Consider the following 104,211-nt stretch of genomic DNA (forward strand, 5'->3'; position numbering starts at 1 on the left):
TCTGGTCTCTAGTCCGTGGTTAGGGTGCTTACCTGGGAGGCTGGGACACCTGTGAAAGGCAATCTTTCACTGCTTGTTTTTCTTAATGGTTGCAGAATATTTGAGCAATCTTGGGTAAAAGATCATCTGTGTTAAAGATGGCTTGAATGACATGGTTTTCCCTGAATGTGGGAAAGGCTCCTGAGCGAGTCAGGGCTGAGTCATGGGAAGATTATGCTACTTCTACGTATGAGACCTAGCTTATTTGTGTTCCAAGAGTTATGCCCCAAAGAAGTGTTTTGCCGCAGCAGGACGCTGCTGCAGCTGGAGGCAAGGTTTGAGGAGGTGCTGACCCGTATCATCACAGAGGTGATGGAGCCCCATGGAGCCTGCTATGCATGGATGAACCCCACAGGCTTTCAATTCAATGATCAGAAGGTCTGTGAAGTTACACTTTTTAACTACAGTTTGAACTTTGTGTTTCAGTAGTCTTGGGAATTTTTTTTATTAGGCCTTTCAGTTTAGACTAATAATTACAAAGAATTGTATATGTAGGATACTTACCCTTATGTAGTCCTCTTCAGTTTCATCCTCACACTGAGGATAGAGGAGTGATATTTATCTCTAATTTTAGGGAAGAAAATCTGAAGCACAGACAGGCTGAAGTCACACACTAGGCCTATAGTGAGCTAAAATTACCCAGATCTTGATGTTCACCAAGTAGTCATAGTTTCAGCTCCATGATTGTTTTGTCATACTTAATGTATGAATAGCTATAGAGACTCCTTTCCCCACAACATTACCACACAAATGAGAGAAAGAGGGGCATGTAGTAGATGAGGGAATGGAAGGATAGTTCAATACATAGTGTATCCTAACGTAGGATTTAAAGGTGAGGAGAGAAGAGCAGAAGATATGGGAGAGTTTTCAGGTCTAGTAAATAGCACTGTAAAGGTGAAAAGCTGTGGATGCATGGCCCGACAGGAGGAGCTGTAAGGTGTCAAAGCCAGAATCAAGTCTAAATAGAGCTTTGTGAGTGAGTGACTCCAAATCCCATCTTCTTTTTCTATTAGAAGTGCAAAGTGATGAGAAAGTAAGGAGGAGGTAATCATAGAAACATTGCTGTAAGACAAGAGTATGGAATAATTACATAGGAGGTAAAGGGATATAAGAATTGAGATATTTGTTTTCCAAAACTGTTTCTCAGACTGTATGGTGTGACAGGTGCACCTGCTCTCAGTTAACAGTACTTTGGTTCAGGCATCACCCACAAATAGGCCTGGCTGAAGCCAGCCTGGCTGCACAAGCCTTGAGGAACTGTATCTTCTCAGGAACCTAAGGAATTTAGGTCATGTCTTATCTGGGGCTAACAGTACCAGGCTGAGCTGGGACCGGAGGAAACTGAAGCAGCTGCTACAGAGGCACACCTGCACGTACACCAAAGGGGAGATTGGCTACGAGTCAATCACTTCACGTTACAAATAGCTGTTGGCCGCAGAGCCTGTTGAGCTCTCCTCATGGCAGCGGGCCCGCTGCACGGCGGTGATCTCCCCTTAAGCAGGGATGCCTCTTGGGGCTGCTCCGTGAGGTCGAGAGACCCCTTGCATGGCATCTGATATCTACAGCGAGGTAAGCAATGTTTTATATTAGATCTAAAGCACATTGTATACAAACTAGCTTAATTATTAGAAGTGTAGTAAGTAGTAGAGTGTTTGATCACCATTTAATTATTGTTTAATAATTTAATGATAATTCGATCATTGTGTAATAAAACCTTTTGGTTAACCCCACAATGATGACTTATCTTAATAATTCACCTGTGACATATGGAAATCAAGGTCAGTTAACAGGACAAAAGGTCACTTGCATGACTTCACGAAACATTGGCGCTTTTCCTTTTGCTAGTAATTTGTTAATATTTGTGGGTAATAACCTTTTTCTTCTAAACCACTAGAAATATGGAATATGATGTCTGTAAACACAAGGATTGTCAAGTCTCTGATATCCTAGGTTAAGGTACTTGTAACAGCTCATGTTTTCTCAGTTTACATAAAAGTTATAATGAAAGTCTTTGCTTAATATTTTAACCTGTGTTTGCAGTATGGAAAATCCCAAAGAAAATGGTGCTGCTTGAGTAATATGAAAAGGAGTGCAATACCTTGCTATTTAAAATAACTGAAGGACCAGTAGTAAAGAGCATGAATCTAATACAGCTTATAGGGAACCGTGGCTGGGGTTACCTGCTGCCAGCTTAGTACCAACCTCCTGCCCTGTGCCAGCTATAATGGAGTACAGGAAGTGCTAGAAAAACCTGTCTTCACTTGTATTTGGTTTATATTTTCTCAGAAATTCTGCTGCAAACCAAATAGTCTTCAACTGAAAATGCTAAGGACATGTTTTGAAATGTGCTGTTGAAATACAGTATACGGTTGGGTAAGTCTCTTCAGCTTCCTGTGAACTTATCGGAGAACCTTGCTTTTCTTCTTCCCAAGAGGAGGAAATCCTCTGCTCAACTATTGACCTGATTTGAAAACTCTCTGTGATACTGCTGAGTGTCAGATTGCCTGAGTTGCTTCACTCTCCATCTCCTGGAGATGGGGGGGGGGGGGGCGGGAAGGAAGGTATCTGTGTTTGTCATATGAAGTTCCACCCAGAAATTTTGTGGGGCTGGAAAGTAATTTACAATGAAGAATTCAAAATGGTATTACAAACTGCCGCAGTTGGCACATGGGGATAAATGGCTGATCTAGAAGCCATTCAGATGGGTTTCCCAGTCACCCAACTGAATTGCATTCGGAAGTACTTAAAAATACTAGCAAATATTTATCTATTTTCCCATATTGGGAGCTTAAACTCTGCAGGTGTAGGTGGAGCGTGCGTGCCAGGGCCAGCTCAGTCTGTTTCTGTGAGCTCCTTTTCCTGTTATCTATTACTTGGAATTAGATGTTAATTGGAGTTCAGAATTCAATTTTGTACAAGATGCAACCCAAAGCAGAAGACCTAAACAAACTGTAGAAAATCTGACCCACTAAGGGCTGAACTAGTGACTTCTATGAGTGTGTGTTGCAAGGTGCCAGCCCACCAAAGTAAGCTGGGTTATGTCCACTAAGCAGTAAAACACAGCACTGCTCAATTGTAATGCTTTTGGAGTTTAATGACAAGTTTGTGTTAATACAAAATGGAAACTAAAGCCCTTCCATCTGTTACTCCTTGATGAAACTGTTTATTTCAAGACTATATTCTGCTGCATGTGAATGGTAATGGTTTACATGCAAATGCACGCTCAACACTCCATAACTTGTATAGCCTGGAGCATAGAATTAGCTCTTATCTTAATTGGAATTAATTTTGTAACAGTGCAAGGTGTTCGGATAGACAGCCCCACAGATCAAAGCTCACAGCATGATTATTTGGGGAAAAATGCAAAATATGTGCAAGAAAATTGTTTCAGCAAAAATCCTGTGTACTAAAGACCTACACAGGTCTAAGGTAGATGCCCTTTGATAACACAGTCTGTACAGTCCATCACAACTTCTGGTTCAGTTTGTGAAATGGCTGTATTATTGCATTCCTCAGCATACATCAAGTCAAGCCGTAGGCTGTATCACATATATTCCAGACTAGGAGCAATGCAGAGTCATTAAACATTGCTGTCTCCCATTGCAACACGAACGCACTGGAAAAATGAAGCTGGACTGCAGAAATCAGTTCAGCTAAGCTTGCCTCCAAGCAATGGATTTTAAGCAGTAAAATTTTGTCAGGAGTGTAATACAGATCAAGGGTAATGCCACCTCTTAAATATCATCAAGCCTGATACACTAGGAGTACAAAGAACCTGTAGAGGAACAAGCAGGGGAAAGAAATACAAGTACATGATATTGTCTTGCAGGGATCTGGTTTAACTGAAGGCCCAGTTATGAAGAAGGAAAACAGGTGAATAGAAGAGTTGCAAACTGCATGATTTGGAAACCACATGCAAAAAAAGTAAGCATAAAACCTGTCCAGGTTTCAGCTGGGATAGAGTTAATTTTCTTCCTAGTAGTGGGTATAATGCTGTGTTTTGGGTTTAGGATGAGAATAACGTTGATAACACACTGATGTTTTGGTTGTTGCTAGGCAATGTTTATACTGTGTCAAGAACTTTCCAGCTTCTCACACTGCCCTGCCAGTGAGGAGGCTGGGGGTGCACAAGAAGCTGGGAAGGGGACACAGGCAGGACAGCTGACCCCAACTGGCCAGTGGGATATTCCATACCATATGATGTCATGCTCAGTATATAACTAGGGGGAAGCTGGCCAGGGGTTTAGACTGTGACCTGGAAGCTAGCTGGGCATCGGTGGTCTGTGGGTGATGAGCAATCACTTGTTTTGTATATTCTGTCATTATTATTATTATCTTCCTTTTCTGTCCTATTAAACTGTCTTTATCTCAACCCATGAGTTTTAACTTTCCCCCCCGCCCGATTCTCTCCCCCCATCCCACTGTGGGAGGGGAGTGAGTGAACGACTGTGGGGTGGTTTTACCTGCTGGCTGGGTTAAACCACAACAAAACCTAAGGAATGCTGAGGAGTTGTAACAAAACTGAGGAAGGAAAATTAATGCTTTTTGTTGGCTAAAAGAGAGTGAAAGCATTTGGGAGACAAAATCTCCATCAACTAACAGGACTGTAAAAAAGTGAACTATAACCCAGAATGACCGTGAGAATTCCCTTTCTCATGAGGGAGCGTTGGCATAGGATGTGTATCAGTTCCTCAGGGCTCAAAATTACCATAGGCTGTATGTACGTGTATCTTCAGAGGATCTGAACCTGATCAAGTGTAAGCAGGAAGCCTGTGGGGTAACCTGGACCACTCAGATTCCAGGCTAGCACTCCCAAAAACGTACCACAGGCTGGCTGGTATGCTAGGTTCCTAGGCTGCCTGAAAGACAGTGTTACAATACTTGCAGAATTTTTTTTTTGTAGTTTCTGCTTGTTTTTAGTGTGTAAACTCTCAGGTATTTTATCTTTGAATTTTCACCAATGGAATATTTTAGTGATGGAAATGAAATGCTGAAAAATGGATATGGAAAAAGGAAGAAGACAGCACCTGTGACATCAGGGGCACGGATGTTTTATTGAATTAACATACTAGTTTCCATCACTCGGTTCTGATTTGTGTGCTGTTATGGCACAAATCCACTTGGAAAAGTCCGAAGTTGGAGCTGAAGTTTGGAAGAGGCACTAGGAACATGCAGTGCTTGCAGGAAATGCTGCTGTGATTTTGTGGGCTCTCCCACAAAGACTTCTCTGTTTGAATTGGTACTGAGTCAATATTGGCACAATGTCAGAAAGCAGTACGACTATACTTGAGATGATATGCAAACTCACACCTATCCTGACACCAAGGATTCTAGGTCTCATTTGCTGCTGTCTTACCCTGGCTGTGGCATGACTCTCCATATACACTTGGTTTGAAATCCTACTGAACTCCTATTTGAAATCGAGAATGACAGATGTTCATATGAGTAAAAGTAAACCTCAGTTCAAAACGCATACATAACACATGAGGTTTGGGGGCTCTATCCTGGCTAAATACCGGATCAGATATTAAAACCTGAAAGACTAAAAAAAAAAAGAAAAATTAGATATGAAGCTGGTAGGCTTCCTGTAATTTTAACTGGAGAAAATATCATTGTTTTCCTCTCTGTATCAGCTGCACAGCATGGCTTCTGTGCTTACCTTAGGAACTGCATGCTGGAGTGGGTCCAATTCCAGGCTGGCTTTAGGTTTCCTAAACTGAGCTGACTGAAAGCCAGTATTAAAAGGTATGTATATAATAGAACATACATATAATAAATATATGTAATATAGTATGTTGTGTTACATGTTTCTGCATACTTTTCCTCTTGTAAACTCTTAAGGAAAATGGCCGCAGTTACATTCTGCTCTAGAGAAGCAGTCAGGCAAATTGTGACATATTTTTTACTTTACCAGTAAACTGTTTTAATGTACTTTTGATGTGAAATGTGTTACAAAGATATAGAGAAGAGTCCTAGTCAGAAGTCTTCAGGCTCTTAGATCTACCCTCCTGGTAGGAATCCATGCTACAGCTAAGCTGATCTAACGAGGATCAAAGAAAGCCTGGCTGGAAGCGAAGGGTGGAAAGGAGAGAGTGGCCTTGTCCCTTTTTGGCAGGAGCTATACTGTGAACCTCTCTATGGGAGTATCAGATGTAATGCTGCTGAAGCTGAGCAGAAGTGTGCTTTTTATGGAGGGCCTGTTAACATCTCTGTTTCAATAAACTCTAAGGGAAGCAATAATTTCATGTGCAAATTACATCTAGTTCTGTAACTTAGAAATTCACATATCCTCCTTTTGAAAATGCTTTCTGTATCTAATGTAACTGTATATTTTTACGTTTGGGGTGACAATAATTAGCACTCTTCAGATTAAGCTTTGTCACTTGTTTGAACCAACCGCATATGAGGTATTATACAGAATTAAAGGGAAGAAATAGTGGGTTAAGGAATTACATAAATACTGTGCTAGAGCTAGATTTTCATCCTTGCATAAAGTACAAGAGAATGACTTCTTAGTATTCAAGTTCAATTGTGAATGTTCATTTGTGAGACTTATGACTACATAACTGTACATAGCCACAGAAATGGGAACATAGTAATATACCAAAACAGGGTGACCTCTGTTTTTGTGGGGTTTTGTGGTGGTGGTGGTTTTTTTTTTTAATCATGAGCCACTTCTTTATGAGGGACATATCAACAGCATGACCAGTATTTACTATTGCACATGGACATCCTGTTTGATATTTCAGAAACTGTTACATCTGTGCCATGTAATTCCTTCACACATGTGTCTACAATATATGGTCCACATGAAACCATTATTATTTCTTCATGTACTTGTGATTCTCACCATCTCAGTTTTTTGTTCAGGGATGTTGTAAAATTCAGTGGGTTTTATGATTTTTGTCAGGTTGAACAAAAGCAAGGACAAGGTTCACTGCTCTTTTCTGAAAAAAGTGCTCGCCTTCTGTCATCTACTTTCTTCTTCAAGAATGGAGATATGTGTCTTCCTTCAGGAGTGGAGACATGGGTGTCCCTCTCTCCGAGAGTACCAGGAATCCCTTTCCCTGTGGAGGCGTGAGAGAAGCAGACCAGGTAAGAACCCCACAGCCAGAGAACGTGGCGTTGAATGAATAACGAAGCCTTAATCGCAACATTCCTGTTGCTAACAAAATTTTGCCCAGTGCTTATTTCTTGTCTCGGAGGCAGTTTGGGAATTCAGAGTCCATCAAGATGCCTGTGGAAGTCAAAACTATTGTTTTGGGCTGCCTACGTTTCCAAGCAGGCTATACTATGTTGCTTACACTTGGATCACTTTTTAGGTTTTCATTTGTCTGTTTTCATAACCACAATAACTACACATAAGCTGGGATTTTGATGTAACAGCATACTTTCATCAGAGACACATGCGCAGGCAAATATGGGGGTTTGATTTCTTCTTGACTTGGTTTCAGTGGAATCTCTTCTCCTGTTTTAAGGTCTCCAGTGTTCAAAATTCTACCCTTCTCTAACAAAATTATAAATATTCTCACAGATACTCATGCAAATCTACAGCTTGAATCAAAACCAATCTCTCTAATGAGAGACTTCATTTGTCTCGGGCTTTAATACGTCAGCTTCACATGGATCTCCAAACAAGTTCCCCTTATTCCACTGAAAGGGAAAGAAACTCACTCTAACCATTTACAAAGTGTTTTCAATATATTAAAAAGTTCTAATCTGTCACTTAGTCATAAACATCTGTTTTTACAGAAAATTTTCCATTAATGGTGGTGTTATGCAACTTGGTGAATTTTTACTGATAAAACATGCTGCCAAAGCTACTACACTATGATAATCTTTTTCTTTTGCTGACAAGACCATTTGCTGCCCATAAGAGCTTTTGCAGGAAGAGTCATTTGCTCCAGACAAAGCTCCAAAAGAGCGTGGGCTTGGAGGTTATCATTACTGTGGAAAAATTTCCAGAAATGAAATATGTTAAGCAAATGCCTCGTTCCCTGACTGTCTGAAAATGGCAGCTAGTAAGGTTTCCATACAATGGTTTCCTTGTCAGAAAAATATTTCATGTGCTGCCATAGCTAGCCCAGTTTTCTGTTTATGAATGCAGTGTCAAAGGTGTGGGACTTCTATGAATCCATCTATTTATCCAGCCTCAGTGGCTAGAAGTGAGCCAAACGTGGACCTTAGTTAAATCCATGGAACATTCTAATTGACTTCAAAGGGACCACAACTGGGTCTGGAATAAATACTGGGCTGGTTGCAGCAGTACAAGTTTCCTCATACATCCCTTCCAGCCTAAGCATGATACTCAAAGGGCTTTTCCACATGAGAAAATAACAGTACTTAAGTTGCAGAAATACATTATTTTCCAAATCCTGCTGGAAGAAGCAACCAGTTGTAGAGGTCACTGTGTCCTCATCGGATGGGAGCAGCAGCTCCTCTGAATGGCTCCTAACCTGTTTCAGTCAAAATTACTCTGGCTAACACAGCTGTCCTGATAAAGCTTTGATGTGGCCACTTTCGGCTGGCATGAGCCAGGGAAGTTAACTGAGCTCTACCAGCATGCTGAGAGCTCAGTGGTCCCCGGCTGCCTTTGTGTGTGAGGTACTCTGTGGGCACACCTTAATTTTTCCATCTGCCCGCACAGTGAGCATCTAACTACATCAAAACCTGTGCTGATGTTTAGCTTTGCCTGTTAATCAGAAATGTCTTTATTAGTGAGCCTTAAGATAGCTGGGAATAAACTTCTAATTTATGCTAAACCACAATAAGCCATTCTTAAATTGAAATATTTGCGTTCACCTGCTTTGGACTGCTTTAAGTTTAGCTTTCTCCCATGGGTGCAGCCTTGGCTTCTGTGGTGTGAGTTAAAATTTTGATGGGAGGTGGGGAGAAAAAAAGGAATTTATTTTCTTTAGTTCCATCACAGCTGTTGTATTTCAATAACTGGCTATGATGGTATGTTAAAGCTGTATGGTGGAGAAAAAAAAACAGCCCTTGTGCTGAAAGGAGTTGGTGAGTGAGTAGGACGTATGCTTTAAGAGTCATGAACACATCCATCAAAATTAGTTTAGTTCAAAATTGCCTGTTACAAAGCATACGTATGAGGGAAGCAAGCGTTGGAAAGGAGGTTCTGAGACCCTGTTCACAGCTGCAAAGAAGTTTATTCCCTGCCCAAGTTGTATAATGGTGTGATTCAGTCAGTAATGTTATTTTGACAAGTGTCTTGGCAGAAAAAAAATAATTGGAAAATGCTAGACCTTTTTATTTTTCATTTTTATTATTTTGTCTCTTTAAATGCTTCCATGTGAGCAACTTCACTCATCTTTAAAGAATGCATGTAGGAAAAAAGATGTTTAGTGAGGCGTTCAGCTAGGACTGCTTGCACTAGGAAAGGTCAACATGAACAGATTATCCTTCCTCACAACTTTTTGTAGAATTTTATTGAAGGAAATGTGTATTAGATGCAACAAAACAGGAGTTAATACCCTACCTTGCCTGGAAAATATGTTTTCTGCATGTGTTATGAATTCCTGGTGAAAACAATCAGTTTCTGGCTTTACAACCGATGTTACGCTGAACGCTTACAACTTCCTTGATTTGGTTTTGCTGCCTCCGTGGCAGCCAGTCCCTCAGGAGATGATGCATCGCAAACGAAAGCCCAGGCTGCCCATGTGATGGGTGGAGTTATTTTTTCCTGTTTGTTTTGGTTTTTATGAAACAGCCCTCTCCCTGGAAATCGCCTTTTTGTCAAACCTGTTTTGTGGAACCCAATGCCGTGGTTCCAGCCAGCAGCCGCCGAGGCTGCCCTGCCGAGGGCCTCCCCGGGCGGCGCAGGCCGCTCACAGCTGTCCCACCGGCCCTCCCGGGCTGGGTCCCCCCGGAACGCCGTCTCTCTCACGGCCGCGGCGCTGGGTCTGGGCCGCGACGGCGCCTCCCACGGGCCGGGGCCGCTGCCGCAGCGGGCGGGGCGGCCCGGGCCGGGGCCCCGCTGTAGCTGTTAGGTTTTCCACCGCCCGAGCTCGGCCGGCCTTTCCACGCCCCCCGGCCCTCCCTCGGATCGAGGCCGGCGGCGGGGCGGGCGGAAGGAGTCGCGGCTGCAACGGCTCCTCCTCCTGCCGCTCCCGCCGGCCCCGTCTTCGCCTTGCAGGGCGACTGAGCTGTCAGGAGGGGCGGCGGCCGCAGCGGCTCCCGGGGACCTGCGGGTAGGAGCGATCTCCGCGGCGGGACGGGAGAGAGGGGCTGTGGGTCGGGCTGGTGTCCCCAGGTGGCGGGGAGCTGGTGTCCGCCGGGCCGGGGCGGCGGGGGCCGGGGCGTCCTCGGGGTGACAGGCTTCGGCTCCGGGGCTGGTGGGGGGGGAGGTCGGGGCCGCAGCAGCTTCGCGGTTCGTAGAAAGCTGCTCTTGTTTCTTAAGCAAATGAGGTGGTTTCAGAGGAAAATACATGTTTTGCTCTTGTAGTTGCAGTTCGGTACTGTATCCTCAGTTTATCTTGAACTTTCTTTTTTGATACGTGCGATTAACGAGAAAGAAGCCTAAAATGGTAGTCTTGTTAGAGCTGTTACACAATGCTTGTTTGGGTTTTTTTTTTTTTAAACCAAACATCCCTTTCTGCAGACCGCTTGTAACGTACTTTACTTTTTCGAACGCTACATGTATTTTAAGTGTTTGAAAATCAAAACTCTTTAAACTCTTGCTATAGCTTAGCCATGTGTAGGATAGAAAACAGCATAAACATCTCAATATTCAGAAAAGCAGAGTTCTTCCCTGTCCCCATCCTGCTTATGAAGAAGAGAGACTGGGCAGTGGCGAATATCTTCTTGGGATATTTTTTTCCTAGTTTATCAGGTTAATGGTAGTTCCTGGAATTCTTTTCCTGGTAAGGAGGAGCAGCTGAGGGCAAAACCTTATGAAGGGAGCAACGGAAGCATGGAAAGCAGCCCAGCCAAAAATGGGGACACATGCATTGGGGCAGAAAGAGGTGAAGGTGTTGAGATAAAAGAGACTGACGAGTGAAAAGTGCTGGTGCAGTGAGTTTTGATGAAGGAGCTGATTAGTATGTTTTTATGCTTCTAAAAGCCTGGCTGCTGTATCCCCTGACACCCCCCCAACACACAATATCTTCTGTTGAGTGAGTCAGTGCTCTGACTAGTGCTAGTGTATGGCTGCTATAAAGCTCGAATGCATGATTGCTTTCCCTACAGCTTGGCTATTTCTGTAATTTCCTGGCTTTAGAGCTGCTGTAAGAGTCACGCGGATCACTCTCCTCCCACTGATGCAGCAGCTAACTTGCACTGGGCATTGCTTATTGCTTCCCATTTCACCTGTGGCCTGGTCCCCACTGCATGTCTGCTGAATTTTTTCTTCCTGAAAGTGCTTCTGTAGCTACTCTTGTGATTCCCCCAGCACCATAGATGATACTGTGTACCATATATAATAAAGTTTCAGCAAGATTTTGAAGAGCCTAATGATTTTATGTCTATGTCACAATGATATTTGTGTACCTTTCTCTTGCCTGACCTCAGTATGAGGTTAGGAGCCAAAATATCTCTGTGAATCTGGACTTAAAATTTCTGGAGTCATCATCACACTTCTTTAGCTTGTTCTTCGTAGTCCCCAGAAGTTTTGAGTGGTCACACTGGAAATTGTGTGAAATGAAAAAAAAAATCATTAAAAAATATAACCAAACCATAGTGGGAGGGAGCTATTTTATGGAGGTATTTATATAGTCAATACAGTATATTAAAGAAGAAAATTGTAAAGACTGTAGTGTTAGATAACAAGTTAAAACACATAGTCCTATATACTGTCTGGTTTAAAGGCTACAGGATATGCTGTTTCCTCGACCTCGAGCTAGTTTCAGAAGATGGAGCGTCCAGAGGGTCTGTTCAATAACATTGCATTAATCAGAGCTAAGATAGAGCCTGGTTTAGTTCTGTGATAGTGATCTAGGGATAAAAAAAAGGAAGCTATAGTTAAAGCAGAGATGTAATCAAAAAGAGCAGATGGTTTAATGGTGGCTACAGAAATAGCAGAGCTTTTTAACAAATCAAAAGTTTCATTTCTTTTTAGCTAAGGCCCTGTGTAATCTTGCACAGAAACTTCTGTCAGCCTCATATTGCAGTTAGAGGCTTCCCTTGAATTAAGTATACAGCAGAGTAACACCACCAATGTAATATTTTGTTTATTTCATACATTTATGTCTGCTACCTTGAAACATATGTTTCTTATTGGATACATTTTAAAATTGTATTATATAAACTATTGGAAATAAGGACAGAGACTTGTCAGCTGTATGCAGTGACTTTTGTTTTGGGTTGCTTTTGAAGAAGGTAGCAAAAGCCTTTTTTAAAAAAAGACTGTATGTTTATGCTCCTGTAAGCAACACTTTCACCCATTTGAAACTTGAGTTGTCATGCACTGAAGATGAGGTAGTCCCTTTGCTTTTGCTGCTGCTGGTTTATTTGAAAGCGGATGTGTTTGATGTAAATGCTGAATTTCCTTCAGGCAGTTCCCCATGCTGGGAAGAATGTAATGGAGTACCACAAGCAGCAGATAAGTAAGCCAGAGGGCAGCAGTAAGTATTTACAGTGTATTATTCTATTGTTGCTCCATGTTTGTTCCAGATTTTATCAGAGCTCACTACAAAATCTGGATAGGAGGTTAGATCCTGGCTGGGGCAAGCCTGGGGTCAGTTATGGGTCAGAGGGGGGACTTGGTGGTGTCCTTCTGAGAGACAATTTTATTATGTGCTTGTGATGACCAGGCAGCCAATCCCGCCTATGCTTAGCAGCTGGGTTTTTGTGTGTATGTGTGAAATTGTATCCACACTATTCAGGTGTCACAGATGCCAAGTCTGGACCAGTGCTAATCATTAGATTGTAGGAACTTAGACTGAATAGGCTTCATGTGTTGTTTTTTTTTTTTAACCACAAACTTTTTTTAAAAAAATCCTACAGAGTCCTGCTACCTGGTTGTTCCTTGTACAGTGCAGAGCGTCACTGTGCTGTTCAATCAATAGCAATATTCTTTTTTTAAGATACACAAAGAAACGACAAGACGTCCTTCCCAGACATTGCTTCCATTTTTCCTTATGTGTTGTCTTTTTTTTGGGGGGGGGTGGGGGGGTGGGTGTCTGGTTTTTTCACTACAAAGTGTGGATGGGGGTTTTTTTTGAGGGTATTGGGAGAGTGTCACCAGTAGGTCACTCTGTTCTAGCTTTAGCTCAGCTGTTGTCTTGAGGAAGCTTCAGTTTGCTTCCTTCCTTCTTTGGAGCCATTAATTAGTATTCATTTCATCATTACAAGAGGTGGGCCTCTGATTCAGCCTTTTTGGATCCCAGCTTCTGGCAGGCTTAAGAACTATCAACCAAATTAATCTCATATTAAAGATCCAGATGAGTTTTAAATCTTCGCAAGGCCTCTGTTTGTGCTAAACCTTACTATAGCCATTCAGTCAATATGCATGTGAAGTGATATGGTGATTTAGGCATCTAATCCCCATTGCGGAACACCTTACTAAGGTAAAAAAGCATTTTAGATTTCTAATTTTGGCCTAGCAAGTTGCTGTAAATTAGATGCTTAAGTTGCCCAAAGCAGACAGTGTGAATATCCCTTTTATTTTGGCTAGCGAAGACAAGTTTGGAAAACTGTGCTCATTCTGTAAACATTGCATCTATCTATAGTGCAAATAACCAGTTATTTGCTGCACTTGACAGTGTTTTGAAAACACTCAGTTTACCATTAGCTAGGAGAATAAATATATTTTTTAAATGTTAGGATTTAGGTGAAAAATGTTTCTTTTTTACTAATAAGCTTTAAGGACTAGAGTTTGCTGATCCCACATGCAGACTAGATTTGAAGGCCTTAGGTTTGCTTTCTTTTAACTTTGCTTGTTTATGGTTGCTGCAAAATACCTGGCTATGACACTAAATTGTTGTTTTTTTCTTGAGTAAGTCCATTCCTGTAAAGAATTAATTGATCAGCTGAAAATGAGTATTTTGTTATAGTCAGGAATGATCACAGGGTGTTTGTTAGCTCATTGACGAGTAATAATCTTCCTAGTGTTGCTGGACAGCTGTGTGTGTAAGCCCTTCACTGTCTAGAAAGCATGAATGTGTCACCTTTAAGAAACAGTTGATGTATTTGCACACTCATATTTAGCTCTTTTTCAGCTGGGGAGTCCCAAGGCTGTCAGCCTGGTGCAGAGCACAGAGGTTTTGTGTGCAGCATTAGGGTACATCCCTACAGCTTTTAACTAAGGTCATGTAAGTGTGCCTTTCTTTGGGGAGTTGTCACTTGAACAGCTTGGTGTTACTTGGCTGCTTCTGCAGCCCAAACAATGTAAATGTAGGAAGTACTGGCAAGAGCACCTCATGCAAAACTTATGTCTGCCTTCTGTTCCTGTTGCCTCGCAGGGCCACTCCCTGGCTCTGCGCTTCAGGCTTGGGCACAGCAGCTAGTGACAAATCCGTGGGGTGAAATCAACAGCCAGGTATTTTTCTAGTAACTGTGTTTGAGTACTGAATGTTACACTATTGCTTTAGTCCCGTAGGATTTCCCACACGGAGTGTACTTTGTAAAATGGAATGATTAGTATTTACGTATTCTGACTTGCACTGATGATATAAAAATTTCTTCTTATGGTAGAACTTAAACTAGATAATTATAAATCCCTGAGGCATTAGTCAGTTGAGAACATAGTTCAGACTATTTATAGCATGACTGTTTTTTGCAACAAATTATTTCATATGACAAGTTCTGAGTTTGAAATAGAACAACCTCATTCTATTATTTCTTCAAACATCTCATAAACCTATTTTGGTATTATTTCTTGCTTGTTGTGTTGCAAGGAAAGTGTCTTTATTTGTGTTGTCATATATATTTTGACTGTGTTGCAAATATTCCAAAGAGAACATTGCAAGAGTGTACTACAAAAGGAAACACTCGGATCAGGGCAGAGTAGGAAGCCAAAGTGAAGTTGGCCTCCTGGAATTAATTCATGCTCTTGCTGCACATGGATCTCAAGAGTCCATGCAGCTCCATTAAGTTCTTCGGGTTTTGTTGCTGTGAGTATATGTGTAGGGACTGATACATAAACCCAAAGAGGTTTGTGATCTTCCCAGAAAAGTCGCAGATGCTGAATGAAACCATATGCTGGGGGAATAAACATTTAGCTGCATAGGCAGGATCTTCACGACGATGAAATGCTGCCGCTGAGTGGTAGCGTTATACTACCTTTTTTCCTCTCCCCCATCGTCTGCTGTTTGGACCCCTAAGACGAAGGTCTGTAAAACCAAGCACAGAAGCGTGTTTGTTTCTGTTCAACCACTTGCCATTTCTGTGTTTCAGTGCTGGTGCGCAGTGTTACATAGCCCTCTCCAGCAGTCCCAGCTCTGCCGGCAGCTAGAGTATGAGGTTGGCCTACTTGTCTGTTCAGAATTTACCCTCTGTGAAGGATGTGGGTCTTGAGTTGTCAAGGAGGTGTACCAGTGAGAGGAGAGTACACTTAAGCTGGTATGAGCTGGTCTCGTGATGGAGAGAAAGGGTCTGGTTATTGCAGCTTTTGGTCCCTGTTTGCTCCCGTGTATGGCAGATGCTGGTTGTTGTCACTAGTTGTTTAAAGAACTTTGTCATGAAGTGACCGAGTTGCCTGTTACATGAGAATTATCCTTTGCAGGCTTCTGAGGTCTTACTCGAATGCGGTGTCATTTTTGTTTTGTTTTTTCACTAGCCAATAAAAGCAAGCAATGAAAGGTACTAGTTGTGGGTTAGAGTGAGTCATCTGGGAAATGCCTTGTGGACAGATGACCTCAGAGGTCCCTTCTAACCAAAATTATTGTATGAAATACCAAATTTGTACTAGTGCAGGTACCATCAAAACAATTGTTTCAGTATCTTGGAGAATCTTACTTTGGTCATATATTCTCATGCATTTCTTTGTTGCAGGAAGTGTTTCTAATGCTGTTCAAAGGACTCTTCAAGTAGTGTTTAACAGTATAAAATATTTGAAGCAGGCTAATATTATATGTAACTTAAATTATGAGCAGTGGTTTTAAAATTTAATTTCTTATTGCTAGAGGATTGAGAATTGCAGTGTGAATATTTGTACTTTTGGCTAGAATCCATGACGCAATTACCTCGTGTTGGCATCTCCTGCAGTGGTACAGCTGTAACGTCATGGTTTGTGCTTTTGTCACTGAAAATTATCAATTATTGATTTATGAATTATCAATTATATGAATGTTGTTATTTAACATTTATACAGCTGGGTTGTGGCTTTATGGGTCCATCTTCCCATTCAGCTGTTCTTTGTTGAACGTAGCATCTCTCTTCCCTTTTTGACTGAGGCTTGTCAGTGCTCCCTTTCTGATGCTTCCCCCACACACACTCTGCTTACCTCTGCAGGTCAAAAAAATGCTAGATTATCTTCCAATAAGGTATTTCTGTATTAATAAGAAAGATATTATTGAATTAGAGGGATCATAAAAACGACAGTGTTCCTGACTCATAATACTGGCAAGGAATTCAAATTGATAGTTTTAAAAGGCCCCTTTTTTAAATTTGTTTCTGTTTCGCCATCTATTCAGAGTTGTGGGGTTTGTGTTTTTAAGAAAGCATCTTTTTGTAGGAAATGGAGGGTGTGTTGGTACTCTTTAAATATGCATTTCGGATGAGGAGCAGAAAAGGTTCCTAAAGGCAAGCTATGGGTGAGAAGTTCTGTGTAAAAGAGGTTTCCTGAGTTTTGGCATGAACTCAGCTACATTAAGCCTTGTTGGAAGGGGAACCCATTCTATTAAATTAGTTTTTTCGTAGTGAAAGGAAAGCCAGCCAGGGAGTTGTGTACACAGAAGACTTAATGGAAAACCAAACTGCAGGGCTTTTTATCTGTCAGGATGAAGAACATTACACCTGGAATAGGAGAGAACAACTTCTATGCTGCAGTGCATAAGTGAAAGATAAATCTTGCTCAGGCTGATAAACTGGTAACATGGCAGTTAGCTAGTATGATGCTGACTGTGGCTCGTCCTTGTCTTGCAAAAACACAGTGGTGGATGCCTCAGTTCACCTCTGATGAAATTCCGCAGCATATTGTAAGGTGATAAATTCTGCTCTGCTGGTTTCATAATCGGGGATTAGTCTTGGAGCAGGTTCTGCTTTCTGCACAGAGGAGTTCTGTAATTTATAGCTTTAGGCAGCCTTTTGTACTACATCCTAGTAATTAACCTGGAGGAGGAGTAGAGGCCAAGGGTTTAACTTTACTTGCTGTTCCCTGGGAAACGGACATAATTAAACAAATTATTTTGGACAAATATAGATCATGATCTTTTTATCCTTTTTTGCCCTCAAATTATTGGACCTTGGCATAGCTGGAGCCTGAACAGCAGCCACTAAATAAATTCCAGGAATGGGCATAAATGCTGTTGCTGAGCTTATTTCTATTGCACCTTGAAACAGAAGTTTTCTGGCTCCCTTAAAATTGTATTCTTTACTTCTGCCACCATTGTGTAATATGTATTTTTGTTATAAACATCTCCAGTTCTTGTCCTATTCTGCTGTGCTGTGGCTTAGGGGAGTGTATTTTCAAGATTCCCACTGAAAGTATATCATGGATTTAATCTCTTATGAACAGTACTGTTGTTCCCTCTTAGCTTTGCCAAAGCAGCAGGAAAATGCTCGAGGGCATGAGCGGTTGATGGCCTGCACTGTGAAGTGAGATAGCGATGTCTGCTGCAGGAGTAAAACCTCAGATCTTTATTTAGGGTTTTGGGGTGGACCTCTGCTGGGAACGGGGAGAGGACCTTAACAGTATTTGTTCTGTATGGTTTGATTGTTTGGATTTTTTTTCCTCCTCTTATTGCACTGCTGTTTTTATGGCTGAGCAAACACAGACCTTGCTGTTCCTGTGTCCTCCCACACAGTATTTGTATAGCAGGGTGGACTTCGGCATCTTCTGTTCCCTGGCCTATGTTGCCATTTTGTTGTCAGCAGATAAGTGCTGCTCATCCTTAAAATTTGTGTGTGGATGTAGCGGAAGAAATCTGGGAAGATGGGCTTAGAAGGTGAAATGGAGAGAAGGTTGTGGGAATGGTTGGAAAAGTTAATTTAGAGGGGTAAATACTTGCTAAGTTAGAGAAATGGCCAACAGAGACTCGATGAAGTACAGAAAAGCTGGTGATCAGGGAAGTTTTTGAATGTGAGAAGTCAGTGTGTTTGTGGATCTAGTTTGTCTGGAATCCTACCAGTACGGGAAAAATTCCCCTTGGAAAAGTCCTGCATAAATGCGGTGTTTGAAAGAAGCAAGTGGAATGTTTTTATATATAGTAACATTTTTTTCAGCTTGGTAATGAAGTTAGCCATTATTTCTCAACCTCAGCTTCAATTGCCAAAAGGCTCTCTTAATTATTTTGAATCTGAAAGGAACATTCTATGTGGGATTAAAAACAAACAACCAACCCCACTAAGAAAAACAAGGACTATCCCATTGCTCCCTACTCTCCAACACAAAAAAAACCCCAGGCCTTTTTGCCTTTAATTTGTACCTAAATCTTTATTGAAAGGCATCTTATATTTTTTTAGTGTCCTGTAGTTATTTTATTTACCTTGTGAAGCTAAAAATAAATAAATATATGGTTGCATGTGGAGGAAAAAAATAAAACAATTAATTTCAATGCTGTATAATCTGTATATCAAAAATGTACACTTTGACTAATAAGCATTATGCATGGAATCTGGATTGTGGTGGCTTTTTGAGTGACTTGAGTAATAATGGTTCTTTATTTTAGTACCATGGCTATGTTTTCTTACGTAAATCTAATTAATGATGTAGCAAGGCTCTGAACTGCCAGGCTGCCTTCTCTTGATTTTTTTTTTTTAATTTTAGTTTTTACTTTTGCTTCCCTCCCTCCCATGCACCCATAGCTGCCCAGAGGCAGTGGTCGAGCGGAGCGGGCAGCAGCTGGGGGGCTCCCCTGCCACCATGTACGCTGTCCCAACATGTGTCTGGGGCCTGGCAGCTCCCTGCAGCAGTCACACACGCCCGTGTACAGGCTGTTAGGAGCGTGGCGAAGCGCCAGAGGAAGTTACCTGCTCTTTTGCCAGCGGAGGAGGAGAAAACGTGTTTTGCTTTTCAGCTCTCATCTGAAATGTTGAGGTTCTGCTTTTTGGCCTCATGGGCTTGGGGTGTTGACGTTCCTTGTGTGGGTAACAGCAGGCATTGCCTTCAGCAGTTATGACTCCCTCAGGGTAGCAATATGTTGCAAGTGCTCTTTGGATGGGTTTTATAACCTGAAATTGCATCTACTTTATTGAAATGTTCAGCTTTATCAAGTTCTGTAAAGTTGCAGTGGCATTTTGAAGATGTTCAGACTGGAACATTGTCTCTCTAGAGCACTGAAAAAGACCGCACGCAGCTGCTGCCATACCTTTGTGCTCTTTATTTAGCATCAGTGAATATTCAAAAGTAAAAATCCATTATTTTGCTGAACTGCAGGGATGACCATGAGACACCTTTTTCCAAGACTTAACTTCTGGCATTAAAAAGGGACACAGATAGGAACCAAATCTTAACATAGGGTATGCGTTGGGCACAGCTGGAAGAATACACTTGACCTCCCTGATGACTGCTGTGTGTGGAGTTTGTGCTCCCATGTGTCTATTGCACGCTAATTGTATGCCGGATTTGGTGCTGTAGGTCTTATGCACTGTGTTTGCATATGAAATGAAAAGTTACATAGAGCTTAGTCATGTAGAGAAGTGCTTGTATAATCAAAAGCCTGTTGTCTTTTCAGCTGTAGGAGCCTTGATATTTAAGTTATTCCAAAACTCCTAGACAGCACTGCAGTGAAAGATCTTACTGGAAACCAAGGCTAAAGGCAATGTGAGAAGAACATTACCATGTTATGGAGAGCATCTTGTAAGCATCTGATACAATGTAAAAAATTTCTGTGAGCCTTTACCCTTCAGATATAATCTGGTTATGAAGGGTATCATGTTAGTTGGTCCATATTCTGTTCTTACAATTGAATATGCAGAATTGGATGATGATGGTTGCGGGTAGCTTTGACTTCCCTGGACCTTTCTTGAGGTTTAAATCTAGCCATGTGTGATGGACAATTTATTCACTTAAGGCCCAATTCTATAAAATGTCAGCAGGTTTCCCAGCTGTGCATCCTGCTTGGTCTCCTCATGTGTGGAGCTGGGTGAATTGTTAACTCTGTTACACCCATCGGACAAGGTGGTAATGGTGGGGTAATGGTTATACTCCTGGCTGACCCCATCTCGCACTTCTGTTGGTAGGGGGTTGGAGAATGATCAACTGGCACAGATGGAAGGGCAGTACTTAAATTTGCCTGCATGGAAATGAGATTTTTTTCCAGTTAAAGGCATCCCTTGTAGATTTACTGGTAAACAGGCTTTTCCTAATGCTAAGAATCTGTGTTCACTTATTCATTGAGTCTGTTAAACATTTTACACACTGGAGTGGAGATAGGGTAGAGCTATAACTTTTAGTCAGCTCTGTTCATTGCAATTTCATAGAATCACAGAATGGTTTGGGTTGGAAGGGACCTTAAGGATCTTGTAGTTCTCACCCCCCTGCTGTGGGCAGGGACACCCTCCACTAGACCATGTTACTCAAAGCCGCATGCAACCTGGCCTTTTTGCTTGTTCATTTATCTCTATTTAAATGAGTAAATGCAGCATGAAGTCCAAACAATTTTTAAATAAATTGAAGATTTCCTAATTGCATGTTCCTTTTCAAAAAAACTGAACCAAACAAATAACAAACTGTTTCTCCATTCCACTGTTGCTATGCAAAAGAGCCGTGCAAACCAGAAAGGGAAGTTAGCATGATTATGGAAAACAAAACCAGCACACACACACCCCCAACCCAAAACAAAACTCCACAGATGAAATCCAGAACATAGCAAAATAAGCCACGTGCAAAAGGCAGTGCTTTAGGGGAAAGCAGGGGAAAAGAAAGGAAGGGCCTACTGTTTGCACAGCAGATCAAAAATAGACTGGGAATTGTTACTTAAAAATAACCTTGAAAAAGTTAAGAGTGTGGATATTTTCTTCATCTGGAACAAGCTCCTTGAGTTACTTTTACCATTCTTCCTCATAGTTGTTCTGTTTAAGGCTTTCCATATTGTGGAAAATAATTTTCATTTTGTCTTTCATTTAGCTGTCCTTCCTGTTTGACCTCCACTTCTGGTTTGGACAGTTAATGCCTTTCTGCACTTCTGTGCTGACAGAGGCACTATCAACTTTGAAAGATCGAATTTGTTCTAATAATCTTATCCTTTCAGTAAACCCTTCATATTTTATAGCAATGCTGTAAGCATGAAGTGTGTCCTTTCTGCTTGCTTACTCTGACCTTGCACTTTTGCAGACGTTTGCATTTAAATGCCTTCCAACACTTCTCATACAATTATTCACTTGAAAATGCAGCTTGTTTGTCAGATCATTTTCTATTCTTGATTAATAAGACTGTTCTGTATAAGTTGCAAACTTCTGGAGACTTTAATAGCGCAATAAAGTAAGCATTTTCAAGTATACATCCTTAACAACCTAATAGACAAAATGAGCAGTAAGTAGTAACTGAAATGAATAAGAAAAATAGTCTGAGGAGTGACTGGACAACTGCTTAGATAACGCGTTTATTGGTCCAGCAAAAAGGAAATGGGAAGAGATTTCCTAGGGAAAAGCCTGTGCGACTTGTGCAGTTTATGTCTAAATTTTGGTAACTGGCTACTGCAAACATGTTGCCTGTTAATTTTATGTAGTGTAATTAGTGAAACATTACAGAAAATAACTGTACCACACATACTTTTCAGATCTTTGCAATGAGTTATCCTGGCTATCCCCCAGCGGGTGGATATCCACCAGCAGCCCCAGGTAAGTTGTTTAGATGAAGTAAACATTAAATGGCAGTGGTGGTCCTTTCTGGAGTGGAAAGGTGGCATGGATGAAGAACAAGACTGCAGAGGGTTTTCTTGACTCACTGAAGCTTTCTGTGCTCTCTTGTTAGGTCCCATTTTTATCTTGGCTGGGGATTCTGATTTATATAATATGGGTGCTCTACCATGTGCTCGTGTAACGTCCATTTTCATTCATCTAAAATGAAGCACACAGCACTAGGAGGTGGTCATAATTTGACCAAAATCAATAAATGTCAAGGAACAGTGTCCTGTCAGTACTGAGTCTTGAAGGCAGCTGGTGAGAAAAATGAGTAGGGGGAGGAATCAGTCACACAATTTAAAACTGTATCCCACAAAAAAATTAGGGCTTTAATTGTGACATTATCCTTAATTCACTGTTCTTAGGCAGATGGTTGTAGAGGGCTATTGAAAAGGGTATCGATTACAATAATACAAAGCTGATAAAATATGTAACTACTGCTTGGTATCAGGGTGAACTTGATAGTTGTTGGTAATGAACTTCACAGTTGTTAGTACTATTGGTAGAAAGAGAGGACTCGAATCATATGAGTGTGGTGACACGTGGAGTTCGGCAAGCTAACTTGGGAAGGGGAAGCAGTGTACAGTGAGAAGCCAAACTAGCCTGGGAGGATAAATCTCGTTTCTTGGCAGAATATTCTGGCTGAGTTAGACTGCTGTGTGGACAAGACTGTACTGCTGTGTGCAGCCATGTTTTGTGACTTGGGTCTTTGTGAATGTGTTATCATGCTCTGTAGACATCTCTCAAATTAGCAGCCTATAAGAAATTAATAATATCTTCCTACTGGAATACCCAGACAACTTTGTAGTTTAAGAGAAACTACGCTCTAGTCAAAATACGGTGTTTACAGGACTTAGTCTTGAGTGTTAACCTTCAAATATGTTTAGAGTTGTCTTAAATGAGAACTTATAGATCCAATGATAACTAATGTGATTAGAAATATACAGTGAAGCTTCTCTTTATATCACAATTGCACTGCTACCCTGCACCTCGTCAGTTGATTATCCTTCTCCCAAACTGCTAGTGTTGAACAGACATTACATTAGAAATGTAAGTAGTAAGGAATAAGTTTAAAAAGGTGTCGTTTCTTGTTTCAGCACAGCTGTGTTTGATTTCAGGTAGCAGTCCTTGGGGTGGTGCTGCCTATCCACCTTCAAATCCACCTCCAATTGGTCTAGAAAATGTGGCTGGCTATGCTAATCAGTTCAATCCCAGCTACATGGCTGGAATGGTGAGTTTGCTTTCATTTAATGTGTTTTACTTGGACTTTCTTAAGTACAAAGATGTGTTTCTGGCATTACCACTGAGTTTATCGCTGGAGTTCTGTGCCTTTATGTCCAGTCTGTTTAGGTGTTGAACGTTCAATATCTTCTATTGAAGAAAACAGTTACTGCAAGCTATTCCTTATTTTAGGAAAAGAGACTGCTAGTTAAATTTTGATTTAAGAGCCTAACTTCAAAAGTCGTGGACATAAAAGTAATATAACATGGCTTTTGCTGTGCAGAGCAATAGTGCAAGAGGCGATTAACACTGAGTATCCACTGCTGATATATTTACATTGACAAACACAGTCCAGATTTTGCCTTTGACCTGGATTTTGACCGGTCTGAATAAGGAATAAGGTTGTGCAATTTGAGGTATCAATGACCCCTTCCTGAAAAGAATATGGGATCAGCTGTCTCTTACAAGCACTGGTGTTCAACAGGTGTCAGTAAAACCCTTTTACATTGAGGAAAATGCAGACATTTCCAATGTGACTTTTTTTTTTGCATAGAGTTAGGAGTGACACTTCTGACAACTTAGTCTTCAGAAATCTGTTATGCTGCCTAACGAACGCACAGTTTGTAGGAGGGCATTTGCATTATAGATGCTTTTCTGAGGCAATGATTAAATGAAATGATTTGGCAGCCAGCAGTCAAAATGAGCAACAAACTATCTAGGGTGTACATAGCAATATGCACAGCAACTAGCTTCTGAGAACACTGCAGCCATCAAACGTCAGTTCTTCTGGTTCCTCTGTAGAGGAGGGTCTGAGTGTGTCACGTGGAAGATGATGCTGCATGTGGAGAGGAGTATCTTTGTGGCAGTTTCTGCAGATGTCTTTCCAAATGTCCAGGAACTCTTGCTAGTTGTAAACTACTAATGCATCTAGTGCATCATACAACAGCTCATAGTAAATTCCTGCACTCAGATGATACTGTGGTCATGTAAGGCAGCCATGGACAGAGAAGGGATAAGCATAGTTTTGTGTTTCTGGGATTAATTGGCGTAAGTTTTAGAGTATGAACTGTGTGGCTATTGGCCTTCTTCAGTGCGAGTGGTGTGTAACGCTGGATGCAGTGGCAGATATGTGTCTGTTGGTTCTGCTTCTTGATGTATGGCAGCTGGTGATTCCAGTAAAGCAACAGTCAACTGAATACAGGGGGTTTTCTGTCTTGCTTGCTAGTAAGACACGATTATTGCAAAGTTCTTTTGCAGATGCAGAACTACCTATCTGTGTTGGTGGGGAGGGAAGTTGTATGGCGTTAAGCACATTATTGAAACTCAACCATTTGTACACCTTCCTGTCTCTTGCTTTATTGGTTGTCATTGCAGGCATCCAACCTGGCAGGAACATTTGGAGGGACAAACATACCGCAAGGCATGTATCCTTCCACACCTGGGGGTTATCCTCCAATCCCTCCAGGTGGCTTTGGGCAACCTCCATCAGGACAACAGCCCTCTTACGGAGGGTATCCTCCCCCTGGAGGAAATCCACCATCGGGAATGCCAGCTTACCCAGGATACCCAGGCGGCCCTGTGCCAGGCCAGCCCACACCACCACCTGGTCAGCAGCCTATGAACTATCCAGGACAACCACCAGCAACTTACCCAGGGCAGCAGCCCATGCCGAATTACCCACCAGGGCCAGCTGTGAATCCGTCTATGCCCTCCTACCCAGGAACTACAGGGCCTACGGTCTCTCCTGTAACAGTAAGAGCATTCAGTGTTTTAGTTTTGAGAGGTGACTGTGCATGTGTTCCTGTAAGTTTTCGTTGTGTATGTAAGTGTTCAATTTTAGGCTCGGTTTAAAGAAAGTCATGAAAAGAAGTTTGACTAGAGAGGGATGGATCCTTTCCAAATGCAAGCAATATAGGTTCATATGACTTGAAACAAATGCTGGTTTACCACATTATCCAAGAAGAAAGATTTGATGTGAATTCAAATATTATGAAAATTGCCTTTCCAAACTTAACAAAGTATTGCCAGTTGTATATACAGTTTCATCAAACCTTAATTAATTGGACAGCAGATTTAATATCAGTGAACCTTAGTGACCTTGCATTTTCTCATAATTTGGGTATAGAAATGAACAAATGGTTTCAGGTGGGTTTTTTTAATTTTTAGATGTTACTTTTCTAACAAAAAGGAAAATGGTAGCAGTGGTTATCTTTTCTAAGTAGTAAAACACAGTCTTTTACTGATTAATGCTAATATGCAACTCAACTTGGTCTGATTTTAGCATGGAAACCGAGGCACAATCACCGATGCACCGGGATTTGATCCTCTGAAGGATGCAGAAGTCTTAAGGAAGGCCATGAAGGGATTTGGTGAGCAGTCTATAGATTTACATTTCAGTTAAAACTAGAGTTGCAGCTTTTATGCAGCAATGCCTTTCTCCATTGTTACATGTGTACTCAGTGGGCTAGTTCATGTCGTTGCCCTTGGTTATCAGAAGAATTACTGGAAGTGCAGGTAGGCATAAACAACGTCATGAGTGTGGTATTTGGGTTGGGGTTTTTTGTATTCTTACTGTATTTGTGATTGGGAATGGAGCTTGAAGGTCTGTAGTCATATGCAAGAGGAGATACTGTAGATGGATTAAAGGCATACGTATCCTTTGAATGGGTTTAGAAGAGAGAGGATCAAATGGGAACAGAAAGCTGAGTCCTCGCGTGCTTATTCTGTGGTGTCTGTGTGCATGTACAGGAACTGATGAGCAGGCGATTATCGATTGTCTTGGAAGTCGTTCAAACAAACAACGGCAGCAGATCATCCTGTCCTTCAAAACAGCTTATGGAAAGGTAAATACGTCATGAGAACAGAAGGAAGAAGAAATAGGAGCCTATGTTCCTTCACTAAGAATCAGAAGACTTAGTGTTTGGAAAAAAAGATTGGAAGTTGCTCAAGAGGAGGATGGTTCCCAAGTCATAACCTGTTCAGGGTTCTGCTTTTACCCAATCTTGATTTCTTCATGCAGTGTTTCAGATAAAACATATAAAGCAGTTTCTCTGCTAAATGGTTACTTTGACTTTTTGGTCTGTGCAGTCTATTTCATTGGGCATTAATTACCTAGATAGACATGTTACGTTATGCTGGTTTTAGTGTTGTTAAGTGGAATAGCTTCACTTTGAAGATAAATTATTGATGCTTACGCACAAAGAATTCTAATTAAACTGTTTTGGTGCTTATATTTGTCAGTTTTGATCTTTATGCATTTTTTTCTTTTTTTTTACTTCTCATTAGGATTTGATCAAGGATCTCAAGTCTGAGCTATCAGGTAACTTTGAGAGGACAATCTTAGCAATGATGAAGACACCTGTCATGTTTGATGCTTATGAAATCAAGGAAGCTATAAAGGTTTGTGTAGGAGATACAAATTTATAAGATAGAGGAAATATTTGAGCTGATAAAATTTTTGTTAGTCATTTAAAAGCTTGAACTTACATGACCTCCTCTCCGTCCAGATACTCAACCCACTGTTTGACTGATGTTTACCCCGTTTCTTGGAGGTATATGATAGTAAAATTGAGAAATGTTATTCCCCTAGGTTAAAGGTAAAGACTATTTAATAGATTTTTGTGTTGTAACAAAAATATATTAATAAATATATTAAAAAAAAGGCAGAAACTGAGTTCTAACAGTCTCTGAGGTTCATTTATTACATAGTCTTGAGTAAGCCACTGAGGCAGTTTTCTTCTAAGCCAGTCACTGCGTGGATCGCCTTTGTTTCTGGGTTTTTGCTTTGAGCTGTGATGGAACTGATTATATAAACCCACTTAATTTAGAGTTTCTAGTGACTTTACACTCAGTGCTCAAGAATAGTTCAGAAAAATAGGTTCAAAAAGATTTTGGGTAGGGTGTACCTTCTTTTAATCTCTTCCCCCACCAAAAAGTGTATTTTCCTAGCCCATGCTGAACCTTTTCTAAAATATTGTGGAAGTATTGTGTACTTTCACTTTAAAGCAATCAGACTATTTTATAAACACTTAGGTTTTTAAAATAAAAACTGATCAAACATTTGTATTTCAAGACAATGTTTAAATTAAGGTGAAATAAACCTTTCCAATACTGAGTCAGTATGTATATTACACGTTCTTTGCCTGCAGTTTTAAAGTAGCTAGGAGGAGGAATACTATTAGCTGTATTGTAATTGCAACTGCTATTTATTAGTGAAAGTTACTTATTATAATTAACAATTTCATCTTTAACGGTAGAAAAAATTGATTCTTAAAATGTCTAAAATCTGGTGTGAAGGATGGCATTTTAAAATGAAATTTTGTCTTCATAGTTATTTTAATTATGTGTTCAATTTGTATCTTTAATACCTATCTCTGTCTTGGAAACATTATAAGTAGCATTTAAACTACTTGCTTTGACTTCTATGACAAGGTTATATTCTGAATTGTATTTTGTTATACAATTTTATTACATTTCTTTTATACTAGGTTGTAGAAGTAAGATGAGAATCTGAAGAGTGTTTTCTCCTTATGCTTTGTTTCAGGGCGTTGGCACAGATGAAAATTGTCTCATTGAAATCTTAGCTTCTCGCAGTAATCAGCATATTCAGGAACTCAACAGGGTCTATAAAGCAGGTTAGATTTGTTACGGTTCCATCAAAATTGTCTTCCTTTTCTTCCTTAATCACTGACTGACAATATGAATTTATGAAATGAGCAAGGTTGTATGTGATTGATGACTGTGCCTCTCTTCCAGAATTTAAGAAAACTCTGGAGGAAGCAATAAAAAGTGACACATCTGGACACTTTCAGAGGCTTTTAATTTCACTTTCTCAGGTACTTGCACGCTGAGATTTTGGAGCTTGGATTTTGTGTGTATGTTTGTAGTTTTTTAAAACAAACAAACAAAACCCCCAAAAGCAAACAAACAAAACCTCCACCAGTAACACATTTGTACCTTCAAATTCTTTCAGGGAAACAGAGATGAAAGTACAACTGTTGACATGTCTCTTGTCCAAAAAGATGTGCAGGTCAGTAGAAATTCTTCATCATTTCTAAGTATAGTCAACTCACCAGGCTGGAATTTGACTGTGTGGTTTCTGCTTACTCTTAGTTTTGGACATCTTATGACTTTTCCTGATGTAGTGCTTAAGTTTCATGGGATGGAATTGATACGAAAAGCCCTGACAGAGCATTACAGCCATGTAACTCCATTACAGAGATGAAGCTCTTGGGAATAGAGTCCATAGGGGGATTTTTGTTTCTTATTCTGTCAGCTGTCTGGCTTTTCCAGGTGTTGGGTGACTCCAGCATGCTGCTTATTAAGGGAATGCTCCAAAGAGATTTGAGGTGATATGTATGTGGATTGAATTTTAATCTACTCAACACCTGGATTTTTGCCGCAAATAGGGCACTTAGGGCAAGAGTTAACTAGGTCCATTATGTTTTTGTGTGTGTTCCATTTCACCACATAGCAAAGAGAAAACCCTGGATCGTTTTAGCACACTATCATATAAATAGTAATATAATTAGCTTTCCACATAGTATGCCTTAGCAAAAAGGCCTGAGTGTCCCAGAACATACCTAGAGAGCTAAACGTAAGCCCTGTTAGGAAGAACAGTTTTCAGGTACTTCTAAAACAATTTTCCCCCCTTTAGTAATCTGGAGCTCTTATGTTTGAGCACTTATGCATCAGTAAGCTAGGAAGACTGCAAGCATAGCAGATTGTAGGAAGCTTAGAACTAGTTGGTGTTTGTTTCTTGCTCCTATTTTCCAGCAGTACATAGACGAAGAAATAAATATAAAAGGAGAGGCTGTAAGGAAGCAGATTTGTAACTCAGATTTTCAGCCTGACTGCTTTTCTGAGTACTGAAGTGTGAATTCCTTTCTGTGTTTAGGAGCTATATGCAGCTGGAGAGAACCGTCTAGGAACCGATGAATCCAAATTCAATGCCATTCTGTGTGCAAGAAGCAGGGCCCACCTTCAAGCAGGTAATGGTGTCCTCTACATAAACAGTAACTTGATTCTGTTGTATGTAATGATAAAAATGTACAACACTGCTCTGTGCCTGAATTTCTGCCCTCTGTAAAATGACTGTAACGATACCTCAATGAAAAGCAGAGTGAATTCTGCTGAGGGAAAGGGCATACAGGAGCTGCACGTTATGATCACCTTTCTTAAATATCAGAGCAGGTAGAGGTCATACTTGTTCAAATGTTTCTCTGATAAAAAAAATTGAAAAACTAGATTAGTTGCAATTTTGCATACTTGTGTGTGCACAAGACACTTGCAATCCTTCCCTTCCCCTTTTACTTTCTAGTGATTTGGTGTTACATCAGTCTACAGTGGGTGGAAGTGTTTTAGTAACTACATAGAACTTTTGCAGTGTGCTACATATGGAGAGGAAAGGGATGGGTGTGTATGTGAGAACTTGAATGTTTTCTTAATTTTATTGACACCAAAGCTTTCCTAGAAGAATTTTCACTATTTCCCTTATAGTGGTTTCTTGGCTTAGCCCTTTAAAAATAAGGACAGAACTAGACAAGCTGGAAGGAGCGTGATGACATATAAATGGGACAATATGGTTAATAACATAATATTAGTCTTTGAGATGTTAAAACTTGTGTGAGTATACTGTAATATCAAATTGAGAAGTGCGATTGAAATGAGGCCATCCAGCGTGCACCAGTGCCACCTCTTTTTGTGAGGCTGACTCCTGAAATCTTTTTCTTCCATTAACAGTTTTCAGCGAGTACCAGAGGATGTGCAACCGGGACATTGAAAAAAGCATATGTCGTGAAATGTCTGGAGACCTGGAAAAGGGCATGCTGGCAGTAGGTATGTGTCGTCTTAGCAAGTTCATTCCTGGTATTCCACTGCAACTGACTGAGATGGTGGCATCTGTGACTCCAGCTAAGGATTGATGTTCTTAGTTAATAATTCCAGTTTTCTGCTTTTTATGTTGAGCTTTCTGTGAAGTCACTTGTGGTTAGTAAAGCAGGGAACTTAATTCACCTCAAAATGACAGATGAAGCTTTTGCTTCAGGCAGCTGCAGAATTTAAATTTCACATGTTAAAGTGGAGAGAGAATTATTAACTCTACTTGGCATTGTTTTAAGAAGTGATGAGAACTTGTACCAACCGCTGAGTCAGTGAGGATGGAATATTTGGCACAGCTTTGGAAATCAAGCAAAATACAGGCATTAAACCTCTAATTAGTTATCTCAACCTCTTTTTAGTAGAAAGAAAACTTAAATTTGATTGCGAAGGGATTATTTTTTCCACGTTTCCTGTGGTTACAGCTTTGCGAAGTCTTTAAGTGCCTCCAGTACTTCTGAAGAATAAAGATTCTTACCTCAATTCTAGTATTGTCCGTTTGGAGATAGTCATTAGTTTCTATAAGGTTGGGACAAGGCCTCAAATTGTGCAGTAGTTTTATTTGGAATGTTTCATTCTAGATAAAATTGTCAACCTCTTTATCTCTGTTGTCTTTTGTCTCTCATCTGTTAGACAAGACTGCTTCTTTACATCTCCATTTCTTTTTCTGTTTATTACTGTGAATTTACTCTGGTATCTAGAGCTGCCACTTTAAAAGTGTTGTTCCTTGGTTTTTGATATGGTAGTACTAGAAAAGTGATGTAACAAAAAAAATCCAGAAAAACTCCTACTGAAATAAATAGGAAAATGTACTTTGCATCACTTGGAAACAAGATGGGAAAGGACATTTGGCTCAACTGCAACAAATTTTTTTTTTTATGGAAGTTTCTAACAAAATCTTGCAAAATAGGTATCAATTTTAAAAGCCTCATTTTTTCACTCCTGTCCTGTGCATAGGTGAAGTATGTAACTATTGTTCTTAGTCTCCTTGGCCAAGCTGTCACTATGGTGGCCTTTTAATGACTGAAACGGGGTCCAGCTCTGTTGATGTGATACATTTCCAGGATTCAGAATTTGTCACCTCAAATAGTATTGTTAGAAAACCAAACTTGGGGAAAAGAAATATTTCCCAGTGTTTGTAGAAAAAGATTGCCTCGGTCAAGAAACTATACTGTCAGAGTTTGGAAATCCTTTGATTTCATGGAGCTTTGCAGTCACTTGACAGGTCTCCATGTAGATACAGATTCAGAATTGGGACTGTAGCTTGCAAATAAGTCAACAGCCTTTTGAACAAGAATTGTATTAAATATTCACTGAATAACTCCTTTATTGAATAGATTTTGGGTTGGGTTTTTTAATTTATATGTGTGTATATAATGTATATACATACATATACATCTATATCAGTCAGTGGTGCTAGCATAATTTGTTCTGTGAACCTTATTTTCAGGAAAAAAATTTCTAATTGAAAATATTTAATTTTGCTTTCTTTAAAGCTTTCTGGATTGTACATCTGGTAATTTATAACAACATCTTCAAACATCTTAAAGTGCAAGTGTGTTGTTTTAGCTAAATATAGTGATGAAGAAACATGCATTTCATTTGTCATTTGTTTTTGAATTGTATTATACATGTCATTGACAATTGTGTGTGGTGAACTGCTCTCTCTCATCTACATTTTCCTATTTAGAAAAGTACTTTTTCCTGTACAGAATGTGTGTTGCTGTGAAATACGTATCTAGGTTTACCCCTTTTGTTCTGATTTTACATGATTGCTTTTGATACCTTTTTGTGCTGTAAAATATAAGTCAGGTGTGGTTTGTTTTCTGTGTAGTTTGACACAGATTGCATGATTATTTACTTGTATGTATGGTTTTTAACGCTGATGAGTGATGGAGGATTCTTTCGTTATCCTGATTAACATGACAGTAATTTGATTTAGATTTTGCTCTTTCAGATTTCTAATGAACTGTGCTAATTAAGTATAAAATCCAGTCATTACTAAATAATCATATCAAGAGTTTTTCAGGAGTCCTGGTGATCTTTGTGGCCAAAAAAAAAGTGTAACTAAAGTAAGGGTGAAGTTTCTATCATAGGTGGCTTCCCAACTTGTATTAGGGTGGGACTTCAGTTTGTCATACCTTGCAGATGCATGGCCTAAAAATTCTTAAATTAGGAAAAAGTCAGGAGCACCACTAAGTATGTGTTTCTTCAAGCCTTCTGACCCCTACTTACCCCTCTTTTCTCCTCATAAGCAAAAGTCTGGTCGTTAGATTTTAAAGATTCATTATGGCTGCTTCACGCTTGATGGTTTCTAGTGACTGAAAAGTTTGCTTTGAGCCATGAAGTGTAGTAGGTTCTTTATTGCATCTACTGTTTGGATTAAAAAATCACTTCAGTGACTAACTGAAGGGGTGGAAACTGCGTTGTATCAAGTGTATCTTTATGTAAAAACATAGGCTCAGCTCAAAAAATGACTCTGAGTTCTGATTGAGGACAAATACCTGATTTCTTTAATACTGCTTCTTTTTGCAGTTAAGTGCCTGAAGAACACGCCGGCTTTTTTTGCAGAGAGATTGCAGAAAGCTATGAAGGTAGGTGCCTGTGACACAATACAGAAACCTAGAGTGTTTTGATGTGGGTTTGTTGTTGGGTTTTTTGTACAGCTTATTGGAATGAATTGTTCAGCTGAAGGTATTGTGTTTTTCAGTGGGCAGATGACTACCAAAATGCAGTCATTATTATGCAAGGCTGGAAAAACCTAGCTAATTTGATCCGCTTAGAGATGCATACATCCCTACCTTAAGCAAAGGAAGTCTTCACTTGGTATAACACAGACGTGCTTAAGACTCATTGAAATTTTAGGCTCAGTTTTAGGGCCAGTTCTTTTTAATGTTTTCATAAATGGCTTGGATGTAGGACTAGAAGGTGTTGTGAGCAAGTTTGCGGATGACACCAAATTGGGAGGAGCTGTTGATTCTGTCCGGGGTGGAGAGGCCTTGCAGAGAGATCTGGACAGATGGGAGAACTGGGCAATCGCCAACCGCATGAGGTTTAACAAGGGCAAGTGCCAGATTCTGCACCTGGGAAGGGGCAACCCTGGCTATACATACAGGCTGGGCGATGAGATGCTGGAGACCAGCCATGCTGAAAGGGACTTGGGGGTCTTGGTCAACAGCAAGTTGAACATGAGTCAACAGTGTGCCCAGGTTGCCAGGAAGGCCAACTGTATCCTGGGGTGCATCGAGCACGGCATTGCTAGCCGGTCTAGGGAAGCGATCGTCCCACTCTACACTGCACTGGTGCGGCCTCACCTCGAGTACTGCGTGCAGTTTTGGGCGCCACAGTACAAAAAGGACATAAAACTATTGGAGAGTGTCCAGAGGAGGGCAACAAAGATGGTGAAGGGTCTAGAGGGGAAGACATGTGAAGAGAGGCTGAAGTCCCTTGGTTTGTTCAGCCTAGAGAAGGGGAGACTGAGGGGAGACCTCATTGAGGCCTACAACTTCCTCATGAGGGGGAGCGAAGGGGCAGGCGCTGATCTCCTCCTTCTGGTGACAGTGATAGAACCCGAGGGAATGGATGAAGCTATGACGGGGGAGGTTTAGGTTGGATATCAGGAAGAGGTTCTTGACTGAGAGGGTGGTCGGGCACTGGAACAGGCTCCCCAGGGAAGTGGTCACAGCACGGAGCTTGACTGAGTTCAAGAAGCCTCTGGATAATGCTCTCAGTCATGTGCTCTGATTCGGCTGGTCCTGTGTGGAGCCAGGAGTTGGACTCGATGATCCTTATGGGTCCCTTCCAACTCAGGACATTCTATGATTTTATTAAAAAAAAAAAAAAAAATTGATGTCTTTTAAGTAGGGAGATCAAGCTGAAGTAAAGAAATAGGTCATTAAACTCACCAGACTTTACTTGACACCCTGTCCCTCTGACAACCCTCCCCCCCCTTTTTTTTTTCCTAACCGTTCTTTTACAGAGAAATGACTGTTATTGTTCTACTGGTAAATTTAATTTATTAAAGCATGATAGGCCAAATTCTGTTCAAGCTTATTGATGTTAATGGGGTTATGCTGGTAAATGGTTGGTGGTTGTGGGGTAATGATTTATTTGATTTTACTAGTGCTGTATCATCTAGCATTTCCACACGTTATTAATACATTGTATTGTTGTTTTGTTTGATTCAGGGAGCGGGAACGAAAGACAGAACTCTGATTCGAATCATGGTATCACGCAGCGAGGTTGACCTGCTGGACATACGTGCAGAATACAAGCGGATGTATGGCAGATCCCTCTACACAGATATCACTGTAAGACTTGAAGATTTTATCTTCCCTGCTGTGACATCCTTTCTGCTTTCAGTTGCCCTGTCATCCTTTCATGACATGGATCCTTACCTAGCAGAAGCTTTTTCTAAGTGTCTAACTCTGGAGTGAAGACATGCTACTACTACAGTAGTTATATACCCCAGAACCACCAATGTGTGAGTAAAAAACAGTGAGACGTTGGTGGAAAAGCTGGATGTCTTTTTTTTTTTTCTTTTTCCCTTCTCTCTTCCCTTCTCTCTTCCCTTCTCTCTTCCCTTCTCTCTTCCCTTCTCTCTTCCCTTCTCTCTTCCCTTCTCTCTTCCCTTCTCTCTTCCCTTCTCTCTTCCCTTCTCTCTTCCCTTCTCTCTTCCCTTCTCTCTTCCCTTCTCTCTTCCCTTCTCTCTTCCCTTCTCTCTTCCCTTCTCTCTTCCCTTCTCTCTTCCCTTCTCTCTTCCCTTCTCTCTTCCCTTCTCTCTTCCCTTCTCTCTTCCCTTCTCTCTTCCCTTCTCTCTTCCCTTCTCTCTTCCCTTCTCTCTTCCCCTCCTTTTGATCTGGCATTAAAATAATTTTACTGTTCAGAAACCCGTTTAATGGGCTGAACAACTAACGGTTGGACTTGATGATCTTAAAGGTCTTTTCCAACCAGAACAATTCTATGATTTTAAAACTTGGTTTCAGTAAATATGAGGCATGCATGTGCACAGTTATGTGCATGTAAACTCTACTTCTTATGTTCTTATGTCCTTGGAAAGCAAGTTCTTAATTCTTTTTTTTTTTTGTTTGTTCTTTTCAGCACATATATAAACAATAATGTTTTATATTTTGTGTATTGTGCTTTACACCTGCACAGGATTTATCCTGATCTTTGAGGTGTGTCTTTGTCACTAATGTAATAATTTTGATCTGGACAAAACAGTTTTCAGTCATAGCTGAAGATGAAGGACGAGATAGATGCAGTAGCTGAAACTGTTCTGTGAAAAGGATTGGCAAGCCTCATCAACCAGAACTAGTTAATGAGGAGCTCCCAGGGAACTCATAAGAGCATCAGGCAAAACTCGGCTAGCAAGGCCTTTTGTGATTAATTGCTGCTGTTCATGAAATCTTTCCATCTTTTCAGTGCACGTTTGTGTGTGCATCCATACTGACTTTCACTGCCCACAACATGAGAGAGATGTTCTCTAATTGTGGAAAAAAACCTCCTTAGATCCTTTGATATCAGGGCATTGTTTTTAATGTTTGAACATGATAAAGAGTAAACTTTCACTTGCTGCCCCTGGAAAAATATCCACGTTGACTGCAAGGAAAAAGACTTCTGTATTAGTTTTTTCGTATTTTCATACCTTTTGCTGGAAGACAGCTTTTCTGTAAGAGGTATTTTATTCAACTGTTCCCAGGTAAGTAGTTGAACCAGTATACCAAATTTGGTTTGCTAAAGAAATACATTCTCTATGGACACTTGCGGTTCCAATTATGGAAGGAGCAATTTTTACTGTTGTCATGGATTCGGCTGCAATAGAGTTAATTTTTCCCCTAGCAGCTGGTATAGTGCTGTGTTTTGGATTTAGTATGAGAATAATGTTGATAACACACTGATATTTTGGTTGTTGCTAAGTAGTGCTGACTTAGTCAAGGAATTTTCAGCTTCTCATGCCCTGCCAGCGAGAAAGCTGGAGGTGCACTAAAAGCTGGGAGGGGGCACAGCCACGACAGCTGACCCAAACTGGCCAAAGGGATGTTTTATACCATATGACATCATGCTCAGTGTATAAACTGGGGGGGGGGAGTTGGCAGGGGGAGCGTGGGCGCTGCTCCGGGACTGGCTGGGCGTCAGTTGGCAGGTGGTGAGCAATTGTTTTTTGTTTGTATCACTTTTTTTCTTGGGTTTTATTTCTCTCTCTTTTTGTTATTTTCCTTTTCATTTCAAGTTGTTATTATTTTATTTCAATTATTAAACTGTTTTTATCTCAACTTAGGAATTTTCTCACTTTTACCCTTCCAGTTCTCTCCCCCATCCCACCAGGGGGTGAGGGGGAGTGAGCAAGCAGCTGTGTGGTGCTTAGTTGCCAGCTGGGGCTAAACCATGATAAATAACTGTGTACTTCTATTAGAGTGATTTCTAATTATTACTTTTTTTTTTTGAGGTTAACATCTGCTTTCTTTCAGCCCTGGCTTCATATATTTTGGCTGTTAATGTCATGTTTAGAATGCTTACCCTTCTTTCTCCTCTATTTCAAAGCACAAGTCTTCAACTTTTCTTTTTCTGGATTTCTTTCCAGGGTGATACCTCAGGAGATTACCGGAAAATCCTACTCAAGTTGTGTGGTGGAAATGACTAAATGGAGCATTGAGCTTTTCTTAGAAAAGCTGCTATTTTCATGTTTTTGCTTTAAAGCATCTTTTTTCTCCAAAAGTAAATATGTAATGACCTGTTTCTCCTAAAGCAATTAAAAATTTAAAGATAATATTGCATATATCTTCCCTAGAGTTCAAAAATAGTAGGTAATAAATGCCAAAAAAATACAAATATCAAGCTTATGTGCCATCTGCTCAGGATTCTGTATAGTACTCTCAGCAATCCATGAATGACAGGTCATTATTTCTTTTCTGCTTATGTTATGCTGAAATAATGTTTGTTTTGTGGAACAAAAATCACAGTTGTATGATTTAAGGTTTTGTTTTTGTATAAACATTACGTGACATTTTAATGCAAGTTTTTTGTTGTATGCAGAGTTGTTTTCATGCTGTCCTGCTCCCTGATATGTGTAGAGAACAGTCTTGAGTTTTTGTGTCTAGTTAAGACTATCGTAAAGAAGTTTTGTCAAGTTCTGTTTTCTTTCCTTGATTGTTTTTAAGGAAGATGCGTTCCACATTTCATTCTCACTAGGGCGACTGTCACAAGGCAGTAGTAATGTTGGCAGTAGTAAAGATTCTATAGTTAATATTTTAAGGTTTTGGATTGTGCCTTAAATATATGTTTGTAAGAAGAGATTATGAAATTAAAGCTGTCTATCTTCTAACTCTCTGCAGACTACGCTTTTTTGGTGTTCGTGTAGATTTACATGTGAGGGATGACTCAGTTTATTATGTAACTTAGTTTTTCCATAGAAGTTCTCTGCTTGAATCAACAGAATGATTCAGAAATGGTTGTGTGGGCAAGAGTTTGAGACTTGTGTGCTCTTGATGAGCACTTGTTTGTACTTGATATGTGTAATTTGTAGTTATTTCTCAGTATTTTCATTTTGCATGTTGTAATTTCTCTGGCTCTTGGAGCTCTGAATTTTTATTCTCTACTGGCATTCTCTTCAACTTGTCATTCTCAAAGTAGAAAGAAGTAAAGAAGAAAAACACAAGGGAAGGAAGAGGGTTTGGAGCTAGGACAGTGAAAATAGACTGCTTGTTAATCAAGAATGTGCAAACTCCTGCTCTTATTTCACACACGCTCTCTCCATTCTGTAAAAGTCAGGCAGGTCCTTTTTCCTAGAAGTTGTGTTGCTGTTTGTCACGGAAGAAAATGAGGGTCAATGTTGGAGTTAATTCTGGGTTGCATTGTCACTATGGCAAGGGAGAAGAGGGTAAAGATGTCAGAATAAGGTGGCTGTGCATCCAAATGACAAATGCTGACTAGTCCCGGTTCTGACTAGGATGTGCAGATAAGGATGCCTGTTTCAGTCAGTGGCAGCAACGTGACTATGTTCAAAGCCGGACTACTCCATATACTCATTTTTGTCTGACAATCTAAGCATATGTTGAGAGGAAATTGCAGCTGAAAGTTTATCTTCATTGATTTACACCGATAGCAAGAATTCACTACTTTGCCAGGGAAGGAATGAGCTTTTGAATTAAGGGAAGTTTGTTAGCTGTGCTTTAGTCCTGGACCCCACCTGATCTTGTTTTCTTACTGAGAGTGCTGTATTTGAAATGTAGTTTTGATTAAAGATTTAAAATAGAAAGCTTTGAAATAGTGTCTAAAAGCAAATACCTTTTTATTATAAAGCACAGGAACACAAAAGGCAAACTACAGCTGAGGATTGATCATCCCTGCTCAAATTCTGGAAACACAAGCTTATTGAATGAACAAAAGTGCAACTTTTTATGACAACCATACTGTTATATTCAGATGTCTTCTGTCTTCGCAGTGCTCAGCTGGTATCTGTATAGAGAAGAGTTGATATAATTATTTTTTGTTACAGGATCAGGATCGTTTAAAACATGAATCCTGCTACTTTGAAGTGGGAGTTGTCACTTTGATTCACCAAATCACAGAAGGAAGGTCCTAGAGCTCTGCAGTTCTTGAGCCATGTGGCAGTGGTTGCAAGCTCCATCTGAGTAGTACTTACTATAGATGGGCTGCAAATGTGCTGAGGTTGACTTGGAATTTCCATTTTAAATTCACTGTAACACTTTCTAGAATACTTTTTAAAATAAATTATCGTTGCAGGGGAGTGACTTAATTGTTACCTGTTACCCTCACAGAAAATCGGAAATTTTAAGGAATAACAAAGTTGGTGAGGACATATCAGTCATGGTGACCGGATCCATACAGACAACTGCAAGAACTAAAAGCCAACATCAACTCTACTGCTGTCTACTTCAAGCCCACCTTCTATCATATAAGTGCACTATAGTATGCATGTGTGGATGTAAATAAACAAACAAAAAACGCAACACTGACAAAACTCACTTGATAAACATGTCTGTGGATGCTCATACCTTTTGACAGGAGGTTTATTTTCCACCAGGAGTGTCTCTCACCTTGTTAAATGCATTATTGTTATTTGGGCAGAGAATGAAGAGGACAGAGCATTATAAGAAGCTGTGTAGAATAGGTGGACTCGTCCAAATAATTTCTCTTGTGGTTTAATTTATTCCGAAAACATCCAGGAGCATATCTTGTTTTGAGGGGCTTGCATGTCAAAATTGGATTTAAGATGTCAAAATGGTAATACTTTCAATACCTTTTTTTTGTATTTTGTTGCTCTCTTTTGTTTTGTCACACATGAAGCTGAAGAATCACAGGATCTTAGAACTGAAAAAGACCTTGACATTGCTTAGTCAATCCTGCTGTGTGATGTTTAACATTTCCAGTGCTGGGGAAACTACAGTTATATAATTTCAGTGGTTCACTGTCCTTGTAAGAAAGCTTTGCGTTGTGTTTTGCTTGAATCGTTCTTGCTGCACTATTTCCTTTTTTATTCCCTTTTGCAATGGGGAGGAAAACACAGCTTTCATCTTTCTGGCAGCCTTACTTGTTCTGGTGGGCTACTTGGATATTCTTTAGACCAAACATCCCCAACTTCACAACCTTTCTGTGTAGCTCACATATCTAGCTCCTTGGCTGGGGTTTTGTGTGGTGGGTTTTTTTTTTCCCTTTTTCTTCCTCCTTCTCCTCTTTAGTGGTTGTGAAACTTGGTGTTCAAAACTGCACCTGGTATTTCATTTGAGGCCTTACCTGCACTGAAGGGATTCCTTCACATCTTGGGGGGAGAAAAGAAGGCATATTTGGTGATAACACATGCAACACTGTTTTCAACTAGGTTATAGCCCACTAGTTACTTACCATCCAAAATGTCTATAAGGGGGGCTCCTGGAGCAATGGGGATATTCGATGTTGTCTCACTGATGATGTTGAGGAGTGACTTGACTTCTGATTCCAGATGCTCCACTGTTTTTATTACCTTCTAATAAAAACAAAGGAGGCAAATGGAGAAAGGGGTTAGTGAAAAGGTCAAGTGGAAGGAATTATACCAAATGTGTTAGCGGAAGTGCAAATCTAATGTCCCATAATGCTAACAGCTAACTCAATTTATGTTGCGCATTGCAGACTTAAATATTTCTTGTGTTATACCGGCCTCTAGTGGCACGGAGTATTAAAACTTTATTTCACGAGAGTTAAATTACAGCACCTCTGTATAAAGAATCACCCATAATTTGACTTCTTAGAGGGAGCTTTGCATTAATTTGTGTTTAATTCTCTCTCATTTCGGAGCCACCATCATATCCAAGAAAAGAATCTGCACAGATGATGAGAGGAGCTGATGGGGTGGAATGAAGACAGCTGGAACTAAAGTAGGAGAGAGGTAACGTTGCCATTTGAGAACCAATAGCATGCAGTTTAGCAACTACTCAGCTGGAAAAAGTTAACACTGGACATGTATCTTGTGAGTGCTTAAGACACCAGGGAATAAAATTAAAACTCTATAGCTTTCCTAGAGTCCTAGTCACAGAATTCATTTAGCTCTGGAGTGTCTGCAGGAGCGAGCAGAAACTTCTCCATCAGTCTTGGAGTTACCTGCAGAATTCACATCTAGTCATGAGCAGATGTGAAACTTTACAAGTATCAGTTCTGAGATTGTTATATTAAAGGCACAGTTATAAACATTTTAGAAAAGGCTGATATATTATTGGTTAATCAGTTGTTTGGAATTCATCAAGATAATGTTTCTGGTAGTAATCTCTTTATGGATGGTTACAAACCATGACATCTGAAAAAACCAGTCAGACCTTGAAGAGAATAAAATCAAGAAGGGACAGTGTCTAGAAACATCATTCTTTTTTTTTCTTTGGTCAAAAGGATGAGGCAGAGGTCTGCTATAGTCCAGGTGCCAGTGCAATAGTTCTTACCTCTTCAATAATATCTAAGCGTTCATGGATTGTATCATGTTCGTTACACCAGCTTCCTCTTCCCAAACTTCCAGGTAACACACTGACAGGGTCTGCAGCAGCTGGAAAAACAACCACGGTTAATTAGCAGGAGTTTTTTAATAGCAGTCCTTACCTTTCTGACTTCTGAAGTGGTACTTTGCATGCTAAACAGCATTGCTTATGAAACCAAATGTAGGAGTCCCAGGTAGAAATTGAACCCCTCTCCTAATAACTACAGCTGTACCCCCGTGCTGTGAATGTCTCCTTGCCTGTACACATTGTCAAAGTTGTTTGGAACAAAGTGTTTTCTCTTGCCAAGGGTACTTTTTTGGTTTGTGTGTGTGTGAGTGTTTTACACAACCTGTTTTTTTTCTACCTGTGCAGGGTAAGTTTATAGATTGTAGCTCTGTCTCTACAACTATAAAACCTAAGTGTTGGGAAGATCTGCCTTACACATCAGTTCCTCTTAGATGTTCTTCAGAAGCAGCTGGTACGGTAAAGCTTTGAAGAGCAGCTACGTTTGTCCCCTTATGCCCTGAATGGATACCGGCTGGTGATTCCACTGTGTCAGAAACTCGTCCATAACAGTCTGATTTTGCAACGGGAAGGCAAGCAATAAAAGTGTGTACAGCTGGTGCCTTTTGCTGACCAAGTCACTTGTATATTGTGATATATACAACGTCGCTTATCTCAGTTATCTTTCTTTACCTCTCAGTACTCATGAGCTCTTGCTCTTTGAACATTTATTCTGCTGGCTCTACTCCATGAAAGGTCAGTACCTGCTGGTGCCCATGCTTTAACTTTTGTGCAACATTGAGCAACATTTAGATTTTAACGTTTGTGCGCAGAACTGTAGCACAGGATTTTAAACCCCACTAAAGTGATATCGTATCCTGCTCCAAGTTAGGTCTTGTTTGAGGCCTGAAGAAGCTACGGTAAGAAACCAGCAGTAACTCATTCTGTTGTTTGATTGCAACAGAGGAAACTAAGCTTGTGTCATAATGAACAGTAAGAAACATAAGAAGAGCAACTAGCTGTGTCTTTAGTACTATTGTGTGAGAGCAGTGACTTGGAACTGCTGCAGTGCTCCATCGCAAGTCTGTGCCGGGATTTCTGGAAACGTAGGTATTGGATGATGGAAAACACACGTCAGTAGGAATTGTAGCCACTGCAGTTTGATGGGATAAGAGAGGTACTCTGACTTGGAATGGTATCCTTGAAATTGAGGGGTGGAGGGTGGGGAGGAGGAGAAGATTGAAATGTGATCTGATGTATTAGACGTGGCATTATTTAGAAATTGGTTTGGCAGAGCTTAAGAGAGAATTTTTGGTTTATTTGTAACAAGGCTTTGATTTGGGGTTTTTTGGTGCATTGACCAGGAGGTGGTGCTGTTAGGACAGAATCCCAAAGAGTTAATCTGCCTGTTTACAGCAGAGTGCTGTCATGTGGCAGCTCCTTAAACGCTAGCTGCTTTGCAGTTGCCCTTTTTTCCCCCTTTGTTGCTGCTAGTGGTGTTTTAGGAGTGTTGTTACCTTGGAACTTAGTGGTCAAGTGACCATGCTACTTCTCAAAATTTTTGCGTATTTACATATTTTTTCCAGTATGGCTGGAACAATATGGAGATACTGAAATTCTGTGTCAGAAATGGAGGTTACAACGTAGTGGCCAGTCTTTCTCTACAAACCTTGTCTTTCCTAATAATAGGACAATAGCAAGGGAAGCTCCATTTTACTCTCAGAGATTAATAAAATTTCCACCTTTCCAATATTTCCAGCTGTAGCTGAGCTGCCACCCATTGTGCTGGAGAGAGGAACAAGGGCAAGCAGAAGGCATGGAGTGAGGTAACTGCAGATGGGTTGGTGACTGCTGAGAACTTTTCTAGATCTAACTACAAATGAACTGAGAAAAAGAAACAGCAGAACTCATTAGGGTGGACTAAGAGCAAATGGAAGAATTTAAGAATTCCCCCAGGAGGTTATTTTTCACTCTACTACCCTAGCTGTTGGTGGTTGGTTCACAAGGTTGGATGGAAAGTTTGGGTGACGGCCAGCACCAGTTGTATGTGGTTGTTAAAGGAGCTTTTGGCCAGCTGTAAGTTACATGCCAAGCTTGTTTAGGTTTGCTGTTCCTTAGAAATGCAAAATGCAAGGGAGTTAATGTTGGCTAGCTCAAGTTAGTGTTGGCCACTTCTCTTTGATCGTGTATCTTACACCATGCTGATCCGTTAAAGCCCAGAGCTGCGCTGTAGGAGAAGCGGTAGTAGCTGTCTGTCCTGTCCGAATCAGACTCTGACCCAGAGACTCTCTGGCCTTTCCAAACTGCCTAACAGCATGGTGGGCATGCCTGTTGACACTGTGCGGGGCCTCCTTTCACCTTTTCCTGATACAGCACCTTAAATCCTCAAAGTGACTCTTTGAAGCAGAAACGTGGTAAGGTCTTACCCAAAACACCACTTCAATAATTCCTTTAGCTTAGCCCTTTTGTGTGAAAGAGGATTCTGTTTGGCACAAACCTCAGCATCACTGCTGGCTGCTGTTCTAGGCAGGTGTACGTAGGCGGGGAAGTTAAATATGATGGATGACTGTCATTTGTTCAAAGCGAAGTATGCCGAGATAGGTATGTATAGCCAATGTAAAGTTGTTGCATGTTACTGTGAGGTCAGCAAAACACTGCACAGCTTTGTGTGCATGTGCATGTCTATAGAGAACTAGGTAAAGGGGTTGCTGTGAAGTGCAGGGCTCAGCAGCACTCAGTCCTTTGGGGCAGTTTGTTTCTCTCTTCTGACACGGAGACAGACAGCTTTCTGGCACTCAGAGCACATTGCTGCTTTATAAACTGTAATGGCCTTACTGAAGGAGGAGGAGGTGTCTCGTTCCAGTTTGATAGAACTGCAAGATGTTACCCAGAACCACTGGGCTAATGCAGTGCCTAAAAAATCTGACAAATGGTCCAAGCCTAAGTGACTCACGAAGCATCTGATAGCTGTTAGCGAGTGATAAGAGTTAGTAGAAACCAAAGCAAGTTTAGTCCCTAGAGCTCACAGTATGGGGCTGGCTGAGGGCTGACTTATCAGAAACCCTCTCAGCCAGGGCCTACCTGTCTGCGTCTGGTTAGCAGCTTTCACACCGGAGCAGAGGCGGTCTTGCACTTCTTGGTATCTATGGTCTATGTATCACTGTCAGCCTGACTGTACAAAACTTGATCTTATAGCAGGGGATAGAAAGAGCAATGAAGTAAGTATTAACCTTAGCAAACAGGTTAACAGCAAAGGCCTTAGTTTTAGAATGCCTCTCAGTTAAGCTCCTCTGCCTCCTGTACATTTGATATACTCCCCCAACCCCCCAAGATGTTGCTGCTTCTACACGCTCCTTGGAGAAGTCCTCTTCTAACACCATCAAGATTCTGTCTATCCAGATGCTGTTAAATGGTTCATTTTTATCATCCAAGTAGTTGCTGATGTTAATAATCAGAAGAAACCTGGGCAACTGTCTCTTCACTGTCATTTGCTGCTGTTACTGACAGAACTGAAGTACGTGATCACACAGATCTGGTAGGTCTTTATAAGTATGCTTCCTAAAGATGTGTTGCTGGTCAAGTGAAGTTACGGGCTTGATGCAGAAATTACTGGGTTGGGTTCTTTGGTCTGTGTTATGAAGAAGGTCAAGCTGAGTGACCATAATATTCCCTATTGGTCTTAAAGCCTATAAAATTCCTTTTGCATTATTCTGTGACCAGTGTGGTTTTGAAAGTTAACTGAGCATTCATGTTGTGCTCAGTAGGGAGAGATGGGTAAAACAAAGCAGGCCACTATTCAAATGAAAGACAAGCGAGACTGAAACAGGAACCAGAAGGCAAATAAGGAAGCCTGAAATCATGTGATAGAACAAGGGGAATAAAGGAGAACATCTATAACTCTTCAAGAAAGCATACTATGCTGTGTTTTCTTGTTTGCGCTGCCATAGGTTTAGCAGTATCATTTTATTCCTGGAGCGTATAGCACAAGGTGGCCAGATAGCTTTTAATGAGAAAATGAAGGGAGTAGTAATGGATTTATGTTCCAATAGGAAAAAGGTCATGAACTTGAGGAACCTGGCAAACCCCTTAACCAATTTGGGAAGAATGCAACAGACCTCTGAAGGGACTTGCTGATCCTTGCTTAAGTTATTCCTTGTCTAAATATGAGTGTTGGATTGCACTTTAATATGTGTATATAACTTTGAAGTGTTAGCTCAAGAAATTATACAGTTTACAAAAGTGTGTGGTGAAGTTGACTTGCAGCTGAATACAGAGGAAAGGTTCCATTGCTTTGAACTTGAACTGATACTAATACTATCAGTATTAGTGGTTTGAGACCTAAGACCATGTTAAGCCAAGACTGTTGGTCATATTTAATTTGGGGGGCTGTTCCTAAAGGCACCAAACTTAGTTTTCAGTTATTTCCCTTAATTACGTTGGCATCCTTAGATACGGAAGTACTGGATTAACTTTCTGTACCACTACCAATTTCACTTTCACCAGCATGCCCAAATTCATTTTAAGCTATATTATATATAACTTAATCCGTATCAAATTTTACTGTTATGATGCTAAAGATAATTGATTTGGATAGAATGTGTTGTATTGGAAATGCTTCTTAATATGCAGATTGTCTTCAAATTCTTAGGTGTTCAGGAGCATATCTTTAACTGGACATAGAGCATTTTCCAGGCTGTAATCCATAAAATGCTGCCTAAAGTTTAGCTGTGATTTAGGTACCTCTGAACCTCTTTCTAGAGTTTATAGCTGCTTAAAGATAAGGGAATTCTTGCCTTTAGTGATTGCAATAAAGACTGCAGGAATTGTAATAAATACGTAAAATTTCTTAGCTTCTTATATACTGTCATAGGTTACTATGCTTTACACTGGAGGCAACTGTAAGGGTTTGCTTATATATACACAGAAATATATATATATGTGTGTGAAAGATTTCAAAGGTGGAACAAAATCCAAGGGGTTCCTCTGGTATCTGAGATTCATGAACCTCTAATAATAACGGAAACATCCTGAACTAACTTTCTTCCATTAAATTAATTATTTTTAATTATTCATTGTAGAAGCTCAATAACCATATCAGAAAGTCAAGTTCCAAACTTGCAGACCTGGCTCATACTGTTTATCAAGATGTAGAATATGCTACTATGAATATCATTTCAGATCCTAGATCAGTTAAGATTGAACTTATTCTTTTTTCTCTGAAGGAGAAGGACTAAAGAAGAAACATCACGCCTTGTGGCATCTATTGCATTAGCGACGGTGTTCTTACTTCTCTAACTTGTCTGTGCCATCAACCTACATACGAGATGTCATGTTGTGATGTGTTCTGGTCCCAGCGTGCCTCACTTGTGCTTGTGAAATATGCAAAATCAGAAACGGGACTTGATAGAAATTGTTCCTGACTAGGAGATGGCTGCCACGTATTTCTGTGTAAAACTGCTTCACTGGGAGGAAGGGTTTGGTATTGTGACCTGTGTCATTCTCACTTCACAAGGGAGCTTCAGCCCTTGCTTACCCAGCAGCGGAGACTGAGAGGGAGTGCACAAGGCCAGGGATGGTTTGTGCTGCCAGTGGGCACTCATTTTTTCAGGCATGGCAAAATCTGGGGCCTCTGCCATGGCTGTCTGCAAAATTACTACTTGAAAAACCACTTTGCTGCTGCTGCTGTGTTACCATATTTGTGATTGTAAGAAGCACTTAAGTTTGGTATATTTTCAAAGGAAGGAAGTTGATAATAAAATGTTCCTGTGAGGCAGCTGTTAACTTGGAACATGTTTCCAGCATGCTGGTCTTCTGAACAAGCACCCAGGGAATATCCTCTTGTGCGTGCTGCTGCAATGGAAAATGACTACAAGGAATTGGACTGATAAGAGATGTGAGCTACATAATTTGCAGGTAGGTTCTCTAATTCATGCTGTAACTTACGATGGGATACCCTGATGCTTTGGGCTGTAAACAAAAGTTTCCCTTTATTATGTATTTATTTCTGTGTGAATACATATTTGTTTTGGAAATTAAGGCAAAGTGTTAGGAAAATTATAGCTAGTAGCTGTATAGGACATACTTGTGTGTGTGGAGAAGGGGATGAGCTGTTTTAGAAAGAAGTGGAGCCGTGTTGGAGGCACGTGAAGAGGAGCATAGGTAAAGAATGTAAGTTGTGTAGAATGAGTGAGCTTAAGGCTGGTTTGAGCATAGAGGTGGTGAGATACATGAGTATTTGATGTCATCATCAATCTGAGGGTGACCACTGGTATCTGAGGATAAAGAGTTTTTCAATTTTATGAGGACATAGCTTTTGGTCTGTGTTTAGTAATAAGAGCTCCAGTCACGGGAGTGGGTGAGGTGAGTCTGTGACTTATTAGTCAGCTCTCTGGTTGTGTAGTTTGCATATGAGTAAGTTATGGTAGTAGAAAGAAATATGATAGTACAATGAAAGAATATCCTTGTAGTTTTTTTCTAAGACTTCAACAAGCCTAAGAACTTGCTTAAGATACATTTTACTCTGGCAGATGCTTCATGTGTTCTGCAACAACTCAGGAAGTAGAACAGTGATATATTTATGTGTGTGTATATATATACACGTATATACATACTAGATCCTGGCATTCATGGCCAAGACTCACAACTGCTTCAACCAGAGCAGATCAGCTGCATTTACAAATACAGTCACATCCTGCAGATGAACAGTAGGAGTCCTATATTTCTAAACCCCTGACGTTTTTGGAGTTGGATATTAACTTTTGCTGTACACATGGAGGTTGCAAAGTCTGGAGAACTTAATAAATTCCTTTTGACTAACTATAACAAAACATAGGGTTTTAAAGATAGATAAAATCTGTAAAAAGGCTCACTTCTATACAGAACCCCTATCTTCAGATGCCGCATGGTCTTAAGAAACTCATCTACATCTGGGTACACTTTGTTGTGACAAACTTTTTCTCCTTCCTCGTGGGAGCTCAGAGATGAGTGTTTGCAAAGACTGTAATCCTTGCACTGGAGACAATGACACCGGTAGGTTTCTATAAGGACGGAAAATACCGATGACATGGGGCATGGGTTAAACCACTAATAGTTTATTAGTAGAGAAATACGAGTCCCAGTCTGGTTTAAGATGGAACATCTCTCATAAATTTCGACTGTGGATTTAATTTTAAAGTGTAGTAGTTTAATCTCCTGGAGGCAAAATGCTGCTCTGCGAGAATGCAAGTGGTCAATTTTGGGCAAAAGAAAGCTGTTCTGAAAGGATTTTTTTTTTCCGTCTAGTTTCTAGGCAGTGATCTAGCTTATAGTTCTTCTCAGCTTTGATATGGCAAGTGCATATCAGAGGATCTAAAATATTCCGAGAAGGCACAATATGTTAGCTGAATGAAGAAAAACATTCTTACACTTGATTTACTTTAGCTTGTAGATAAAATGGAAGGAAACTTCAGCTGTTTATAAACAAATCGTGCCACAGTGTGGAGTACTGAGCAGCAATGCCTACACTGGAGCTCTCCTGTCACTGTGTCCCTGGTAGCACGCTAGTATTTGGTTTGCTCAGTATTTGGTCAGTGGGATCAGCCTGCTTGCCAGGTACTTGTTTACCTGAGGACTCCAGGTCACCTCTCTGCCATGCATAAACAAGCAGCAGAGCCTTTGCTGTTGGGGTGCTGCACCCCTCAGAACAATTTGCCTGGAGGTTTTTGTAAGAATGGAAACATGTTTAAATGGAGCAGGTATTGAATGCCCCAGTGCCCCAGGCTACGTTGTATGCTACGTTTGAGCAGCACCCCATGAACTAACCCAGCAACAGCAAAGAACTAGAAACTGCGTCGATTAGGCAGGAGCATGTGGTTGCATCCAGAAGGGCTCCCACGCCACCCTCTCCTGAGCTGTTTGAAGGCTGAGCAATATGAATATGAGATTGTTCAGATTAATGGCTGAATTAAAACATAAATTTTACTTTGGCGAATGCTGAACCATTTTTAAGAGGAATCCATGGCGGTTGGGAGGGAGGATTGGTAAGGAAATTGAAAGTTAAATTCCCTGTCTCAAAAGATAGCAAAGAGAAAGTGCGGATGTCTTTTTCAAGCCTGTGACAGACACAAAACTTCCCATATTACATAAAGGACACCATTGAGACAGTGAAAATTATTCCCGAGTAGCTACCACCTGGCATGACAGTAGATACTAGTCTGCACTGCAGTTATTATTCAAGTACTATTCTGTTTAGCTGGATTTTATCTGAGTTTACTAATGATTTCAGCTTAAAAACATATTTTTGGGGGAATAAACAAAAACATTCTTCCTGCCTTATTTTTTTTTTTCTTGAATTTCACAAAATTTTTTGAGAAGCTCGCAAAACTCGCAAGAGGATAGTGAGTGCTGTGGAGTGAAAACAGGTTAGAGTGCCCTTGCTGCGGTACTGCTATTTCAGTTCATCACCGATAAACACGGGTGGGAGGGAGTCAGGGCAAGGAAGAGCGACCAGGACTTGGGGGCAGAAAGGGCTAACAGTTTTTCAGGCAATGTTTTGCTTGTAATGGAAACTTACTACCCTGCCACGAAATACAAATATTGTGTGTTGTCAAGAAGTAAGAGCAGAGGGGAAAATAAAGTTGGGCCTCAGCTAGCAGAAAACGCGTAATACAAACAGGCTGGGAAGCCAGGTTTGTGGTTACACGGGGACTATAAACCCTTCAACTAGCCAAAAGAAATAGCTTTCAGTCATGCTTTCAGTCACACTGTCAGCTACAAAGTGATTACAGGTTATTCCAGCACTAGTCTTGTTAATGAAAGTAAAATTCAGATGCAAGCTTATCAGATGTTCTCTGTTTATACTTCGTACTCCCAAGGCATTTGGAGAAGGTGTTATGTGCCTCAGAATCTCAGGAATAAGTAATCCAAAGCAGAAGAGAAAAAAAATGTGGTGCCGTTACCAGCAAATCTAAAAAGAAGGGTTTGAATAAAGGAAAATGTCTATTCACCTTGAACTTCAATCTCATTTCTGAGTGAATTAATGTGTATGTTAATAAGGCTGCCAGAACAGTAATTATAAAAATGCAGGGCACTGGCTGCAGCACCTGAATGCAGTTCTAAACTTCTGAAAATACACTGATAGTATCTCCCGTGAGAAGTGAAAAATCTCTACCAAAGCAATATGCCTCCAGGATGAACTTTAATAGCACAAAAATGGAGTTCTTCCTGTTAAAAACAATATTCCCACAGAATTTTGATACATACCTGTGTCACCTTCATATAAACCCCATAGAGTAAGCAATTCTTTACCTCCCCCCCCACCTCATGCAAAGGCTTCGACCATGCTACAGTTAAGCTATAGTTATAGTTTCTGCTTTGCAAGCTCGGAATCACTTACCTAAAAGATCTTGCTCCTGCAGGACTAAAACAAACACCAGTGCCCAAAGGAAAAGCATGGCTTCAGCCTCCCCAAGCTCTGCTGTAGTCCTGGTGGAGAGCCCTGCAGCCTCCCTCCCCGGCTTTGCATCGACTCCGCCGTCCAGCCGTTCGTGCTGAGGTTTAGCCAGAGTTAGGAGGAAATATGCCCAGGCTGAGCCAAGATTCTTGAGCTGTTCTCTTCTGCTTCCCTCCTTTTAAAAAACACCCTTCCAGCTCCACGCAAAGTCCAGTTACCCAGGCAAGCTGGCAGTGGTCCAAGCTCCCCAAAGTTATTTTTTTTTTTTACCCTTGTATTTATTTACACAGACTTCAACTGGAATGTGCTGAAGACCTTTGGATCCTATAAATACAGCAAGTGGGGCAAGAAAAGGAAGGGAGAAAGGAGGAGGAAGGGGTGCTGGATGTTTCTTTCCCCTGTAGGATTTCATCTAGGGCGGGGAAAGCAGGAACGCTGGAAAACACAGTATCTTTAGATCTTGTGAGCTTACAGGGCTTTTTCCATTATTTGTTCATTTTGAAGACTGCAGAAACATCTTTTTTGGGCAGTACAAAGAGTGGCAGTGTTGTGGGAGGTGGCAACTGTCTGTGGTTCTCCTATGATACCATCCAAACAGAAAGCTCCTGAGGAGCCGTCTGAGCTCTTTTCAGTTTGGCAGGTTTTTGGAATAGGTTAGACTTGGTAACATCACATGCAAAAAATGTGCTGCTAATGGTATTCTGACAACATGCGTAATTTTTAGCAGGATCTTAATTAAATGTTAATTGTTTGTGTAGAAAATTCATGGGTGCTGACTGGTAACTGTCAATCTTTGATCCCACTAGACTGGTGTTCAAAAACTTAAGCTATCTCCTTCCTGGTATTGTTCCTCATATTTGAGTTACCTATTTTCAAACTATTGCCAATAAAAGGTGAAGGACCATTAAGATGTCCTACTTAATCCTAATGTCCAGGATAAACAGTGTTCTAGCTATTGAAAATAATAACCTGCAAACTAGAACAGATTTTCTTAGTCTTTACCACCTCTGTAGCAGTCAGAAAATCAAGTTCTTTGAATAAGATATCTGAAAGTGAGCCTGCAGAGATGCTGTCGTAGAGTTCATAGTATAATCATCCTTGGTGACTTCCAAATCCAGTTAGATTGTAAAATGAATTACAAGGCAAAATAGCCTCAGTAGTCATAGGTTCTGTGATTGGACGTTAGCTGGTAACTTTGTTGAGGCACCGAGCAGAACAGGGCGCGGAACAGCCTCGGTGTGTATTGAGCTGTCAGGGCTGGGGCTGGTAAGCTAATGTTTCTACGAAATAAAAATGAATCTGGCCATGAGAATTAGAGTGGTGGTGTTTTTCTGGGTGTTTTGGCTTAAATCACAACGTAGGAATACTGCAACATTTATGAATTCTTGTTTCAGAACAAACCTGATATTCCTGCTGAAAAATTACATAAACTTTAATTTTGTTATAAACAGGTCTTTAGAGAGGAACTGTGACAAGTTGCTGACGTGGTAGGCTATGATTTTTGAAGTGACAGATTATCTGCCTGTTGGCTGTGCTTTGGAGAGAGGAGACTGAGAGGCAGAAGAATATTTATGAATAGTTGGCTGCTGTTTTCTGAATGCATTTGTCCTTTACCTTTGTACTTGCTTAAGCAGGATCACCTCCCCAAAGGGAGCTTGTTCGTGGATGCTTTTCTGCATGCTCTCTGCCGTTCTCTATACCATTCTTGAAAAAACAACACTCATTGAATCAGTATTCCCTTCAACACACTGCAAAAAATAACGCAATTTCCATTCCAGACCACCTCTGCTGAGGTCACTCATCCCCATTACAGCACGTTTCCTCAAGGTTCCTCCTGAATTGCTCTCAGCCTCCTGGAACGGTTTGGTCACTCCAAGGCACTTGCTTATTTTTACATATTGTGTCATGTTTGACCATATTGAGGTGCTGGTCTGATAGCCATGGGGAACTAAACAAAATAGTGAGGGTTTTCTCTGCTATCATAGTCCAGGCATTGTTTCTGTAATGAGATAGAAGCTTTTTCCACTGCAAGGAAATGCAGCCAGAAAGAATACTTCTGCCAAGTGGGATTCTGGTTTTCAGTAGGACTACCTGTCCTGAGAATGTTGATGATGTTTATTAATTACCTAAGGTGACTTTTGGTATTTGTAAATACTCAGAATGAAGCTACAGATGAAGACAACTTAACTAGCAACCTGAAGTAGAAAAATCCAGGGTGTGTGACAGAAATCATTACGTTGCAAAGTAGATTTTTCAGTGCAAGACAGAAGATTTGAGAGCAGCAGAAAGAATATGATACAAACCTATTTGTCTTCTGAAAAGTTAGTCAGTAACTGATTACCACCAGAGAAAGCATTCTTCAGCACATTCATCTTGGAAATGTTCATATATGAGAATATAATGAGATCATATGAGTATAGGTTTGCACAAAATCCAGCTGTTGAGATGTTCCCAAGATACCAGCAGCCAAAAAAAGCATACCAGTGAACAGGGATGTGAATTTTTGCCAGCAGGCAGTCTGGTGAAAGGGAGAGCAAACATAAGGATTAAGTCTATTTTGGAAGTGGGGTTTTTTTTGTGTAGTCTTTCTGTATCTCTTGGGCTAGTCAAATGCTTGGCAAAAGCAATAAATAAGTGCACAGTGATCCCACTGAGTGCAAAGAGAAAGGAAACAGAATAAACAAAGGGCATATGTCAGCAGAGGACATATGTGCCATGTGAAAAAGAGCATACTGTCATTGGGCACAAAATCCTGCAGCGTGGGCTGCCAGAGGATATAGCTGAGCATACACTTGTCAAAAACTGGAGTGCACTGTACTGCAGTCCCTTGGGACTTCAAGTGAGAGAGAAAATGAAGTGGAAGTTACTTCAGGGAACAAAAACATGGTTGAAAACCTGCCTTTGTGGCGGGGGGGGAAGCACCTTACACTGAGGAAAAGGAGATGAAAGAGAGTAATCTCTGTCCTGGATTTAACACTGATGGATGATGAAATCAGGGCAAGGACCTGTGTCCTACCCACCTGCCCCTGGGAGAAGATTTGTGTCCATTAGGGACTGTGGAGATTCCTTGGGCTCTTGTCCCAAGCTTACTATCTGCTAGCTGCTCACAATCAGTTCTTGCTACGTGGAGGCTGTTGAACACCTGATGTAAAATGAGGTTTGGTTTATGATCCTTTTAGAAGAGGTCAACTATTTTCGCTGTCTTAATTTACTCAGTTTCTGGCTGCTGAGTTGGATAGATGTGGAAGCAAAATTTTATTACCTGGAGAGGCTGATTTGCACAGAGCAGGTATGCAGCTTTTGGACTGTTAAGGGAAGCAGAAGCTTGCTCTGCAACCAGTACATAGATTTGGTGAACAGATGAAAGGCTTCTTGCAGTGGTGATTTCCCCAGAATGAAGTGGGCATTGCCATTTAAAGCTTTTGATAGTAGTGACTCCAAGTACCACATCCCTGGCAGTCTCCACTGAGCCTCCACGTCTCTGTTGTTCATGGGACACCTCACTTGGTGTTACAGGTCTTGTGGGCTGCGACCTCCAATGTGTGAAGACCTTTAGGTTCTGTGCCAGTGCGATCCCCTCTCCATTCTGTTATATATCAACTTATGCTACTGTTTATTATCTTGATTTGCAAGGGACATCAAAAGTGTGAAGTTCTCCTGCTATTGTCATAAAGGCATAATCTTTGACACTGTTAAAAAAAAAAAAAAATGTATCGCATGGTTGATGGTATGAGGTACCATCAAGATCAGCTCTGTGTCTAATTGTACCCTCCCTGAAGAAGTTAGCAAATGTATGTGTCACAGAGCAGACAACTCTGATCCAGCCTTCTTCAAAACAATGCATTTTGTACTACGCCTAAAGCCAACGGTGAGTCAGCTACAGGAATTGACTCTCGTGTGTCATCTTGGTGCCAACACACTAGGCTGGATTCTGTTTGCCTGCATTAGGTAACCATCTGATGGCTTCAGGCTGTTTTGCATCTGTGGCTTCAGCTTCCTGAGCAATCATCTGCGAGGAAACTGGATTGGAAAGCTGAAGGAGAAGGTGGGTCACGTGGAATATTAGCGAATGATGTTGTTTGTTTTGTATTTTTAACCCGTTGTTAGATCCTTTTATTTGACGGATTTCATGCATTTTATGAAGCCTGGCCATGCCTCAGAAACCCCTATGAACGTATGCGATGTGCCTGCCCATTTTAGAGAAAGGAAAACTTTGTCCTAGCGAAGCTGGATTAACTATATTCCCAGCTAAATTAGTGACTCAGGAATAGACTCTTGACTCCCAGTCTTGTACTGCACACACGGTGATCTGTGTCCTGTATTTTCTGTTACAGAAGGCAGTGTCCCTTTGGTGTTACAACTTTACGTCCACCCATTTGAGTCACATAAAAATGTGAAATAGATCTGTGAGTCCATGGCAGATAACATTCTAGAAAATACGACTCATGGGGGAAGTACTTGATTATTCCCAAATTAGAATTACTCAGCTAGTGTCTGCAGCAAGAAAATATTGCAAACCACACCAATTAAATGAGATAATTACTTGAAACTGGACCAACATTTTCATTCTGTGAAATATTACTCAGCTAATATCTGAGAAGCTATTCGCCTGTTGAATAGCACCTTGCTGAACATGAGTCATGACAAAGAGTAGTAAAGCAGAGGTCTGTGTTACTTCACGTCTGTGTACCTTTCTCCATTAGGCAATGCATCAGCAATGTATATGAAGCGTTTGAATATAGGTAATATTTACCATATGAGGGACTTGTGAAGTGGAGATATCTAATGAAACAGAGAAACAGTTGGAAATAAATCCAATTTCGATTACTAGTCAGCCTATTCTTTCCTCTTAACTACCCCAGGGTCACAGACAGACGCGAGGGGAAGAATGACTTGCCAGAGACAGAAGCCAAGCTAATCACTCCACTGCCATTCCTCTGAAAATGTATGGTACTGTGGTGGGTTGACCCTGGCTGGGGGCCAGGTGCCCACCAGAGCCGCTCTCTCACTCCCCTCCTTCACTAGACAGGGGAGAAAAAGTATAACGAAAAGCTTGTGGGTCGAGATAAGGACAGGGAGATATCACTCACTATCGTCACGAGCAAAACAGACCGAACTTAGAGAGGGAATTCATCTCATTTATTACTAAGCAAAACAGAGCAGAGGAATGAGAAATAAAATCAAATCTTAAAACACCTCCCCCCACCTCTCCCATCTTCCCGGGCTCAACTTCACTCCAAGCTTCAACCTCCTCCCCCCTCAGCGGCACAGGGGGACGGGGAATGGGGGTTACGGTCAGTCCATCTCACGGTGTTTCTGCCGCTTCTTCATCCTCAGGGGGAGGACTCCTCTCATCGTTCCCCTGCTCCAGCATGGAGTCCCTCTCATGGGAGACAGTCCTTCACGAACTTCTCCAACGTGAGTCTCTCCCACGGGCTACAGTCCTTCATGAACTGCTCCAATGTGGTCTCTTCCATGGGGTGCAGACCTTCAGGAGCAAACTGCTCCAGCATGGGGTCCCCCACGGGGTCACAAGTCCTGCCAGCAAACCTGCCCTGGCATGGGCTCCTCTCTCCATGGGTCCACAGGTCCAGCCAGGAGCTTGCTCCAGCGTGGGCTTCCCACGGGCCACAGCCTCCTTCAGGTGCCTCCACCTGCTCCGGCGTGGGGTCCTCCACGGGCTGCAGGTGGAATCTCTACACCCCCTCATCCTTCCTCCATGGGCTGCAGGGGGACAGCCTGCCTCATCATGGCCTTCACCAGGGGCTGCAGGGGGATCTCTGCTCCGGCGCCTGGAGCACCTCCTCCCCCTCCATCTGCACTGACCTTGGTGTCTGCAGAGTTTCTTACATCTTCTCACTCCTCTCTCCGGCTGCAAAAGCTCTCTCTAGCTTGTTTTTTTTTCCTTCTTAAATATGTTATCACAGAGGCGCTGATTGGCTTGGCCTTGGCCAGCGGCGGGCCCGTCTTGGAGCCGGCTGGCATTGGCTCTGTCAGACACAGGGGGAGCTTCTAGCAGCTTCTCACAGAAGCCACCCCTGTAGCCCGCCCCACTACCAAAACCTTGCCATGCAAACCCAACACAGGTACATGTATTATTTTACAGCCAATGTAGTAAAAATCCCAGGTTAAGACTCCTTTTAAAATACATATGTCGGAGGAGATATAATATTGTAGCAGGATGGTAGTACTTCCTTTGTTATTTCAGATCCCTCGCATCTTTAGCTGCACTTTTCCTTGAAGCATGCTTCCAACACATGCTTCTAGGCAGAGACTGAGCAAGAATGCATATGAGCTCTTTCATCCTGCTGCCTGCGTAGTTAATCACATGGTGGATCCTGTCCAACAAGATTCCCCAACAGTACAGCTAGCTATTACTGTATAGTACTGGATTCTCACCTCTTTAATTCCGGCTGCAAAACTGCATTAAAAGACAACTTAAATACTTTCATAATGCCACTACTTAATACGAGAATTTGTGGTAGTTACCACAGGGAAATTGTGTAATCATGAATGGGAAGAGAAGTGCTCATGAACAATATTTTTACTAAAAGTTGATCCAAGGCACGAAAAACCTTGTGAGAGGATAAACAAATTAATACATTAACAAGAGTAGCATGCGCCACAAGCTCTGGAGGCAGGGCATTAATTCAGATTGTTAGAAAACAGATGTGGACTCTGGATTCTTGTCCTCCGCCCTTTATTTTGAATTTTTTTCTAATGAGATCCTTGAAGTGTGACCAGTTCCATATGTGTTAAGGGGGGAAGCGGATGATGGTTAACCTGCTATTAGTTTGCTGCATCTGCATGGATATTGTAGTTAGTGTTAAGGATTAAACAAATAAGAACAAGAATTATCACCTCCAACAAAGTCCTTGCAGGAAATCAGGATAGCATGGGTGCTGTTTCTAACACTAGATTTTCGGACATCCTACCTTGCTTTAAGAGACCAGTTGGCTCTAAGTATATTTTAATATCTGTAACAATACTCTATCCAGATGTAGTAAAATGCTTTAAATTATCTATCCCAACTGTTCTTTAATTCAGACCCACCACTGGAACTCATAGTCCGAATAACAGAAATATTATTTCTGAATTCAGATATTCATCTATGTAATTTTGTATTTTTATTTCTGTAAGTGCTTTCTGTTTTTTCCTTCTTGGATACTACTTTTTACCATCTACACAATAACAAAGGGATAATTTTCTGTTTCACAGCGGTGACTGTCTGAGATCTCTTTTAATTAACATTGAGAAAAGAGGAAATAGAAGATTAGAGGATGAAAAACCTGGAAGGGGAACGGAGAGCTCATTGCATGTGTTCAAGGAATAAGAAGCATCACAAGTGAGGACAGAGGAGTCATGTGAATCATCAGGATGCTATAAATAATTCCGAGGTAATCTCTTTTCTGTAAACTATCGTTAGGAAAGTGAATTAGGAGAACCTGATAGGACAAGAGCCTGTGGTTTGGATTTAGAAGAAGAAATTACACCAGTCTAGGGCGCAGAAAGTGTTCTAAGATAGTAAGACCAGGAAGCAACCACTGGGAGGGACTTGATTGCACAGCCTTGATGGAGTTGGTGGAAAGAGAGCGTAGGACCGCGCAGAGGCGAGGTGAGGCGAGGCAGTCAGGAGTAGCCCCGCGGAAGGGCAGGGCAAGGAGCGCAGGGATCTGGCTGGCTCACGCAGGTAAACATCACCTGGCAGCGAGGGAGCTGCCTCGCGGGGGGCTGGCGAGGTGATCTATTCCTGTCTGCGTGGCCACCAGGTTACCCCAGGAGGTGCTCCATCTCCCGCCCTGTATTCGGTGCAGGCGGATCCTTTGTTTTGCTCTTCCCACTACGGCACTCGACAAAGCTGAGGGCCAGGCTGGGTACAGCCAGGGTGAGCTGATCTCCAGCTCAGCGTGAACTGCAACCCAGAGTTCAGCGTTTTAATCAGACGCAGCAGGAGGGGAGGGAAGAGGATTTAGATCAGTGAGAGCCTAGGCCAAAGTAACAGACCCTGAACTGTTACGTACTTGACCTTGAGCGTGCTTAGGCTGGTGGGGAAGCAGAGGAGTTCACATAAGTGCTGATGCTGAGAGGGGCTCATGTGTGGCATCCCGGGGAAGCATTTGTTTACATTGAGCAGAAACCATCATCTCATTTTCACTGCTGTTGGATATCTAAGCAGTGACATGTCAAACATCTTTGACAGCTTTTTAAGCCTCTGAAAGCATCACGTAATAGTGATCTACAGACTGCAGCAAATCAGAATACCTTTGAGAGTAAGTCTGTTAAAAAAAGCACTAATTGTGTTTCAGCTCACCTTCACTTGCCTCTTGAATGCTCGGTGAGCTTTGTTAGTGAAAATAAAGTTAATGACTGTAGCAGTACTTTGAAATTATATGGTGCCGTTGTGATGTTCTAATGCCGTCTGAAATAGCAGAAGGTGAAGCTGCCCATCACAGTCGCTGTGCTCCACGCAGACAAACGTACATATTTCCAGGGATTCACTGTATGGACTTCAGCCAGCGTGCTTTTTCTCTAATGTGAACACAACTGCGTGACCAGTGCTTTGGAAGCAGAAGGACAAAAAGCCTGGAGTCAGTGATAACATAAGGTATCTCATATTACCCAAAGATACCTAGATACGGTCTTTGCTAATTAATATCATTTTGTGAGGTGGATTCGAATGGATTATTGGATACTTTCATGCATCTGCAATGTTAATTTACTGCCTCTGCATGTATTAAAATGTTATCCTACAACTTGAAATTGAGATAAACAGGATATAAAGAGATAAATATCCCAAACAGCAACACAAAATGTTTTGCTGGTTCTTATCAGTTATTTAGTCTCAATAATAGAGCGTGCGCATTTTTTGTAGCAGCAAAACACAAGTTTTGCACTGGAGTTCCCAGTGTTTGCCTAGCTATTGAAATGTATTGGTTCAGCATAGAATTAGACCTCTTATGGATATAAATACTATTTTGGGGACATGATTTTTGGACCTCTAATGTAAAGTTTTGCTCTCTGTCTTGAGAAATTTCTCACCCTTTCTGCAAAATGTTTAGCTGACGAGCAGATACAGTCTGTCCCACGTAGTAACTTTCCACAAAGCACACCCAGGCTTCCCTCTAGCCTCTTGTGCCAGCCAGTATGTTCTCTGAATGTGCCTGTCCTTTCTTTCAGCCACTAAAAAATATAGCTTGAGGAAGCTAGATCTGTTTCTACTGATTTCCGTCTACCTCATCAGTCTTTTCTTAGCTCCCTAAAGATAACAAATGTGACGTTTCACTACCATGGCTCACCTGCTATCTGACAAATAGAAACACTGGGGGCTGAAACTCTGGTCTACGCTATAAATATTGATTTATGCGGAAACTGAAATGCAAGTTAAATTTGTGTGCTAAATTAGAAGGGAATGTGAAGCTTTTTGGTGTCTATTCTTTCTTTTTTTTTAAATGGCAATTCTTTTTAAATTGTCTATATTTATTTATCCATACCAACTATTACAGTGGTTTACCACCACCTTTGCATCGATACATTGCATAATCCTAAATTATCATTTTGGTTTTCTGTGTTGCTACTCTCTGAACAACTTTTATTGTTTTTCTTGGTTTAACTGCAGACTGTCTCCACCCTCTCTCCTTCTGCAACTGATCAAATTCTGCAAAGAATTCTCTGCTTTGGATAGAGTATCGCTTCCCACCCATGCTGTTCTCACTGAGGTTGGAAATGTTATTAATTTTATTCAGTGTGGGGAAAAACTTGGCTAACTCTTTAAAACCATCTTTCAAGTCCTGTAATTCAATAAAGTCTTTATTTACAATGGTAATAGCTATTTTTCCCAGTGCTGTCCAAACTGAGTTCTCTCTGGTTGCAAGAGAAGGAAGTACTGTTTGCCATATTCATGGCAAAATGGTCCTATTTTATTTTTTGATTTGGGGGAAAAAGCAGCATAACCTTGTTTAGAAGTTTTTTTAGGAAAAGCAGCAGCTGTTACTTTCTATGTTATGCTATCTTTTAATGGCTTTTGTGCCAGGGACTGAGGACAGCAGGCAGGCTGAGTGCATTCTGAGACTTGGATTTTCCACTTCTTTCCAGTCCTAATCCTTGATCTTACACACTAGCACATGAGCACTGGATTTCAATGCTGTCCCTTGGTTAAAGTGGTTCGTTTTCTTTTCTTTGGACTCCAAATTACCTAAGTACAAGATGATAATATTGTATGGTGATGTGGATAAGCAGACTTTTCAAGAATTGCCTTTTCAGATGTATACAGTGCCCCCGATAGAGGCTGGTTTTACTGAGGTCTCAGTTAGGCACGCCTAAAGCTGTGCAGATGTGAATGACGATTTCCTTGCACAAACACAGAAACTGCGAGTGGTGGCAGTATGGAAGTTGTAAATGAAACCTTCAGAAAGCTATACAGCACTGAGGCTCTGGCTTTCTTCCCTTAGGACCCACCAAAGAGCAGCTGGGAGGAGGTCAGAAACTCTGGATTTGAAATGTGATCTGGGGAAGACCTGTAACTTGGTGTCGTCCTTGGCAGTTCCAGGGCAATTGTGTTGGGTTCTTGACCGTACCAGCAATGTAATTACATCCTACTTGTCCCTTTCCCTTTCGTATAAAAGGAAAAAGTCAAAGATGAAAGGTAGTTTTTCCTTCCTGCAGTAGTTGTGGTGTTTTTCAAAGCACTGTGAACAGGTTTGGAAGTGGCTACATTAAATTATTCCACGTCATGGTTTAAGAGAAGTAGGAAAATGGATATTTGAAGAGTTTGGCTTGTTTGGAAGTTAGATAATGGGCCTCCACATAGGCTATAGCTCAGATCAAATCAATGCAAAAGGCACAGAAAAGTCAACCCTGTCCTATCCCAGGACAGCTACTTTGTTGTTCATGTGTGAATTATTTGGTTAGTCTGATGGTCCGTATTTTTAAATCGTCAAGCAGTTGGTGGATCATTCCCTGGATACTTAGATAACTTGTTCATTTTCCATGTGTCTTGGTCTGCTGTAGTGATTGGCTTGATCCTATTAAAGATAAATAAATATAATGAAAATAATGTATTTCATTCTGTTAGCTAAGAGGCATTTGGCTTTTCAAAGCTAAGAGCCAAGAGTGAGATTATATGTGAAAGATTTGCAGGGTCAGTTATTAAAAGGCAATGCACTAGAGAAGTTTTTTGCTGAGTAAGTGCAAAACCAGAGAGAAATTAGGGCATCCTGGGAATTTCAAGTGCAGCAGACAACAACCCCTTGCAGGCAGTCAATTTTGAGGCACGCAGTCTGAAAAAGGAATTGACAGAAGATGGTATCAGGGAAATCATTAATGGGACATAGCCTTTATAGCCAACCAGTTCAGATACATAACTGGTCTGCCGAGACCAGCGTGCTTTTTGATGTGAATGAAGTAGATGGCACCATAGGTAACGGGGTGGATTGCCTTGGATCCATTGGATCCCCACACCTGACTAGATGCTCCCGGTGGCAGTGGGAAGGAGGCTGTGGGACACCCTGCTGCTGTGACTTGTGCTGTTTGCATCCACCTTGTCAGGCATAAAGGTCCTCTAAGAATCACAGCGCTCTCCTTGGAAAAAATGTCTGAAAAGGCAATGAAATCAGGAAGGAGCTATACGCTCCATCATACTGTTTTTGTAATAGCTGTTAAACTGTAGGTTAATCTAGTTCAAATGTATTAAACCTTGAATCAAAAAGCATAAAAGATGTACTTAATTTCTGCCACAGCGTAAGTATTTTGATGTGAGACTGCCCCTAAAAAATGTCATTTACAGGGGTATTGCCTTCTGCTGGAGTGTTCTGGTTCTTGGACAGCAGATATGCCAATTTCTGCTAATAATTGCATTAGTAAAGACAAAGAAATAAATAAGAATTTCATGGAGAAGGGTATTAGGAAAAAGTAGGAGACAAAATTAACTTTCTAGATGAAGGTGGCTGAATTATTTAAAGGATTCAAGCAACACCAGAGAGAGATGTCTTAGAGAAGACACACAGATACTAAAAAACCAGCATCTGTGAAAGGTTACAAAATACAATTGCTCTAGAAAGAGAAAGCAGGGCTGCTGTAGGACCATCCTCTCTGTGTGCACAGATAGTGAAGGTGGATATGTGAAGCGGTGGACAAAACGTTAAGAAGCTTTTAAGGACAATGAAGTTTGACAGGCAAGAATGAAAGGAAGACGCATCTAATAATAGTGTGTGTTTAACCGTTTATCTCTCATTAAGGAAATAAGCAGCTCAGAAAATGGTCATAGTTAACTTACAGCAATTAACAGTGATGCAGTACCTTCTAAGACACTGCACAGTCAGCGTTTCCAGCACACACTTAAGGTAAGGGCTTTGAATGAATGTTTGACGTGGGTCTAAATCTACAGCAGAAACTTCCAAATATCCTTTTCCCCTAGTAGGCTGCTTGTCTGGGAGTGTTTTAGGAGCACAGCAATTCAATGCTTCATGTACTTCTGTCCTGAAATAGCTTGGTAAATTTGTTTCCAACTGCTTGGCCAAATTGTCCCAAAAATCTTTTTACTGGTTTGTGTGGTCTACAAGTGCCTATCACAGATTGGGGCCTCATTTTGTGGGGAGCTGAATTCGTGTCAAGACTTGAGCGTGGTGATCTGGACTCCCAGACACCCAAAAGCTAGGCATTGCGATTTTCACTACTTTTAATTTCCTGTTCCAGCCCACCATTCCACTTCAAATGTGTTATGAGCAAAGTAAAAACTCCACCTGCCTTCTCTGTGTGCTTCAAGGCATCGGTGAAGTTGGCCTGAACTTCGCTGGGTCTCAGAGCTGCAAGTGCTGGCAGCAGCTGACTGCCTTTCCGTCCCTTCGCTTCTGGCAGCAGCGTGCTGCTGGGTTGTGGCCACGTGTAGCACGTGTCACCTCGGCGACCTGCACATCCGCTGCCTGCAAGGGGAAGGGTAAAGGCGGTTTGGGTGGGGGACACAGGAAAAACTGGTGAATCTGGAGTTTCATCTGTACTGATGAAGTCGGGGGAGCACAGACCTGTTTGCCATGCCAGTCTAGGGAAGGCTCCACCAGCGCAGCTCAGAGTTTTCTAGAGATCCCAGAAGACTATTTGATCATTTATTCTGAGTCTCCCGTATAAAGGAGTTCACAGTATTTCTCACAGTACTCTGTGGGGAGGGTTAGGTCACAGTTTGGGTTAGATTTTATGATGTGCCTGTTCGATGTCTCGGAGGTTAAGATTTTGTATTTTTTGCAGAAAGGGACACCTGCTCAGTCCTCGAGCAGCCTGGAGCCTGTGCTCCATCATTCTATATTCCAGAAGAGAGGAACCACAGAAGGACCCCCTGCTCCCATCCCCACTGCACAGCCATCCTGTGTCTGGAAATCTGGCACTGCCTTGGCTAATGCTCCCTCAGGGCAATGAAGGACAGATTTAGATGGGTTTTTTTGTATCTGTTGCTGCAGTCTTTTCACTAGATTATCTTTTCTATCTGTATGATCTGGATCTCTGTTTTTCTGCTACAAGGACTTGTACCAAGAAAACATCCGAACAAGGTAATTGGTCTCCTCTGTGCCTCAGTCACAAAGACCCCTGTCCCTTGGTGTGCTGCCTTAAAAGATCCCTGCAAGTGCCTCGACCGTGACAAAAAAGGCATCCTTTTCATCCTGCTTCTGCTGACCCAAGTGCATGCTGTCAAATCGTGGGCCCTGCAGCAGGTCTAGATCATGCTCCGCAGCTAAGCAGTAAGTAACTAAAGCTTCAAGTGTCCTGCTAACAGAGTGTCACCCAAGCATAATCCAGGCCCTGACTCAAATTGACAAGGACAGGTTGGCCTCTGAAATAATCTCTTTAAATAGCAGCCCCATCTCTCTCAAAGGCAGTGCCCTCCCCCAACCAGCGCTGGAGAGCTGCTTACGGCACATCGCCCGCTATTTCTCACCCAGGCATTGCAGGGCTGGCACTTCTGACAGGCAAGTGTGTCCCCTGCCCACAGTCTCCCAGCTTTGCTTTGCACCAGGAATTACAATGAATTTTGCAGCACAGTTTCTCTACTCCAGGGTGTTAAAAAACAGAAGTCCCAGGGACCACGCCAGGGAAGATGAAGACTACGATCCTTTCTGGCAAAGGTTGGAGACTATTGCTGTCTGACTTAGAGCTAGAGTGCTCCTTTCTCCTCCTCAGGGGTCATGGTCAGCCCTCGGGGTCCGCCCAGGGCCAGGCCCACGGACATGACAACCCCTGGACCCCTCCTGCCTCCTTATGGTGTCGTAGTTGGAGTTTTGCTTCACCTCGTTGTTTATTTAGTCGCTGTGCTGTATAGGTAATGCTTTCTTTTTCTTTTCCTTACTTTCTAGAGAAAAAAAAAAAGGAATTTGTTTATAGTTTTCTGATATCTCCCAGGGTTCTGAGGTTCAATTGCTCTTGGGGTCATCCACTGGGAGCAGTGGAGCTGTGAGTACTTTAAGCCCGCAGAGTTCAGCTTTTTCACTTCTTCATGACTTACAGCATTAGAAATAACCCTAGACAGGCCAATGAACTGCTGAAAACATATCTTGGGATAGCCTGTATCAGATCCTGCTGTTACAGATGTGTGGTTGTCTTTGTTCTGGTATGGTCATGTCGAATTCCTGTTGTCCAGCACGGATGGTGCAGAGGGAATTTAGGAGCTATCTAGTGCCACTGCGCAGCACCAGCTGGGGGGTGTGCGCCCATGTGCCATGGTTGTGTTTGCACAGCCTCACTCTTAACCTTTTCCACAGCTGTTTTCTCCCCCAATGTCATTATCTGGACACCACTATCAAGAGCACAACCTGGTGTTGCCAGATGTGCTATAAGCAAGGGGCAATTCTCATTTCCTTCATCCTGCCAATTGTCACAGATGTTGGTAATATTTAAAACATAAATTATTTCAGTGGGCTCAATGCTGTTAATAAACCCTCATGGAATACCAAAAGGGAAAACACAATCCCAGTTCTGCATTGAAAAAATGGCCCGCCCAAAGTCCCACCTGATGTGATGTGTTCTGCAGAGAATGGAGAATCTTAAACCAGTCCTTTCATCACAGGACTACTTTTTCCTCTCATTTGGGTTGTGTTATTCATTCTTATTGCAGGTGAATTATGGAGATGTGTTAATCACCAGAGAACCTCTACATTCAGAATAGATTTAACTAGGGGAAAAAAGTTTACTTACTTGAAGGGTTTTAATTGCCAAACTGTACACGGTGTTTAATAGTGATCATCTGACATTCACAGCTGCGAATGTCCTGTAAGAAGTGTTTAGAGGGGTGGGTCTGTTTGAGGGACACTTGGAAGATGTTGAAGCAGAGGTAACCGAGAGGTGACCTTCTGAGTTCTTGCTTTCAGATTTCTTTCCTCATGTTATCTATGTAGCAGCTGACACCTCGTTGCTATTGCCAGAAGTAAGCAATGACATTTCAGTAGTGCGTCCGGAAGATGAGCAACGGATTATGACCACAGATGAAGGCAGATATAGTACTAGGCTCAGGCTCTGGTAAATCTGACTTACTGAAAGTAAGGAGGTATTTTATCAGAAGTGATAATGCAGCTTGGTTGTTCCCTGCACGAACCTGAGCTTTCTTTGCACTTGGTGCTGGTATAACTTCACACGGTTTTGTCAGACCTGTCTATGGCGAGTAGAGTTATAAATGCCTACCCGATCTCAAGGCTTGGTTCCTAGGTACCTATTTATGCTGGATGGTCACAGTGCATACATCCCCTAACATTTGTGTCGTACAGGCTAGTGACTAAGCCCTGATCTCTTCATCTTTAAGGCAGTCTGATAAGCAGCCCTGCTGTGAACTTCCTGCAGGAGTCTTAGGCAAGTCACTCGATCTGTCTGTGCCCCAGTTTCTACCAATGAAGTTGAGCTAGTAGTTACTGAATTTGTCTTTCTGTTTAGGGGAAGATATTGGTGTTTCCTGTGTGCTTTAGGAACAATTACTTTGCGTAGGATTTGGGATCTAAAAGTCATAGATGCATTTAAGTTTCCATCCTCCAATTGCTGCTGGTTGGGGTGATACAGTCTCTGACGGGTGTTTCTAAGTACTAATATTATACAAAATAACAATAATTTGAGAAAGTAATGTTTGAGTGCAGTATTGTCTTTGGCCTGGTTTAACGGTATTATCGAAGAGAGATGTAGCCCGTTCCTTCCCCATACCTGTGGGAGTTTACTTGTCACCCTGTGGTCCTGCGGAGGACGCTCAGACGCTATACAGTGCAGTAACCTAGGATTACTACCAGTGAAGATGATATCTGTTATGATGCTTCTTGCCATTTGTATCTCAGCAAGCCTCAATTTTTCAATCATTTCTCTTTCAAAAAGAGCCGCTTGCTCAAGCTGCTGAGATGCTTTTAAGAACTGCTGCTATTGCAGCATTTGGGTGTGTTTTGGGGGGGGGGGGGGTAGAAGAGGACTGGGTGGGATCAGACAGAATTTTGCAGAAGTAGGGAAGCTCACAGGGACTTATGCTGCCAAAAGGAGTTGGGATGCAACAGGAGTGTTTAGGAGCTATTGGGAAAGGGGATTGCAACAAACGGGGAAGGTGTCAGAGGGGTGTGGAAGGCTCAGGCATCCAGAAGGGTCAGAGGAAATGGGGCTGGGAACGTGGAATAAGATGGATAAATGGAGCTGGGGAGGTTCTGGGTAAAAGAGGGGTTTGGATGAGGGAAAGGGCCCTCTCTGTCATATCCTGGGATTACCTCTTTCTCACTCCCTTGAGAGGAGATTCCAGCCCTGGTCACATCTCAGTCATAAGCCAAGCAGACTGCTACTTGCAGCAGGTTGCTCCCCTGCCCTACCCTGCCAGTACATGACCCACCTCTGCTCAACACTTTGAGAAATGAGGTAGAAGTGACCTTAAAGGGGTCACTTTTGCTGTAATAAGTATTCCTAACTTGCAGGCATAAGATCTGAGCCCCTTTACCCAGAAAGCAGATGACAAGTACATCTAAAACTGTGCCATACCAATAACTGTGGCTTGGTGTGCTCTGGGAAGATGTTCAGGGAGCCTGAAGATGGTGGCAGCATACAGATACGGGCTTATCAAACCCCTTCCCCTAAAACATTAAAAAAGAATGAAATAAAAAATCCACATATAGCGAACATGTGCGTATGTGTGCAGATGAGTTAATTACAGGCTAGCCCCAATTCATTCGGATGGTTTGAAGTGGTTTTCAAGCTTAACATGACCAGTTTGCACTATGCCGCTGATCCATCCAAGTTAGGCGTTGGACTGTGAAATTCTTGTCATGGCGTACACCTATAAGGATGCTAAAATACTCCACAGAACTTGTACCAAGCTGTCAGTACCTCTTCGTGGTGAGTGTGTACCAGTGTGAATGCAGATGATAAAAACTGCTGTAGAAATGACAAAGAAATGCTGTTTTCAGTCTTCTACTAAAATTTCTTTGTTTCCTTTTGTGGCACTTGAATTTCCATGTGTGAAGCAGCACAGTAACATGGGAATGTCTGTCCATAATTCCAACTTCATTTCTGCCTCAAAACGCGTTGTTGTGACTCGTTTTGTAAGAAGTGTAAAAGCTGCCGAATGGGCCCAATGCTGAAGTTGGGTACGTCTGCAAATCAAAATGGCAGCACTGGGTCAGACCAAAGAGCAGTCTACCTCTGTGTCTTCTCTGTAGTGGTGGCCGGTAACAGGAACTTGGAGAAAAGTAAAAGCCACCTCAGATGCTTTCTCTCATACCCTTTGGTGGAGTCTGCCAAGTGCGTGCTTAGGGGCTTCCTGAATCACAGATTGCTTCTTGAACGATGTGGTCACTATTAGACCTACTTCCATATAGTTGCACTTTTTTTAAGAACTCATTTATACCATTGTCCTTCATAGCATCCTGTGGCAATGAGTTCTGTGAGTTAATTATTTTCTGTAAGAAGGGAACTTTAAAATTTTCAGTCTGATACTTTCATATGAACTCTCCCTAACATTTATACTGGGAAAAACAGCAACTAATCCTTCCCAGTTTGCTATTTCCTGGACATCTGTGACTCTGCAAATTTTTTTACTCCTTCAGTGTTAGAAGCTGAAGAGATCCCGTATATCAGTTTAATCTGTTTAGTCTGTTTCATGGCTCATGAGGAAGGCAATCTGCATGTGCTTCACCTGACAGGGATACGCAATGGTCCCGTCATTGCAGGATAACGGCGTGGGCAATTCTTTCTCCTTGTAACAAAGGCAACAGTTGTGGTCTCTAGGTATAGTATGCGCTACTACTGCATTTTATCTTCCTCAAGTTATTTTTGTTGCTTTTTATCAATTTCTTAGTTTATTAATATTACTATTTTTCCAAAGTTGTTTTCCCCAGTGCTATTTAACTTGACGAAAATCATCAGTGTATTCAAAAAAACAAATTGGAAACAGAAAAATTACTCATTCAGAGTTGTTGTTTTTTATCAGTTTAAGAGTACATTTCATTGCATGGGCTTTGAGACTTTAAACTATGTAAAGCTATCTGCTTAAACAAATGATATTTTTTCCAGTTCCTTAATTATTCATGGAATGTCTGCATATGGATCTTCTCTTTTATTTTTTGCAGTTATGCTGAGCAGCTGTTCTTGAAAAAGTAGGTTTATAAACTGTTTTTTCATGTTTGCTTTTACTAATCACTTTAAAGGTAAAATGTCGTAATTTATAACCATGTAACAAAGCTTGCCAGCTGGATGTTTGTTTTATGACTAGAAATAAACAGACTTTTTTATGAAAACTTTCCTAACAAACTCCAAAAAAGGAAAAACAATCCATTTGAAAGGAGCAATGTTTTCTAATGCTGGGGTTTGTATTTATATTGGCCCAGCTTTTCATCTGGTGGGCATAATTGCTAGAACAGGGGCCATACTTTGTTACTGTGCACGAGATGTCACGTGCTGTCTTTTTGTGAGCACTTGCATGCTTTGCTGCCTGCTTTGACTGTTCCTGCAAAAGAAATTCACGCTGAGGTGATCCACTCCAAGCACACGAACTGTGTTTGAGGAGAGAAATGCATCTGACCCAACAGGGTTGTTGGTTGCCTCTCTGTGATGGATTGTCAAACCTAAACCCACAGTTTACCTTGGGAGTTTGAGAGCTCTTGGTGGGTCTGTGGCACACCCAGATGGGTTCAATAGGGAAAAGTGTCGTTCACTAATGTAAACTAAAAATAGGTACATAGAAGGAGAATAAAAATTAATCTGAAATAAATATACATGATACATGCATATACAACAGCATGATGATATTCCTTTGGCTATGAGGTTTCTGACCTTTCAGATGCAAATGGATGATAGTTTTCATATTAAATGTTGAGATGGTAATGTTTTAGATGTGCTTTAAACCTATCTCAAGGTTGAAAAACCCACACATATTTTACATCTGTTTTGACTTTTGTTCTTTTTTTCCAATGGTCAGAAGGTGTCTCCATCAGGGTCCTGAGCAGATACTCACTGTTCGTGAGAGCACTGCTGCAGATCAAGGATTGAGAATATGATTTACTTCCCTCCTTTGTTCTGGGTGGGGAGGGGGAGAAAAGAAAGGAATCCCAAGAGTGGGGCCAAAAATCAGTATCCCATTTTGTTTTTTCTGTTTGCAGATAAGAAAATATTTAATGGCACTAGTGTGGTGGGGTGTTCCCCTGTAGTTTGTACTTTTCAGCAGAATCCTGGTTCATCAGTGGACTTGTGGTCATCTTTAGCTGGGATTTTTATGGCTTTTTGTAGTTGATTGCAATAGATGTAAGGAAAAAGTGTGAGTTTATCTCCTGTCTCAAATGCCAGTCGGTAAAAAAATGTTTTGACCTAGAAAAATCACAAGTTTTTGATCTACCTGTATATTTTACCATACACATGCCCTTTTTAACCCATTGCCAATGTAAGAAATATCATTCATTCCCAATGCTTGCTAAACAATTTAAATAATATATTTAGAAATAAGATGTATATGTTCCTCTCTTTTTGAGGTGATTATGGGCAGCTGTGATATGGAAAATGTGTTCGGTTGTGGTGAGGGTTGTTTTTTGGGAGGGAGCAGAGTAGGGAATGAACTTGTAACAGAGATGTGGCCTCTTGGATGATGATAGCTGTTTATGCAACAGTCCTGTTAGGTTCCCAGAGCCATGGTGTGTTGGGTTTGTGTGGTAAGGTTTTGGTAGTGGGGCGGGCCACAGGGGTGGCTTCTGTGAGAAGCTGCTAGAAGCTCCCCCTGTGTCTGACAGAGCCAATGCCAGCCGGCTCCAAGACAGGCCCGCCGCTGGCCAAGGCCAAGCCAATCAGCGCCTCTGTGATAACATATTTAAGAAGGAAAAAAAAACAAGCTAGAGAGAGCTTTTGCAGCCGGAGAGAGGAGTGAGAAGATGTAAGAAACTCTGCAGACACCAAGGTCAGTGCAGATGGAGGGGGAGGAGGTGCTCCAGGCGCCGGAGCAGAGATCCCCCTGCAGCCCCTGGTGAAGGCCATGGTGAGGCAGGCTGTCCCCCTGCAGCCCATGGAGGAAGGATGAGGGGGTGTAGAGATTCCACCTGCAGCCCATGGAGGACCCCACGCCGGAGCAGGTGGAGGCACCTGAAGGAGGCTGTGGCCCGTGGGAAGCCCGCGCTGGAGCAAACTCCTGGCCGGACCTGTGGACCCGTGGAGAGAGGAGCCCATGCCAGGGCAGGTTTGCTGGCAGGACTTGTGACCCCGTGGGGGACCCACGCTGGAGCAGTTTGCTCCTGAAGGTCTGCACCCCATGGAAGAGACCACATTGGAGCAGTTCATGAAGGACTGTAGCCCGTGGGAGAGACTCACGTTGGAGCAGTTCGTGAAGGACTGTCTCCTGTGAGAGGGACTCCATGCTGGAGCAGGGGAACGATGAGAGGAGTCCTCCCCCTGAGGATGAAGAAGCGGCAGAAACACCGTGAGATGAACTGACCATAACCCCCATTCCACGTCCCCCTGTGCTGCTGAGGGGGGAGGAGGTTGAAGCTGGGAGTGAAGTTGAGCCCGGGAAGATGGGAGAGGTGGGGGGAGGTGTTTTAAGATTTGGTTTTATTTCTCATTCCTCTACTCTGTTTTGCTTGGGAATAAATGAGATGAATTCCCTCTCTAAGTTCGGTCTGTTTTGCTCGTGACGATAATTAGTGAGTGATCTCTCCCTGTCCTTATTTCGACCCACAAGCATTTCGTTATACTTTTTCTCCCCTGTCTAGTGAAGGAGGGGAGTGAGAGAGCGGCTCTGGTGGGCACCTGGCCTCCAGCCAGGGTCAACCCACCACACACGGGCTGTGCCGTGACAAGTTCACAGGGAGGCAGTCTGATCTGATTCTCATCTTTGCATTAAGCTAACTAAAATGCATGAGAACTAACACTGGAATCCTAGCATCTTCATGAAGTGTTTCAACTCTCTAACCTCAAAAGAGCAGAAATGCAGAAAAGTATGGAGAATAGAGCTACTTGATAAGCTGTTTAATTTGAAAACAGAATGCCTGCTGTTCGGTGTATCAACTTTAAGGTATGATATTGGGAAAATATTTAAAGTCATAAGTGTCAACATAAACAAGTTACAAACGTGTAAATTATTTATCTTAGAAAATTAGTGTTGAACTCATTAATTTTGGAGAGAGAAGACCTTGCTACAAAAGCTGTCCTTTTTTCATCTCCTGTGAGAAGAGCCAGAATGACTGATGCTACTGGTGTATCACTTGATTCACATAACAAAACCTCTTGTGCTGCCCACATTGTTATGTGAAGTCTTCAGTGGAACAACTGGATATGTAATGGGAAGCAGAGCTACTGGCACAGATTATGGGACCACAAAGAAAAATGGATAACACTGCCAAAACCAGCTGTTTCTAAATATTTCTAAATTCTTTTTTTGAAATTGTTACAATGCTTATTACAGTGGTGATCACTGCTGTAAAACTAGAGTGACATTTGCTTTAGCCAACCCTGCTGATGAATAACTGCATAACTTAAATCCAAATAATTTTATGAAAATGGTAAATATTTTTGTTGGAGATGATACTGAAATCTCTGACGTAATTTAACATGTATATCTTTTAGAAAACTCTTTCTTCCAAATAGATTAATATTGAGTCCTTCATGTAGAGGGGCTTATACCATCTGTGTAATCATAGCCACAGACTGGGGTGGTATCAGCTCTTTTGCAAATTACTTGTCTTCTGCTTACTGTTTTTTTCCCTCCACATTACTCTCCAACTTCCACAAATTCCTAGATGTTTTGCATTTATCTGTAGTAGGACTGCAAAATCCTCCACTGTAGTTATATTACCCCTTCTGAGCTCCTGAACAGCGTGGACCACAGAGTAAAAGAGTCTAAGGTAGGAATACCAGTAAATCTTTGTAGCAAAGTGTTGTCTCCCCAAAGTTCCTTGGGGGAAGGGGGTTTGTGTGGCATCACACTGTCATCTTATCTACAGGTGTTTTTATCTGTGAAGTGTTAACTTGCAGATCAAGAGACCTAGTTCTTTACCTCTGTAGTAGGATGTAATTGTTATCCCTTATCAAAGTAATTTCCTTCCAGTCACAAGGCAGTTGATGACTGTCAAGAGTATCCTCTGCAAGTATGCAAGAGCAGAGAAGCAGACTTCTTGCGTACAACGTAATGACATTTGTTACTGCTATTAATAGTAAAAGGGAATGCTCTGCAGCAGCTATTTGCCTTTTATGAAAAACATGGAGTTGCATACAGCAAATACGATTCCAGTAAGCCCTGAACTGGGATCATTGCCGAATGAGTACTGAGGAAGGTCTGACTGCCCAGGCAGCATGGATTTTTATCTTTCTTATTTTCTTGGGTATGACTGTTGCCCGGTTTGTCCCCATGTCAGGTTCTTTGTGGCTTTTCTAAAAGCTGGCTGGTTACAGTAGTTTTCAGTCCAGCTACAAGACAGGTAATAGGACAGTTAATAATTCAGTCTGTCTATTCGAGGCTTGCAAAGAGCAACTGAGATGTGCATCCTTCTTAAATTCTTAAATGTCAAGCTTTTAATCATCCAAGCTTTCCTAACAAGTTTCTTTTATTTGTTTTTAGGGATGACAATAAAATCAAGAAACAAGATGCACCAGCTCTTTGTGATCTTCACTGTTGTAAGGATGGGCCAATAAGAAATGGCCTTATTGGGCAGAAGCCGCCCTCTATCAACCCTGAGAGACTGAAAGATTTTGGTGAGGAGGATTACCTGAACGGGGATGTGAAGACCTGGGAAATGAAGATAGTGAGCCGTAATGAGGAGTTACTCAGGGATGCCCTTTCCCGCATCCCTCAGTCAAGCAGTAGGACCAGCCTGTCAAGCAGTAACAAGCTGATTCGATTTGAAGATATTAGTGCAGCAGCTTTCAAAATCCAGTGCGGTGTTCAGAAAACCCCCTGCATGGTAGGGAGTCTTTATGGCTTTGCATTCTCTCAATGTTTCATTTCTTTTCTTTTGTTTTCTTTATGAAAGCTGATCAGAAATGAAGGAAGAGTATGTGTGAGTTGCAGCAGATAGATCTGTGTAAGATGACTCATGTTCATATTAGTTGTTGTTAACTGTCAATAATAATTTTCTTCTTACCTGTTTACACTAACCTAAATCCTCAAAGATTGCAGTGACCTGTAAGCAAAGGATAAACCACATTAGGCATAGACTTAATGCACTGTGGTATTATGCTTCCGGTGAAAAACTCTTGCTACAAGGAACCTGAGTTGGAGACGGCAGACTATCGGTGTTTGGGTAAGCAGTCTTGTGGGAGGGTCTGGTGTTGAAGGTACAGATTTTCCTTCCTAGCCTGGCCAACCTGGTTCTGCAACCAGGTGGTTCTGCCACGTGTGTCCCCAACCAAACGAGGACATTAAGATATATACACACACATATACGCACCTATTGATCAGTCTAGGTGTTAGAATGACTGAGACACTCCCATAAACATATAAGCATTTCCTGAAGCATGAGAGAAGTACAGCTATTTAATTCGTAGTGTATTTCCACTGTTGGGAGCTCTTCATGAAGGCTACTGTAGGCACTCTGTGGCTCATCTCCTCTTTTTCCTTCAGTGGGTGACAGGACTGTCTTTGCCAAATGGCGATTCACAGCAGCAGCCCCAAGTCGTGCTCTCTGTTGCTGACCTGGGGCACGCCACAAGCCTCGCCGGCTGTGGATTGTCCTTCTGGCCTGCACAGGGAAAGGACCTCGGCGTCTGAGCCACTGAGTTAACAGTCCCTGGAGCAAAGTGGATGGGTCTGCAAGGTGCAGCAGTTCTCCTGGTTCCCAGATGGTGCCTGCTGATCCAGAGACATCATAATTACTTTCAGTGGTTTTTTGTGGGGGTTTTTTGTTTGGTTGGTTTGGTTTTGGTTTTGGTTTTTTTCACTTAGACTTCCCAAAATAAGGACAGCTGTGGTTTTTGTAGCACACTACTGAAGAAGCGTGTGTTGTGACAAAGGGCATGATACAAGACTGTTTGGGGCTGCATGGTGGCACAAAAAAATTGCAGGGTAGCGTTGGCTGGAGTGCAGGGAGTAAAGCTGGATGCATTTTGCATTCATACTCTGCCTGGTCAGAGTGACTGGGGAGTAAACCATCCTGCCAGCTGTACCTGGATTTCCGCTCAGAGTGGAAAAGTTGGCTTGCTTGGGAAGGCAGCGGGGGGAGTGAGCAAACACATGTGCAGTATGGGTGGTCGAGGGGGCCAGGGCCTGGGCGAACAGAGGGAGCGTACCAGACTCTGCACATTGCATCGTTTGTCACCAAAACTCTTAGACTGTCACGCTTGAGAGCACAGACGGTGCTCTGGACGTGTCGATTTTTTGCTTTTGTGGAGAGACTGTCCCAGGAAGAGAAGACTTGGATTTGTATTGCAGGTAGCGAGCACTGCACTTCTCTGTATTTGACATCTCTGGTCATATTCGTTAGATGAGTTTAGCCTTGCTGTACAAAGGTAGGTCTGTGGGCAGGGAGAGTGACAGTGTCACAACTTAATTCGGAAAGCAGAACTAGCTAGCTCTGTACCCTTTTGTAGCCTGGATCATCCCTTCCCTGCAGCTCAGGGTGTCGGGCGCTTCTGCCAAACAGTTACAGAATATTGCCTCGCTACGTCTGCCAGCGTGAGACTGCAGTAGCCCTAGACACGTGGGTCATTGAAGGACCTCGTTCACACCTTCAGCTCAGATGGATCGGACCGACAGCTCAAAACTAGTAAAGTCCACTTTAGCCCCATCCTCTGAGCCATTTACTTGCTCCCAAGGTATGGCTCCCACTCTGAAAATCAACCGGCCAACACATCCTAATGCAGGAAGAGGGGAGACTGTGGCAGAGTCCATCTTTTGCTCCTGCAGGCATCTGTGTAACTCAAAACTGTTCGTAAACTGATCCTGCTCCTGCTCGCAAGTAGTTAAGGTCTCTGTGGCCAATTCACACCATTTGTTCTCAGGCAGCTTTGCCCCTCAACTTAAATACTTCTTTTCTCTTGGGCGTCCCAGGCGCATTTATGCAACATGATTGTATCCCCTTTCTGCGTTTACTGCGCCAAGCTAAACAGGCTAACTTTCTTTAGTCTCTTTTTATGAGCTATGCTTTTGGGATGCTCAGAATAGCGGAAAACCTTAAATCCCTACTTGTTTTAGTGTGAAAATAGCCCATGACTGTTGCTATTCAAAGTAATGTTCCCACCGAAGTCATTAGTGTGTGTTTCATGCACTGATTCAAAAGGAAAGTATTGAAAGCACAGAGTGGTGTCAAGAAAAACACAGATAACCTTTATTTTAACTCATCACTGAACGGTAACAGCCCCTTTCAGGGACATTTTTTTTGATTAAAAAAGCGACTGTGACTATAACCCATTCACTTAATTGAATGGAGGAACACTTTGCAGGGTGATTCCTAATCTGCAGGTAGAACCATGGATGGAGCATCCTGAATCCTTATGCAAGACTTTGCCTGGAGCTGAGATACGGCATCGTGAATGATTGTAGCAGATGGAATAGAGGTAGTGAGTATAGGAAAACAAAGAATTAGCATTAAATTGGACATTTGGTGTGGTTACTGATGTAGGACTTTTAAGGGTTGTGTTACGTTAGCTTTGTGGATGCCAAATGGAGGCTGTGCTGCGTGTTGTACGTTAGACACAGTATCTGCAGTCCTTAGATCACGGTGACAAAAGGAAAAAGTTACAGGCTGATTCAATGACTCTTACAAGGTCAGGCATCAGGTCAGTACAGCTGAAAATAGCACTGACACCTCCTTTGTTAGAAGTAGTTGCTATATTTAGGCTACATGAAAAAAAGCCTCAGTTAAAGGAAGAAGAAAAGGGTAGCCTAAAGAGTTAAAATACAGAGTATCAAAATTAAAGAAAAATAATAATAATCTGAAGTATGCCACCTCTGTGGTAGAGAGTGACTTAATTACACGTATTTTTAAATGTAGGAGACTTAGCAACTTTATTAAGTCACAGGATTCCTTTTTCTCATTGTTCACTCTAGAATCCAAGATTCTCTACAAAACCAAAAATGATAAAACTAGTACGGTATGTGAAGAACTGGTATTTCTTGTCTAGTGTTCTTGTTCTGTTTTGCATAGACATTCTCCATAGATCAGGCTGTTTAGGATAGAAACTATTATCCTATTAGTGTACTAAGGACTTTTCTTTTTTTTTTTTAAAATTCTGTGGCCAGATTTGCAAAGGAGCAGCAAGTGGTAGCTCCTATTGCAGGATTTTCAGAAGCAATATAGAGAATCTGGCCCCACCTATGGGTGAGGAACTTGCTTGTAAATGCACTAAAAGCCTTGAAACATTCCTCTGAAATATTTAGTTGAATTGTATACCTTAAAGCAAGTATCTGTTTCAGATATATTTAGTTTATATAAATTCACTTTGAAAAGTCCCACAGTCTGAAAAATGTCAGCACGTATTACTATGCACAGTATACACAATATGCATGACACTGCCAGATACTTTTTGAGGTAAATATTTAAAATATATTGTCATACTGTCTTTTAATCTATCTCTCTTTGTTACTTGTAAACGAGGGCTTGATCCCCTAGATCCCCAGGTCCTCATTTGCTTTGGCAGCCAAGGGAAGAAATAGAGCCAATTACGAAATAGAGCCCCAGCAAGCCTAGGGAGGGAACTGGAACCCACAGGCTTACTGCAGCTCTGTTTCGTATGTTCTCTTGTTTAAAACTCACGTTTTAGGAAATTAATACGGCAATGCATGCTGTGTCTTACTATAAAAAATGATAAAGGTTTGCCATTTAAAAAACAAAAGGTAAAAAAAAATCATGCACTTGGACACTGCATCACCTATACTATGCTTGCTAATTCCTCTCAGCTCAGGGATCCTTTCTGTTCCAAACACTGAGCGTTTTCAAACAGCTGCTGCTTACACTTGCCATCCTGGGAAATATTTTTTATTATTTCCATCATTCTTCAAGTAAGAAATGTCTTTACTAATGTTGTACTGGCCTTAGGAGGCAAAGTGGACAATATTCAGTAGTGAATCAGTGGCAGAAACCATACCAAAGTCAGAATGGGACTCAAGGAGGAATTTTCTAACTGCTTTTGTATCTATTAGGAGATGACCTTATTTTTTTTGATATTTGATATCCAGTTTTGGCAAGTGCTAAAATATCAAACCATAGGGTGTCTTTTTAAATAATCAAAAAGACTTATTTGAATATCTGTATTTGAACAGTAAGACCAAAACAAGTGCTATTTTCAGAATTCATAATGGCATGGGGTACACATTTCGCTGCTGCGAGTTTGAAAATGACTTCCATAAACCAGAAGAATCTGGTAGGTAACAACAGACTGTCATGTATTTCTAAAGAAATAGATTATGAAATTTACTTTTTGGAGCTCATACATAACAGTTGAATGCATGCTTCACCAGGGAGCTGATGGGATGTGGAAGATTTTTCTTAATTTTAGGTACGTCCTCATGATACTATTTCTGTACTCCAGTATTCTAGGCTATCCAAGCAGTATGGAATGGACATCTACCTAAAGAAAGAGTTCCTCCAGTACACAGGATCTGTGAAGGAACGAGGTGTACTTTATCTTCTGACATCGTTGCCTCAGGTATAACAAAATGTCAACATTCAAAAAGAAATAGATTAGTTCTTCACAAAAATGGAGCAGAATTAAAGATAATTTTACCTGTAATGTCCGTGGAATCGCAGTGTTTCTTGCATTTGAACCACTGTGCTGAACAACAGAGATAAGTCTGCAAGTATCTGAATGTAAAATACTTTATCTCTTTATGCTGGTGAAGTGCTTAAAAATATTTGAAAGAAAAGCTTGCAAAATGTGAACATCAGGACTTTTCTGTGGCATTTAGATGAAAGTGTTGGTATGCATATTACAATTCTGACGTGTTGAAACCATCAAACTTGGAGCGATGATGAAATTGAGTTACAACGGGTGATGAAAAGGATCTAGATCACCAATTGATTTTGAAATTAATTTCAGTATCATTACATGAATAGCTTGTTTATCATTTGTCATAGGAGGTTAATGAGTCTCTGCAGCAATAATAATTGTAATTAGCATGATACAGCAGCCCCGAAACAGTGGTTATTCCTGCACTTTTGTAATAATATGAATAAATCCTTCTACTAAAGGAAAACCCGAAATGAAATGAAATAATTTTATGCAGACAGGGAAGAGGGACCAGATATTGGCTCTGAGGGGCCAGATAGCAGCTTTTCTGGGATCAGCTGGAGTTTTGCAACTAATTCCAGTGGAACAAGAGCGGAACCCAGACAAGTGCAGGAACAGAGATTGATCTTGCGCTGTCTTAGCTCTGTGTATACGTCCTGAGATCACACCAGGCATGCATATGCTGTATCATAATATGATCAGCTAGTAGAGGAAAAGAAGGAAGTCAGACCATTAGAATGATCTAGGATCATATGAGACAACTTTGTGATGCTATATAATGTGCAATAAACAACCCTGGTTTTTAGGATCAGCAAAGAAAGGGGGTGATCGTGGCTTCGGACAGTAACTTTTCCATGGCTGTTGCTTACCACGCCTCAGAGCTCCGTATTCCAGTGTTTGTCATCATGTCAACCAGCACATCCCCGGCCAGAGTGAAAACGTGCCGTGAGTACGGTGCCATGGTTATATCCTATGGCACTACAGCTAAGGATTCCCAGACGCACGCAAGAAGGTTGGCACAGGAGAATGGTTACCTCTACCTTGAAGAGTAAGTGGAAAGTCAGGCTGATTAGAAAGATTAGATTAAATACTTGCACAGCTCTGCAAAAACAATTAGCTTCATTAAAAACGGATCACAGGTCATCAAAATGTTCCCATTACCTGGGGTATGGACACTTACATATTCCCAGGCACAAAACACAAATCTTTCTGTAACAGTTGGGGATTGAAACCAAAATGAAGCACACCTCTTTTCCCCCAAATTAGGCAAACTTCCTATATGAATATATATATATATATATATGTATATTAGGAATTATATGGGCTAGTATGAAAACTTTATGAACCCTGTCAGTAAGCATTAAGGCTAACGTTCATTTTTGGTCTCTCTGGAGTAAGGTGGGTAAAAGCTGATCTTTAATGCAAAGGCTTCAGTGGCATAGTGTAGAGCAAGAGAAGGCTAATGCTGTAAAATTTTCGCGTATCTGGTGTGACTGACAAAACTGTGATTCTGCCTTGAAAAAAGATGATTAAGAGGCTACTGCACGCATATATTTGAAGTAGCTAAAGATGAGCATACATTTAATTTTGAACTATTTGATATCATTGAACAAACCTGATTTAGTAAAAACATGATTAGAATAAGATCAGACAGGCAAAAATATTCAGAACTGATCTATTTTCCCTTTTTCCCCCCCTTTTTCTCTGCAGTCTCTTCCACCGTTCCCTTCCCTTTTCTGTTTTTGTTTTGTTTTGTTTTTCCTTACCTTTTTGCAAGTAAGATTTCCAAAAGCACGGAGGGGTGAATCATTAGCATGTGTTGGCTGGCGGTCCACCTGATGCGCTGACCTGGAGTGTTATTCTCCCTCCTCATGCCTGCCTCTGCGCAGGCTTTATCCAGCGGTTCCTGTTTGTTTGGCAAGTACTGCAGTGAGTGCCCGTTCCCCTTTGGGTCCTAGGCTCCGCTGCATTAAACATAGGAATAACGAGTAATGTTGCTTGGAAAGAGGGTCCCAGAATGAGCAGAATGGAGAAAGTCCTCGCTTCTTTCCCAGTTGCTTTATTGGGAAGGTAATATTAAAACCTGTACTCTTCAACTGCAGGGTTAGCTCTGCCGACAGCAAGTGACCCACAGGGCTGGTCGGTGTGCACACACAACCTTGCGTCAAAGAAACGCAAAGGAACGAGATGTCCTAGATCCCACTGAATTTCAAACTCATTTAGACTCTCTTTGAAAACCACAGCTTTCCATAACCTTGTGGTTTCTGAATTTCCGTCAGCCATTTTTTGATAGAAGTGTTAACTCCCAGCTGGCTTGCATCAGCTATCACGTTTGCATGTAAGAACTAAATAATTTTATTGTAATTTCATGTTTAATCTTCCCCTCCTCCCCAAATAATTATTTATGTTACATAAGGTAGGTGTTCTCCAGGTTCATGAAGCTCCAGGGACAATGCACATGAACGACTTTGGCATCTCGCATTGAGGAACTCTAAATATCCGCGTTACCATTAATAATACCAAAGCACTCTGATTTATTCTATTTCAGGTTACAAGAAACAAAGTTATTCAGTCTGTTACTGTGTTTAAAAACCTCATGGATGCAATTCTTCACACTTTAGAGAAGAAAAAAACAAATAGAAAAAAAATCCCACTACACTTGTGAGCCTTTTCATAATGGGATGCCCAAAACGTATTTTTGTTGGGTGTAGGCTTGGAGAGCTTTCCCAGAAAGATGTATGCATATGTGGATAGCCAGTCTTCCTCGATGTGTGCCTGACACACATTCATCATGGCTCACCAAAGCTGTCTGTAAAACATCAGCTGATCTCCTGTGCTTTAGAATGGAACTTGTGAAATGGCGTTTTATTTCAGTTTAATTCTAGCTTGCATAAAATCCCTAGCAATTTGGTGTCTGGATCTCCTTAACCAACAGTTCATTCTTTCCTTCCTGGAGTAGGTATTACCTGACTGTCTTGGGTTTTACCTGCACAGCTAACGTCCTGTAGCTGGGTATGTCAGTGTCAGCTCTTCCATTTCTTAAGTGCAATTAAAATACCGTGTTATGAAAATGATCATGCAAGAGTTCAATTAGAGGAAGGAAACTTTTTATCCAAATGCAACTTCCTGTGAAATTCCAGGAAGGAAATGTGATTTTTCATGTTGGAATTCAGTCACGAAGTCTGTGTAATTGCTGCTTAGGTAACACGGGATTTTTAACTATAGATGTTCAGGACCTCATTATAAACGCAATGCAAAGATTGCCAAATAGTAACACAGTACCTCTGGGATGATGTGACAAAGATTGATTTGTGAATCAGAGAGGTGAGAATGCTACGGACTGAATTACACACCTTCCTTCCTTGAGAGTCCAGTTTTTTCTTGTGTAACTCCATACCCAGTTATCAGACCTGATCCTCATTCATTTGTGATTTGGTTAGTCTGTTACTCTAGGAAGGACAGCTGAGACCTCTCAAGCCCTTCATTTGGAGAACAGGGGAACAGAGCCTGCCAGCTGCCATGTCAAAATTTCACTGGGAAACCAAAGCCTGACATGATCTTTGATTGCTGATGTATCGCATATTTCAGAAGGCAAATGGCCAGATTTCTAGCTATGACTCAAAACTGCTTATTTAAATCTACAGTCTTTAGATTTATCTGCCCTTTTCTTTGTTTTTCCTTCTATGGTATATGATACTGAGATATGTTTGCTTTCACAAAGCAAAAGTAATCAGTCACACTGCAAATAAAATAACCCATTTTATTATAAAAAGCTGAAGGCTGATCAATGAACTGATATTCTAACTGGATGTTAGCAAGGAAAACATAATTATCTGAAACATTCGTTCAAACTGCTAATAAATCTTCATGCTCGGAGCAGTCTCCTTTGGACAGAAATTTCAGTTGTTAGAGAAGTTTTACTTGTAAATCACATATCCCAGGTCCTCATTAATTTCGGCAGGTCCCTGTAGTTTCCCATGTACCCATGACAGGGGTAACTCCACAAACTCAGTTCTCAATCTTATTTGTGAATAAGACCCCAGAAGAATTGTTCTGGAGACCAGTGATATTTTTTGTCACATATAAGAAGGAGGGGAGACCTCCTTCAGTATCTTGATAAAGACAATAAATTCAAGGGTTCAGTTACCCATCCCACTATGATTTCTTGCCTTCATCTTTAGTTGTGCTGCAGGAGTGAAAGTTCCTTCCTCCCGTCCTTTCTTCTGCAGTTATATAGACTCTCACCCTGAGGAATTTGCTGTGTTTTGCTATATGTGAGGTAACCTCTCAAGGGGGCCTTGGTCTCCACCTTGCAGGGATTCTGTGCTCCTCTGCTGAGCCTCTCTGTGCATGTCTAACAGCAATAAAAGCATAGCTTCCTCGTACCCCAGCAACCCGAGTCAAGTAAATCAAGTGAGGTCATTGATCTATAATTCTGTTTGTGTGTCTGTTTGCCAGAAAAAGCAGAACATACAGGCATGCAGAGGTCTCATATTTTTCATTCACATATATCATTCTGCATTTACATCATTGCTAACTTTTATTTAAAAGACTAAGCGGCTTTTGGAAATAGATCCAAGTCAATTGCATGACTGTACAGTGGACTTCTCTTCAATCTTTTGACTCTGTCCCTATTCTGCTCATTAAATTGCCTTTGCCTGAAAGCGTTTTACCAGCGAGTATTTTGGCTCGACTAAATGCTTCTCTTACCCTTCCAGAGTCTCCAGAGTAATGTGAAGGTATCAGATATTGGCCCTGGATTGTGGAAAGACTTAACTCTGTTAGCAATCTGTTTGGTATTTGTGAGGTTGAACGCAGTGCTTAAATTTCATGAAAACTCCCATTTATCACAAACACTAAAAACCGCTCATAAATACAGAGAAGGAGATCTTCCGAGACTGCTTTTAGTTTGGGCTGCCACATTTAAAATTTATGAAGCACAAGGTAGTGATGGCAATGGAAAAATTACCTCTGTCTTACCAGCTCTGTAAACACCTGATACCGGTAGCAACAGAGGTATGTGCTCTTTGCCCTGAAGGTTATTTGGGGGGTTTGTCAATGGCACAAGTTTTCTCCCAGTAGGTAACGTCACACTTGACACAGCATGTGATGGTCTGTCTGATGGCAGCGTCCTGTTGTATCGCCTCCTGCCCTCGAGCTGGTGATTTACTCTCACACTTATCTTTTTCTGCTGAACGACGTCTGTAAAGTAGTAGAGTGAACTGTTACTGTATTGACAACTGTGAACCCTGCTGAGCTGTGCCTTTCCTTCCTTCCTTCCTTCCCGCAGAGAGGACAGTGCTGTCTACCTGTCGGGCCTGGGAACCGTGGGGCTGGAGCTCTACGAGCAGGTGCCAAAGCTGGACGCAGTGATTTTCCCTGCAGGAGGCCACTGTGGCTTGCTGGCAGGGTCGGCTGCTGCACTCAAACACCTCAACCCACACATTTCTGTAATTGTGAGTTTCCTTTCACCTGTGAAGTACTGCGTTTTGATGGCTTTCATCACAGCTGTTTGCAAAAGGCAGTGGTCTTGAACAATAACACTGCGCTGGTACCTAGTGGTACGCTGGCAGAAGCTGCAAATGCTGGGGATGGCATATCTGATCCTGTGGGCTTCACCTAGGAGAAGAGCTACTGAGGGCCTGGGAAGCCTCCTGTCTGTTGGCTGCTTGGCTGGATTTAAGAAAAAGTATAGGAAGATTCTTCCAAAGCAAATGAAATCCAGTTCTGTGTTTTGCAATAATGTCTTACTGGAAAATTTTGGTCCTAAATAAGCCACAGGATAAATTTAGTGATAGCACAGTTGTATGCAATTTGCAATTAATTGCTAATTCTAAGAGGAAACATTGTGTAGCTTTTTGGGTGTCCACTTTGGTGGTGACTTCTGTTATAACTGGATCAATAAAAAAGTAACAACACTTGTTTTCCCCAGGGAGTTGAATCTGAAAGTTTCCCTGTATTGCAACAATCCTTAAAGGCTGGCCACCCAATTGAAGACCAGGCTTGCAGCAATCATCACTTCTACGGAGGTAAAGAAAATGGATTATTCTTTTGGAGGTAAAATCAAGGTTTTCATTGACTTCTCCAACCATATTCTTTTCTCATTAATTCAGTTCAAACATACTTTAAATGAAACCTCTAATGAGTCAGAATTTAATTCATGCTGTAAGAGCAACTTCTGACACATTTCCACCACCACCCTGGAGTCCAATACTGGTTCCAGTGCATGTGAAGTGTTCCAGTGCATAGAAATATGAGAGTATTTATCTGACAATTGTGCTCACAAGCGGCATCTTAACCGGTGAAGTCAACGGGAAAACTCTCGTGTAAAAGACTAGTTTGTGAACAGGCAGGAAAATGAGGTGCTTTAAATATTTACTCTCAAAACTGATCTTGGAACAACAGCATTTATAAACAATACAGTTGTTTCCACATCATTTGTTCAAAAAAACCTCAGCTGTTAAGCAATTTAAGAATATACTGTTTACCTGATGTTCAAATCTCTGGAAGCTGTGGGTTAGATGGGAGTTTTATAAACCAACAACTTCTTAACTCTCTCAGTAAGCTCTGCCTATCTCTGCCCTCCTTTGCTAACTGTCCTGTTGGAGCTAACAAACCCAGTGCCACAATTGGTTCTTCTGCGCTGGGCTGCAGAGTCACTCTTGCAGTGCAACTATGCCAGTGAAGAATCATAATTTTCTTAAAGGAGTCCAAAATGGCAAAATCTTCCTGGGACACTTGGTCTTTTGTTACCAAATGCACTTTTGTCATATAAAAAAATCAAGCAACTTAAGGTCGTATAACAGCAGTGTGCTGCACTCATTAAGGGCACTTAAACAGTCAGGACTCTAAAAAGTGTTGAACTTGTCTCTAAAGCATCCAGATTCATATTTTTGTCTTCTGAAATCTGCAGATGTGAGCGGGCTTTGCTTTGGCAGCAATTCTTTGCAGCTGACTGGGAAACTTGTGGATAAAGTTGTTGCTGTGAGGTAGGTAAAGAAAAGCAATGAAACGAATAATACTCAGTGACCATGAAAAATGTGCTGTACCACCAGGGTATGGTGGTTCTTCATGTACAGTGGAGAGCAGGTTGGCAAGAGTTGCCATCGCTCACGTGCTGTGAGAGCATGGTGGTGGTGAGGTGCCTTCCCTTCCAAGAGGGGCACTGAAGACACTGAACCCAGTCCCACATGTCACAGAATCATAGAATGTTTCAAGTTGGAAGACACCCATAAAGGATCATCGAGCCCAACTCCCTGCTCATCACAGGACTACCTGAAACTAAATCATATGACTAAAAGCATTGTCCAGACTGACCTCTTTGGCCAAAACTTCACCTGCTGGTAGTACCTGGTCATGCTCTGGGTGTAAACTTGTCCTTGTTGTGTTCTACAACACTTGAAGGCAGCCTTTGACAAAACTCCTCTAAATCTTCACAGAAAGGCCAAGTTGGCAGAATATACTTAATGCTGGGATTTAGCTAGCACAACGGTTCTAGTAAAAAATGCCATCTTGTCTTTCAGTTAATAACAAGACTGAGATAGCACAGCTTTCTGTAACATCACCTTGGGGTTGTATGTATGCACCTGGGAGGATGCAAGGAATCCAGTTATATGTAAATGTATTGTCCTCTGCTCATTTTGTTTTGACACAACTCTTTTGCCTTCAGGGAGGAGGACATCCTTGTTTCAATGCTGAGATTGCTGGAGTATGAGCGAGCCACGGTTGATGCAGAAGGGGCCATTGGACTTGCAGCATTGGTTGCAGGGAAGCTGCCCGAGCTGAAGGGTAAAAGGTATGGCAGCTATTGCAACAGGGAACTGTGGCAAAAGCATGGGGTTGAGTTCCTTGCTCCCAGGAAACAGACAGAAGACGCTTGCTTTATGAGTGACAAGGCAGTTCCTGCCTCTGAACTGGCAATGGGCTTATCTGCAGCATCTACTTCAGGCTGAAGGGACCACTCACAGGTCAGAAGAGCATGTTGAACAAGACAAATGTCAGCCTCGAGACCCAACAAATCGTTATTTTGCTGTATTCTCAAATGGTTGGGGGAAGGGCAGTTACACACAGCTCCACAAGGCATGGTCACGTCTGACAGGAGAGCATCCTGCTCTTGTTAGTCTGTTGTCTTCTCTTGTTCCACTTGTGGAAACCAGCCCTGTCTGTGGTGGGACAGGAGCTAGGCTGTCTCCTGCAGTCGTTCAGTGACACCTGCTTCCCAACCCAGAGAACTCCTGCCCAGACAGGCGATGGGATTACCTTGTGCTTATCATTAAACGTGTGGGTAAGTGCCGCCTTGCATCTGGGCTTGAGTACTCAGTACTTAAGCAGATTGAGCCTTGGCTCAGGACATAGCCCAGAATTTATTCAAACATACATGGACTCAAGACAAAATTTTCAATGTACAGCATCCTATGCTAAAATACTGCTGAGGCAGTTCTTCAGAAGAAGCTGACAGAGTACATACGGAGCAGCAACAAATTTCAATTCAGTACGGCTAAAATAAGAGGGAAAATGGACAGGTTTGAGCTTAAAGGGATCGGGGTTGACTCTGCAGAGAAAGAACTATCATGGGCTAACCATGTGCCTCTTCACTTGCTCTTCAGACATTTCTGTGCTCATTTTGCAGGGTTGAGATGGATTTAGTTAATGATTACAGAAAGCCGTGAACATACATGTTATCTAACCGTTAAGAGGCTGAGACTCAGAATTTCCAGGGGAAAATGATGTCACATTTTAAACATCTGAAACAGACCTAGAATTCTCCAGCTATTATCTCTAACAGGACTAAAATTTCCAGCAAATGCAAAACTAAGACAAAGTTTCAGACCAACCAATGCAGCCAGCTTCTAGGCTCCCACTGCCTGCCCACAGTTGATGCTGAGAGCTGGGAGCCCCTCCGACCTGTAATACCTATTTATCAAAGGGCGGACCTAGCAGATCTGAAGCTGATATTGAATATAATGTCTGTGATTTACAGTTCCTTTGCACACACAAGTGCTAATCAAAAATCCTGTTTTTTCTCTCTGTTTTCAGAGTGGCCATTGTTATATGCAGTGGAAACTTGGAGCTACGTTTGCTGCAACAGTGCATAGCTCGTGCCCTGACCCTCGATAACAGAGTGTGCAGATTTTCCCTTGTGCTCTCTGACAGCCCAGGAGACATTTCAAAGCTACTGGAGATTTTGGCTCGGGAAGAAGCAAGGTAAATCAGATTAGTAGTAAGGAAATATAACCACAGAATAGCACAAGGATTATTAAAGATTTGGACGGGTTTCCAAATGTCCTCTGAAGGCAAGTCTGTAGGTAACTAAGTAATCAAAGGGGTTTTCTTGTTATATTTCAGCAAAAGCTTTTGTTGCCTTCATCTTTGTTCCAAGGTGCAAGCACCTTTGCAGCTTAGAACAAATGTCTCGTACAGAAAGCAGCAAAGATGACTGCTGTCCAAACACTTACAGAAACTATTTTAGAATGACAAAGGATTGTTGTGATCTGTAATTTATCCCTTATTTGATCTAGAGTTTTGGATATCAAACAAGAACGCACATTTGTGACATCTGAGCTCTTCACTGTTGAGGTAAGATGAGACCCAACTTCAGTTTCTCTAGTAGTACGGGCCTCCCCTAGTTTATTCTGTTTTCCTATGTCTCTGTACAACTATGTTGAAGAAGTCCAATGGTGTGTGCACAGTGATTTGGGGAGCGGTGTGATAGATAACGTCTTCTGTGTTATACAGCATCTTGCCTCACCGAACACTTAGCAGGCACATAAATAAAATAGGACCTGTTTTACCTGCTATTGTGACACCGTGGGTGAAATACTCCAGCTGTTACTATTGCAAACCTCCTTCCGTGCGTGGTGGTGTGCCGGAGGTGGTGAGCAAGCTGCAGCATCCGTCCAGAACCTGAAGAGCCAGCTGTGGAGGCTGGCTGTAATTATCCGAGATCAATTTGCCTTAAAGCAATGTGGAGAACACCCTGACTCTTAAGGAATCCTTGTTTTTAACTACCGCCTCAGTTTTGTACCTTATCCACAAAGAGCACAGAGCAAAATCATTATTCCTTTGTTAAGTATTTGATAAAGTAACAGTGAGGAGGTGTTACCAGTTAATGGCATCTCTTAAAAGGATCATTTGTCTCATGGCACATCTCCGACTTCAACTGGTTTGGCAAAGGTGTGGTTCCACCGATTTCATGCTACAGCTGTCTGAGTCCAACTTGACTTAGTTTGTGAAATCAGAGGGGGAAGTTGAATTAAGGATCTCTGCTAAACAGGCTCATAACTGGAATTCAGTAATGCTCTTGAGTAAGCAAGGTCTTCCATTTTGGCATTTAAATCTAATTTCCCCACCTGGATGCAAAAACCTGCTCAGTATTTTCACTTGTGGATATAAAGAACAGCTTAGATTAAAGATGACTATCGCAAAGGACTACAGCGAAGTTCACAAATGTCTTTCAGAACATATTATCAGTTGTCTCAAGCATCTAGGCCTACCTGCACAGGGTAGACAAACCCCTCTGATTCAGTGATTAACTTACCTCTGAAAAAACTTTTTACTGAAGGCTAGATTCAGCAAATCCTGTAACTCTTCTAGAGTTTTCAGTGTGATTTTTATGAAATAAGGCTTGTAATTTTTATTAACACTACTAAGTAAATTAAAGAAAATCCACTCTCTTATTTTTGAGTGGGAATGTTAGAATAATTTCCCATTGCTCTTGCAACCTCTCCCAGTAAGGGAATTTTATCAGAATCTGTAGTAAATACAGTCCCTGGACGAAACAGTGCCATGTGCTGTTGCCTGCACTTCAAGCACACTGTATTTTCACTGACTGTCCACTTCAAGAATCTGACAGTGTTGTACTACAAGAGGGTTGAAGGGAGGAATTTGCGTTCCTGAATAATTTAATTGGATGTTGGATTTGCATGATGGCTTTTAATCAGCCTGGGAGAGGCTATCGGATAATTAGATGTGAAGTACAAAGTAGTGATCCAATTTTATAGACCTCAGTGGCTTTGGAGGCAGCTCTGTCTGGCGACACCCAGTGAATCGAGAAGCTCTTCTTTGAAAACTAAAACAAGGGTAATCAAAAAGGGTAGAATATTGAATTTATCTTTAAGCATTGAAATGAATTTGCTCTAACCAGATGTAAAGAAAAGTATGCGTTTTCATAGTAAAGCTAATACGTGTGTGGGAGGTTTTGCTTTTTTCTTTGTTGCTTGTAAGGGTTAAAGCCCTGTGTTAGCAAAACATTTCAAGCATTTTCTACTAAAGCAGACCTGCAAAGAACTTTGTATCATTTTCGTCAGTGTAAATCACAGCACGTTAAATTAAACAGGCATTTAAATCTGGATCAAGAACAAAAATTATCGCAAGTTGAAGTGGTGGCAATAATAAGAAAGGCATTGGAGCTATACCCGCTCTGCTCTACCTTTAGTACATACTTTTGACTGTGGATATAGATGAAACGTTTGACAGAACAGAGCAGTAAGTGTAGTGGCTTATTTGAAGCACTAAATCAGTCCTGCCAAGGTTGTCATCTCAGGACTTAATCATCTTTTTAGATTTACCCTTTCCTTTCTAAAGGAGAGAAACTTGGCTTCTAGTCACCGCTTGTCAGGAAGAGGGAGCATTTTTCTTCCCTCTAGTGAAATGCTGTGCTGGGTTAGTGTTTACTCATCTGGTGCACGCTTGGAAGGCCCCATGGGAAGATCCTTGCTGATAGTCTGATTGCATGGAGTAGTAAGGACTTTCTAAAAGGAAGCTTTATGTTCAAACTACACTTCAGGAAAAATAACTTTTGGAACATTTTGCTGGCAAAAATATGAGATTTTTTTTAATTAAAAAACCAATATTATGGCTACATTATATTCCGCTGATTCTTAATGAAGCGCCTTGTGCAGTGGAGTTGGCTGATCGCGTTGGAACAATGTGGGAGTTTCTTTTGGATGCTGCCTGCTCATACCTCCAGTTTAGATTCTCTTTCCTTGCAGCTTATACTGGATTTCTGTCTTGCAGAGGACTACACCCTAATTCATTCTTACCTGAGCAGTTAGGAAATGGTTTCCAAAGTCCCAGTATTGAAATAGAGAACTCTTAGCAAATCCTACAAATAACAGGTCTGGCAGGCTTCACATTTCACAGCTATTGAAGCAGGTTAGAGGACCAGGAATATCTAGACAGAAATAAAGATCAGAGCTAAGGAAAAACTCATCTAGTATCACCAGCTAACTGCATATAGAGATCTAAAGGATTACTCAGTTTGTGGGAGGAAGTTACAACTTGCTTCTGTGAACTTTCCCTGTTCTTTATCAGTAATGTTCCCCAGATTCAATGTGGGACAATTTATCGCTTAAATTGCTTCCATCTGTAAACCTCTTCGTAACCATTTAAATCCCTTTAATTTCTTCTTATTATTGACTCAGAAGTCAATGAGCAAAATCAAGAAGCGAATTAGTAAGGTAAGATCTACCTTTGCTATGAAGCCATGCAAGGCTCTGCGACAGAGCAGCAGCTTGCCTGCTTAATTTTTGTCTCCTATTTGGACTCGGGCAACTCAGCTGGAAAAAAAAAGTGTCTTTGAGGTCATCGCATTTCTGGAAGAGTCTTCTCCTCACTACTGAAACTGCAGCATGATCAGACTGGCAGGTACAGGAGGGTCCTGGAACAGAGCAGCGAGAGCCTGCAAGGTCTTGAGGTGCTCCAGCAGCATTACAGAGAAGCAGCTGTGGTGGCAGTTTTCCCTCTGACCTCAGTCCTGTATGACGTTGTGGAGTTGTCTGGTCTGTTCCCTTTAAACCTCTTGGGAGCTTCACTCTGCTGTGGTTTCAAATCGCTCAGAAGAGACCAGTTGTGAAAAGAACATCCATCACGTTACTTCTCCATCTGACTGTGCAACCAAATACTAATTCATAAATCAAATGTTGCTTTTCTTTACGATAACATTGCACGTTGTCCCAGTGGTCCTGGGTTTCCTGTCTCACTTTGTGTAGTGTAATACCTGGTTTTTCCATACAGATTATTTGCCTCAGGCCAGAACTCCTTAAATTATTTTAGTCTGCTCTAATCAATTTGAGTAAATTCCTTCGGGCCAGCTTGCGTTTTATGAAAGACCAGAGGAGAATATTTTGGATTAGAGTTCCCAGTTGCCAACATGTTCCATATTATTGTCCTGTGAAGAGAATATAGAGGAGCACACAGCTGTCCGGCTACAGGAAGGATGCTATCATTCCTAAAGCGTTTCCTGCATGACCTGGGCAAGGCACTGTTTCCATGCTTCCGTTCCCCATCTGCAAAATGGAGATATTTGGAGTGGGAAGTTCAGCGATACATTTCCTCTGAGGCTCTTCAGAAGAATTTGGTTATTTTCTTTAGTGGCATTCCACAGCAGACTAACGCGGTACAAAACAGCCTGACCCAGTTGTAGAAACAAGAACCTGAGTCCAGGGAGGCTGAGAGCTGACCTCTTGGATTATTATCTGACTTAGGTAACGTGACAGTAACTTGTTTGTGCTCGTGCTCGCTGACCCGAAGGCAAGAGTACGCCGAAAGATAAGGGCTCAGGTTGCACAACCGAGTGTCAGCTGTGGCAGCTCTTGCGCTCTTTCTCAAGCATTGCGCTGACCTTGGGGACTATCTGGCAGCTGATCCCCAAACCATAAGCCGAAGTGCTGTTGTCAAATAATCTATAACGTACAGTAACCTACACTGGGTGTTTATGGAGTAAGTCAGTAAATTGCCCAGTTGTTGATTTTTTTTTAATAGAAATGAAAATCCTTGCTTTATTTATAGAACTGAAACCAGTATATATAAATAAAGTTTTCATTTCTAACTCCAGCGATTTTTGTGCAAACAAACCTATACTGTTGCTGAGCAAGGTGTATCATGAATATTAAGTTACATGAATCCTCCAAGACCAAGAGCTTAGAAGAAGGTGGTGAATATGGTTTGTAGGCTTAAAGGAGTGGGATACAAAGGTTCAATGGAGGAGTCGGGGACATAAAGAATTGTACTAGCTGGTTATGATCTATCTTTATGTGGAGCCTGGAAAAGCACAAAATGCTGAAATATGTTGCTTGAGCAATGCTACTCACATTTCCTCTGCTCTCTAGCACTGGCTCGGCATGTCCACCCCATCTCTTTATTTGCACACACAACCTACAGATACCAGGCATCAGGGAGCTGAGCGGCACACCAAATTAATTTATAATATCTAGAAAAATATAATCTAAAAGGCAGAGTGCCCACATGTGAGACTTGCAGTTAAGGAGGAGCAGAGGTGCCCACCCTGTTGCCTAAATTATTCAGCACAGAACTTTGCAAATTTCCTCCTTTTGTGAAGTTAGGAACTGTCCTCTCTTTGAAATGGAATTAATTCCTATGAATATTTTAATGTATGCATCTGCATTTTGGTGTTGCACGGAGTAATAACTTGTGATCAATTTTTCCTTTATCTTTTTTTCAGCCTTTGTCCTGCTCCCTTGATTATTTCTAGTTATTAAATAAAACCCACAAGACATCAATATTCAGTAAAGACTGGTCTGTCTTCCATTACTTGAAGGCCTGCTATAAAAAAGCCCCGACAAGCTAACTAAACCCTTAGGCTGGAATCTATCTTTAGATTACCTGCCACAGAGCGCGGAACTCTAAATGCAGTAAAAGATCCATCTGGTTGGTTTTAAGTCTTATAGGAGCAGATAATAATTTTTTTTTAATCCAGCAAGGATGTAATTTGCAGAAGAAAAATGCGTGACAGTTACTCTGTTGTTGTTGTTGGTTTTTGTGGGATTTTTTTGATACACAGAAAGGAAAGATCTACTGTGCAAACATGGTCCTGCAGCCAACGAGCGGTCTGCTGGATCCAAAAGCCTACGTCCAGTGCTGAGGGCTTATGGGTTTGAAACAAATTTAAAGTTTTCTCTAGTTGTCGTGAGTTATCTTGTCTGGAGTATAAGAAACATCAGGCGATAGGTTTTGTCATTTGTTCTTAAATAAGACCAGTTTGGAGCACTTACTCTTAGTTCATCAGTAGGTATGCAACCTCCTGTAGCTAGTGGTAGCTAGGTGAGTATTCATCCTAGATAAATATAATCCTCGCATACCTCCCCATGAGTATGAGGATTGCCCTGTTGGACGCTCATGTAAATCATGCTTCCCAGGGAAAGCGAACGAGAGAGAGGAGTTCTGTGAAGGTAAAACCGCAGCGTACATCAGCTTAACCTCAGCAGGAAAGCAAATTCTTGCCTTCCTTGCTGTTCAGATCTGCTCTCAAGTGTAGTGTGATTCTCTCTACACTTTTGATGAGGGTAAAAAAAAAAAAAAAAATCAGGTAAATTTCTGAAGTGGTTTATTATTGCTGCTGCCGTTGTTATTCCTTTTATCATACTCTGCAGCATATTAATGGCCGTATCGCGTGTTGGATGGTGTGCATGCACAGAACAAAAAGACAGTGTTTATCCACGCTGTTTGCAAGCTCTCTGGCTCCAATCTATCCAAGTCTGTCTGGCTTCAATCATAAGCAGAAAGCAAAGGGCGGAGAGGAGGATAGTTAGCTCTGTAAATCAAAACGCTTTCCCATGCTCGCTCCCAGGGCAGAGCAGCTGCTTGCTGCCAAATATTCGAAGCTGAACCTGGCAAGTCCAGACTGGTTCCAAGTGCAGCAATTGATTTGCTCAGGACAAAACAGGCATGACTGCTGTGGAAGGGGAAAAAGTTTGCTTTTTTTAATTACAGACTCAGTGAGAGATGAGTATGTGCTCTTGAAGATATGACTGCAAAGCTTTAGGGATTTTGTGTAAGCCGTGGAATGGATAATGGGATGTGGTACTTTGGTACCTAGATATTCTTCAGATACTTTTCCCAGTCTTTGTGTTCTCTCCTCTTCCCTCATTATTAATTATGTTCTATGACTGTCCTTCTCGAGACTCAATCCCACTTTTTCAGACGTGAAAGAAATCAGCATCTGTGTTCCAAAGAACCAAACAAGTATAGAACTATATTCAGGGTAAGAGGTGAAGAATTATGGGAACAGATCAGAAATGTAGCTTATTTCAGGATGGATATTTAAGAAGCTACGGCCAGTTTTCTGATTAAGTGAGCTCATGGCTGTTTAGAATAACCTGGAGTAAGTGTTTTATCTTCTCATTCAACAGTTTTGCTAAAGGTTTATTGTTATTTTAAGCTCATTCCCAGAAAGATGAATTCACAAAGTTCTTATTTAGAAATGTCCTCATAAACATATTTGCGTAGTGACAATTTTATTTTTTGCCTTGTTGCTTTCTGTAAAGGATGCAGCTCTGACAGGAACATTATACAGCGCATCTGTCTCTAGCAGTCCACCTTAAGGTTACCATGACCAGTTTTTACTCTATTCTCTGTAGACTTGCCTGTTACAATAAACTCTGTTGTTGCACCGTGACTCATCTTGGATCCTTTCCTCGCTAGATTTCCATGTTTCTGTGAGGTCTTTTTTTCCACGTGGCACTTTCAACATCAGTGATAATTCCAGCAGGGGGTCAGTGGTGATGGAAGTTAGTAGTCTAAAATTGTGAAGTATAATTTTCCTTCTGCACCTTCACATTGGTGCCTCACCTTTGGTAGAGCCCAGACTTTCAAACGATGCAGTAGAGATGTGAGTATGTAGAAAAGAGGGATTAAAGAAGAATTGAAAAAAATACATTGCGGTTATTGTCTTCAGTGGCTGCATGACAAGGATTGTCAATAATACTTGTGGAGGCAAGCGAAGAATAAAAACAAAACTATCAAGATTAGGTTTGCCTGGGTTTAGTTTGCCTTAGCAGCAGAAAAACCATAACAGAAAACAAGAAGTGAATCAATGAGCAAACAAAAACTCAGAGTAAAACAAGAAGGTGTGTGAGTAGGTGAAACCAGCCAGAAGACTGCAGAGACGATAAAGGACCAGGGGGTAACTCCATGAGAGAGAAGAGGAGGAGAATATAAAAAGCTTGAAGGATGGAACAAAGACTGCCCAGAACCAGGGGCAATGGGGTGAGGCAGGAGCCAGAGCTGGGTGAGGTGGCAGCCGTGCCACGTACATACCCCACGGAATGGAGAAGAGAGGCTGCTTACAGATGACTTCAGGGAGGCAAACAGCAGATAAGTACTTGCCCAGGAGCCAGCAGAGGATCAGTCAATCTTCTTCAGACTTTGAAGGCAATATGAAGTAGGGCTGTTGGAAGGTTTTAAGACCACGCAGAAGGGCTGGAAGAGCCCCAGATGTCTGTAATGTCAGTTTTCTTACCTGCATAAACAGGGGGTGCGAGGTCCAGAGTTTTTACGTTGAACTGATCATTTTGCTTTTATGAGTGTATTTTAGGATTTCGTTGGAAGTGCCTTTGTCTGAGATTGCTGCCATGCTGTTAGAAACGTTCCTAATTCTTTTCCCAGGTCACCTGCACCGTGGAGACCAGAGACAAGATCCACACAGCCCAGCTGAGGAATGCGCTCCTGGAACGCTACCCCACAGCCGCCTGGACGGAGCGGTGATGGGCACAGCATGAGGGAAAGGGCCGAGGTCCTCTGACAAGTATTTTACAGAGCCCTAATCTTGAGGCATTCAGAACAAATATTATCTTTCGAAGCTGAACAGTTAGCGAATAGTTTCAGGATGTTTATTTCCTGCACAGAATATAGTGAATGTCCTTGGGAATAAAGTTAAACTCAAGACTTTAGCTTAGCTAAGGGAAACTTCTAGTCTCTGCTGGTGTTGGAATTCAATAACTCATTATCAGCTGCCTGTCTGGATTTTGGCTAGTATGTAGGATCCAATGGCGTTCAATAAATAAACAGGGAGAAGGCATTTTTCTCTACATCTGAATATAGAACTCTCAAAGGTCTTTTGATTTTGATGCCTCTAGTTCAAGTAGTGCAGCTCCTTCTGCTGGACTTTGCCATACTACTAGTATAGTGATTTTCCATTTCCAAGCTAGAAGCAGTTTGCTGAATCTGCTGCAGGAGCTATATACATGTGTGTGGGTGTGGGTCTGAACACACTTCTGCTCTGATCCTTGCTATCATGTGAGGAAAAATTATGCTAATAAAATATGATTTAAACACAACAACAAAAAAAACCCCTTGGAACATAAAAGCCAATACTGTATTCTTTTCTTTTCTTTTTTTTTTCCAAGGGAACATGATCCTTTTTATAAAGTAAGGTTCCAAAAGACCGTGCAGCAATAAAAAAAATTTAAAAAAGGATTCTGAATATAATTAGACCTCATGCAGAACACAAATGGAATTCTTCCCTCTACTTTTGAGGACTTGGTATAAAAAGTAGCATATAAAATGGCTTGTGTTCCTTTATAAAAAGGGGTCTCTCCACCCCTGTGAATTTTGTAATTAGCATTCCAGTGATCATCTTAGTCTTCCTAAACCAGACTCTATCCATCTCACCGGACAGATTAAGTACACGGTTAAGAGTGAAATATATTTAAAGACCACATGTTAATAGCCCAAGGCAGTGCTGGGAGAAGAGGAAGCCTAAGTCTCAGGCACATGGCTAATGCAATTAACAAAGAACACATTGACCTAAATACCATTTTCATCACTACAGGCAGAGACCAGCTTATAAGGTAACAGAGTGGGATGGCAAGAAATGTAAGAGAAATTCAGGCCCGCTTCTGAGGGTGCGTACAACAGTCACCTCTCCGCTTGTGCAAAATTCAATTTAAGGCCAGCTATTCCACTTGCTTAAATTTAACAACAATTGACCCAAATTTGGGGTGTAGGTACTTTAATGAGAGGTCTTAATCCTGCCTCTAGCATATCAAGTTGATAATTAAGTATATGAAATAAATATTATGTATTTAGCAGTGCCGTAGCAAAGCTGAGCTGAAAATCCAGCAAGGTCAGAGCGAGCGTCTCCACAGGCCGCGTGGGATCAAATCATTCCAGTTCCCACGTGCAGAGCTGTGGGTGAGCTCTTGCTAGGTGTCCATGAAAACCAACTTTTACTATAGCTTTTTTGGGGAGAAAGTTGCCCATAGCGATGCTCCTTTGTTTTCTTATTACAATTTATAATTTGAGCTTCATCTTTAGTCCTCCCCTGCAGTTAAGAATGGGCTTGCTGGTACGTCTCCTTTGCTGGTGCTGCAGTGGGAAACTTTTGTGTCTCAAGCACAATGAAGAAGTCCCATGTGGAAGAGGAGATGCCCTGGGGGAGGTGAAAGCTTTCTCTGCCCTCTCTTAATTCTAGTCCAGGTGTAGGCTGGGAAGGGCATCATCCAGAGAGTTAGAGCAACCTAAACAGAGGGTCCCTACGGACTAAAAAGAAGGAACTGCATATCCAGTCTTACGCAGATCTCATCTGTATTGTGTCTGCTACATATGGATATCCAGCTACATCTATAACTCAACTTGTGCCTGCAAGGTGGGATGAAGAGGGCAGCATTCTGGCTGTCTCTGCAGTATTTTTTTCTGGGAAATAGTTTGTTCGTTCCTTCTTATTGTGGCTCGTGAAGGAACAGGAGTAGAAAAGGGACCTTCACAAATGGACAAATAATAGAAGTTCACTGATTTGGTCTGTTTTTTGAAGGACCACATTGGTCTGCATATGGAACTAAAAGTTATTGATGCTCCAATGGTTAGTTTCTTTCCCTTCTTGCCATCCAGAATGATGGGTATAGGGCTTGGACTCCAGAACGTGTCCTGTAAATCACAGCCTGCCAAACACAGCTCCTTTCTTCACGGTCAGAAACGTTTAAGAAATGTGTATAGAAATATGTGATGACAGACTATATACTGTGTACGTGCTACTTCCATTGGAAGAAGCAATGAATCACATCATCAAAGAGCAGATCTGGTGATGTAAAACCACTATAAATAAGGGTTTAATTATCCTCTCATCTCTTTTGGCAAAATCTACGTGAGAAGAAAATGGGATTTTATAACCAATATTCTCGATAATGGCCAACAGCTTCTACTGTCTGAGTCCTTGGTTTATCATCCTGCATTATCCTGAACTTTATTTTTTTAGATGCTCAGAGCATCTAACTTCTAATCAGTGGAAACGGCATTTAGCAAGTCTTCACAAAACTGGGGCAAGAGAGGTAGCGGATAGAGCAACCAAAAATCAATGCGCTCAAAATCACTGTATGATTCTGAAAATGTGTTTTGGGGGAGGGGGAGAAGGAAAAAATAATAATAATAAAATGATGTCTAGAAGTTACTTAAATTGTCAACCATGATACATGCAGTTTGGTTTTATTTTTATTGTATTAAGTATAACATAAATTGTAAATCACTCTTCAGTGGTAAACACTTTACATGTTCACATGATACCAGAGTTGATTTCCATGCTATATTGCTTTTATATGAGTCCATTGGCTTTAAAGCCAAGCAGAAATACTTCCAAGGGAAAAAAACCCTCCAAAATTAAACATTTAAATGAATGCATGCAATGGGAAAGAATACTGAAATATCTGTGCTGCTAACCATTTTGCATTATGAGCTATAATAGGATTATGGCATTTCAAAGATCTAATAATGTGTTTTTAAATGTTTCATTTAAAGAAGTATTTTTACACAGTGTTCTTATATACCTTGAAAAAAATAACTTTCATGATTATGTACAAATTTCACAAATTGTTAAATCAGCAAAATGTAAATCTAAGCATTGTATTTATTTGAAAAATAATTAAAATTATGCTATGCCACCTCTGCAATGAAAGATTCGTCATTCTCTCATATGATACTGATAGCAGCCTTGCATTAAAAATTCAGAGTTCATTTTTTTCCCTCTCTCATTGACATCGACACAAAATCCTCGTGCCCGCCGAGCTCTGGGCTGCCAGGGGGGTGACTGCTGCTCCGGCCCTGTGACCGCTGAGCAGCGCGGCTGGGTGAGCTCCTCTCGTTCCTGGCACAGGAAGAAATTCTGTTACGCGGCCCGCGCTGGGCGCGAACGCCACCTTGCTTGTACCTAGCTGTGTTCCCGGGCACTGTGCAGAGGTATCCTGGGCTGGGCTTGTGTGCGTGAAGTGAGGCCGTGATATCTGGTGAAGTGGATCGCAGAGATACTCATCACAAATATTGTGAACTTTGGTAAACCGATGCTTCAATTTCAGGGTGCAGCAGACTCCACCAGCTGAAGTGCATGTTCGTGTCTCCAGTGGAAGAGGATGCTTTGACCCAGGTAATTCCACTAGAGCTAAGCTACTTAGCCTTGGGAGCAGTCCTGTGAATACGAGGTTTGTCAAGGACATGGCACAACTTCTTCCAAGGCCTATCTTTAATTGAAACAAAATCTCTTCCCACATTGATTCCTTAATTTGTTCACCCAGGTCCTATTAGCTCTGGATTAATATCTAAAGCTCTGCCAGTACATGCTTTCATAGCATCAGGAAAAGTTCATCTCCCCGTGCAGGTGGCGTGTCCTCACAAGTAGCACCTTGCCATCTAGCCTACTACTTTCAGAAGACTTAGAATTGTGTCTTCCTCCTTCCCATCCCCAAATGCAGTCAGTGTGTTTGACATGCTATATCAACCTTTCGTTAGATCCCGACCTAGGCCTGTGGGTTAGTGATTGGATAAGGAAACTGCAAGACTCCAGGGCTGGGCTGTAATTCCTGCCAGTCATTGATTTGATGGTCTCAGTTCTCCTGTCACCTTCTTTGCTGTTTGTTTAACTTTAAGCAGTCTGCCATGTATAGGACATTAAAGTTTGCAGTTTCTTTCTATTACAAACCTTTGCTTTCATCTGCTCCAAACTATTTGCTACATCCCAAAGGAGGGGAGTCCTGCTGAACATCATGCTCTCCTGAGCTGATGAATTTCCCGTTGTTCAAAAGCACTTTCTTTATTTAAAGTAAAGCTGCAGCAAAAATTGGTGGCTGTGGTTGGAAAGCATTCTAATAAAATCTGAATGTTTTGAAGTGAATCAATAATGATCATAGATAACAACGGGATCCCTAAACCCACACAACCTGTCTCTCGGAGAGAAAGAAGAGCTGGGCAAGTCCTTAAGGGGCAGAGCCAGACCAACCACACCTGAGTGGCATCTGCAGGAGGGATATGAGGGGCTTGCCCTGGTGCTAGGGGGGAAGGGTTGGCTGGTGAGGGGTTTCAGCTGTGCTGGTGCCTGAAAACTCTTCTAGATGCAGGTACTCTTATTTGCCTTTTATTTCTTTTCTTTGCAACTGTGAACCTTTTAATCTTTCATGCTTCATGAAATTTGTGAAAAAGTGTGTTGTTTGCTTGTGGTTTTTTCTGTTGATAAGAAGTCTGGAGTGTCTTTAGGAGGAGTTTTTAACTTTTGTGGCTTCTAAACTTAGTAAATTCATCTCCCTGTCTATTGCCTCAAGGGGCACCTAAGAGGTTTTGTTTTGAGAGAACAGTCTTGAAGAATGCTGGTAAATGATACAATGGTATTCCTCATACCTCTCTTTCCTCCTCTCCCCTCCTCCTTCCCAGTCGTGCATGTGCCAGGGTTATGCCTGGAGTTGCAGGGACCTCGCGAGCTCTAGTACAGCACGTGGATTGTGCCACATCACTGCCTCTCCTCTGGAGAGCAAACGTAAAGGAAACGTTGAGGGGTTTTTCCTTCTTCTTGCTTTCAACAAACCGTGGCAATTTCTTGAGCTGCTCATGCAGGCCTTGCAGACAGGCACCAGTCGGAATAAACACATTGCTGATAAGGTAAACTGAATGTATAGGTTGTTGGCTATATGCTAAAAGTTTTCATTAAACCTTCAAATAAGTAGAGATATTAAAAAAAAACCTCCAGAAAAATCTCTTTATTGTGTATGTGGAGATCACCTCCTGGGAGGAAGGGGAATAAAAATGTACGTGTTTGTAATTAACAAGTGACAAAGCGAAGGATTTTTTTAAACTGCATAGCCCTGTAAATAGTGAAGTGAGACTGACAGACTCACTAACAAGGGCTCATGTACAACAGTAGCGTAACTAAAAAATGTGATTTGATGCTTCCTTTTTTATTCAAACATGAGGTATAAATAAAGAAGGAACATATAATTCAGATTCATTCATGGAAACATTACTGCATTAGTTAGCTTTTTCTTTGCAAAGGTCATTTGCCCGGAAGCCTTAAAATCAGTAAGCTTTCTGTAACGTATAAGCAACATAAAATTTGTTTTCTGTAACATGTTCCTCTAAAATCTACTGCATTTTTGTGGAAGGTCTGTAATTTCTGCCCCCCTTCCCCAGCGATCTTGCCAGAATGCCCACAAGCAGCAGACTCTAGGACTTCAAAGACCTTGCCTATAGTGGTCAAACTTCCTGCAGACTCTCCGACAATGGCCAGGGAGGCCGTTCCCCACCTCTAACGGGGCTCTGTTGCCATCCAGGAGACCAGCTGCCCAGCCCCAGGGCAAAGTAAGCGTCCGTAGTGAACCACCGCTTGGGTATTTCCAAAGGCTGGCCCAGTTGACTCTTGTGCTTCAAAAAATCTAGGTCAGCATGAAAGAGAGGCAAAGCAAGACAACATACTGTGAGTCTGAGAGAGGTTTTTCATCGCCCCCTTGCAGAAATGAGCTACAGCCCTTAAGGCTTTAGAAAGAGTTCTCAGAAACAGGTGGGAGGTATCTCATTGCCTCTCTTCAGGCTCAGCAAAGTTTCTGAGCTGATGCTAGGCTCTCATCGACAGAGCTTGATTTGAGCAGTGATTTGCCAAACATGCTGAGCTGGATTACATGCTGAGCTTTACTTTAAGAAATACATTACACTAATTTCCATATACACCATAAATTATGATTTCAAGGTGAAAATGGATCTGGGTAGTTTGTGTTTTGTCCTGCAACAAAGTTACCAAGCAATCACAGCACAAAAGTGCTGTTGTAAGTGATGTGGTTATTTGTGGCATGTATGAAACTATTTCTTTTGATCACCAGTGCAGGTCAAATAAATAATGCCTTATTTTTGTATATGTGTAGAAAAGACAGGCACTGTTGTTTTAAATGTTCTTGACATCTACTTTACATTATTAGCATAAAACATACCCAGTTTTGCACATAGGCTTTCATAGCAAGGTTTTTTTCCTTATGTTTTCGATTTGAAATGGATGGCTAAACGGTATTTATTTTTCCTCAGTACTGCTAACAGCCTGGTTGGCAGAAATACCCATCCTGAAAAACCTTTTTTGATGTCAGCTTAGCTTTCTTGGTGATTTACCTTTGTGTAGTCGTGTTCTGTAATGGTAAGAGCCCTTCTGTAAGTTTCATTTGGTTTTTCTTTTGGTGGGAAGTAATATTTTGAAACATTTTATAGTGAAGCACTAGCATTTGCAAGCATTTTCTTTTGGCAGGCCAGGTGGGTTGGGTGTCCATGTGGAGATGGCTTGATGCTCAGCCTAGCCTTTGAGCTGCCGTAAGAGCACGAGGAATGCTTCTGTTGCTTTCCCCTCTTGTTGTGGAAAGGGTATTTTGATTGCAGTGGAAAGAATTGCTCTACGTGATTACGAGTAAGCCTTTATTGTTGCTGTTGGGATAGCCTGGAGAAATGCTTGTGCCTGGTGTAACTGGTGCTGGTTATGAAGAGCCTGTTACAGCCACCAATGTCTGTCTCTTCATGGGCTTAGTGAGTTGCTGACCTGGATTCACGCTTCTGCGGGCTTTTTGTAACTAGGAATTTTGTAAAGCATTATGGTAAATCTTGCTGCAATGTTAGGGACACTATAAACAAATATTCAGAAATGGTATATCAATATTATTTTGAATCTTGTTACTCTGCAGGCTTCTTTCTTTTCCTCAAGGCTATTTTACATTAAAAGCTAGTTAACATTGCTTATCCCATGCTTCTTGGATTTTGATTTGGGGATCTCACGGACTTCAAAACCACTAGAAACCATGCTGCCCACAGCTCCAGGACAGAGGCTGACAGTAAATTTTTTTTTTTTTTAAAAAGTGGAAAAACTGAACTGTTGCCAAGCAAGGATAGGGCAGAAAAAAATGTTTGAAGGTAGATGAATACAATGTAGTTGCATTTCTAAAAAGTTTGATAAGCAATGCCTAGCAACCTCCAAACAGAGGTTATTTACAGCTCCACTGATGGAAAGTGAACAGTGGCAAACAAGAACAGATAAAAATGCCTATTAAGAAGAAAAAAGTCCTTTACCACCTTTCCTAAGTCTTTAACTAGCCTTGGCATTATTGTTACACCTTTTCCTCTGTACAGGAACATTAGCATGAAAATGTTGAACGAAAGTTATTCCTCGTATCCCTTCACATTCTTAAGTTAATGGTCATTAAGTACTCAACTAGAATTTGTCTTGAAACGCAAAGTATTATACCTGTACATGTTTTAGTGCCATGGAGGTTGGTTTTGGGGTGTTTTTTGGTAGAGACAAGTCACATGAATACCTTGCCCTATTAGAAATACTAGACTTCTGTGGGACTCACTCTGAAAAGCATACAGCCAGCTGATCCTATATATTCCAAGTGTGAATACTGATACTGGTGTAGAGATGATGCCTATATATTTTTGTGTAGGCATTTATTTCCAGAATAAATTTAAAAGAAAAAGAACGTCTTCATTTTTTTTAAAATCTTTATTCCAGGGTCACAGACTAAGATAGAAGGTTACACAGTAAAATATAGCTTGGGCTCTTAACATTCCTGTTGGATTTCG

The 104,211-nt window shown here is 41.5% G+C and overlaps 3 protein-coding genes and 2 long non-coding RNA genes across 13 annotated transcripts; 3 read left to right on the forward strand and 2 right to left on the reverse strand.

Moving 5' to 3' along the window:
* The first annotated feature begins 2,137 nt into the window (after window positions 1-2,137).
* Window positions 2,138-7,117, forward strand: LOC129208825 (uncharacterized). The gene is made up of 4 exons (XR_008577896.1): window positions 2,138-2,412; window positions 3,869-3,963; window positions 5,673-5,784; window positions 6,950-7,117. It is a non-coding gene; the product is annotated as an uncharacterized LOC129208825 (long non-coding RNA).
* Window positions 7,118-10,089: 2,972 nt separating this feature from the next.
* On the forward strand, window positions 10,090-37,417 carry ANXA11 (annexin A11). 3 transcript variants are annotated; one of them, XM_054832846.1, is made up of 16 exons: window positions 10,120-10,244; window positions 12,545-12,614; window positions 21,873-21,933; window positions 23,115-23,227; window positions 24,592-24,969; window positions 25,499-25,586; window positions 25,966-26,060; window positions 26,503-26,616; window positions 27,761-27,851; window positions 27,973-28,052; window positions 28,190-28,246; window positions 29,114-29,207; window positions 29,959-30,054; window positions 32,629-32,687; window positions 34,281-34,403; window positions 36,677-37,417. In XM_054832846.1, the coding sequence occupies exons 3-16, from the start codon at window positions 21,882-21,884 to the stop codon at window positions 36,734-36,736; spliced, it is 1,500 nt and encodes a 499-aa protein (XP_054688821.1). In that variant the 5' UTR covers window positions 10,120-10,244; window positions 12,545-12,614; window positions 21,873-21,881; the 3' UTR covers window positions 36,737-37,417. The 3 variants fall into 3 exon arrangements, with proteins under 3 accessions (XP_054688820.1, XP_054688821.1, XP_054688822.1); XM_054832847.1 differs by lacking the exon at window positions 12,545-12,614 and adding an exon at window positions 19,827-19,951 and having other exon boundaries at window positions 10,132-10,244; XM_054832845.1 differs by lacking the exon at window positions 12,545-12,614 and having other exon boundaries at window positions 10,090-10,244.
* Window positions 37,418-38,361: 944 nt separating this feature from the next.
* Window positions 38,362-50,819, reverse strand: PLAC9 (placenta associated 9). Its single transcript, XM_054832848.1, has 4 exons — window positions 50,431-50,819; window positions 41,022-41,122; window positions 39,958-40,078; window positions 38,362-38,550 (listed from the first exon to the last, which is right to left on the reverse strand). Exons 1-4 carry the CDS (start codon window positions 50,486-50,488, stop codon window positions 38,540-38,542), a joined length of 291 nt encoding a protein of 96 aa, XP_054688823.1. The 5' UTR covers window positions 50,489-50,819; the 3' UTR covers window positions 38,362-38,539.
* On the forward strand, window positions 41,208-99,298 carry LOC129209059 (putative threonine dehydratase). 7 transcript variants are annotated; one of them, XM_054832842.1, is made up of 12 exons: window positions 41,208-41,977; window positions 42,817-42,883; window positions 73,511-73,853; window positions 78,418-78,534; window positions 79,422-79,663; window positions 83,906-84,071; window positions 84,548-84,644; window positions 85,529-85,604; window positions 86,285-86,410; window positions 87,652-87,819; window positions 88,134-88,191; window positions 96,019-99,298. In XM_054832842.1, the coding sequence occupies exons 3-12, from the start codon at window positions 73,686-73,688 to the stop codon at window positions 96,115-96,117; spliced, it is 1,317 nt and encodes a 438-aa protein (XP_054688817.1). In that variant the 5' UTR covers window positions 41,208-41,977; window positions 42,817-42,883; window positions 73,511-73,685; the 3' UTR covers window positions 96,118-99,298. The 7 variants fall into 7 exon arrangements, with proteins under 7 accessions (XP_054688817.1, XP_054688818.1, XP_054688815.1 ...); XM_054832838.1 differs by lacking the exons at window positions 41,208-41,977; window positions 42,817-42,883 and adding exons at window positions 64,322-64,595; window positions 69,045-69,071; XM_054832837.1 differs by lacking the exons at window positions 41,208-41,977; window positions 42,817-42,883 and adding exons at window positions 64,323-64,789; window positions 69,045-69,071.
* Window positions 74,753-81,633, reverse strand: LOC129209062 (uncharacterized). Its single transcript, XR_008577967.1, has 3 exons — window positions 80,382-81,633; window positions 79,485-79,655; window positions 74,753-75,402 (listed from the first exon to the last, which is right to left on the reverse strand). It is a non-coding gene; the product is annotated as an uncharacterized LOC129209062 (long non-coding RNA).
* Window positions 99,299-104,211: the final 4,913 nt, after the last annotated feature.

The sequence above is a fragment of the Grus americana genome, chromosome 7 (genome assembly GCF_028858705.1).
Source record: "Grus americana isolate bGruAme1 chromosome 7, bGruAme1.mat, whole genome shotgun sequence".
Classification (NCBI taxonomy): domain Eukaryota; kingdom Metazoa; phylum Chordata; class Aves; order Gruiformes; family Gruidae; genus Grus; species Grus americana.

What these genes read in the sequence shown, in the direction of transcription:
- ANXA11 (XM_054832845.1), top strand. Translation starts at nt 21,882, where the DNA reads ATGAGTTATCCTGGCTATCCCCCAGCGGGTGGATATCCACCAGCAGCC. An exon ending in CAGGGCCCACCTTCAAGCAG is followed by an intron (nt 29,208 to 29,958) that starts GTAATGGTGTCC and finishes TTCCATTAACAG; the next exon opens with TTTTCAGCGAGTACCAGAGG. An exon ending in AAAGGGCATGCTGGCAGTAG is followed by an intron (nt 30,055 to 32,628) that starts GTATGTGTCGTC and finishes TTCTTTTTGCAG; the next exon opens with TTAAGTGCCTGAAGAACACG.
- PLAC9 (XM_054832848.1), bottom strand. Translation starts at nt 50,488, where the DNA reads ATGCTTTTCCTTTGGGCACTGGTGTTTGTTTTAGTCCTGCAGGAGCAA. An exon ending in GCAGGAGCAAGATCTTTTAG is followed by an intron (nt 41,123 to 50,430) that starts GTAAGTGATTCC and finishes TTGTTTTTCCAG; the next exon opens with CTGCTGCAGACCCTGTCAGT. An exon ending in GCTTAGATATTATTGAAGAG is followed by an intron (nt 40,079 to 41,021) that starts GTAAGAACTATT and finishes TGTTTTTATTAG; the next exon opens with AAGGTAATAAAAACAGTGGA.
- LOC129209059 (XM_054832837.1), top strand. Translation starts at nt 64,656, where the DNA reads ATGGTCAGCCCTCGGGGTCCGCCCAGGGCCAGGCCCACGGACATGACA. An exon ending in GAGCAGCTGTTCTTGAAAAA is followed by an intron (nt 69,072 to 73,510) that starts GTAGGTTTATAA and finishes ATTTGTTTTTAG; the next exon opens with GGATGACAATAAAATCAAGA. An exon ending in ACCCACACATTTCTGTAATT is followed by an intron (nt 84,072 to 84,547) that starts GTGAGTTTCCTT and finishes TGTTTTCCCCAG; the next exon opens with GGAGTTGAATCTGAAAGTTT.